Source organism: Talpa europaea, assembly GCF_964194135.1.
Source record: "Talpa europaea genome assembly, chromosome: 2".
Lineage (NCBI taxonomy): Eukaryota > Metazoa > Chordata > Mammalia > Eulipotyphla > Talpidae > Talpa > Talpa europaea.
The window spans coordinates 50301827-50446005 of record NC_140068.1 but is presented as its reverse complement, the minus strand read 5'-3'; the positions used below and the strand labels follow the sequence as shown (position 1 = coordinate 50446005).

At 39.0% G+C, this 144179-nt stretch overlaps 2 protein-coding genes across 3 annotated transcripts; one reads left to right on the top strand and one right to left on the bottom strand.

The window, feature by feature from the left end:
* Positions 1-22662: 22662 nt before the first annotated feature.
* Positions 22663-23982, top strand: POU3F2 (POU class 3 homeobox 2; the record flags this gene model as incomplete). The annotated part of the gene is made up of 1 exon (XM_084227711.1): positions 22663-23982. One exon carries the CDS (start codon positions 22663-22665, stop codon positions 23980-23982), a length of 1320 nt encoding a protein of 439 aa, XP_084083837.1.
* Positions 23983-58126: 34144 nt separating this feature from the next.
* FBXL4 (F-box and leucine rich repeat protein 4) lies at positions 58127-106086 on the bottom strand (the record flags this gene model as incomplete). 2 transcript variants are annotated; one of them, XM_084228861.1, is made up of 7 exons in its annotated part: positions 58127-58290; positions 62488-62800; positions 66707-66778; positions 87722-87935; positions 92620-92864; positions 95568-95910; positions 105575-106086. In XM_084228861.1, 7 exons carry the CDS (start codon positions 106084-106086, stop codon positions 58127-58129), a joined length of 1863 nt encoding a protein of 620 aa, XP_084084987.1. The 2 variants fall into 2 exon arrangements, with proteins under 2 accessions (XP_084084987.1, XP_084084988.1); XM_084228862.1 differs by lacking the exon at positions 66707-66778.
* Positions 106087-144179: the final 38093 nt, after the last annotated feature.

Genomic DNA, 144179 nt, shown 5'->3' with positions numbered 1-144179 from the left:
CCACACTGACCTTGACTGTTTTTCAAGCCAGCTCCTGCTTCAGGACTTTGTATATTCTATTACCTCTTTCTGGAACACTGTTCCTCTAGATAGCCTCATGGTGAGCCCCTCTCTGAGGTCTCTGATCAAATACTTTTTAAATGAGGTCTTCTGGGCCTCCCCAGTGGTGCAGCGGTTGACCACTGGGCTGTGAAGCTGCCTGCAGCCTCTGCAACACAGGTTCAATCCCCAGTCAGGAGGGGAGGGTCCCCCTCAGCAGTGTATTTGGTCAGTCTTTCTGTTCTGCTCCCCGCTCTGGCTCTGGTGAATTCTCTCACCCTCCTGTGCTTCTGACTGTCCCCCAGTTCTTGTATAAATAAATAAATAAATAAGTTCTCTGAATATACCACCCCAAACACAAAACTTCTTCATCCTGCCATGCATCATTTTATTTTTTCCTAAAACTTTTCACCACTTGGTCTTTTCATGTTTATTTGATTATATGTTTATTGCTTGATGACTCATTCTAGAATATAATTTTCACATGGATGCAGACATTCTATACTTAGTTCTATATTAACTCAAGAACCTAAAATGGTACCTGGCACACAGGTGCTCAGTAAGTTTTTGTGAGTGAATGATGAATGAATAATGGGAGGAATTAGGCATCTACTTAAAACTATTCCCATATCCTTTTCCAGACTGCATAGGTAGAGGGGAAAGCGAGTTTATCATGTGAGCTTGAGCAAGTCACTTAAAACACTGCACCCTCAGTGTGGAGGGTTTTAATGTAAAATCATCCTAATTGATTTTATCATCCAACAAACAAAACTGACATTAATTTAGTGACCAGCACACAAAGTTTCCAAGTCCCTTTTCTGTTTTACCTATGTTCCTGACCTGATGTGCATAGTGATCACTAAGGGTGGCTAAAAATAGGGTCCTTTTACTCTGTTGCCACCTGCTTCCTATAGCTGTTAAGTCCATCTGTTCCTATAAAGAATCATCTCTGGGCTCTATTTCCTAGAACTTTTTTTTCTTTCACTCTCCTCTATCACTTTCTGTATTTTCTCTGTTGCTCAGAGACTGTTATCCAACTAGCAGTGATTACATTTTCTTACAGGAATGGCCCAAACGTACTCCAAGTATCCATCCTTCCTGACTGGGAATTCAACTCAGAGGATCCTGGTTCCTGTGGTAGCAACTGCTCAGGCACAGCATGTGGCCCATCCCCAGTCTATGCAAAGTGCCTGTTGGAGAATTCAGGAACAGTTAGTTTCCTCTCAACAAGGAGACACAGGACAAAAGATACTTCTACCATTGTAGTATCAGCATGCCATGCCTGAAATTGCAGCAACCATTTGGTAAGCCTGAGGAAATCTAGCTGCAGACAAAACTAGAGGGAACTGAGAAAAAATAGATAGGAAAGCCCTGTGCCAATGGATTGGAGCTACCCTGTCTGGAGCTTTCTTGATATGCAGAATGACAGAACTTTCTTACTGTTAAAACAGTTGGTTTGGGGGTTGGGAATCATTACTTACATCCTTCTTGATACAGAGGAAAGTGCTCAATCATAACATCACTGTACAGAAGCTCAGGGACATGCATATTTTGCATTAAAGCAAGTTCCTTCTCTATGTATCAGTTTACATATTTATCATTATGCAGTAGTCCTTTCTAACCTCCATGAACTGCTTCCTGAGAATCAAATGCCCATTATGAAGCATCTCACACAGTTATCCATCTTAAATTTTGTGAAGGGCCCAGTCTCTTTGACATACCAAAAATAGACAGACATATGCTTCCTGGGTGTCACCCAGAAATAAGCTGACTCACATATAGAAGCCCATGAATGGAAATAACTATCATGTTTGTTACATATCATGACCAGAAGCAATAACCAATAATGATGATGATGATGATATGATATCCAGGAGAGATAATGTATCTTGAGTTTGGTAGCATCTTTTCATGAAATCAACTCAATAGAATCTCACAGATAAGAATGAAACAACTGTATGTGACATTTAAAAGCACCCCTACAGATATGTACAATTTGAATCATTGTGATATTTTTAATTTTCAGACATTCCAAAATCTCTGAATCAAAAGTATTCTAGTGTATTTTAGCTCTTAAATGTTTCAATGACACTCAAGTGTTCTTTCGCTCATAAAGCATTTGCATCTTTGAGGTTTTTTTTTTTTTCTTTTTAAAATTCACTTTTACAAGTTCACTCTCTACCTAGAGTTCCTTGTCTCATTGGGTTACTACTGCAATCTACTTAAAATAGTAAAACTCTGCTCTATTTCATCTTTCATCAGCTTAAAGACAGTCTGGTTTTGGCAAGAGTTAGGGACTTCTAGAGTTTGGCTAATAATCCTTACTCAGGAAACTTCCAGATGGACATTGCTGAGATGCTGCTTCAGTTTTTTCTTTTCAATTTGGACATGCCATGCACAACCTCACTGATGTATAAAACATCAGTACAAAATGTAGAAAAGTTCTTTTGCTTTTTGCCTGCGTATAGCCTTTTTATGATGAGCTGAGATGTTTTTCCAAAGGCAAAAGTTTTCCTTAAAAAAAAAGCTATGAAAATAAAAACCTAAAATAGAATAATTTAAACAGGAACTTTGCATTCAGATTTTTAGAGTTTCCTGCATAAAAAAATATGAAGATGCTGTGAAGTCTCTAGAAAAGCAAAAAAAATAAAAATAAAAGTCAAGCTGGAATGACACATTTGAGAAGGTCTGAGGGATGTCCAAATTACATGACTGTGTAGTTCAAGATTTAATCATTATGGGTCACGTTATCAAAGAGGTCTCTACCCGAAATTTCAGAAATGTAGTCACTATTGTCATATTCTCATGAGAATAAATAAATTAACATTGCCTTATTTTGTGAGGTATGTATTCAAAAGTCATGAGAATCATGATGTAAAAATCGGTTGCCTTTGTATCACTTCCATGTATTATGGATACCTAGTTTGGTAAACATTTTTGAGATCATAAAATCATGAGAGCATTTTTTGTTAACTGTTATATTTTTCATTCTTGGTAACCCTTAGAAATTCATTCAAGTATTATACACATATAAGATCATATGAAAACACAGGAATTGCCTTGTAAAATAATGAAAATAAATAATCCTGGTTTTTATTTTTTCCTTCTCCCAGCAGGGATAAATTCCTTCTGTTGGGAATTGGTGTACTGGATTAGATCAGTCAAATTTGACTGATCTAAGTTTATATCCTGAGTCTATCACTTTCTCAATCTATGATGTTAGGCTAATCCATTAATATTTGAGAGCCTTAGTTTCTTTGTAAGAGAGCAGAAAGAAGGACCCTAGCTCTCTCTACCTACCTTTATCATAAGGCTCTTCAATCTGGACTGTGATTTTCCGGTTACATGTCTGTTTCTCTTATAAGATTGAGTTTTTTGGGTCTCCCCGGTGGCACAGGAGTTAAAGTCTCAGTCCTATCAAGCTATTGCCAGCAACCTGAATCCGATCCCCAGCCAGGGAGCTACCCACATGACACAGCAGACCTTTCCTGTCTCCCACTGGTCGCCTCAACAGTGTATTTCAGTAGATCTGCCTATTCTGGTCCCCACTCTGACTCTGGTGAATCCTCTCACCCCCACACTTCTGACTTACACCCCAGTTCTTGTATGCATAAATAAATAAAATAAATCTTAAAAAGAAGATTGAGGGCCTCCCCTGGTGGCGCAGGCGGTTGAGCACTGCACTGTGAGGCTGTCCGCAGCCTCTGCAGCACCGGTTCAATCTCAGCTAACCGGCGAGGGTCCCACATAGCAAGGCAGACCTCTCCTGTCTCACCTGCTGCTCCCCTAAGCAGTGTACTTCATCAGTCTGCCTGTTCTGTTCCCCACTCTGTCTCTGGTGAATCCTCTCACCCTCCCGTGCATCTGGCCTGTACCCCAGTTCTTGTATGAATAAATAAATAAATCTTTTTTTAAAAAAAAGAAGAAGAAGATTGAGTTTTCTAGGCAAAGGGAGGACATCCTTATCTCAGCGCAGTGGTTCTCAACCTTGACTGCACTTTAGAATTGCCCGTGTCCAAGTTGCATTCAAACAACATTATCTCTGAGGCATGCCAAGACATCTTTCCTAAGTTCCCCAGATGATTTTCCAAGGTTGAGACCCACTACTGCAGAGGATTTTACACTTTGTCTGGCACACAGAAGGCATGGTAAAAAGATGAATAGGTAAATTTAGGAAGTGAGTGAATTTAGTCAGTAAATGAGTGAAAGACCACGTTGTGATATTTATCTGTCCATCTTTCCCAAAAAGCTGTGAGCTCATGGAGAGAGAGAACCACGGAAGGGTATTTATCTCTGTCTCCTAACACAGCATCTTACTCACATTTATATCCCTTGGCATATATTAAGAACGCAATATTTGGTTGAATTAAAGTAAAATGAAATAAGGAGAAAGAGGGGGATCTTGGGTCAATTAAGGATTTTTTTAAGTACCAAATAATAAGATAAGGTGAGATTTTGCTCATATGTCTCCAGGGAGTTCCATTTTTATACATACTGTGGGTTAACACCACAAATGTAGAAGTGTGTACTGAGCAGTCAGTATACAACAGACAATTTAGCGCTGATTGAGTTCTCAGAAAAAAGCATGAAACAAGTGGGACAGTTCACCCCTTTTGGCTTTCCAGCTGGTCTTCCTTGGGCATTCCTGAAAGAGTTGAACCTATCATCCACATGGACAGTTCCACTGGTCACAAACACTAATGTAAACAATGCAGTTATTGCTGGATGACCGTGTTTATAAACTTTTCTGAATAATCTTTAATACCTGCTTCCAGTTTCAGTGAATACTTACTTTTATATTCCCCCCACAATGTGACTTAGATGAGATTTGCCTCCTCCCCTGGCCCATACAAAGCTGAAATATTCCTGAATTCTAGAAGACAAACTAGAGACTTTCATTTTTAAGGGTGACATGTTTATTAAATTTACCCTGCAAAATTCCTTGTTTAGCATAGACAATATCTTAATAGTGTGTGCATTTCTTTTCTCTCTTTTTAATTTGTCAATTATTTATTAGGAGAAGCTATTCTTTAGCCCATATTTTCACATTTCATAGTGCAGGAACACAGTATTTATTTTCTTATTATTTTGTCATACATATTGGTAAATTCATACTTGTTAAATGTTTTGATAGAATTAGCATGACATTAAAGGGAAAGTTTCATAAGAAGTTGTGTATATGAGTCTGTTCAATGAAGATCACTTGGTGTATGTCAGTAGGCATGAAGCAGAAAGGATGAGATTAGCAATGTTTATAACCGGTAATAACAAATATCTAGGATATACAAGCAATTCCTATAGCAATGGGTATATAAACAGTTAATTTAATTAAGGAAACCCAGAAGTCTAACAATAATAAAAGCTGCTGAAATATAACCAGAGAAAAACGAACAAACAAAAAAGATAGCTGGGAGACCTACTTCATCCCCAATATATTGGCAGAAGTAGGACAGTTGGATAACGTCAAGTTGGCAAGGATGTGGAGACAGAGGGTGCATATATCCCAGTTTATCTGAAACAGTCCTGGTTTATACTTATTGTCTAGCATAGTCATTAACACCTGCCTTTATTATCAAAAGAATGCCCATTTGGATAATAAATCACACAGTCTCCCTGGATTAAGGGTATCACCATACACTGCTGGTATAAATGTAGACTAGAGTAACCATTTAGTAAATGATATGGCACAATATTTAGTCAAATTAAGTATCTGAATACCTTAGATGCAGAAATTTCCCTTGAGAAATCTGGAACCCAGAAGATTATTAATTAAATTATTTATATATACACATATGTAAAATATATATACATATACAATATATAATCAAATATTATATATGTATAAGAAACTCACATAAGAAAACATGTAATAAGCTAGTAATTGTAACTTTAATTGTAGTGCTAAAAAATGAAAAGCTACCAGAGGGCGCATAGCTAAGAGCAAGAAAATAAAACATGGTAGATGCACATCATATATGGAGATTTTCAGCAATTAGAAGCAACACAAAAGATGTAGACATGAAAGCAGAGATGAATATTAAATACATCATGCTGAGGGGAAAAGATTTAAAAATAGGATGATATTATGGTAGAATGACCCACACTATTGTGTAATTCCCTCCCCTTAGCCAGGGTTAGATCTACGAATATGGTGGAATATCAGTTCCATGATTATATTATATTACATGGCAAAAGTAAAAGCACTCTGCTGATGTAATATTCCCCAATCAATTTATTTTTATTTAATCAAAGAGAAATTAGTCTATCTACTCCACTTATCAGAAGTAGATAACTGTAACATTACACCCCAATCAGAAGTGCCCAGAAAGACAGTGGTAAAGGGAATCCTCCTAATGGGAAGAAATTAGAGCAGTACTTTGCCCTTTTAATCACACTGGATGTAACCAGAGATCTGGATCTAATTGATAGTCAGGGGTGAATAAATTGGTTTGATGATTTAAAACAAAAGAAGACAATGGATGATAACAAAGACTCAGGAAGAGAATTGTGATAGACCCATAGAATGAAAACAGAGTGTGAAGACTTCTGCTCACCAAAGTGTTTCTACTGTAAATGAGGCACTCAGTAATCAGGTGTAATGATAGAAACCAGGTAACCTGATCATTCAGGTGCTTGTTGAATGAATGCAAAGGCCTTCACGACAGCAGCTATGCATTGCTTCAATAACATGGACTTCTCTTCATCCAGGATGATATCACACTGCCAACTGCAGAGCACACAAACTGCCAAGCACAGGCACCAGTGTTAAGTTCCCAGATGGTACCGTTCCCTGCAGGTACCAGCCAGCTACTGTGTGGTATGTTGATTACATCCTACTCCTTCCCACATGGATGTAGCCAACAATTTCTCTTGACTGTAATGTACATTTATTCTAGAAAAGAATTTTCCTGGTCTTTACTCAGTCCTCTGCCATTGTGGACTTATAGAAAGTCCTATTCACTATATTCAATGGAACATTGTTTAATTCCACACAATTTTACTTTCAATGGAAGAATTTAACATTAAAAAAGTAGCATAATCATGAGCCTAAGTCAGTGAATTCATTGGTCTTCCCACAATCCCCTATCACTTAGATGCAAGTGGCCTGACAGGATGGTGAAATAATCTTTGAAGCACCATTACTATTCCAATTAAGAACATCCTAAAAGTGTGGAGCTATGTCTTACTACACACCATCATATGCTTTGAATCAGTGACCAATCTATGGTGTCTCCCATGGGCAAAATATAAGGATCTGAGAATTATTGTCACTATTCTACCTGGTGACCCACTAGCAGAAGTTTTGCTTTCCATACCCACAGTACTCTGCTGGTTTAAAGGTCTTAGTTTCCACAAGAGGAATGCATATACCAGTAGACTTAACATTTGTTCCAGTGGAGGATCCCTGGTGGTACAAGGGGTTATGACACAGCCTATGAAGCTATCCACAGCTACTGCAGCACGAGTTCGATCCCCAGCCAGAGAGCTACCCACATGGCGCAGCAGACCTCTCATGACTCACCTGCTGCTCCCTCAGCAGTGTATTTCAGTCAGTCTGCCTGTTCTGTTCCCTGCTCTGTATCTCGTGAATCCTGTCATCCCCCACATCTCTGGCCTGTACCCCAGTTCTTGTACACATAAATATATAAATCCTTAAGGAAAACAAAAGGAAATTAGGCTGTTGCTACACAATGAAGGTAGTGAAAACAGGGGCCACATTGATACCTCTAAAAACTTCCATTTCCAAGAGTGCAAGTTAATGGAAAACTAAAGTAATAAAAAAGCAGAACAACTGAGGATTAAAAACCTTTCATAAATGTAAGTATGTGCAGGTTGGCCAGGTAAAAAACTAGCTGATGCCAAAGGAATATGGAGCAAGAATGGATAAGGAAAGTTACAAATATCAACTCTAATCTAGTGTCCAGATCTAGAAACATGGACAGTGGCAGCAACATAGATCTTCATCCTTCTATGTGTATTTTGATTTCTTTTTCCTCTCTATTATTTTATATAAGGGGCATGGGTGTCTGTAAAACATACAATTTAGTTTTGAGATTAACTGAGGTAGACTAATTAGCTGCACATATATGGAAATAAAACCCATTGGAAAATTGTCAGGGGAGGAATAGGGAAAGAAGATGAGAGTATCTTATGAAGGATAGCTGCATCTTACAGGTGGAAACAAAAAAGGTTGTTGGACAAAAGTTCTGATATGCATAGAAGTATATTATAATGCCATTGACCTTTAATTCTGAATTTCCCCTTCTAGATCTTTCTTTGTAAAACTAGGGCTGAAATTTTTCAGATCTAGTTTGTCAGGCAGATCCTTATTAAAATCTGTCCAAATAGGGATCCTACAGGGAGATAGAGAGACAGAGGGAGGACAGAGGGACTTGTTCTATTCGTTTGTTCATCCTACCAGTGTCACCCAAGCGAAGATACCCTGACAACAAAATACGTCCCAACTTCCAAACTTCAAATATTTTTTTTCACTCCTAAAAGCAACCTCAAGGGTCTGACTCCCCTCACAAGCACCAGTTACCACTTCCAATGCCTCCTAAGTTTCCAGACTATTCCTCAGCTCCAGGTACTAGTAACACTCCCTTTTCCAAGTATGAGCCCCAGTTGTCTGGAGCTTCTCCTCTGAGCTTTCAAGTTTTAATAGCCAACCATTTCTACTTTTTTCCTAGTCCTCCTGTTTGTTGCAGTTACCTCTGTTTCATTAGCCTTTGCTTTTTGCAGCTTTAATTGTCCAGTGCCTGTGTCACCATCCTTAAGTTAAATTGTCTGTTGAAATAACAATTGTGGTTTATTTTTTTACCCACTGATGTTTGACTGATATTCGTATGCTGGAGATCTGTGCAACAATTAAAAGCAATGGTTTAGATGGTTATGCAACAATTAAAAGTCACAAACTAGATAGGTATCCAGCAACATAAAAAAGACATTAAATATATAGTACTGAGTAAATTTTTTTAAAAAAGAATAGTATAGTTAATATGATGTCACATAAATTTAAAACAATTCCTTCAGAAAAACAGTTTGTATTTTCAAGAACAGATATAAACATACCAGAATGGTGGCCTCTGACAGAGACAGGAATCAGAGCAAGATAGAGGATAAAGGAGAAGGAAGAGAACAACGAAAAGGAGATATGAGGTCTCTGCATGAACCAATGATGATGGCGATGAGCCATGAATTGAGATGCATGATTCACCTAGCCTTTGGACCCTAAGAGTGTAAGAATCATGAAAGAATCATAGTTGTTTCAATTTCAAGTGACAGAAACTCAAACTAACTTCTCAGGGTCGGGGAAGACTGAATTCTTGACTTATATAACAAAAATATCAAAGGCACAGCTGAATCCAAGGGCTCAACGATACCATGTTATGTTACTCTGGTTTTTGCTTTTCTCTGGATTGGTTTATCTCAAGCATATTCCCTCTACAACAGAACTCCTAGGTGAAGGCTTTTACCTTAGTATGTAAGGTAATCAGCATTTTACCCTTTTTCTCTCCTTCCTTCCTCATCATCAGTCTAGACAAAATTATGAAACTTGTGTTCATTGGCCATCATTGATACACTCAGGTCATGTGTACTTTGGAATCAACCACCATGGGGGGGGGGGAGAAATATGCTCCTTGGTCAATCATAGGTCATTCTCCCCAGATAGTGTGGTGACTCCCACAGAACCTGTTATTAGAAGAAAATTCTTCAATACAACAACAATCCCATTAAAACGTTTCCAATACTGTTCAATCACTAATAAAGATTTCTACAATGTCACCGGGCTTTCAGCAGAAAGTTCATACACGGGCAGATCCTTTACAGAGGTAGCATTGGTCTTTAAAGAGAGGACAAAGAAGGTGACTCATGGCCATGTGGCTATATTTTAGGAATGCCGAAAATTCCTCTTGCCTAAAATATCTTTCCCATCTGCCAACCACAGTCTTAAATTCCAATTCCACTACTGAGATTCATTGTTTTCAGCCTATAACATGGACTCCCCATACTGCTTTTAGAAAATGCAAAAGTCTATTAGCATGTACTGGCTTTAACACCTTGTTATTGATTGCCTTATCAGCAAAGGCAACAGTGAGGAGTCCCTCAGAGAAAAGAGTCTAAAAACATAGGACAGACCTGGACCCGTGTGGCCAGGCAATAGGGAAGAGTGAGGAGAAGGTAGCAGGCACAACCTGCCTGATTCATAATTTCTCTTGGTAACACTACCTGTAACACTATTTAATTATATCTTAGAAAGGGCATCCAAAGAGAGGTTGTTTGGGAATCTAGTCCCTCTCCTTAACAAGACAAGTTGCATGTTGGAGACATGGCTATAAAATAGCATCTGTCCTGGATTTACAAGAAGAGGGGAGATTGTTTAAATAGGAGATGGTCATCATTAAGAACCCAAGACTCTTAGAACTCCCTTAAAGTATGTCTTGCTTCTATATTTCTAAATAAGCAAATATGTCCTTAGGACTCTTGTTGATCTTTTCTACTGACATGAAAGTGCCAGTGTCTAAATAAGTTGTTTTTTGTTAATACAGTAACAGAGAATGGCAGAGCAATATCCCAGCACCGGTATCCCAGGAGCCAGACATTGTTCTTCCATGCAGTGTCCCAGCTTTGTACTACTTGTTATTCACTTTCCTATCTTACCAGGGCCCATCTTCCAAAAAGGAAATGGTACAACATAGAACAATAAAAAGGTATTTCCAAAGGCTTGTGTATAGATAGAAGGAAAGAAAAACTATTAGTGGTAGTTATCTGTGGGAAGAGGAATATGTTCTATACATTTTATTATGCTTGGTTTTTGTTTACAGTGAGTATGTGTTCATGGACCCATTTAGTAACTTAAGATTTAGTAAAATTTGTACTTAATTGATTCTACTCACTACAAGGCATTTGTTCTCGCATTTGGGATTAAACTGAGGAAGACAGGGCCAGCTCTGTGGCCTAGATAAATGCTGACCACATAGAGAAAAAGTGTATCCTATAAATGTCGCAGCTGCCTGAATTAAGCTTAAGAATAATATTCGAATGACATAAAACCAAGCTGAATAAAAATGCAAAGTACTCCAATGCTTTGTTACATCTACTTTTTTCTTTTTTCAAAAAGAATGAACTACTGCTGCTCTTGAGAGTGTCATAAAGATGCAGGTTTTGCTGCTCCCCTGGATGGGTTTCAGTTGGTAATAAATGGTTTTCTGAGAGGTTTGAGTTAAAGCTCTTATGTAAATAGAGAGGCTTACATAATGCTCTTTAAACTAGAACTTTGAAGACAATCTGCAGTAGACATATGAAATCTGTCTGTGTTGCAAATGGCATCTGAAAACTCAAAGGAAACCATCCAAGACGTGGTTTAAGACAACAGGAAGAATAAATACCCATGATGCAAGCTTCTGATCAATCATTTAACCAAACATCAACCGCGACCAAAGACAGAATACATAAGAGGTGTGTCTTGAGCTTACAGGAATACTGCTAACCAAAGTATATTTCAGCAGCGTTCACGAGTTCATTGTAAATTTCTGTGTAAAATTCTCCAGGGACTGGAGTCATGCCTTCGGCCGTTTGCTTCACTGTAAGGTTAGACAGTGCATCATCTCACGAAGAGGCTAAACTAGTATTGATTTTTCAATTTCTAAAAGGAGTAACCATTTCGAGCAAAGGCACGCTGGTGGCGGGGTGGGAGGGGGCGAGGAGGGAGGCGAGAGTCTGTGCAAGGGAGGCACACGCTGCAAACCGAAAGCGCCGCGGAGCTGGCGCGAGGCTGCTGTGCTGGGCGAGCCGCGGCTTCTCTGCCCAAGTCGCCGGGCTGCGAAGTTCCTGCCACAATGGCTGTGACGTTCTAATTCTGTGGACCTGTTGGGAGAGACGTTTCTCTGCCAAAAAAAGAGAGATTCTGTATTTTTCGGGAAGGCGGGACTGGCCGTCTTCTGTTTTCACTCGCACCTCACATGCGTAACCCTTGATCCTGACTCCCGCCCCACCCGGCCCCCCACCTCTGAACCCCCTCAGCAAACTGCAGGGAGGGAAAGCTGGACGGAGCGCGCTCGCTCCGGGGTTCAAATGACGCCAAACTTTCCAGAAGCCACAGGCCCTCATCCGACTGGGTGCTGGCGCCCCTCCCGGCCTCGGAGCCCTGCGCGGCCTCCCCGCCCGGCAATCCTGGGGACCCCAAGATTCGAGAAGGACTGAAAAATGCCACCCCTAAATAAGGGGCGGGCTGACTTTCAGGTCCATTCGGACCCTGAGACTGGAGTTCACCCGGGGCTAAGTAAGTGCCAGGTTGAAGCGCGCGTCCCGCGGCGCCCAGGGACGGCGCGGCCCCAGCCCCAGCAGCCGGAGGGCGGCCGCCGGGCCGGGCCGAGGGGCGCAGGGAGAAGGCGCCCGGCTTGGAGGCTGGGAAAGCCGCTCCCCTGGCCCGGCCGTCTAGCTCGCCCCTCTAGAAGGGTTTTCCGCCCCCTGGCAGCGGAGCCCCTCCCGCCGCTTCCCAGCGGCCGGCGAGGAAGGCGCAGCCGCCCGCGGAGCCCTCTCTCTCCTCCGCCCGCCTCTGCGAACTTTCCAAGCAGCCTCCTTCCCCGCCACCAGCGCGCTCTCTGCGACCGTGTAGACTCGCGCTCCCGCACGCCTGCCCTTTTCCCCAGAAGTCTGAGAGTGGCTGAATGGAAACACTGACACGTGAAAACTCTATTCGGAGTGACTTAGAAACCGCCGCCTTGAGGTTTTAATCTCGCCCGTCCCGCCCCGCGCCCCGGGCAGCTGTCCCAAAGGTTCCCCGCACGCTTCGCCATCCCTGGGGAAGGTGAGGCGAGGAGGGGGAAGGGGTGAGGAGGAAGCAAACGTGAGAGGCCTGGGGGCCACACCGAATATCCAAGTGGAAACTTGGAAACCTAATCCCAAGAATGTAAGTCCTTGTGCATTGTTTCCGAGCCAATTCCACGCGGCAGCTTTCTTCGGAGCTGTGGGACCCCCAAGTAGTGTTTTAGGAACAGAGAGAACGGGTGCACCCCCACCAGCCATCTGTCCTGGGGTGGGGGTGGGGCACCCTGCTAATCCTGTTTTTTTCCCAGACCCCCTTCTTCAGCAACAGGTTTTCAAATGGAGAGACTCTTCACCCCCACCCAGTCCACTCCCCGAGGACGGACGGCGCCCGCCACCGGGCCGCCCCTGACAAGGTCAGAGAGAGGCTGCGCGGGCGCCCAACTTGGTGCGAGATTTCTAAATGTGGGGACACTGCTGGGGAGGGGGCGGACAAACCTTTTATAAGCCTCTACTCGAAGGAAATGAGTGCCTTCTTTCTGTCTTTGGATGTCCGCACCCCCAAGAAAACCTTTTTCTTTCTCAAGTGCAACTTTGAGGTGCACATCATCCACCCTTCTAGGTTATAAGTTTCTACTGTAAAAGAGCCCATGGAGCATTTCGACGGGACGTTCCTCCTTCCAGCGTTCCTGCAGGGATATTACCGCCTAGTTCTCCTGGCCTGCCGCATTCAGTGGTGGATCAGCCTTCCCCGGGCAGCTGCAATGGCTCTCTCTGTTGCCCCAGGTCCACTTGGGGACCCCCCACCAATCTCCCTGCTTTTCAACTACCACTGCCAATGCCACTGCGGGGAAACGAGCGTAAAACTCTGTAACATGACCTCCACCCTGAGGACTCTTCCTGATGAAGCTAAAGGAAAAAGGAAAGGAAAGGAATGGAAATAGTGGCTGGGCACCCCCAAAGTCCGGCCTCAAGGAAGGGAAACCTTAACAAGTGCCTCTCCCCATCTTGTATTATATTCCTTGAAACCTGGAAATGAAAATGGAAATTGTTTGATGTATGAGGAAACGTTATCTAATTAGGGCGTAAGAAATTTAATCTTTCTAGCATGCAGGTCATATAATTAATGTTAATTTAACGCTCAAATTCTCAGTCATTAATTTTTATTCTCTTAAATGCAGTTTGGCAGGGGCCCCTGATCCATGGCAATGGATATTACCGGATGTGAGAGCACTCTTGGTCTTAGTGGTAACTCACCACAGACCTTCCCATCCCAATAACAAGATCACATCATGTATGCATTATTAAGCCACATAATTGAATGGTCCATAGTTTGCATATCAGACTATTAAAATAATGTGTTTTGCTTTTCTCGGAACACGTATTGTTCAAGCCTCTGCGAATTTGTGGTGATTCTGATAATTATCACCAAATTACTGCAAATGTTCTCTTCATTAACATGATTTCTTTCAAGCATTTTTTAAAATGTGAATATTATTATGAATTAAGGAACTTCTTACAAAGTTGTGTGAACTTTTTAAAAGGAACTTGTCACTAGGAAGGAAAAAGATAAATAGAGAAGGGAGAGAAATGCCTTTGACCATGGCTTTCAAATGGTTTTCTCTGTTCAAATAGAAGTTATCTCCCTACTTTTTCTGGCAGCTTCAAGGCAAGAGAGAGGGAGAGAGAGAGAGAGAGAGAGAGAGAGAGAGAGAGAGAGAGAGAGAGAAAGAAGAAGAAGAAGAAGAAGAAGAAGAAGAAGAAGAAGAAGAAGAAGAAGAAGAAGAAGAAGAAGAAGAAGAAGAAGAAGAAGAAGGAAATTTAAAGTCACAGGAGAGTAAGAGATTAAGTTTTAAAGATTTTTTTAATTTCAATTAATTTTAAAAGTTTCTACTCTCAGTTCCTCATCTGGTGTAGATAACTTGTTCCCACAAACAAAATCCTAGCTTTCCACCTGACTTAGAGTAAACTAATACATTTCCCCCTTTAAAAGTTCCAACTAAAAATGTCTAAAGCTTACAGCTTGCAGTTAACTGAATATTGCTGTTTTCCTCTAGTTATTCTGAGCTATACTGTTAGAGAAATTATAAGTCATAAAGAGCCTTTATTGTAAGCTTCCCATTAGAGTTTTCAAACTTGAATAGCTTAGACATTAAACACAAAAACTACTGCAAAATAAGAGTCTCTTCTAAATGTGAGAAATTTGCATCTACACTCCTTTCTAGTAAAATTTCCCGATGAGTGATTTTTTAAACTCTCAGTATAGGTAGTTGTGTGGGTTCCCTGTGCACAGTCGGCGCCGCGCGCAGGTCGTCATCCTGCCCCCGCCCCTCCCCCTCCCCCCCTGCTTCCAACGCCGAATCGCTGCCATCAGCCCCAGCCCCCGGGGAGTTTGACCCACCCAGAAGGACCCAAGAGTTTGAGCAAGTTGAGATTTTTACTAAATAAATTATGCCAGGGAAAAAGTGGACTGGAAAGGGGGTGGGAAATAGTGAAGAGTGGGAGGCGTAGGGGGGAGGGAGGGAGGGAGAGAGAGAGAGAGAGAGAGAGAGAGAGAGAGAGAGAGAGAGAGAGCGAGAGAGAGAGAGAGAGAGAGTGTGTTGCGGCCGGTGCATTCCCCTAGATCCAGCCTTAACCTGCTTGGATGCCCCCTGCGGGACGGGGGACCCCCTCCCCTTGCTGGGTGTTGAGAGCCTCCAGGCCCGCAGTCAGTTGTCCCTGGAAGGGGTGCCAGGCCCCGGGCGGCACTTTTATTTTGGCTGAGAGGAGGGAACGCTGCTCCCAGGCCCGAGGAGGCGAACTGAGCCCTTCTGTTTGGATTTCCCTCCTCGCTATAGCAACCAGCAGCATCCGGACAAAAATGCGCCCTCCCTGGACAATGGTCTGCCTCCCGCTTCTCGCCCTCGTCTTCCTCCCCCGGAGCGCAGCCAGGACCTGCCCAGGCGCTCAGTGCAAGGGAACGCCCCCGCCCCCGCGCCGCCCGGCTCCCCAGCGGTCCCTGCCGAGGTCAGGCCGGGGCGCGGGGGCGCGGGCGGTCCCTTCTCGCTACCCGGGCTCGTGCTCCCCACCGGCGCAGGCCAGAACACCGCACCTCCCCCGGAGCGTCCCCGCTCCCGCAGAGGAGTTCTCGGCGGGATTGTGTGTGTGGTTGAAGGGCCCCAAGTAGCAAGTACTCCCCCTTTCCTCGGGGTTGGTTGGTTGGTTGGTTGGTTTGTTTGTTTGTTTGTTTTTTAAACTCTGTTAATACAATGCACAAAACACACTACTCGCTCCCCCCCCCCGCCACACACACACGCACACACACACGTAAATATAAGCATCCTAAATTGCCGTCCTAGGCATGATCTCTGACTTTCTTTCACTCTCCCAAGGTTAATTAAGTTCCCTTCCACGAACTGAGCTCCGCGCCTATTCATTATTCTCTCCCTCTGACCTAGGGCGTTAATATGATCAGGCCTATGACTTGGCCATGTCCTGTCTTCCTAGTTTGCATTTAATGCTGGGACCCGGCTGCCCTAGATTACCAGCAAAAAACGCGCAAAAATGACAAGGGATGAGCGGAGTCTCTTTGCTCCAACCTGCCTAAGGCTTCCTCCGTGCGTCTTCTTCCGGCCAATGCCAGCTTCTGCATTGCCAGAACCCACGTTCTGAAAGCCTGCCTTTAAAAAAAAAAAAAAAAAAAGTCATTTCTAGCTTTATTAAGTCCAAAGGTGCCTAGAATTACAGCTCTCAAAATCTAAGAGCTAGTAGAGGGTCCCGGCCCAAGGCTGTTTCCGCTGTAGTTAACTGCTCTCAAAAAAAAAAAAAAAAAATCACTCAGGTGCCCCACCCCCTCCCCCGCTGGCTGCCGTCCGCCCGGACACTAACAAACAATTGTACCGTGCGCTCATACACTTTAGAAGGGATTTGCATTCGTGTTCTGTGCTGGTAGAATAAGAAAACCGAAGTCCAATCTCAACCAAATGCAGCCTTGCTTCCACCAGCGTTGAAAACCCAGTGCCTAGCCCTTGCACTAGACACCACTGAAGTAGCTGAGGACACCCTCTCCCCGCGCCGGGGCGCAGGTGTGTGCAAGTCCTCTCGCCCCTTGCCTTCAACTTCTCAGATTGCTTCGGAAGATAAGAGGGCAGAGACTGCGACAAGAGCTTCATCTCAGTACATCTCCAAATGCTTTAGAGCTAAGGAGGTGTTGTTGAAATCACTTTAATTTATCAAGAGTTGTCATCCCCTCCTGGTGGCCAACCATACACCTGCTTTAAGGGAAGTCCTAATTGACTTAGGAAGTCATTTAGCTATTAGTCTTTTGAAAATGGAATTTCAGGAAGGGAGCTGGGAGCCACCAATGACTGTGTTCTGTCCCTTATATTTCAACATAAACAAGCTGTATTGGCTCCCAGTAGAATTTATCATGCACACTGCTGGAATATGTCCTTTATCTTTTCTCCCCTATAAGGCCTCAGATTCACTACTCAACATTTAACATACTTCTTTTGATAAATTACTCAAAGTAATCCCTGAAACAGTTTGACTGCCTGGGTGATATGGTTTTAGAAGTCTTCAGATCATACCTGTCGATAAAATATTCACTCGGGGACTACAAAGGGGAAACATTTTTAATGATGAGATTCAGAACTGGAAGAAAAAGAAAAAGAGATTAGTATCCATGAATTCAAATAATTTCAAATACTGAACTTAGAACATTACAACTCACTAGTTTACACAGAAGTGAAGATAAAATAGAACTGTATGTGAGACATGGACAAATAAAGAGTTGCCAAGCATATGAAGAATGGAAGATTCAACTTTCAAAAAACTTTTCTTTTTCTAGGCTGTTTTATGACATGGAGACAGATGCACATTTGTGAACTTGTAAAATGTATGTATAGATAGTAGCTTATATAAATCTGTATGTTTTTTTAATTCAGGAAACAATGTGTTGTTACATAATTAAAGATATTAATTTCTTCCTTTTTTAAGAAAAAGGTAAATGTTAATTTGTTTAACAAGAACTGGCTACTTGGAAATGCATTTTCTGTGCTCCTTATAAATGCATCCCCAAGCCTGCCGTTCTTGAAGCTTTACAGCAGTTATTTCATTAAAGCAGCCAGCTGCCTCTTTTGTGAATTGACTGTTTAAAGCTACAGCTCTGAAGTCGAAGCCTCAGTTTTGACACTCTGTAGGCCCTTAGCAGAGAAGTTCCATTCAAATATGGGGGGTGCGCCCCACCAAATCAATAGCTAGAATTAGCAGAAGCACGGAAAGCACAGGAATGAATGGTTGGACAAGAAAAGAAGAGAAGGAAGAGGAAAAAGAAGAATTCAAGCACTCCTCTTCCAAGGTGGATACATTTAAAAGGAAACACCAGTAAGCAGTTCTGCCCAAGTTTATACCAGTTGCTGCCTCCTGAGGATGTTCCCTTTGTCTCCTGATTTCTATGATCATAGGACTATATAAATAAGAAATAAAGTAGAATCTATTAACTGAGTACCATCTCACCTTATCTTAACTGTGTCCTTCCAGCTCAATGTATGGAAAGGATAATGTTGTTTTTCTGTCACGTCCTGGCATATAGAATTAAAAATTGTATTTTATATGGTACGTATGTTTATTAGATGGACTGGTCAATAAATTACAGTTCCAGTTAGAATGCATGGGATTATCTTACTACAGTTACTCAGGTGAAAACTTGGGGGGACTTGTAAATGTACTGGGGGCTACCCTGAGTCAGACCCCTGTCACTCTTTGGAAAAGTGTGACGTGACAGTGTGCGGATAAAGATGGGGCTTTTTGGCTGAGCTCCCAGCTGAGTTGCCTAACGGGCAGGCGGGCAGTCCCCACCACTTCTACAGACCAGTCGGTCAGGACACCAACTAAGTACAACACCTCCTACGGGCCTTGGGAAAGGCGGTGAGCTGGCGAGCTGGCGCTAGCGCCAGGATCTACCCGCAGGAATCAGTTCTAGCAGAAGGGACCCAGGGGACCCCGCAGTCCGCAGCGAGGCCCGCACCAAGCGCCTGCTCAACCATTGTCCTAGCGAGTGATCTGGGGAGCTGTGCTGGAGTGAGGGAGATATCAAGACACCTTGTCAGTTCAAAGCATTTTAGGGTTGTTTGAAATCCTCTCCACGTCAACGTAAGCAGTCTCTGTATTTGAACAGCTGCTTTGAACAGTGGAAGGGAATGAGCTGAATCAAAACCTGGAGGTGTCTCCCCGAGACACCTTCAACGTGCTTTTATGCGGGCGGAGAAAGGCAGGCAGAAGCGGACTCTACCCTGGCGGGGTCAGCGCAAAGAAAAGCTCCTGTGACGCGTGTGTGTGTGTGTGTGTGTGTGTGTGTGTGTGTGTGTGTGTGTGTGGAGTCGGAGTAGCTTCCAACTAGAGATAAATCCCTGAGACAGCCCACGTCCCCGGAGCTCCAGGGAGGCGCCCAGGCGGGAGGCACTCAACAACCCGAGGCTACTCGGGACCCGGCATTCGCGCCAACCGGGCCTCCAGCGGCTGGCGGGCTTGGGGAAGCCAGGGAATAGGGGGCAGGGTGGAGGGGGGGGGGCGGGCAGGTGGTACCCTGAGCTGCAGGGTGAGCCCAGATCTGCCCCCTCCCGCGATTGGCCCAGCTCCGGGGGCGGGGGTGGGTGCGGAGGCTGAGGCCCGGGAGTAGAGCATTGCTTTGTGTACTCCCGGGGATTTATTGCCTGTATTCATCCGGGACAACAACCCGGGCTTACCCTGTTAGGGACATTTCGGCTCCATCACCTGCCAGCGAAATGAGGCGGGGGTTGGGGGTGGAGCAGAGACCTGGGCCGTCCACGTGGGATAGATCTCCGAGCAGTAATCGCCAGTGAAGTCCCATCTGAGACAAGAAGTTTTGTTGTACACGTGCAGCCTATTCTTGTCCAGCCCATCCCCAACCCACACAACCGCACCCTGTACCATGAGTTGGAGAAAGGGAGGTGGCAGGAGGAGAGTAAGGTAGGGAGACTTTAAAACTGACTCTGAGCCCAGCCGCCTGGTTTCCCTCCAAGAGGCATCTGGAAACCTTTTTCTTCCCTCTACTAGATCACCCCAAGGGCTGCAATGGGCCTTGCCCCTAGAGAAATGTAAAATCAAATCCAGAGAAAAGCAGACACCTGCCCCGGAAGGGGGCGGGGGTGAGCTGGAGTATCCGGACGCGACCTTTCCCGGCGGCCGGATTCTTCCGTCTGCGGGAGCTCCGAGTGCTCAGAGCTGGGAGCGGGAGGGGGTTAGCAGGCCAGGGGCGAGAGGGGAGGGTGCGCCTTGGGTAAGAGGGTCTTGGCGGGCCAGGAGGAGATGCGCCTGGCAAGCCGCCGAGGCGCCCCGCGAAGCCCCAGAAGAGCTGCGCGCTAGCCGCGGGCTCCGGGCTGCCGCGCCGAGGAGGCGGTCCAACCCGCCGCCCAGCCCCTCTGCTCCCAGCCACGGAACCGCGGGCGCCCAACGCTGAGTCTGCGCGCTCAGTGGCTTAGAATTTTTCATTTTTCTCTAGCAGAGCAAAGTTACAAGATTTCTAGCACCCCGCCGGCGGGCGGCCGGAGTGGCTGCGCGCGTGCGCTGGAGCCGAGCGCCACGCTGTGTATGTCCCCGGCCGGCCGCGCGGGTGCGCGCAGGGGGGGGATACGGGTCCGTCGTGCTGGCTGTGCCTGTGGGCTCGCCCCTCCCCCTCACCATTTCTCTCTCTCCCACACACGCTCATAAACACAGGGCACGTGGAAATCCTCAGCCAGAGCGCCTTGCCCGGGCGGGTGCTCAACGTGGTGATTTATAAACAGCTCAGCCACTCCCCAAAGAGCTTCGCTCCTCGTTAGTCATGATGAATTCTCTGGCCCGCTCCACTTTGCTGTCTAGATTAAGATGCTCAGAGGCCCCAAAGTACTGCCCTTGAACGTCAATTTGGCTTCCCTCATAAAGCCCCGACCGCCGAAAGCACCAGTGCTAGGGCTGCAACACACCGGGCCCAGGGTAAGAGAGGGACGCGATTCACATTCCCTGAGGTCTTTTTCCTTTTCCGCCAGCAACTTTGGATTCAATTCGCTGTATCCGCGCCGCAGACTTGGCCCGGGGTAGTGGTCCCAATGCTGCGGGCCGGTTTCTCACATCCCACTCGCAGACCCGGAGTCCGACGACCAGCACCTGCTCCGGGCTGCCGGAGAACTGGAGGCGCAATGCGCTCACGCTCGTTAGAGCTGCGCCACGGGCACACTGTCCCGTCATCTTGCTCTGGTGTTCATGGCTGCAGGCTCGCCATGGACCTTCGCCAGGGAGCCCCTGGGTTAGACCAGCCCCACCAGCCGATGCACGCAAAAGTTACTCATAGGAAGGTTCCCCTAGCATCAGCCCACTTTTCTCCACACACTCTTTCTCCTATTGGAAGCAGCTAACGGAAAAGTTGCATCAAAGCGTCCGAGGCATAAGGAAGCGCGCAGGCAGTCCCGGCGGCTCCGCTGCTAGGAGCAGCCTTTCTTGCCTTCACGACACCCGGAGGCCCAGCACACCTCACCAGCGCTCCAATCACCTCCAACAAGGTGAAGGTCGGCCTGCTCAGGTTCCTAGATTTGAAAACCAAAAACTATGCGCGCGCCCGAGCGTGTGGATCAGACAGACTTTTTAGAGTTTTGTTTTGTTTTCAGTTCAGACCGCTGTGCTGTCAGAGCAGGCAACTCCGCGCCCTAACTGAGTCTCCAACAGGCTGCTAAGGGGCCTGAACATACCTCTCTTGGTGTCCTCTCCGGAGGGCTTGGAAAATAACTGGGTTTGGAACCCAAAAGGCAGAGCGCGTGCGCTAGCGGTTGGGATAGAGGGCAAGAAAACCTTTTTTGCTAAGACAAAAGTGTCCGCACACCCAGAAGCAAGAAGCCCTGGGTGGCACTGAAATTCTAACTGCGGTGGGAAGGAGACTCCAATGGGAGGACAAGTCTTGTTTCTCGCTCTAGGTTTGAGACACTGGTGTGCGTGCGTGCGTGTGTCCCAAAGGGGGGGAAAAAAAAAATCCCTGGTTTGCTGCTGCAACTCATCCTTTCTCTTCTCTCCCCCACCCTCAGGCCTCGGCCCTGTTGGAAAGAGAAAGTGGACAGACAACATCCCCCCGCCCCCCGCAAGTCTTCCAAGTATCTGTGGTCTATAGGAGCTCTGGGGCAGCACCCCCGCAGCCCCCCATACACACACACACACACACACACACACACACACACCCCTCCCGCGCCGCCACTAGGCTTGGGAGACAGATGGGGGGCGGGGCGCATCCTAGAGGGGCGGAGAGGGACGGGGGTGTCAGGCTGCAAGGGGAGGTGATAACTAAGAGAATCTGAATCGGGTGGCGAGGGGGCCAGGGGGCGGGCCGAGAGGACTCTGAGCGCGGGGGGAGGGCGCGGGGGCCGCTCTGCGCCAATCAGGGGCGCCGGCCTGGGAGGTTGCTAGCGGTATCCACGTAAATCAAAGGGCGCGGAGCCAATGGGAGGGGGCGGAGAGGGCGGGGCCCAGGCGCGTGCCGCCGCGAGCCGGCGCTGCCAAGAGAGCGGGAGAGAGCTGGAGAGAGCTGGGAGAGGGGGGCGCTCCGAGCTAGTCGGGAGTGAGCGAGAGCAAGCAGGAGGGAGAGCAGGAGAAAGGGAGCGCGGGCGGGCGGGCGGGCGCGCGGGCGAGCGGGCGGCGGCGGCAGCAGCAGCGAGAGCCGGAGCCGCGGCAGCAGCAGGCGTCGGGGAGCGGGCGTCGGAGCTGCCCGCCGGGGGCCCGCGTGCCGGGCGAGCGAGCGAGCGCGAGCGATCGGGGAGAGGAGCCCGCGGCGAAAAAGTAACTGTCAAATGCGCGGCTCCTTTAACCGGAGCGCTCAGTCCGGCTCCCAGAGTCATGGCGACCGCAGCGTCTAACCACTACAGCCTGCTCACCTCCAGCGCCTCCATCGTGCACGCCGAGCCGCCCGGCGGCATGCAGCAGGGCGCGGGGGGCTACCGCGAGGCGCAGAGCCTGGTGCAGGGCGACTACGGCGCGCTGCAGAGCAACGGGCACCCGCTCAGCCACGCTCACCAGTGGATCACCGCGCTGTCCCACGGCGCCGGCGGGGGCGGCGGCGCGGGCGCCGGCGGGGGCGGGGGCGGCGGTGGGGGCGGCGGGGACGGCTCCCCGTGGTCCACCAGCCCCCTGGGCCAGCCGGACATCAAGCCCTCGGTGGTGGTGCCGCAGGGCGGCCGCGGCGACGAGCTGCACGGGCCGGGGGCCCTGCAGCAGCAGCAGCAGCAGCACCAGCAGCAGCAGCAGCAGCAGCAGCAACAGCAGCAGCAGCAGCAGCAGCAGCGGCCGCCGCATCTGGTGCACCACGCCGCCAACCACCACCCGGGGCCCGGGGCATGGCGCAGCGCGGCGGCCGCGGCGCACCTCCCGCCCTCCATGGGGGCGTCCAACGGCGGCTTGCTCTACTCGCAGCCCAGCTTCACCGTGAACGGCATGCTGGGCGCCGGCGGGCAGCCGGCCGGGCTGCACCACCACGGCCTGCGGGACGCGCACGACGAGCCGCACCACGCCGACCACCACCCGCACCCGCACCCGCACCCGCAGGCCCCGCCGCCGCCGCCGCCCGGCCCGCCCGGCCACCCCGGGGCGCACCACGACCCGCACTCGGACGAGGACACGCCGACCTCGGACGACCTGGAGCAGTTTGCCAAGCAGTTCAAGCAGCGGCGGATCAAACTGGGATTTACCCAAGCGGACGTGGGGCTGGCGCTGGGCACCCTGTACGGCAACGTGTTCTCGCAGACCACCATCTGCAGGTTTGAGGCCCTGCAGCTGAGCTTCAAGAACATGTGCAAGCTGAAGCCTTTGTTGAACAAGTGGTTGGAGGAGGCGGACTCGTCCTCGGGCAGCCCCACGAGCATAGACAAGATCGCAGCGCAGGGGCGCAAGAGGAAAAAGCGGACCTCCATCGAGGTGAGCGTCAAGGGGGCTCTGGAGAGCCATTTCCTCAAATGCCCCAAGCCCTCGGCCCAGGAGATCACCTCCCTCGCGGACAGCTTACAGCTGGAGAAGGAGGTGGTGAGAGTTTGGTTTTGTAACAGGAGACAGAAAGAGAAAAGGATGACCCCTCCCGGAGGGACTCTGCCGGGCGCCGAGGATGTGTACGGGGGGAGTAGGGACACGCCACCACACCACGGGGTGCAGACGCCCGTCCAGTGAACTCGAGCGGGGGGAGGGGTAGAGCGCGGGGCTCCCCCTCCCCTTCGGTCCACGGCCCCCCCTTTCCCGGTCCCCTTGTTCCCTCTCTAACTTCGGATTGTTCTTTTGTTTTTAATTATTATTTCCCCGTCCCTTAAAAAGAAAAACAAATAAGGAAAGCAACTAAGGCACTGGACTATCCTTTAAATGGTAGCAGGTGTAATGATGTGTTTTGACCTTTTCAGGCTAGTACCCAGGCGGTGGAGTGGTGTCCCAGAGAGAGTGAGGAGTGCGTGAGAGAGAGAATGAGAGAGAGAGAGAGAGAGAGAGAGAGAGAGAGAGAGAGAGAGAGAGAGAGAGAGAGAGAAGAAAGATCGATGGCAAGCACTGAGATTAATACCTGGCAAAACTATATAAATTACCAAAAAAGAGAAAAAAAAATCCACCAAACAGTGATGAACACAAAACACAGCGTGCGGATGCTCTGAGTTGGCACATGCTGCTGTGTTTATTTAATATGGATCCCCATCAGGAAAGAGGCAAACACACACGTTCTTTGATGTAGGCAAAATTGAACCACATAAATTTGCACTGCAAGAAAATTGAAGTTTACATGGACAAATTCATGAACATGTTTTTTCTTTTTCCCACCATGGATTTTGAAATGCCCGGGTTCTGTTTTGTTTCATTCTTTGGAGAGAGTTGAAGGGGCCCTTGGCCACTCTGCCTTCTCTGGTCTTCTTGTGTTGCCCCTTGTTCTTCTTACTGTCTGTGAACTTTGGGTCCCTCCAGATCTTCTGTTTCCCCCTTACATTGGTTTCACGTTTATTTGCTCCTTTTACCAAAGCAAAACGATTGGCTTCGTACAAAATAAATATTTCTCTGCTTTCAGGAATATGCATGGGCTACCCGCTTTATCCAAGGCAAAAATCCAGTTTGGAATACAAAAGTGAGAGTCAAGCATTGGCTTTTGTTACCACCCACAAAGTAAACTTCATTTTCAGGCAGTGTTTTTGGGGGGAGGTCGTGTAGGGGAGAAAAAGAAAAATCGATAGTGAGTGACTGATTGCTTCATTTTATCAGGCCAGCCCATTGTGAAAGAGCTCAGAGGAAATGTGGAGGTTAAATATATTTCCAGAGTTGTCCAACAGAAAGTGGCACTTTGAAGAGAACTGGGGAAATATATGTCTTCAGACACCCCCTGTATAGTTCTCTGCCTTCAGTTTTAATAACTTAATTATGAGAAATTATTTGTGCTGATAGCATCAGTTAAACTTTGTTCCACTAGTACTTTTTTTTTTTTTTAGCGTAAAGAAAATAACCTGGGAACTTAATGGTGTATGCATAGACTGTGTTTCTTAGTACACAAATACCCACATGCATACAGAGAATATCATCACTGATAGACTGATTTTGTCTTCACTAGCTCATTTGTTTATCAAATCATATTCAAGGTCCTGCACCCCCTTCTCTCCTGTAAGTTATTACAAGAAAAAATCCTTTTTGACTTGGACAGCTTTTCTCCCCTCTTTCACTAAAAAAGCCAAATGGGAAAAAACAAATTGCTATTTTTCAATTCTTCTTTTTCTCCAGTTGTTAATAGTTTGAAGTGCATTTCTTTTATTTTATCTTGATGGAAAATGGTTAACTCCCATAACAAAAGACTCCACTGGAAAGTGTAGGTGCAAAAAACTTGTAACTGTATTGAAAATAAATACCATTAAACTGTGATCAGTGAAAATATTAAGAAAATAGTCAGCACAAAAGGGCGCTAAAAGGGAAAACACTTTTTATTAATATTAGAAGTTTGAGACTTTTTTTTTTTTCTGGTTAGGTACTAGACAGATTTCATTTAAAAAATTAAATTCTCACTACCAGAAAATCATGGTTCGGCTTCAGATTAGCATTGCACTCAAGTAGTTAAGGTTTTAGGAAATATGCTTTCTGCTGTCTTTTCAAACACCTGTAATTGTTTCATTTTCAATGTTTTGCAAGATAAATGACTTATCATGGGCATATTTATTTGCCTGTATTTCATTTCCCCCAACGAATGTCACAAGGAGATGGGCATGGAGCTGCTTCGGGGTGCATCATGCTGCTTGTTCCTGAGGTGTGAGGACTGACCTTTAGTGAAGCAGTCCAGGGCAGGGCAAATAGCCAATGGTAAAGGGAGGAAATGATTTTTCAGATTCTTATTACCAAGTGGGCAAGGTCAGAAGCTGAAGTTCAGGGGATGTCTCTAGCTCCTCTAACTCTCCTATAGGTTTACTAAGATGAAAGTTACCACTGAACCTTACCACTATGTATATATGTTTAATATCTGTCTTTTGAAATGCAGAAATAGTTTAAATGTTTCTTTGTCTATTTTTCTTTTTTTTTTAATGCTACCCAGGGAAATATTTTCATATCATTTTTAAGTGGCCTGCCTCAATGTATATTTATTTCTTTTAAAGCAAAAAGGTTCTGGAAACTGTTTTTCTGTAGCTTTAAATGAGTAGGTGAGCAAAAACTATATGGGATGTAATTTTTTTTGTTCAGTCTCTTTAAAAATACTTTGTTTTGGTACATTTGGTTGTGCTTGTGGGGAAAATAAAAACGCAGAGATCCTTATATATTTATGTTAAAGTAATATTTTATTATCTACATAAAACAGAAATGCACAATACCTTCATAGTTTGTTCTAATTATTGAAAAATCTTTATTTTATTTTTAAAGATAGTGCCAAGTTTTAAGGGGGGAGAATCCTAGACCTTATACAGATTGAGTTGAGTTGTGTGTAAAACACTTCCCTTCCTTTATACTTCATAAAGTTTTGGAATAAATTTTATGCATATACTGCCAGGTTTCATGTTTATAACTTTCAGAGGCTTCTTAAAAGGGAAACTACTGTTCTGATTTACTTTTCTGTGCAAAAACTATCAGTTCCAAACCTTTCAGTCACTACATCTGTAGCATTAAATTGAAATGGTCATTGGGTTTGAGCTTCTATTTGTTTGCCATTCTGTGGTCCCACAAAGAGATATTTGTTTCTTTTAAATATACACAGCTATCCCTGCATCTTCTTTCCAGGTTAGCTTTATCTTATGCAATTGTACTTTTTGGGAAAACATCAATGGAACGAGATAGACTTTAATCTTTACTCACATGCCCTCACATAGTTTGAGAGCTAGAGGGAAAAAAAAATTAGTTAAGGGGTTATTCTTTTTAATAATTAAATATTTTTCAACAAAGAGTAATTCTGACGATATGCAATATGTCAGACATGTTATGTGTCAGACAAACAATATGTGTTTACCAAGTAATTAGAGGTAGGTCCTATATATTATTCCTATTAGGTTGACAGAAAAAAATGGAGTTTGTAATGGTTTATACAGTAGTGTCTGTTTCTCAACAAGCAAGCAAACAGGATCTGAAACAATTAAAAAGAAAAGAATGTACGGGAAGAGACTCAAAACCATGATACTAAAACCAGATTGTTTCCAGTAGTCCTAGCTGGAACATTACACTTACCAAAATCTGTTTAAAGGCTGGTGAGAAATTCAAGCAGTCTTGGGTTACTTTACAAGTTTGTGATGGATTTAAAGTACTCCTTGGAACATTTGTTTAAATATAAATGTCCACTTGGAAAGGTAGTTTCTGGGCTTATTACATCTGATCATCTTTTCTAACTCCTAGTCAATATTACACAGGTCCCAAACAGATTCAGCCAAATGATCTTATCAATAGTCTGAACGAGTAGTGACAGAAAGAAGAAGTGTTTTGTGACCGCAGACATGCTGATGGGTAAAATGTTTAAGCTGGCTATAGATTTGAGTTCTGGGTCAATATCCTTCTCCATTGTAGGCAGAAAACAAGCAGCATCTGCCCTCTGCAGGGCATTTTAGTGGACCTTGAGAAGGAGTTTTTTGTTCTTAGCCACAGGGGCTACTGACTGGAAACCATCACATGTTAAACGGACACACCATGGTTTTGACCCATGCTTGCTTTTCAGATTCTAAAACTACTCAGGCAGCTTCAATGCCGGTTTGGGTAATGTCTACCAGGCTAAGGTGGGAAAAGTCCATTACTGCCACTGGAAGAAATCTGTGGGGGGCAGTCATCCCCAAAATGTTGGCTAGTTCCAATGACAAGTCCTTTCTTTACCCTAAAGACAATAATGCAGAACAGGCCCATCTGGAAAAGATCTCCTGTGTTTCCTCAAAATAGATCAGTTTTTACTTTTTTTTTTTTTGTGTGCAAGAGGAAGAAGATATGATCATGTGGGAGAATTATGTGAAGGTCAGATGGAGAGAATGGCCACCAATATTATGTTTTGCACTTCTTAATATCCTCGGTTCCACGAAGTTACCTCCTTTATAGTTCAGATGGAAGCAACAAAAGCTCTCTTTTCCCATCCCTCCTGCTCTTGCTAGTGGAAGCTACACAGTGGTTGGCAAAATTTTCTGGCAAAATGGCTTTAGTAAAGGCAATCATCTTTGTGTTTCCTTTTTTTCTCTAATAACAACTAGTAAAGAGATACAGCAGCAACAATGGGGGAGAGAGGGCACGTGTGGCATGGTACCTGTGCATGTGTGTCTGTATGCTGCTTTCATTTGCCTTACTTTGGAAGCAGCTTGGCTAGTGCTGAGTTGCTGGCTGAGAGAGATTATCTTTTTTATCACTGGTCTCTGTGATTTGTCTTTGTTGATTTTTCAATCAGTTTATAGAACTAAGTTCTAGATTCTATTGAATGACTAGACAAGTTAAAGAATGAGCTTAAAGAACAGAACTTGTACAGAAAATGAAGAAAGGATGGCGAAGTGAGGGTCAAAGGTAAAAGTGTTTCTTTGGGTCTGCTTGTGAGGCAAATGAGAAAGTTTATTTAAAATGAAAGGAAAAAAAAGATGTATCTTGACATACTATATATGAATCTTGACAATATGAGTAAACGGGATGTACAGATAAATTTTATACAAACATTTGCCCTATTCAGGAAAGTTTACTTTTTCAATGATGCATAATCTCCTAACAGGGCAGATGGTGGTAGAAGAGCTCCTCATACCCATCCCCACTACTTGGTTCAGGATGGAAAATAATCTGAAAGTAGCAGGAGGAGCTTTCCAAATCATGGAATAAACTTGCCCATGGTCATAGAACTTGGGTGAGAGTTATTTCCACGACCCCTTGTCTAGAGTGGGTAAAGGAGCACCAGAAAACAGCTGGTTAGTTTTCTTTGAGATTTTGCTTGGTTATGGAGCTAGAGAAACAGAATATTTTCACATTGTTCTGGTATTTGGTGAGAAGTTAGGAAATTTGTTCCCTCCCTCTTTTTAAGAGAAAAAGAGTTAATTAACTTTATCATGTAGTTCTTTCCCTTCACCTTAATAACAACTCTGTTTGGCTTAGCTGTTAGAGGTTTTAGAAACAATATCATATCCCATCAAAACAACCCTGGCCTCTCTTATTGTTCCTAGAATTCTGGTTGTTGATAACATTAAGATGTATTTCTTTTAAAAAAATGTCTGAAATGTTATTTAATACACCAGTAAAAGTGCATCTATATCTTAAAGTTTATTCCTTCCACGTCTTTCTGAGTTTTTATAGCTCTTTGTCTGGGATTTGGGGCGGGGGGCGGTGGGACTTCCATATGCGGTTCGTTTGTGAGGAGCCTGGCTCTGGAGTGGTCTGTAGCTGGCGGCAAACAGCTCTCTGCTCTCAGAATGGGGAGCTGTCATCTAGAAAAAAGAAGGAAATTAATGCCCCACAAAGACTCACTTGTCACTGATTTTAGAAAGACAGGGGAGCATTAGGACCCCATCTGAGCAATATGGAGGGGATTTTGATTGTTATAAATTGTATACGATTAACTCTCGGTGTGCAGAACGACGGCGATAGGAAATCTCGCTGTGGAGTAAATTTGAATTTGCGTCCTTTTTGATTTGGGGCATATATTTTTCCTCCTATCACAGTTTCCTCTGGGTTTGTTGTTGAAAAAGAAAAAAAAAAAGCGCCCCACACACAATATAGCCAGAGTTTGGCAGGAGCATGCGGTGGGGGTTGGGGGGGAGGCGGGAAGTTTCTTGTGAGTTTGTAACACAAATTAGCCCTTGTAAATCACTGGGCTTTCAGGTTCAGACAAATCCTGGTGGAAAGTATTGAAAGTTCTTTCCCGCCTCCTTTAAGAAATATCATTCAGTCAGAGCCATTTTTAGGTCTCACTGCGCTTGATTCTGGAGAGAATGATTAGACATTAACAACTTTTTGTTTCTTTGCTCCCTTAACAAAATATTCCTTCCAAGTTGTCGTAGAGCCTGGGCCTGGCAGGTGAGCGTGCTACCCGCCGGCATCTGCTCGGAGCTGGGGCGCTGGGGCGCTGGGACGCCACAGCCTGGCTGTGCGCCCCGCACCTCGGGGAGTCCACGCCACTGAAGGCGAAGCCTTGACTGCCCGGCTTGACCGCACAGGGAGGGGAGAGAAGTCAGGGCAGCCGGGGCAACCCCTGAGGTCCAAGGCGTCCAGGCCTTTGCTCCAGGACACTGTATGCAGCGCCGGAGTGCTGGCAAGGAACGGAGGAGATTCTCTGTCGCTCCCGTGGCTCGGAAGGCCGAACCACGCACGGGAGAGCCGGCTGCACGAGCTTGGAGCTTGGATCATTCACAACTTTTCTTCTCCAGGGAGACCCTGGTGGGGGGCGGGGGCGGGAGTTGGGGGGTTCACCCTCTGGAGGTTGAGGCTAGAGGCCGTAATCAGGAGGAGATCGATGCCTGGGATACGGCCCGAAGCCCCCGGGGAATTTGGATATAGGCCGGGCCTCTTTGGGGGCGCAAGTGGCGGGGGTCGACTTGCGATGGGGCGCAGAAGGGACTGATGGTTAAGACTCCACGTTAAGGGTCTTAGCTTTCTGCCTGCGCGGCTTTTACGCTTGATTCTGCAAAGTTGGGCCCAGAGCACTGCCTTCTGCCTGAGAGAGGCAATGGTGGGAGAAGGTGCCTCAAGAGAAGAGGGTAGAGGAGGCAACTGCAGAAAAACTAGAGAAGAAAAAAGGAACAGTTGCAGTGAAGTAGATGAATGTGACCTTTCTCCAAGTGGGGTTTTTTGTTTTGTTTTGTTTTTGTTTTTTGGAGTGGGGGGAGTGGTTGGAGGGCGCCGAGAGCTGGTAAGCAAAGTTCCGAAGCTTGTTCCTCTCAGCCCTCACCCGACAAACTTCTGTCTGTTGCCGACCTTCACTCCCTCCCGCCGCGTGCGGAGAGGAACCAGCTCCCCAGCAATGAAGCGTGCAGGAAAAGGAACCTCTAAACTGGAAAACCGACCACTCCCTACTGGGCCTAGCATGGCTCTTAGGTCTACACAGGAAGAAAGTCAGTTTCCCAGCGAAGGGAACTTGGGAGCCCCCCGGGCACCCTGTGGTCCCAAGTCAGAGCTGAGGGCAGCCAGCAGGGAAGAGCCCAGCCCCAAGACCCAAGCCAGGGGTTCTCCCCGGTCAGGGCTCTTGCAACTCGGCGAGCACTCCTCTGGGCTCTCCGGGGCCGTGGGAGGAGTCGCGTGGTGGAAGGCAATCACTCAGTTCTCCAAACCCTCTTAGACGGGCGGGCGCTGCGAGTTAAAACTCGGCTTTCGCCTCCGGAGGAGTTAAGTCCCGGCGGGGGTCTGAGGCTCTGGGGCCTGGGGGACGCCGCGCGGCCGGGGAGGCGGGAGGCTAGCTGAAGAGGGGCGGGAAGGCGGCCAGGGGCAGAAGCGGGGGCTCTGGCGGGGCGTAGGTTGTGCTGGCGCCAGGCCCGGCCTCCGCCCCGCGCGCCAGGGCCTCCTGCTCGCTCCCGCCGCGGCCGCCCGCGGCCACTCTCTGGGCCTCGTGGCCAGCCCGGGCAGGGACGCACGCAAACAAGGATGCTTCTATTTACTCGCCTCTGCCTGTGGATTTCTAAGACATTCAGCAGGCACAATCATTAAACTAATTTGTATTTGATTGTTTGGGCGGACGGAGGGTAGTTTTATTGCGCTAAGCATTCAAGCAGGCACGCATCGCTGATTACCAGTATACATTAAATAAAGTTGTTTGTACACATTGTCTTACCACATATAGGCAGAGGCTTATTATTCTAATTACTCTAATTAGTGCATTGAAATGTTTTCTACTTGATTTGAGGAGACAGTGATTAGTTCTATTACTTCTTTTAACTCGTATTTTATGGAAAACTGTTGGTGCATGTTCAAATTACTTTATGTGCCCCTGGAATATAACGCTGACCCAAACGCAGTGAACTGCACGGCCCTTGTGGGACCCCAACTTTGATGTGGGCCTCGGCTTGGAAGAGGCATCTTTTATTTATTATTTCCCTCCCACCCGCCCGCGCCCACCCCGAGTCCCAGATGCGCGCCCCGCACTGGCCTAGTCCGAGCTGACGCTGATCCCAAACCTGCCGCATCGCTGGCCTGCTGCCCCGCTGGTTCCCTGGGTGCGATTACTTTTAAAAGACGCCCTTAAGCATATTTTCCGTGAATCTGTTTCTTGAGCTTTAATGTTACTATTAATTGATAAGATCAGCTCATCAAACATACTATTTCGATAGGGAATTGTAATTAAAACCTTAATCCTGTTTGAGACTTTTTCTCTTTAAATTCCTTTTTCTTATGGAAGGGGTGCAAAGTTCACTATAAAAAGTATTATAACAGGGAGATTAATTCGTTATCTAAATAACAATCTTTGCTATTGATCCAACGTACTTTCCGCCACCTTTTGTGTTGGTCCGGGAGGCCCTTAAAAAGGAGAATATGACAAAGCAGAAGATTTGGACCGAGTCCCACAGCCTCCGATCGACGGGGAAAGAGAGGGGACTCGAGGCCTCCCCGATTAACCACAACTCGAGGAAGCTCGAGAGGTGAGTCTCTGCTGGCTCCGGTGAGGCCAGGTGGACACTCAGCGCCAGAGCCACAGGCCTGGGAGCCGGGCCTCCTCGGCGCTCCTCTCCCCTGGCAAGAGGAGATCTGCTCAGTTTCTAGGTAAATATTCCACCGGTTCTGCTTTTACTGTTAATATTTAAACTCGGATTATCCCGTCTCAAAATGCGCGCTCCTAACCTTTGCCGGCGGCTGGGATGTAATAAGCCCTGGCGGGGCCGGCGCGTTCAGCCTTCCCGGGGCTCGGCCGCCGCTGGCCACCGCGCGCCCCCACCCCGCCCCGGCGGCCCCCGCCCTGCGCCCCTCGGCGCCCGCCGCCAAAGCCGCGCGGGCCTGAAATCAGCACCTCCCTGGCAGCCGACGGCTGAGCATCCAGGGCGCCGGCAGGTTGGGGGAGGCCACCCTTTATCCCTGAAGACTCCTAAGGGGCTGCTGAGAGAGTTGGGCCACCCCGAGGCGCCGGGGAGGAGGAAGAAGCGGCTTCCTGGAAGCTGCAGCCCCCAAATGGGGTAAGGGGGGGGGTGGCTGGGGGTGAAGGTGGGGGTGAGAGTTGGCTGGTGTGTGTGGGAGGGGGAGCCTATTTTCTCCAAATCTCTCCCTCTTCTCCCAGTCCCCTTAAAAAGAGGTCGTGGCCCCAGTTTGAAAAGAAGCCCAAGAATTTCTGAAGCGAAGAGGAGCATTTATGCTCCCGGGTCAGATCAGTGGTCCGAGATTTTCTTCTTTTCTAAGACCTGCCCTGCCCCCCTCCCCTCACCCACACCCTCCTGTCCTTCTAACAAAGTCTTCTTCTCCGCTCACGGACTTGTTATGTAACAAAGTCTCCCTGGCGATTTTAACTGGATAATAAAGGACACCCCAGCCCCACCCCTCCATTCCTTTCCCTTCCCTCCTGCCACCCCCCTCTCTTCCCCCGGTGCATCTGTTCTCCAGGACTTCAATTCTAGCGCCCAAGACGGCCGCAGGCTTTAGCCGAGTAGAACTTTGGCGCCCCACAGTGGCAGAGAATCGGAATTACTCTTGATTTTACAGCCTAATCTATTCAGATGTTTTGTTGCAGATCCCATTTTCCGCGCCCCTCCTCTACCTCTCGTTTCTCGCTCTGCATTCTCTCCCTCCAGGCCTCTGAGCCAAATATTTATGCAGGCGATTCGAGCCATATGATTCATACAAAGCTCTCTAAACATCCAGTTCTAGGTAGTTCCTGGGTAGGGATTTGAAAGCTTACTCTGGAAAGACCATAGGTTCTAGAACCAAAAAATGTTACCTAAAGTAAGAAGAAAAAACCAGCCCTTAAATCCTACCTGTTTGCTCTGGTAGACAAGACTGCAATCTCTCAGTGAAGCCCCGGCTTTCAGGGTCATCGAGACCAGAATACCAGTTTAGAAACACCGGTTATTCGTGAAGGAATCTTCATCAGTAAAAAGGGAGCCCGGTGTTTGCTATATTAATCAAGCTCAGTTGTTTCCTGTGACTTCTTTTTTATATAGTAGACTTGTTCAGTTTTGGGGTTCACAAGTGAGTTTCTAGCTGTCGTTTGAACAGAGACCTACCCACAAAAGAACTTTCCAGAATGGGGAAAACGCCCCCCTAAAACACCTACCAAAGATATCAGTGAGCTGAACTGACTTCTCCCAAGCCCAGTAAATCTTTCTCCTATACCAATAGGTTGCATTCAACACGAATGGTGATTTTTTTTTCCCTCTGCCTTTAACATCCTAATAATATGACAAGGAGGAAGAAGCCAGTGGCACTTCCAAAGCCCAGCTACTTCATGTGCGGAATGTGGATACTGTCACTTCTTCTTCCCAACAGGATTTGTAAAGCTCAAATGAAATCATGTACATGAAAGCATATCAAGTGCAAGTCCAATATGAAGTGCTGTTGTTGCCAACTCCAGTGGAGGCCTCTGCTGTGACTGTCCAGCAAGTAATGTTTTTAACTTAAAAATAATGATGCAGCTTTATGTCTATCAATGTGGGGGGAAGAAAAATGCAGGGGCAATCATCTCAATTACATTATCCAGGAAAGGCACCACTGATTCTGACTAGCTTTAAATCGGGACTGCCACTGCACGGAGAATTTTTATACGTAGGATGTTCAGGCTCTGACTTGTCGCAAAAATCATCATGAGGGTCACCGGCGCCACACACCAGTGGTTGCAACGATTGTAGCTCCGTTGTGATGCCAGGGCTACCACCAGCCCGCCCGCACCACGCTGTGAACCACTCCATTTCTTTAACATCTTGCAACCTCTTGACATTTATTGCGTCCTTCTCTGGGTGTCGTTTATAGCAGCCAGCATTAGCGAGGAAGGGGATTCTGGGGTCATACTCTTAAAACCAACCACACACACATAAAGCGGCAGCAGCAACAGCACTAAGCACCAGAAGCTCACCAGGAATCCATGCAGATGCAGGCCTCCCGCCTAAGGAAAGCTCCCGCAGACAAGGCCACATCCAGCCGCTGGCGTGGGAAATAAACGCAGCGCTTCGCGGCACCCGGAGTTGCCGGGAGGGGCGCTGTGGTGGAAATAGGTGCCCCTTGCTGGGGTGCCCTCCGCTATTCAGGGTGTCCCATCTCATTCAGGGTGTCCTTCCACCACTTGGAAGGTCCCATTCGACATTTCTCGGGTGGCTCCGCCTTTTTGGCAGAGGAAAGGTCGGGGCCAATCTCTCTCTTTGCTTGCACTGGGAGGCTGGTTGGGGCGCCCAGCCGGGGGGACAGCAGGGGTGGAGGGAAGGTTGTGGTGAACCTCCACCATGGAGCAGCCGGGTTGCGGGTGCTGGGCGCGTACAGGGGAGGCCGAGTCCGCGCCCTGGTCCATGCGCCACTCTTGAAGACATCGCGGGCTCTGGGCACGTAAGCGCAAGTGGAGGAAGGAGCCTCTCCACCCGCTCCCCGCAGCCCACTCTGGGCAGTTCACCATCTTCTGATGGTCGATAACGCGAGGTGCCCGGCCAGGTCTCTTCAGGGGCCAAGTTTTATCAACTGTTTGTCTCTCCAGGAGTCTCTCGGGGCAGCTAGAAGCGGTTGGGGGTGGAGCCACCACACGGAGCAGAACAACCCGGACCCAGCCTCTTGGCACCCCCAAACCCGGCAAAGCCTCCTCGTGCTGACTGCAAGGTGGATCAGCCTAGAAATGGCCTCTGGCCTACATCCTGCTCCCCTAGCGGTCCCAGTCTGCTCTCGATTACTCTCAGCTCAATGGTTTCTTTCAGAATGCCTGGAGACCCCTGAGGCTGCCCCTGTCCCTACACGCGGGGGAAGAGGGAGAGGGGCCGCAGAGGCTGCACAAGACTGGGAGGGCCGCGCACGCCTTGCGAGTGGGCTGGAAAGGGAAATAGGATGGTTCCAGAATGTTCTCTGAGCCTGCACTATCCAACTTGAGCCGAGGATCTCACGCTAGATGGACTTTCACCTGGTTATAGAAAAAACCAAACCACTAGCCCAAGAACAGCAAAACGTCTGCCAAACCCCGTGGAGCCCCTGAATCAAGAGGTAGTTGCACTGATCTCTGCAGGAAGGCATTGCTATATAGGTATATGAGCATTCACCATGTCCAAAAGGCCAGGCCCAAGGTTGAATAATCAAAGTTGAAAGTGTCATGAGAGAGGGGGGGAGTGCCTAAGCAGAAAGAAGTGAATGGTCCAGCTAATAGGCAGCAACTAGCACAATGTGAGGCAGGGAAGCAGAAAAAGGCAAAGGGTGAACAGGTTTGGCCCTCTGGACCAGAGAACAGGAGCCAGTGCCGGGCATGAGAAGCGGGAGACTGCCTATGGAGCTAATTGGTAAAGGGTCTTGAAGAAGTTTTAATTGGATTCAAAAGGCAATTAAGAGCCATTGTAGAGAAGTGATCCCCTGAAAATAATGCTTCAAGAAGGAGAAGTGCAGTTCATCCATACATAGGTTGGAGGGGGAGGTGTGATGAAAACCAGGGAGGTTAGATAGGAGGCTGCTGGAATAGCCCTGACTCCAAGTAGCCAAGCAAGTCTGAGAAAGAGAGGCAGACAGTGCTGCCATTATAAAAGCAGAGATTAAGACAGGTGAAGCATGATTACATTCTTAGGGAATCAGATGAATTTATAAGGATAGAGAAATGGTAACAAAGGAGAATTGTAGAAGCTGTGATTAGTTTCAAATATACTAGTTTCACTAGTCTTTCTCTCTCAAACACACACACACACACACACACACACGGCAGGATGGCAAGTTTTTCAGCAACGTTTATTTATTTACAGAACTTACCTATAAGACTGAGCCTAATAAAATTATCTTAATTTCAGTTTAGGAGATTTTCATTCAACACCAACTATATGTTAGACCTGTTCCTAAGTCGTGTTTTATAATTGAGCCCGACATAATTTAAAGGAAGAGAAAATGAACTTAAATCGGAGGCTACACATTTTTCATAGGTATTAGGCGCTGTCCATGGTGCCGAGAAACCTTTACAGAAGGATGGCAGTCAGGCAGACTACAACTTTCCAGAAAGGCCTTCCCATGGAGTCACAACATGTCTTTTTTTTTTTTTTTAATGTGTCTTGTACCATATATTTTCATTCAAATATTTATTGATTTTAAGGGAGTTAAAGAAAGGCATCTTTAAAAAAGAAACGTGGACATTTATGAACACCCCTTTAACGTGTCAGGTCTACTAAAACTATGAGGGAATTAGATTGGGGCATAACATTTTTGTTTATATAATACTACCCAGTAATAGGAAAAACACGTTCCTAAGATTTCCTTGGAAATTATATACTGTATTACTTTGAGTTAGGAATAAAGGAAGACAATTTGAATAGAAGTCAGTGGAATACAAATATGTCAATATTCTCTTGAATATAGCATAAAATAAGTGAGATGGTCTGGTTTTAAAGACAAAGCATGACCTGATGTCCATACCATTTCTCCTTCTCTTTTGTATGTCAGAGACAGTCAACTTACATTGGTTGTATTTTCCACTTCCTATTGAAAATCAAGCTAACCAGAGGAACTTGTTTTTCTTGGAAGCTCCCTAAATTGTATACAGAACAATAACTTTTCACCTGAAGATGTCTGTTAGAAATTAATACTTTTAGGATCCTGGGAGAAAATGAGAAATTATTTGCTGTAGCATTTGTCAGATTTTAGCCCTAATTTGTTAATGGATTTAGAGTTTTCTGGAGTCCTTTTGCAAGAATTTTTTTCAGATATAGATTCATTACTCCCACTCTACTCCCTGACACATTTTACAAAATAGACCATATAAAAATGCCTCAGGTGTCTCTAAGTGGACTGAAAAGACTGTTGACTCTGAGTTACAAGATGTTTGTGTATAGTGTAGGAGCAGGGAGGAGTTACTGGATGCTCCCTGCTTCCCATTACCACAATTAATTTGAAAAGAAAAGGGGAAAATGAAATGTTATTTCATAGGGATTGAATTTACAGAATTATCTGTATAAGGAGATGACATTTTGGAAGCCAACAAAAAATTATTTCTGAAAAAATCTCCAGGCACCATAGGTTTGAATGATATCTTAATCAAATTATAAACATACAGAATAAAATTATCTTTACATTTCTTAAATATTTTATGTAGAAAGATCTAAAGAAAAACATAACAAAAATCTACAGACTTATTACATCATTTAAAAAAAGAAAATATTGCCAATGTGTAATGTTCCCCACCTCAGTTATAATTCCTTGCTGACCTTTTCTCTTCTGCACCAGAAGTAACCAGCATCCTGAATTTAGTATTTACCAACCATGAATTTCTTTATATTTTCACACATATATACTTTTATTTTAAGGGTCTTTAGTGTTTTTAAATGACACACATATGATATAAAACTTTCAAATAAGCCACATACCATGGAGAAAAGTTAAGTATCTGAAATGCAAAGACAGGTATCTTCATATACAACTATACTTTTCAGACTTACATAATGCAATATTTTGGTTCAAAGGCCTGTAAGACTCTTTCCAACCAGCTATGCTTAAAAAAATTGAAACCTCTAAAAATTAAATAAAAAATTTAAAATAAATAAATTGAAACTGCAGAACAGAGGAAAAGGCAGAATGGCTGGTAATGATTATGTCCTTGCCTTTTTCAATAAGAGCAAAAGTTATGTATTTTATATATTATCAGTTTAGTTGTGATTATAAGCCAAACAAAATAGACTAATAGATGTGCATGCCTATAAGTTATTGTGTCTCTTACTATTTGCCACTTCAGAAATTCTTGCTTCCCAAAGAGCATTTTTCATTTTGAGTATTTTTATAAGTCTTTAATGACTCAGGGAGAAATTTACTGTATGATTCCAAAGATTTAGAATAAAAAGTTGTTTCTGACTCCAATCATAAATAAAAACAAAGATGAGGTACTATGTTTCCAAAGATGCTCACAATAACATCCCCATGATGCACATTCTCTGCAGTGAGACTTTGCCACTCATCTCATCAACTGGTAGTGGTCCCTCCCATCACCAGACCTACCGAAGCTGAACTAGTCCTTCTTTTGATCCAGAAAATGCAGCTGTAGAAATGATTCTCTATGATTTGAATAAACATAAACAAGAATAAACATTAAGAAGTCTTGTAATTTCTATTTTTTTTTTTGTACTCTTGGAATCACTGAGGGAAGAGGAGACACGAGGTGCTTCAGTCATCAACCTGCCTGGACCCGTGCCTGGCAGCTGAATGCAAATAAAAGTGAGCTCAGGCAACAACAGAAGAATGTCCCAAACAATCCACAGAATTATAATAAATATGGAATCATTTTTGTTTTAAGCCATACATTTGGAGATGGTTACAATTTAGCAACAAATAACTGAAAGAGTAATCTGAGAATGGGCTTGTGCTATAGATCTGGCATATTTGCACTGTAAGGTGAAATGATAAGAGAATGGAAATCTCTTCAAAAGGAAATCTTACCAATTTTGTATCATAGTAAAATTCAATTACATAAAGGTTGTTGGGTGCCATTTCCACTCAACTTACAGCCACATTCTCTGAGGGATGTCAGATGTGGGTGAAGGACTTTCTATGAAATGAAAATTTTCAGTGAATCCAAATGACACTATACTTGTTATGCATTTGGAAAAACCTGGACTATTCTGATATCAATATTATTTATAATTGCCACAAGGAGTTTATAATCCAAGTACACAAATACATAACAATTTCCAGAACAAAAGAAGCATATGAATATTATATGTAAGCTGACTCAGAATTCTTAGTTGGAGGGTAATTCAAAGCTGGGAAGAGTAATGCATAAACGTTTTAGCAGTATTTAACAGAATAAGAAGATGTCATCTGGCAGGAAGATGTGGGATAGTACTTTATAGGGGGAACAACTGGAACAGATAAATGGGAGCTTGCCCTTCATAGGAAATGGGTGGGAATAGGAATTGTTGATGAGAATATTTTCCTCGAAGTAGTAGTGTGAGACTATGAGAATGCTTCCATTTGCAAGTAACTAAAGCAAAATCAATCAGTATAAAAAAACAAACAAAAAGGAATTTACTGGTTGGGCCTCCCTGGGGGCACAGGTGTTAAGTCTCAGTACTATCAAGCTATCACCAGCCACTGCAACATGAGTTTGATCCCCAGCCAGGGAGCTAACCCACATGGCTAGATAGACCTCTCTTGTCTCACCTGCTGCTCCCCTCAGCAGTGTATTTCAGTAGATCCACCTGTTCTGCTCCCCACTCTGTCTCTGGTGAATCCTCTCACCCATTGCACCTCTTACCTACATCCAAGTTCTTATATGCATAAATAAATAAAATAAATCTTTAAAAAAAGAATTTATTGGATCATGCAATATAAAACATCAGAAATGACTCAGTGCAGGGGAACAAACAGGACAAACGTGCTGAGTGTGACTCTCCTGACAGGGAAACTCCTTCTGGTGACTAGAATGGCTGGCTTGTTGGTGTGAGACAGGTTTGTATTCTGTACAAGGAGACCCAGCTTGAAGAGTTCCACTTAAGGCCCAGAATTAGGCCACTTATTGCTCATCTTTATAAATAATCAGTGAATCAGCATGTGTGTGTAAATGTGTGCAAGAGGATTGCCATGCTCTGATTGGCCAGTCCTCAGTTCCCATGCCAGCTTCCAAAACCAAAGAATCAGTTCCATTCAAACCAAATGTTCTGTGAATCTGAGAGGAACATTTTCCTAATGAGCCAAGAAGGGTTAGATGGTGGCTGAATGGTGGTAGGTGGGACACGGAGGGAGGAAGAAATAAAGGAGGGAGGAATAAAGAGAAATAAAAAAGTTCTTAATCCATGTACAGTAATGTTTATATTTTAAACATCTGTAGGCTAACACCTAAAAGTAAGGGGACTTGGACAGCTATTTTTCTTTTCCATCTTAACATAGTAAGTTAAATAGGACATAACAATATTTAAGTAAGTTACTAAAGTGAAGACTATTACTCTCTTAACCTACAGTTTCCATATTCCTTACTGTAGATGTAATAAACCTTTCTAGGAAACTACTCCTACATGATTAAAAGATTTCATCTAAAAAAATGCACTTATTTGAAATTCCACAACATTCTTAACGAAAAAATATTATCTGCATAATTACATTAAATGGCTTCTGGAATACATTACCACTAATGATGCTAATAGAGTTAGTCCAGATGCAAACTATAAAAACATCCATTATCTTTTGTCCTTGAAGGAACTTCAAAAATTGCTTTTTTTTTCCTTTTAGGAAGCCTACAAATGCTATACTATGATTTCTTGTGTGTTGTTTTATAAACTGTTCTATAGCACCTCAATATCTCAAAGAAATTTCTAAAAATATATCCCTGAATTTTGTACTTTCTTCTGTGGCCCAATTTCATATGTAATTTATTTAATGACTGAGGTAGCCAACATATTCAAATCTGCTTTTTATTTTTCTTCCTAATTTGTATTTAGCCTAGAAATTTTAGTTAGCATCATATACAACAAAGGCATTTTCTGTTATTTTACAAAAAAAGAAATGTAAGTTGCCATTATTGGTAATACATAGAATTTGAAAATAGATTTCATTGTGCATCAGTGTTATGTTAACGTATAGAATTTACAAACTATATCTGCAGTGATTAAGTAATTAAATGTTCTGGGTCTCATAAGAAAGCAAAAGTTCCTACAAAAAGGTATTTATTAAAAAGTAAAGTAGATGTTTATAAGGTTGACGAGGGTATGGTGATAGAAGAGTCCACCCATTTAAAGCTTGATTAATGAAAAGATATCTCTGATAAAGAATATAAAATGTAAACTTCGGCTAGCTTTGAGTGATCTAATGCCAGGTCACACAGAGAGGAGGAGTAGGTGGCTTCCCCCATCCCTCTCCCCCATCCCCACCTTCTGAAGCCAGGCCAGGAGCCTCCTGCAGAGGGGGCTACAAAGGATATGTCTCAGGGGCTTCCTCCAGCAAGGAGGAACTTGAGTTCACAGTAGGTCTAGGCAGTGCCTCTGCTGTCTCCCCAAGGTGGGCACAAAAAGTGTAAGCCTTTGCCATTCACAGCAACATGGATGGAGCTAGGAGGAATTATGCTCAGTGAAATAAGTCAGAAGGAAAAAGAAAAATATCAGACGGCTTCACTTATGGGAGGAATATAGGGGAACCAAATAAGACATCAGGGGAAAAATAATACAAAACACAACACAACAAAACAAAAACAAACAGACAATTATAAACCAGAGACATCCTGCAGGAAGGAGAGGGGAGAGGGGTCAGAGGGAGGGAGGGAGGAGAACAGGGGACTATGGTGATGATGCACAGGTGCATTGGTGAAGGAAATTCTATGGGGTCTACACCTGAGGTAGGGCAGGGGAGAAAAGCAAGCATTGTTTAAAAATGAACAATGATGTAAAAAATATATAAATAAAAAGAAAATTTAAAAAAATAAATAAGTAAAAAAAAAAGTCTTGACCAGCCTTGCTCTGCAGGTTGTGTTCAGTGTGGTTACTTGCAATTTCTGGCTGTGTATGCCAGGAGCCTGCCAAGAGGTCACACAGGGGAAGGGGCCCAGGAGTGCCCTGCAGAGAAGGCTACAAAAGATATGCCTGAGGGGCCTGCACTCTCCAGCCAGAGCAGGGAAGCACCAAAAGTTACACAAGGTCCTGCAGAAGTCCACTATTTTAAATTCACCATTTTAAAGGAAGTCCACTATTTAAATTTAAAATATCCTTACAGAAACACCCAGAATAATGTTTGACCAAATACCTGGGCATCAAGTTACACATAAAACCAGCCATCACAAGGGCATCCCTTGTCAACATCTACACACATCTGATATGTGCAGATACTTACGTGCCAAATAAAGTCAATAGTAGGTTATGTAGTTCCTCCTAAGATTATACAAATATTCTGCATACAAACAAAAATGGACAAACTCTTTCCTCAGGAGCAGATGCAAAATTCTTAGATCATATTTACTTTCCTTTATTCCTTCCATAACTTAAATACTATGACGTAAAGCTGATAATAGTATAGTATAAATTTAGTACATTTTTATACTCCATGATAAAAAATATAAAAAGCAAGAAAACAAAGATATTTGCTATACAAACACACATATACATATATTATAACAAAATACAGAGGAAGTATACAAGACAATTCCTTCTTTCTGTAACTGGTCCATGGCTGTAGCTGGTATTCAGGACTGCCTTCTTCCAGTACTATATTCCCTTTGCCTTAGCAAATACACCTGATGGTTTAGTTTTTCACCTGATGAAGTGACCCAAACCTTTATACCTGACAGTGTCCTGGCACACAGGACATTTCTAGGTACTAGACCAGGCAGTAAGCCCCAAGCAGGGGAGTCTAGGCCAGAGAAGGGGAAATGTGCAAATCAGTGGGCTCTTATAATGTGTTTTAATCTTATTAAAAATGTTACAAACATTCCAATAGTTTTTTCTTTCTCTTCACTTCCATTCCAGTAAGGAATATTTCTCAGGGCATAAAAACCTCTACCAGTATCTAAGTTGATTTTAGAGGACATATATCAGGAGATGTAGGGGTAAGTTATCTTTTTGTCTATTGTTTGTTTTTTTGTCAAGAGTTCTCATTTTCATAGGAAATCCTGCATCTCATTCATCTACCTATCACATGTATGTATCACATGAAAGTTTAAGTGCTCAGTTTTATAAGAATGTAAATCTAGGGGGCTCCCTGGTGGTGCAAGGGGTTAAGACACAACTTATGAAGCTAACCACAGCCACTGCAGCATTAGTTCAATTCCCAGCCGGGGAGCTACCCACATGGTGCAGCAGACCTCTCCTGTCGCGCCTACTGCTCCCCTCAGCAGTGTCTTCGGTCAGTCTGAATATTCTGCTCCTTGCTCTGTCTCTGGTGAATTCGCTCACACTCCCGCACCTCTGACTGTACCCCAGTTCTTGTATAAATAAATAAATCTTTAAAAAAAAGAAATTAAAACTTGTTGAAATGAAATATCAACTTTAAATTACCATAATTCAAAATAAAACATCACATAATTTTAAAATAGACTAGAAAAAGATGGGAAGAAGAAAATCTGCAAAGGGATGATAAAGCTGAAGAAATAAATTAAAATGCCTTTCAAAATATATGGGAATATGAGAGAAAATAAGATTGCCTTTGAAATATTGCTTACTTTGACAACTTGGATCTAGGTAGTCTCATCTTATACTGGAGACAGGTAAAGCTGTAGATAATCTTCAAAACTTGTTTAACAATATTTACTGAGGACCTACTATATGCCAGCTATTATTCTAAGTCTTAGAGACAGCAGTGAACAAAAAGCCAGAGAGTGCTTCTGGAGCTTACATTTTAAAGGGGTGGATATAAGTCAACACATAAATCTTCAAATAATCCTAAATGCTATAAACAAAGAAACAGCAGGTTACAAAGGCTAATGATTGATTGGTGGAAGGGTGCTATTTTAGTTTGGATTGTCAATAAAGGCTTCTCTGTGGAAGGTAGTATTTGAACTGAGGGAAATGAGAACTGGCATGGGGAAGATACATGAGGAAGATTATTTCAGCAAGGAGCCAATTTTATTTTATTTATTTATTTATTTATAATAAGAATGAGTATTTTTTTTTGAAAGATTTATTTATTTATTTATTTATACAAGCACTGGGTACAGTCAGAAGCACGGGAGGGTAAGAGAATTCACCAGAGCCAGAGCGGGGAGCAGAACAGGGAGACTGATGAAATACACTGCTGAGGGGAGCAGCGGGCACTGCAGGAGAGGTCTGAGCATCACAGGCGCCGGGTGTCTTACCGGCACTGCAGAGGCTGCGGGCAGCTTCACAACCCAGTGCTAATCGCTGCGCCACCGGGGAGGCCCAAGGAGCCAGTTTTAAAGGGTAAGAGAAAAGCTGGGAAAATAGATTCTGCAGGTAGCCAGAATAAGTGTTTGGTTTACATAGCAGAGGGACTTAAGCAGAGAAATTATATGCTCTGAGTATATTTTAAAAGGAGTACTATCACTATGGAGGGTAGATTGTAAGGAAACAAGGAAAGAAGCAGGAAGACTGGGTATAATAATCTAAAAGTAATTTTAATTTTGTAACATTCTGAGAGGACTTTAGAACATGCATTTAGAAAATGCATACAGATCACAGTACTAATCCAAGCACTTTCACTTCAAAGGAATATTAAGACATTTTGATTTCCTCAAATTCTAAGATTTATAAATGAATATAATCCCATCATCTACAGAGGTCCAACACACTAAATGTGGTAACAAACATTTTAAATTCAGGAAGACAAAATGCAAACACCAAATAAAGAATGCATAACTGGGAAACATGGTAATAACAACTTATTTTAAATTATTATACTAAGTATATAGTCTCATAGTATGTGGGGTTTCATTTTATTACCACCATAATAATTTACAGGGTTTGTACTATGTAGACTAGTTTGGGCAGCTGGGGTGCTTGTATCTACTCTCAGACCCTACAGGAATTTTGGCACCTGGGAATTTACACTTTAAACAAGCTCCTCAATGATGATTCTTACATTGAATGATGTTTAAACCAGAAAATATCAGAGTAAGAGAAGAATATTAGTTTGATTATTAATATTAATAACAAGGAGGATTGTATCCTATTACTTTATCTCAAATCCACTTTTAAATAGGGTGAGATATGAATAAAAGAAAATTAAAATTGCATTGCTCTGCCATAATTCTAAGAAAAACAATGAGTTAAACTATATATATATATATACACATATTCTATATATATATATATAAACTATAATAAAGTTTCATTGTCATCCAATTCTAAATCGGAGACATCCTGCAGGGGAGGAGGAGGAAGAGGGATCAGAGGGAGGGAGGAGCACAGGGGGTTAAGGTGATGGTGCACGGGTGCATTGGTGAAGGAAACTATGGGGACTACACCTGAGGGAGTGGAGGGAAGCAAATATTGTTTAAAAATGAACAATGAGAGCCTCCCTGGTGGCGCAGCGGTTGAGCGCTGGGTTGCGAAGCTGCCCACAGCCTCTGCAGCGCCGGTTCGATCCCCGGCTGCTCCCCGGCCACCGGAGGAGGGTCCCACATGGCGCGCAGACCTCTCCTGCCGCCCGCTGCTCCCCTCAGCAGCGTACTTCGGTCCTTCTGCCTGCTCTGCTCCCCGCTCTGGCTCTGGTGAATTCTCTCACCCTCCTGCGCTTCTGACTGTACCCAGTGCTTGTATAAATAATAAATAAATAAAAATCTTTTAAAAATAAAATAAAAAAGAACAATGATGTAAAAAACTAAAAAAAATTAATTTTAAAAAATAAAATACTACCTCAAAAATTGTAAAAATTAAATGTGTTAATGTGAAAAAAAGTTTTATTGTCGTTAATAAAAAAGCACTAGACAATAAAAAAGCATTATAATGAAAGCTTTATAGTACGGATGACCTCTGGGCTTCCTAATAAAATGGAACAACTTTATTTCACAGTTTAGAAAATTGAGACTCAGAAAAGCTTATTAACAACCAAAGAGTAGCACAGTACAGACTGAAGATTCCGTATGACTCCTGTTACTCTCTGTTGTTTCTATTACTGCACCATCAGTGATCTAGGAACATTTCTAGAAATAGAAGTATTATCATATTTCCTATAGAATGAGGTGATAGTAATATTTGGGGAAATCTATTTGTTTTCCACAAAATGAAATACAGGAGTGCGAGTCCACCTAAAATTTTTGAGCTTAAACCTACATAATCAGTAATACTTTTTTAATTTCCTTTAGTGTTATTTTTACATACTTTTAAAAACCATTTTTTTTTATTTTTAACATACTTTGACTACTCATAGTGAATTCAAACATTTGTGGTACATTGAGACACCTGGGGTATTTTTGTTCAGAATTATTTGCTCCCAACCCCTTTGGCTGTGACTTATAGTGATTCCCTGTAGGAAGAACAGTCTTCTTGCCAGTGACTGGCTTGCCCACATTAATTGTTTGGTCTAGCAGAGTGTGAACAGACTTGATAAGCATAAATGCACTTACACAGTCTAGATGCAGTCCATGTTGATGCTAGTTCTCTTGTATCATTGCCCTCTGCCATACAAGGGGACATCCAGCCTTCTCTTTCAGCCTGGTCTTGGATGGAGACCTGAACTTGACCCACATGCTGGAGAGCAGCGACAGCAATCAACCCAGAGCAGCCAACAGGTCATACAACTGAGAAACATTATTGAAAGCCACTGAAATTTTTGAGGTTGGTATTCACTGTAGCCTGATAAATGTGAATGCATAAGTGCTCTCAAATCTGGACCAAAAATCTGGTACCTGAAGCAGAAAGATATCAAAAATTAACACTCTGAAGTTCCCAAGCCAAGAATCTGTTATAATAATGTGTAAATATCTTATTAATGTGCCTGCATATACATTAGTGATAGAATGTTTTATGCAGTTCAGAGTTTGTTATGTGATTGGTACATAAATGAGCTATGGTCATTTATGTTTGGAAAATAGGTGTAATTAATCTACATGACAATTTCATAATATAAAATTGCACCAACATGCAGAAAGGAAATGTCACAATTTATCTGGGGATATAATTTTCACAGTTCCTGAAAATATAGGGAGATTTTTTAAAAATTATAATCCCACAAATAAAATGCTCTAAAATTTTATATGACCAGTGTCAGATTTCCATCAGCAAAAATAATTAACTCCTGATAGGTTTTTTCAAAATTTTCCCACCTCATAATTTTCCTACTAATGATTTCTGGATATCAGTTTAGGAAAATTTAATTCTTTTAATGTATTCAGTGGAAGGAATAATTTCACAGATTTGACTTAACTAGTATCACCTTTGAAGGAAAACTAGCTATAGTTTATTATGACTATTTCCCAGAAATCTTTAGTAACTTCTTCTGGCAGTGGGGAGCTGGAATTAGTTCTTATCAACTCACTGAGCAAAATATTTGCATCTTATCCCAATTCAGCTTTGAGTCACTTCATGTTGAGAGCTTGAAATCAGCCAGTGGGAGTATTTACAAAGCAGTATAAACAGGGGTTTATCCCCCACACCAGAGAGTTGGTCTTCAAACAATTATAAATGTACTGCTAGGCTTAAAATTTCACCTTTAATGTTTGAGGCTCCAGGAATCCTGCTCTGCTAAGACTCCAGACCCTGGGAAAACTGATGCACCAGAGTAGGAAATAAGACCCTTGATTTTGACAAACATAAGTAGTGCTGGGAAATCAGAAGCAGAATAGTGCACCAATAGCCTCCTCTTGTAGATATATATGGTGAGACATACTGCTGACAAATGGTAAAGGATAACAGATTCTAGGAATAACATACTTTTTAAGCTTTTATCTTCACAAACATTTCTGATTATAGCTATTAATGTTTTAGGTTTTGCTGAATAGAATTACTTTTAAGACTTTTAAAACAAAGGAAAGACTTCAGCACCATTAGTTCTTTATTAGGTTATCTGTCAGCAAAAATATCTCAAGTAAGAAAAATGTTATGCCAAAATTTGAGTTAGTATTAGCAATTTTTAGCTTTTATTATAATCTGAGAGCAATTTATAAATATTATAGAGACAGCATTGCAGAAATTTAACTTCCCACTATGAAAAAAACCACGACGTTCTCACTCTCATATCTATGTATATATGAATTTATATATGGATCAATGACTACATACATAATTAACATTAACATAAAAGTATCTGCTGGGAAGATGAGTCTCATAATGATTAGTTCCTTTATGCATTGACAGACTTTGGCAAAACAGATGCTAGGAATAAATTGATGTTTCTATACCTTTAAAAATTTCATATTAAACATTTTTAAATAGTCACTGATCAGAAATTAACTTAAAATCTCTACATTTTAATTACACAATTGATGATTAGAATAGTATATGGATTAGCACAACATACAAACAGTGAAATCCTAAGAACAAATATTAAAATCATCAGATGATACAGCAGCTCCTTCAGGCAGTCCCACTGACTAGACTATGATTCATATTTCACAGAATTTTAGGATAGCAAAAGGAAATACTATTCTAAAAATCTAATCTATGAATACAAAATAAATTAGAAATTATAGGCCAAAATAAAAAGTATTCATGCTCAGAAATATTTTTTCAAGTCACATCACCAGTGTCTAGTTAACTTCCTAGTCTTCTAAAACCACTAATTAAAAATATTTTTATTAGAAACAAATTGCAATGTACTCTTTAGCAAGTGTACTAAAAATACTGTAGTAAAGACCTTTTTATATATATTATCCGAACTATTTTGAGGAACTAAAGTTTCCATGAAATGTTGATAGACATTCCACAGAAAATTGTGGAAAACTATACACCTCCACAGTGTCCATAAGCATATTAAAGGTCTGGAGTCAGCCTTAAAGAAACCTGTTTGACTTTGTTGAATTCATTATACCCTGTGCTTGTTTCACCACATAATCTTTTCTTGGCATGTAAGTATTTCAGTAATTATTTAAATGCATTCTATAAATCCAGAATCCCCCACTTACCAGTATCTTGTAAACAGATGTCAAAATATAGTAATCAATATATATTGTTAACTAAATGGATGATGAATGTGTCTTATCTAGTGTGATAAGACCACAAGCAGGGGAACAACTTAGGACCTGATTAGTAATGAATTTGCTTTTATAAAAATCAAATGTAAACATGATACCATGAATCAAGGTAGAAAAACACTGTATCAAACTTCGTTTTAAGTAACTGAAGCTTTAAGTAAGTTTTAACCAAAACAAGCTTTAATCAAACATCAAACAAACAAAAATTTGGGGGGAATAACTAAGAACGTAGAAAGAAGTGAATAACAATATGAATGTAGTTTACAGATTAATTGCAGACTTACATAATTTTAGAGCTTAAAACATGCCCAAGCTGACATCATATAGTATGAGCATGGATTGCTGGTGCTCAGTACATGAACTGTAGCTCATCTTGCAGGCTTACCCTGGTCTAATTTCAAAAAGATTGTGACACAGTCCTGTTTACTCAAACCTTCCATTATATTCAGCACTGTTCTGAAATGGTCAGTTTTGAAAATGAGCTCATAAGACACTCAAGTTTATCTTGTTATTCTAAATTACAGAATAATACAAACCATAAAAACCATAGACAATGAACATTTTATAGAAATAAAATTTAAAACATCTTAATCAGTTATTGGTAGAGATTCTCATTGGTAACAAAGATCTGTTGCATTATGGTGTAATCTAGTCAATTTATCTAATCATATGACTGCTTTGCTTTTAAATTTTTCCTTAAAAACTTTATAGCTATGACTGCACTAAATTACTTTACCAAATACATTGATAAAAATCTTCCTTCCTCTGAAAATAATTATTTTTTCATTCAAAATGTAATCAAATAAACCATTAGGAGTATTCATCTGTATAAAAATGAAAACCAAATATTAAGACTCAGTGGTAAAAATCTTAAAATATACTTTCTGCTGAGCCAAAGGCAGAATCTTGGCCTCTATCCATATTTATTAAAACGTGTAATAAATCATGATCTCTTACTTAGGTATATTTTCCCTTTTTACTTGTAGCCATTATTGCCAATAACTACTTTCTTTGCTTGCTGACACTTATGTACTTCTAGAGAACTAAACTGCAAGTATATTGATAAAATGATAGATAGGTTTTTTGGTAATAGCTAACATTTTGTTAAGGGTCATTGGCAATATTTTCAGAGTGACTAAAAAAGTTCTTCTAAAGTATCAATATTAAATGTGCTAAAGGTGAAAAACAATGCAATGATGATAAATGCGTAATTAATGGCTTTGAAAATGAAAATAACTTTCAGTAGAAGGCATCCTTTAATACTTTAAAGTAAAAAAAAAGTCAAACATTAATACACATGGTAACTAAATGTCATTTTTATTGACTCCTTAGTATTATTACTGTTGAGTATATGAGTTTTCAGTCTTTAGTTAGTTCCTGGGAAACACCAAAGAATAACAATATTTCTTAAAGAAATCAGTTTTTCTTTGCTACATATGGGCTCAAAACTAATAACTGCAAAGGAAGTAAATAAATACTAACTTCTAAGTGTTTTGCTGCATTTTATGTGTTTTAGGGTCTTATTTCAGAGCTATTGAGAGGATTCTCTCAGAAACAGTCAGGGACATACCTTACCTATTACCAACACTGGGAAGATAATTTACCTTGCCAAAATGCTAAAGTAATTATTTAAAAAATCAAGTCCATTGACAATGCTAATGACAATGGGTCACTTGGCCTCAAATTTTAATGAGTAATCTACATAAATCCTCTCATTAAGGAAACTGTACACTATTGGTGGGAATGTAAACTGGTATAACCATGATGAAAAGGAGCATGGCAGGGCCTCAAATAATTGTAGTAATTGTAATTAGAAATACTGTATGATTCAGCAACATCACTTCTGGGTAGATATCCAAAGAAAATGAAATCAGGATCTCAAAGAGATATCTGCATTACAACATTTAGCACTCCACTATAAACCAAGATATGAAAAAACCAATTGTCTGTCAATAGATTAAATATATTTACACACATAACACAAATGTGTGTGTGCATGTATATATATATACACACACCCATTAAATATATACTGCCTTTATATATACACACACGCATTAAATATACACCGCCTTTATATATACTTTATATATACATTATATATACACACCTATTAAATATATACTGCCTTTATATATACATGATTTATCTATATATAGATATTATTTTTGTAAAGGAGAATTATTCAGACTTCAGATGGAAATACCGCTATTTGCAACAGTATGGATGAACCTGGAGGACACGATGCTATGTGAAATAAATTTCACACAAAGACAAACACCTCAAAATCTTTTATATGTGAATCTGAAATAATCAAGTTCATAGAAGCATAGGGTATAATGGTAGTCACCACGGGGAAGGGGAATGGGAAGATGTTGGCCCAAAGGTACAAAGTTTCAGTTATGAAAGATAAATAAGTTCTGGAGAGTTAACATACAACAATGTAATTATAGCTAGCAATTTTTTATATTGTACACTTGAAATCTGCTATGAAAGTAGATCTTAAGAGCCACTATACACAAAAATTAGTAACTTTCTGAATAGATGTTAATTAGCTTGAATGTGACTGTTTCACAATATATGTGCATATCATTTTAATATCCAAATGGTAAAATTAAAAAGGTAAAGGCTGAGAACAAATTTGCATATAGAATAGGCAAGCATGGGTTCGTTGACAAGATCTGTAAGTCAAAAATTGAGTCTACAAGCCAAATCCATCCTGCCCCTTAAAAGTAGCTTTTACATTTTCTAGTGGCTAAAATGAAAAATAAAAATATTCCATGACATGTAAAAATTATATGAAGTTCAACTTTTAGCATCCACAAATAATTTTATTGGAACATAGCTGTACTCATTACTTATATATTGCATATGGTTGCTTCCACACTATAATGGCAGAGTTGAATAGGTGCAAGAGTGATGTTTTCCATTTTGCACTGCTATAACTACCAGCATTTTGAAACCACACATTGTTATACCACAGTATCTTGAAAAGTTTTTATTACTAATGCATATTCTTAATGTCAGAACAGAAAAAGGAGAAAAGCAGACATCAAGTGTCATCTGTTTAAGGCACAGTAGAGTAAGGATTATTTTGTCATTGAATTAGATGGCAAATGCTTTGTGTTTAACATTCAAGGACACTTGTTATTCATAAATACTATAATATATTGGAATTACCAGAGTAAGCACTCACCACAGTATTTTCAATTCAAAGGAATGCAGTGGCCAGAAAAATCAGAAAATTTAAAACAAGGTATCTCATCATGGCAGAATTTATTTACAGAAACAAAAAATAAAAATAAAGCTACAGCCAAAGTTTGAGTAGCTCATTTGTTAGCCAAGCAAGCAAAGCCTTTTACCAATGGTAAGTTAATTAAGCTACTTTTGGTTCACCACTAAAGAAATGTGTCCAATGTAAACTTGCTTAAAACTATTAAATTAGACATTTGGCAAGAACAGTTGCTCAAAGAATTGAGAACACTGGGAACAACATCAATAGTCAATAAAAAAAAAAAAAAAACAGGCAAATGATTCTGAGTGGTTTCCTTGGCTCTAGATGAGTCAACAGATGTTACTGATACTGCCTAGTTATTGTTGTTTATTTGATGAGTCAATGCCAAGGTTGAAGTGACTGAAGAGTTAGTTTCTATGAATAGTCTGTGTAGAAGAATTATAGGCAATAATATTTTCTAAGAAGAAAACATGAATTCAGTACAATCTAAAGTAGAATCTGCTAAGATGTGTTACAAATGGTGTGGTAAAAAAATGAATGTGTAGAACAACAAAACAAGCTTATTTGGTCAAATTTACAAAGCTTGTGAAAAATGTAGTGTTTAAAATCCATGGTTATTTACTGTATTATTCATCAGTAAGTACTTTGTGGAATATATTTGATTCAATTTTGTGTTATTGCACTGTAATGTCAATAATGAACTCAATTTAACTATTATCAGATCCATATCTTTTGACAGAAAAGCTGAATATTCTGATTTGCCCTAACACAAAGCAGTTTTCCAGCTTAACAGGGGTGAATTATTGTGAATTTGTGAACTTAGATGGGATACTGAAATTTTTCTAAACAAGAAATTTCCTCAACTACTAAATTACAGAATGTTGAATAGCTTTAGAATTTAGCTTTTGTTTCAACTTTTACAATGTTTTGAAACTAATTCAATCCAAAATGGGGACAATTCTTCCCATTGCATATAGGATTTATATGTTTCAGGAAAACACTTCAGACTCAAGGGGAGCTCATGTGACCAGCAGCATAAGCATCACCTAACTATTCATTAAAATGAAAATTCCTCTGAATTAGAAGATTTAGGGATGGAACCAATGAAATGGTGTTTATATGTGAAGCACACTAAATAATTTTGATAATAAGTAACATTTTTTGAATCACAAAGTAATGTCAAGTACTTTATAGTCTTCCTGTGTGATTAAAAGACAAGAAGCAAGATCTCTATTCTCACATGAATTTACAGCATATTATCAGTTTAAACTATAGGTCCAGTGATGTTCTTTTGGAGCTCAATTTTTTAAAATTTATTTATTTATGCATACAAGAGCTGGGGTACAGGCCAGAGATGCAGGGGGTGAGAGGATTCACCAGAGACAGAGTGGGGCACAGAACAGGCAGACTGAAATACACTGCTGAGGGGAACAGCGGGCGAGACAGGAGAGGTCTGCCTCCCCATGTGAGTTGCTCCCTGGATGGCTGGGGATCGAACTCATGCTGCAGAGGCCATGGATTGCCTCATAGTGCATTGCTTAACCTCTTGCACCATCAGGGAGGCCCTGAAGCTCAATTTAAGTGTAAAGGAAATTTCCGTTTTTCAAAATCCATTATTCAATTATGCAGTTGAGGAACTTCCACTTAACAACTGTAAGTGATTAATTTGCAACATAGTAACATGCTAAAAGGAAAACATCAAAAGAATCTAATAGGATTTTATCAATGCCTTCCAATTGATAGCTATGCTCAATAAATTCATATTCTCGCATATTAAGTATCTGGCAATACCTATCTGTATAAAAAGGCATTTTCCAAGAAAAAACATGTACAATCTTACTAGGTATCAACAGATGAATACCAATAATCAGTTTTGATGACAGGAAATACTTTGAATTAAAGTTAAGTGAAAACATATCCCCCCCTAAAAATATTTATTTTTTTATCATTAGTAGAACTGTATTACAAAAGTTAGTCTCAATTTTTGTATTGTTATATTTTAAATTCTACCAATAAAAATTTGGTGGGAATTCATTTTCCCTCTAGTTATATAAGTACCTTTGTAATAATCTCAATTTTGTCTCTTAACCAGCAAAGTCTAAAATATTTACTCTTTGGCCCTTGACAAAAAAATGTTTGTTGACCTCAGTTCGAGAACCAGGAGCCACCCTGAACACTTAAAGCACATGCTGAGTGCAATACTTCTAAAGTCAGACAATTTGTGTGTATGCTGGCTCTGCCACTAACAGTTTTTGGATCACAAGTAAATTTCTTACTCTTTCTTTGCTTCAGTTCCCTCATCTGTGTATGGGAGTAATGGTATCTATTGTGTAAGGCTGTTGTGAGGAGTAAGTTAGAAAATGCAAATTGCATGAGAGAGTGCCTGGTACAAAGTAAGCATTAACTCAATGTCAGCTGCTAACTTATAAGTATTACTTCAGTAGTTGGTAGTCAAATTATACATGTCATCTTCCTGAAAGATCTTATGAATAAAACATTTAAAATGTTTACATATATCTGTGAGTGAAAAGACAATCCAAGGATAAGAAGATAACAATGGAGGATAACCAAACCCTCTCAAACTGCCCCATGCTTCTGCTGTCAAAAAAAAGACAGGGTGGGACATAGCACCAGGACAATACTTGCACAGATGATTTCTTACAGGGAAGAAACTGTATTAATATCTTTATATTTTAAATGTCACAATATTGCACTCTTTATATTCTATAAAAGAATAAACACAGTACTACTAGTAATAATTTATAACATTTACATTTTTAAAAATTTCTCATATGACTTAAATCAATGACATATTCTTATTCAACAAATACTGGATGCCTACTATTTGCCATGTGTATAAATTCACTACTTTAAGGACTTTAGGGGGAAAATGTTTTCATATATTTATTGTTGAGAGTATCCTCAAACATTGCATAGAGATTAACATATTAACTGCGCTATTTTTTAACTCAATAAGCTTTTTCTTAGATGACTACAACTTATAAGACAAGAAATTCTAGAGTAGTGCTACCCAGTATAACTCTAGTCTCAGATAATTACTGAACATTTAACATGTGATTTACACAACTGACAAATAAAACTTGTAATTTAAGTTAACTGAAATGAAATAAAATAGCCACATCTGGCTAGAGGCCAGATGTGTCCACAGGATCTCTCTGGGATCTGCAGGTGTTTGAGGTTAACATTTTGTCCTGTATAAGATAATGAATTTTTGACACTACACACTTAGTATTAGTTTGTTATTCAAAATAGCTGTCTTTTATGATATAAAATATTTTTCTGTCAACTTTCTTAGCAGCAGAACTAAATAAATTCACTATTTAATAAAACAATGTTTGCTTGTTTGCTTGTTTTCTATTTTCTAGCAGATTTCTAATTATTTAAGTTGCTGGGCTACAGAAGAAAATAACAAATAAAACCTACATATAACTTAGAAATCTTAAGTTTTTCCCTCTGTGAAAATTTTAAGGTAACTGCTTAACAATTTGAAAGTTATATTGTTCAGTTGTTTAACTCTTGTTCTTAATGATGCCCATATTATTTTTTTAAAGATTCATTTATTTATGCATACAAGAGCTGGGGTGTAGGCCAGAGATGTGGGGAGTGAGAAGATTCACCAGAGACAGAGTGGGGAGCAGGACAGGCATATTGACTAAAATACACTGCTGAGGGGAGCGGCGGGTGAGATAGGAGAGGTCTGTTGTGCCATGTGGATCACCTCCCTGGCCAGGGATTGAACTCATGCTGCAGTGGCTGTGTCTTAACCCCTTGTGCCACCAGGGAGGCACCCGTGCCCATATTTTTATACTAGTTTTATTCCATAGTAAAATAAAAATACCACAAGAAATGTGGAAAAACTAAACATTTTCTAACAATAATAATAAATTTTAAAAAATGAGCAGGAAACCATATATCAGAGACATTCTGCAAGGGAGAGGGAGGTAGAGTGATCAAATCAGGGGAGGGAAGAGCACAAAAGACTATGGTGATGGTGTACGGATGAATTGGTGGTGGGAAATTTTACGGGGAATAACCTGAGAGGAGAAAACATCAAGCATAAATTGCTCATTTTTGAACATGTGTATAAATTCACTGCTTTAAGGACTTATATATTTATTTTAAAATAAATATAAATAAATAAATAAATAAATAAATAAATATATATATATATATATATATATATTTATATATATATATATAAAAGAAAAACTAACACGGGCCTCTCCCTGGTGGTGCAAGGGGTTAAGCACCGCACTATGAAGCAATCCGCAGCCTCTGCAACATGAGTTGGATCCCCAGCCGTCCAGGGAGCAGCCCACATGGTGCAGCAGACCTCTCCTGTTTTGCCTGCTGCTCCCCTCAGCAGTGTATTTCAGTCAATCTGCCTGTTCTGTTCCCCACTCCGTCTTTGGTGGATCCTCTCACCCCCCACATTTCTGGCCTGTGCCCCAGGTCTTGTATGCATAGATAAATTAAAAAAAGAAAAACTAAACACTTTCAAATTGAAGATTTAATGTATTATAAAATCAGTAACAGAAAAAAAAATAAACACTCTCCAATTAACTGTCAATTTTGTACCTACCAAAGAAAACACTGACAAAGTCATAAGACTTATTAATAAGACGTCCTTACATGAATGTATGAAAAATTAATTTTATTTTTTGCATAAATATCATGATAGTTTATTGCTCAGTGTTCCTTTAAAAATAAGTTAAAACAGTTCCATATTACTCTTTTTGCTAAACATGTAATTACTGACTAAAGCATATCATCACTGATTAACATAAGGTAAAAATACTATCAGCCACTCACACATTCTTGAAGAAAAGTGCTTGTAACATTTTGTGAAAACATTTCTTGACATTTTTACTTGATTCAATGAAAAAATTCATATATTTCTTTAAAATCTACAAATGTCTTCCTAGGACTGAACAAGTCCAACCCCAAAATAAGAGCTTGCAAAAGCACATTAATTCTATTACAGAACATATATTAAGTCACTGAGTGAAGCTCTTTTTTATGAATACTTTTGGAAAGTTCACATTGAGCTCCAGCACAGCTCTATTATCAATCTGAGAACAGAAGGACACATCAAGTAAGGAAAGATCTTTACATGATTCCAGGAGTTTTCTTAAGGATGCCGGACTTACCATTCTTGTTCCTGTTTAAAACAAAACAAAACATCTTGAATATATCATTTATAGAATGCCCTGATAAAGGGTTCATTATTATTCATTATTTGAAATACACTTGAATTGCCATTTAATAATTAAAAACATTTCTTAAAAATAAATTCATATTGAAATAATCCTGTAAAAAAAAGATAAACTGAATTTTCCCAGCCAGTCTGACATCTAGGACCTCAATTTTATCAAAACTCTACTCCCTATCTTCATTCTCACCTTCTACCCTTTCCAATCAACTCATCCAGAATTTTCTATTTCTCTCACCCCAGTTCAAAAGGTTTGCACATCTCATTTTCCTTAACCTATGGGTCAAAACAGGCAGCAATACTTACAATGATTCAACCTCTAATTCAAATGATACAATTACTAAGAAACTGACCTGTAGACACTTCTGTTTTAGGCAGTAAAGATATAAAGATAAATAAGACACTTTTCTGCCTTAAGGAACTCACTGACCAGAGTTGAAAACAAATAACTACAACATGGTTTTATAGTAAAAGGTGGACAAAAAAATAGTATTACTGAAAGACCGATGACAGATGATGAGTTCTATTTAGTCTATGTTAAAAGTGATTATGGGGTATTCAGATGAGCTAAATTATATAAATATGTAAAGCACCTGACACATGTCAGGCACTCAAATACCAAGTATCACTAGGCTTTAAGATGGAATCTGTTATAAATTGTACATTGCTTTAATTATAGCTTTTCTGGGGGGAAAAAATCACAATTGCATTACATATGCCCTTCTACTAGGATGGGTATTAAAGATTGTTACCCCCACCATGGGGTCCTGAAGCTATAAATTATGCTATAAACTATATTGCTCCCCTATCTGTGAGTGGCCCCAATTCAGTATAGGTTTCCTCCTTTCCCCCTTCCCAAACCCTGTGCTATCTGAAAGTAGAACATTCCTTTTGGATATAACTTGGCAAGCTATTTTTTGTTTTTGGGAATCTTATCACTGCCAATTCAAATGGAAGTATTTTTGAGTATTTCCAGACACAAAAAATAACCCACCAAGTCATACCCAACAGGAACACTGTATTTTCAGATAGTGGGGAGAACTAGAAGCTTTCAGGATCCGTAGAGCCCTTGAACTAAGACATGGAAAACTGGGATGGGGTTGTTGTATTTGGCCATAGGTACCCAGAGAAGCAGAAGTAGCAAATATGACAAGAAAGAACAAGACAAAACCAAAGCATTCTCAAGGTCTGTGAGCGTGTACAGTGGCAGAGGGTGGAGAGGCAGGCAGGGGAAAAGTGCCTGAAGATGCAGGAAGGAAACAGCTTTCTGCTTTGCGATGTTTTTCTAGTTCCTCCTGAGGTCTGACAATAGCCAGCTTCTACTCATGGGATATGAGAGCGATACCTGTATCTTCATAGTAATTTCCTTCTTCTTATGCATAACTTAACTCAAATGGGCTTTTTTTTTTTAATTGTAGTAACACTGGTTTAAAACACTGTATGTGTTTTAGGGGTATAGGTTCACACCTCTTCAGATGTATGTAATCACACCATTAAGCAGGTGTGGTTGATCTTGATATGTACGATCAGAGAACCTTAAGCAGAATCTGTTGTTTGTCATCTAGGGTTGTGATTGTTTCCTATTTGTCAGTGCTGGTCATTATAATAAGTTTCCTGAAAAAGGCATTTCTCAAGCCTGAGGGAATGCTAGGGAAGGATGTGAGAGACTAAACTGAACTAGACTGGGGCCCCCTGTCTTACGCTTCCAGAGTAATTTGTGCTTTTGTTTTGTTATCCACTCATGACAAAATCATGTGTTCAATCAGCACACTCCTTCAGGCAGGGACCTATGTATCTTGTTTACTACTATACCCCACTGTTTAAAAGAATGCCTAACACAGTACATGCTCGATGAGTAGGCAATGAATGAAAGAACAAAGAGATGATGGTTAATTTCCCAGAACCATTACTCTGGTTTGGAACCTTATTAATTTATTCTTATTTTTATTGTTATTTTACTGTGCTCTTTATATTTGAAATAAGATGTTCCAATATATTTGTATGATGGCCGTGTTCCATCTATAATTAGTTTTAACATAATACTTCTTTGTACTTAGGTTTATGAAAATTACCAATGTTTTCAAAGAGAAATCATTTATACTTATCTATTATTCTTTTAGTAATTCATACATTTAGTAATTCAAACATTTAGAGATTGAAGTTAGGTGACCTGGCAACCAGCCTTCCTTACCCCCAAGTTCACCATTATTGTGCTTTTGTTTTAGGATAAGTGCTTCTTTGTGATTCTGTAACATCACCCTCAGACACCAGCTACTCTCCATCTCTAGTGTAGGACCTTTTTTGTTGTTGAAAGGAGGAGGGGAGTTGTAAAATAGATTGTAGTCAACAATAACTCCATCCTCTGAAGTGAAACCTGATGTAATTACTGGTTCATTTTAAAGGTCATGGCCAACCATTCTCAGTCTCCCTAAGAACTCATGATTTTTCCTGGGACTTTTCACAATATTTCTTTTATAAAAGGTTCAGGGTAGGGGCCTCCCCAGTAGCACAGCGGTTGAGCGCTGGGTTGCGAAGCTGTCCGCAGCCTCTGCAGCACCGGTTCGATCCCCGGCTGCTCCCCAGCCACCGGAGGAGTGTCCCACATGGCGCGCAGGCCTCTCCTGCTGCCCTTAGCCTTCTGCCTGCTCTGCTCCCTGCTCTGGCTCTGGTGAATTCTCTCACCCTCCCGTGCTTCTGACTGTACCCAATGCTTGTAAAAATAAATAAATAAATCTTTAAAAAAAAAAAAAAGGTTCAGGGTAATTCAAGGGGGGAGGTGGTTGGTTATAAATGAAAAGAAATAAGCATGGCAAGAGTGTGTGGTGTTATGAAAAAACAGCATTGACCATAGGGCCAAAAACCTTGGGTTTGAACCCATGCTGTTCGCTATATATTAACTGCTGAGTCCAGAAACCATGTCTATGAAAAGACAATGATCTCCAACTCCCTGAGCAATGGCGAGCAAGGAATGTATAACACAGATGAAGTACCTAGCCCAATCTGTACGGGAATTTCTCCCTAATTTTTTAGCTAATTTTTTAACCGTCATCTCTTTGTTCTTTCATTCATTGCCTACTCATCGAATGAGTAATATGCAACTACATAATTAACATTTATAAATGTATCATTAACATGAAGAAATTTTCAGGTATTTCTTTCTTTTTTTTTTTTTTTAGAGTCATGCTTTTATTTATTTGTTTGCTGGTTTGTTTGCTTGTTTTGTTTATACATGCACTGGGTACAGTCAGAAGTGCGGGAGGGAGGGTGAGAGAATTCACCAGAGCCAGAGCGGGGAGCAGAGCAGGCAGAAGGACCGAAGTACACTGCTGAGGGGAGCAGCGGGCGGCAGGAGAGGTCTGCGCGCCATGTGGGACCCTCCTCCGTTGGCCGGGGAGCAGCCGGGGATTGAACCGGCGCCGCAGAGGCCGAGCGCAGTTTCGCAACCCAGCGCTCAACCGCTGCGCCACCGGGGAGGCCCAGGTATTTCTTTTGTTGTAAGGATAAACAGGAAAGGATACAGGAAAGGATACAATTAATAAACAGGAAAGGATACAATTATTCTATGGACCAACTTAGCAGTTCATAGACTAGTCTACTAGTACTAACAGATGACCAGTGAACACAGAGCTGGTGCTCACAAAGTGCCAACTGTGTGGCAACTGACTTCTGGCTAAAGTAAGAAGAACCAAAATTTTATAGGGTTCCTGGTTGATAAATTGCAATATGGACACAAGGAATTTCAGAACTGAAAAAAAATCTTCAATGGAAATACCTTGAGGTAAAATTATTCCTAAAAGCTAGAATTATCAGGGCTGGAAGGAGGGGTGGGATTATCCTGAATTTGTGACAGTTCATGTAAATTCTCACTATTCTTAATAGAACAAAAATGAATGGTTACTTAGAGCTTTCTGATAAGGTTCAACTGTATATTTCTGTTATTGTCCCCTCTCTTTTACTTAAGCACATGTATAATTACTCTACATATCAATTAACCTATCTTGCACTTCCTACCAAACCAAGTGGTCTTATCAGGACAAAATTTTTATTGTATTCAAGAAGTTCCTTTTTTGCCTTGCAAAAAGTCTGAGATTAGCTTTTATGTCAAGGAAATAGACCTTAAAACAAATTTATATATTGTATCCTTACCTAATATGTCCAGTTGCTGTAATTTGGTACAATTACATGCCAATTCTTCAATGTCTGTATCACACACAGACCTGTTAGCTGTAAGAAAGAGTTTTTGCAAGTTTGGGAGCTGGCGTGCCAGTCTGGCAAAGCAGCCAGTGCTGCTCTGCAGTGTAGGACACCAGCCGAGGTCAAGTTCCTCCAGAAGTGGACATCCAGAAGCCAGTTCTGTTATCCCATTCTCAGTAATATTCTTGCATCTCCACAGATCCAGAGTACGGAGTTTTTTACACTTGGCTCCTATCATGCTAGCTATCACATCATAATCTTCAATCTGGAAATCAAACAATTCCAATCTTTTACATCTGCTCAGAAATGCAAACTGTTTAGAGCAAGTTAAAACAATCTTAATCACCTCCTATTGTTTGCTTCCGTGTAAACATACCCACATTCTCATTAACACAGCTCTGCCCACTCATCTCACAGATCTGCCACTGTTTCATAAAACAGCAAGAGTAATCACTTACTTAAAAATCCATTTAACAGAAGCTCCAGATAGAGGACATTAATGAATGAAATCCCAAAGCAGTCTGAAATCCTCAGTCTCTCATGAAGAATTTGAAGATTGTGTGGCGTCCTTGTAGCCACCCATTTTGACCTTACTGCTGCTACTTCTTGACAGGGCCTAGTTACTTCTATTTATATTTGGCTAAAAAACTTTGGTGGGTCTATAAGAGCTCCCTGAGAAAGGTATGAACTTTGCTAGGTTCTAAAATAGCATGTGAATATAGGTAGTACTGATAAGGATATTAATTTGGGTGTAAGTAATGCATTTGGGGACTGAATATACAGCATGGAAATAATTTAAATTATGTTGCTAATGGAGTGTCCAATGATTTACCTCATGATCACAGGCGAGGTCTCTACTAGTCAAGGATTATTAAATATTTCAGTTTGTGGGCCTATATGTTTAATATTTCTTTATAGAGGTTCTTTTCAGAGGTTCATTTGATTTTGTTATAATCAGGCATCAAAATTACTACCAAGTAAAAAGGGAACAAAATAGCATACATTTTCTATGATTATTCCCTTTGTTCACTGGTTTATTCATGTTTTCAGCTATTGTGTGCCAGCACCACTCTAGATGCTAGGAACAACAGAAAATCAAAACAGCAAAGACTATTCACATTTGGGGGAAACACAGACAAATAAATGAGCAAAATAAATTCAGAGCGTGGTAGGTGGTGTGAAAACAATAAAACAGTTAATGTGAGAGCCATCGGAGTGTCAGGAGTTGAGGGAGGAGGTAAATGGTGGTTGTTGGCATTTCCAGGAATGAGTTTGTCACATTCAAAGAAAAAAGGTTGGTAAAGCTCAAGAGTGGTGAGGACAGGTGCTGAGGGCCAAAGTCACACAGGGGCCCAGCTACTCGGCTAGGAGAGAGTTTGGGTTTTTATTTAAGGGCTAAGAAAATCAATGCAGGGTTTGTAACAAATATAATTCATATTAAAATAAAAACAAAAACTCTTCTGGCTTCTGTCTGGGAATGGTGTAAAGCAGGCAAGAGTGGAGGAGAAAGTCAAATGAAGAGGCCTGCACTAGCCTACAAGGAAGATGACAGGGGCTTGGATTAAGGTAATAACAGTGGAATTGGAGAAATGGACAGATTTGGGGCTCTGAGTCAGAACCAAGGGGCTGATGGATTATATATAGTGGTGATTCATAAGGTTCTAGTTATGTGCCAGCTGTGTAGAGTAAAATCATGGAGAAAAACATGAGAAACAGGTTTGGGGAGACAACTACTGACTTTAGTGAGTGTACCTGAACAACATAAAACTGTAGCTTTGCCAGAGCAGCCAATTCACTTTTTTAGAAAATAAAAAATTAAAAACTTTTTAAATGCTATTATTTTTATTGTCAAAAATAAACTATTAAGTGAATCACCCTGTCTTTTGGTCAACTGACAGGAAAGAAACTGAGGTAAACATGGTATCAACCGAAATATCCATCAAGAGGTGTGTGTGTATGTTACTGTCCTGGTGAACCTGGACCTGCTGTGAGGACAGTACTCCAGGGCAGGGATGAAAGTAATGGCAATATTAGTATTTCTGAACTTCAATGTTATACTTCATTTCTTGGCAAACTAATATCGATGGTGACAATATTTTACTGTTAACTATATACTTTAAAAGTAGCCTATTTCTCTAAAGCAGCATTTCCCATACTATACTATATTACATATTAATGGATACAATATTGAAGATGGGTTCAGCAGTCAGGAGAAGTTGGAAAAGATTAGTTTAAGCAAAGGCAACAGTTTCTTTGTTGTACAATTCCACTGAAAACTCCAAGAAGAAGATAGAGTAGCATCATTTCTTAGTTTCAGCCAGGGGTCTCTATTCCCTTCTCCATTGTTTCCATATAAACCTTTTTCTAATTAAATATCTTTCAGGACTAATATTCCATGGGTCAACACTAGAAAATTATCACTTAAAATATAGCTAATTAAAATTATATATATATATATATGCACATATAATTCCAACTCTAAAGTGTCTGTGGTCAGAGGTCTATTTAAACTGTTGCTCAGTTTAAATGGAGGTAAATGACAAAGTATGATAATGTCCCTCTAGCCAAAGTTAAACAGGGTCCTTGCCAATCTAAACAGGGCAGGCTAGCCATAAGCAAAGATCCAGGGGCAGTAATTAGTCGTCTTGTTGTCACAGAAACTGCCACTGAATTTCACTGGGGTTCTTCTCTTCCACTAGAAAGACCCAATGGGAGTCCATGAAATGACTTAGTTAAGCAAGAATCTGACTAGAAGAAAACCTAGTGTTGACTTAGTAGACCCCTGATATTGATTCCAGAGAATGGGCTGGGTCTGAGTCCATACTTGGGGTTTCATCAGACCTAACCACAATGATTAAAAACCATAGGGACTTGGAGACAAAGTGTCATTATAACAGTCCTCTCTAGCCTAAACTGCCAACTCATGAGGTATCACTGACATCACTGCTGAATTCTAAAAGATGTTCAAATGGGCTCTATTTTAGGTCAGGGACCATGACTTTTAATTCCAAGCATAGGATACTAGGAATACTTCTCTGGAATCTTACAACCTATTCAGATCTTCCTAATAAATGAACAAAAACTGGAATAGTTTAGGATCACCTGAAGCTGCCTTGGGAGGAAAGAGAAAGGTCTTGCTCCACAGCTATACTGTGAGTGTATGTACGTACACACATGTTCACAAACACGCACACACAAATAAGAGTTCTATTTCCCCGAGTGTCAGTCCTATTTATAAATCATGTAATTTAGATGAAAAGTTCTAACTTGCCCCATGAACTCTTTTAATTTTTTAAAATTTTTTTAAAAAAGATTTATTTATTTATACATACAAGAGCTGGGGTGCAGGCCAGAGATGTGGGGGGTGAGAGGATTCACCAGAGACAGAGAGGGAAGAGAACAGGCAGACTGACTGAAATACACTGCTGAGGGGAGCAGCAGACAAGACAGAAGTCCGCCTTGCCATGCGGGTTGCTCTCTGGCCAGCTGGGGATCAAACTCATGCTGCCGAGGCCGTGGATTGCTTCATAGTGCAGTACTTTAACCCCTTGCGCCACAAGGGAGGCCCCCCATGAGCTCTTTAATGTCACATAAAATCATAATTTTAAATCTGAAAGGACTTTAAAGGTTATCTAGTCCAACAGTCCCTAGGCTTTTGGATTTCATGGACCAGTAAAATTTCATAAAATATTCAAGTTCCAACACAGGTTATCCCTCTTTTAATTTTACCCAGTATGGAATGTAAAACTCAAAAAAAGAAACAAAATAAATCTACCTACTAACATTAGCATTTCCAGGAAATAATCTAAGAACTTAAAAACTAAAATTGACTTTGTGAAAAACTTAATGAACTACTGACACATGCGTATGACAGACATCCTATTTTGTAAAGAAACCCAGAGAGGTGAATAGCTTGTTTGAGATAACCATTTGGCTTGAGACAGAACCAAACTCTTTCCATCACAATATACTCACAGATAAATAATGCCAGTGCTTCTAAGGCATACTTTCCAATTTGAAAAAAAATGTTTAATTGTGGGGTCTACCTTAGTAAACCATAAATCACAATAGCTGTGAGGGGAGGGGAAGGGATAGGTCAGATAAAATTAAAATTAACCCATGTAAAGAAAGAGAATAAGCAATTGAGTACATAGAATTTTCAAGTACTTACCATTACACAACTACCCAAACTGAGGTGTTGAAGCTCTGAACAGAAGTTCAAAATGCTGAGCAGTGCTGTTTGCTGCCAACAGGGACCACATCAAAGAAAATATGGAAAGTGAAAGAAAGTGAAAAAAAGAGAAGAGGTCAATTAGACATTAAAGGCTGTCACTGCTTTTCCTGAAACAGAGCTCAAAACCTTGGGTTACAGACACCACAAATGCCATTTAATGAGTCCCCAGGTGCTCCCACCATTGATTGGCTTGGAGTCAAGGTAATCATTACTAGTCTCCATGTAAGTTGTCACTTTGTATATGGTTTGCATGCCCTAAAGATACCTACATTCCCTATGACCTCTCAGTTCATTTCCCAATGGTAAAGCAATTTGAAAGTCTGGTTAGGACTAAACAACAAGACAAGCTAAACACACCCCACCCCCAAAGAAAAAAGAAAACCCACAGAGGGCTGGTGACACTCTGAAGAACAGCGGTACCTCTGACATTCACTGATCAGCTGCATCCTGATAGAACTGCCAATAGAGTCACCCCAAATCAGGATTGAGCTGGTGACTTTAATGTCAGAGGATTCTCTTTGCTGACAAGGATACCAACAACCATTGAGCACCTGTCACTAGCAACATGCTGACTGAAACATATATAATGTGCACTTTCTAGTCATGCTCCTGCCATTTAAACCCATCTATTCTCTGCAATAAAAACGGTCTCACCACTAAAGAAACCCAAACATATGCTAGACTGCTACATAATCCTGGTACCTAGACTATCTCTCAATTGTCATAATTTTATTTTATGGCATGCCTTCCATGGAAAATTATAAAAACAAACAATGTAAAACAGTCAAGTTTATAGTTTTTCTTTTATAAATTAAGGAAAAAGCCACTCAAACTTAATATGGCAAAATTTCCTTCTAAACATTTGAACTAAATCATATCTAACAAAATTAAGGTGCTATTATACAAGCCCAGTATGATCTGTTCCAACTGTTCAGAAGCAGAAAAATATCTGCTGGCAAGGGGGAAGGATGAGTCAATAGCAATACAAATATTCTTCAAACTCCAGATACGATTCTCATGGTGAAAATAATGAACTATGTCAAATAAGATAAACTTAACGGCAAAATTACAATTATTTATGACAGGCTCTTGCACAATACTAGACTTAAGATTCATTGCTTCACTGTTTGGCATTTTTTTTTAAATTTAAGTAAAAATAAAATGCTTATATATTTTTTTACTTTCAACACAGCATATGACATTTACAAACCAATTCCAAGTAGTTTTCATAATGTGAACATTGAAAATGTAAAATAAAATAATTTTCAGATTCTCCATAATATTTAGCCATTTTAACTTACTAACAGATGGGAAATGACATTAAGCTTTAAGCTTGTTTTTATTAAAGTAGTGGTTTCTTATAATATGGTTGTTTTATAGGATTTTCCCATGAGAAAGATCCAGAACATATCACAGAAGTTAAAGAGGATTCCACATATTCTTATGGATAAGAAATTCAAATAATATACACACAAATACCTATCTCATTCCTCATTTCTGGAACATGTTTTGAAATTTATTTTCAAATTATTTACAATGAAGAATCATAAGTATACAGACAAATATAGCATCTAATTTAATGAGACCCATGTAGTTATCACTCAAGAGTATCAAATCTTAACATTTCATCTCTTTGCTTATCCTTCTCTATTTGTTTATCGCCCCATCTATTTACATACTTCCTCAGAGGTAACCTTTATCATGTCTTGATGTTTAAAAATGTGCTTGAAAATTATGTTATTTTATTATACAATATGGATCCATAAATGGCATATGGTTTCTATATAAATGGTATTATAATATGTATATACCTCTGAATTTTCCCCAATAGTTTGTGAGAGATTTGTCCACACACTCAGATTGACTTTTTAACTATTGCATACTATTTCATTATGTAAATACTATAACATAATCCCTCATTTGATAAATATTTAGGTGCTTAAATCACAAAAAAGACAAGCAAAATGGCAAACACAGATGCCAACATATCAATATTAACTCTAAATGTAAATGGATTAAACTCATCAGTAAAAAGATACAGAGTAGCAGACTGGATTAAAAAACAAAATCCAACCTCAGGAAACACATTTAACCACAAAAGATAAACACAGACTGAAAGTAAAAGGGTGGAAAACAATCTTAAAAGCAAATAGACCAAAAAAGAAGGCAGGAACAGCCATACTTATATCAGATGAAACAGACTTCAAATTAAAAAAAGTAAAAAGAGACATAGATGGACACTACATTATGATCAAGGGGACAATACATCAGGAAGATATAACACTCATCAACATATACTCACCAAATGAAGGGGCACAAAAATATATTAGACAATTATTATGAGCTCTGAAAACAGATATTAAAGAAAATACATATACAGTGGGAGACTTCAACACCCCACTCTCACCAATGGACAGATCAACAAGACAAACAATAAACAAAGACACTAGAGCCCTAAATAAAGACATATAACTCATGGACTTAACAGACATCTATAGGACACTGCACCCAAAAAATCTGAGTATACATTTTTCTCAAGTGCGCATGGATCATTCTCCAGAATCGATCACATATTGGGCCACAAGACAAATATCAACAGATACATGAAAATCAAAATCATTTCAACTATCTTGTCTGATCATAAAGGCATCAAGTTAGAAATAAATCATGAAAAAATAACAAGGAACCTTCCCACTTCATGGAGATTGAAATCCACACTACTGGAAGACCACTGGACTAATGAGGAGATCAAAGAAGAAATTAGAAAATACTTTGAGTTGAATGATAAGGAGGACACCACTTTCCAGAATGTATGGGATGCAGCAAAAGCAGTAATAAGAGGAAAATATATAGCAATACAGGCTCACATCAACAAACAAGAAAGAACTCAAAGAAACAACCTAACCTCACATCTCAAAGAACTAGAAAAAGAACAACAACAAAAAAACCCTAAACCCAGTAGAAAAAAAGGAAATAATAAAAATCAAAGCAGAAATAAATGAATTAGAAATTAAAAAAAGAATCCAAAAGATCAATGAAACCAAAAGTTGGTTCTTTGAAAAAATAAACAAAATAGACAAACCTCTAGCAAGGCTCACAAAGAAAAAATCGGAGAAAACACATATAAATAGGATTATAAATGAAAGAGGAGAAATCACAAAAGACTCAGTAGAAATCAAAAGAATAATAAGAGATTACTATGAACACTTATGCACAAACAAATTTAACAACCTAGAAGAGATGGACAAATTCCTAGAATGATATAATCATCCAAAGCTGGACAAAGAAGAAATAGAACAACTAAACAGACCAATACAAGCAGCAAAATTGAAGCAGTAATCAAAGCACTCCCCAAAAACAAAAGCCCAGGCCCAGACGGCTTCACAAATGAATTCTACCAAACATTCAGCAGTGAATTAGTGCCTATCCTACACACTCTTTCAAAAAATTGAAAAAGAAGGAATACTACCAAATATATTCTACGAAGCCAACATTACACGAGTACTAAAACCCAACAAAGACAGCACAAAAAAAGAAAATTACAGGCCAATCTCCCTAATGAACACTGATGCAAAAATCCTCAACAAAATCCTTGCCAACAGAATCCAACAATGCAGCCATAAGATGATTCACCATGACCAAGTAGGATTTATTCCAGTGACACAAGAATGGTTCAACATCTGAAAATCAATCAATGTAATCCAACACATCAACAAAAAGAAATATAAAAACCATATGATAATATCCATAGATGCTGAGAAAGCAGTCGACAAAGTACAACACCCATTTGTGATAAAGGCTCTTGAAATTTTCAGGATACGAGGAACATATCTCAACATCATAAAGGCCATCTATGACAAGCCTGCAGCCAATATCATTCTCAGTGGTGAAAAGCTGAAAGCATTCTCATTAAGATTTGGCGAGGGTGCGGAGAAAAAGGAACTCTTCTGCACTGTTGGTGGGAGTGCAAACTGGTCCAACCACTATGGAGAGCTGTGTGGAGATTTCTGGACCTACTAAACATAGAGCTTCCATATGATCCAGCAATTCCACTCCTAGGTATTTACCCAAAGGACACAGAAACATCAATTCCAAAGACCACCTGCACCCCTATGTTTATAGCAGCACTGTTTACAACAGCTAAGCTTTGGAAACAGCCCAAATGCCCAAAAATAGATGACTGGATCAAGAAGATGTGGTACATATATACCATGGAATATTACTCAGCATTCAAAAAAGATAAACACATGCAATTTGCAGCAACATGGATGGCGCTGGAAGGGATCATGCTCAGCGAAATAAGCCAAAAAGAAAAAGAAAAATACTGGATGGTCTCACTCATAGCAGGAATCTAGAAAACTTAAATAAGGGACCAGGAAAATGAATATAAGAAAGTGAAAATCAAAATCAACAAAAAACTATGAACCGAGACACTTTTTGGGGGGTGGGGGGCGGGAGGGGAAGGATTGGGGTCAGAATGGGGCATTTGCAATTGTATGGGGGAATATAAAAATAAAATATTAAAAAAAAAAAGATTTGGAACAAGACAAGGATGTCCACTCTCACCACTGCTTTTCAACATAATACTGGAAGTCCTAGCCAGAGCAATAAGAAAAAAGAAAGACGTACAAGGAATCCAAATAGGCAAGGAAGAAGTAAAACTATCACTATTTGTGGACGATATGATAATATACATAGGGAACACCAAAAACTCCATAGAAAAACTAATTAAACTAATCAATCAGTTTAGTAAAGTGGCAGGATACAAAATCAATGCACAAAAATCAGTAGCCTTCCTATATACAAACAATAAATCTGAAGAAGAAGAAACCAAGAAAATCATTCTGTTTATTATTGAAACAAAAAAAAAATCAAATACTTGGGAATAAACCTAACAAAAAAGTAACGGACCTATACAAAGAAAACTATAAAACACTGTTAAAAGAAATAGAAGTAGACACAAAGAAATGGAAAGACATCCCCTGCTCATGGATAGGAAGAATTAACATTATCAAAATGGCCATCCTACCAAAAACAATCTACAGATTCAATGCTATTCCAATTAAAATTTCAATGTCATTCTTCAAAGAAATAGAAAAAATATTGATGAAATTCATATGGAGCCACCAAAAACCCCAAATAGCCAAAACCCTCCTGAAAAAAAAAAAAGAAGGGAATGGAGGCATCACTCTCCCAGATTTCAAACTATATTACAAAGACATAATAATCAAAACTGCATGGTATTGGAACCAGAACAGTCACATGGATCAATGGAACTCAATAGAAAACCCAGAAATAAACCCTCAGATCTATGGTCAACTAATCTTTGACAAAAGAGCAAAGAATATGCACTAGAGTAATGAAAGTTTGTTCAATAAATGGTGCTGGGGAAACTGGGTCGCTACATGCAAAAGAATGAAGCTTGACTACAACCTCACACCATGTACGAAAACCAACTCAAAATGGATTAAAGAACTAGACATAAGAACTGAAACCATAAAATACATAGAAGGAAATATAGGCAAAACACTACATGACATGCACCTCAAAGACATCTTTACAGATGCATCACCCAAAGCAGTGATAGTGAAGGCAAAGATAAACAGCTGGGACTACATCAAATTAAAGAGCTTCTGCACAGCAAAAGAGACAATAACCAAAACAAAGAGAAACCCCACTGACTGGGAGAAAATTTTTGCACCCAACACTAACGATAAAGGACTGATCACAAAAATCTATGAAGAGCTGATGAGACTCAACAAAAACAAAGAAAATAATCCAGTCAAAAAATGGGCAGAAGATATAAAAAGAAACTTCTCCGAAGAGGAAATGCAAATGGCCACCAGGCATATGAAAAAATGTTCAACGTCACTTGCAATCAGGGAAATGCAAATCAAAACTACAATGAGATACCATCTCACACCAATGAGAATGGCACATATGAAAAAAACTAGCAACAACAAATGTTGGTGAGGATGTGGAGAGAAAGGACCTCTCCTGTACTGCTGGTAGGAGTGCAAACTGGTCCAACCACTATGGAAAGCTGTGTGGAGATTACTCAACCTACTAAAGATAGAGCTTCCATATGATCCAGCAATTCCACTCCTAGGTATTTACCCAAAGGACACAGAAACATCAATTCCAAAGAGCACCTGCACCCCTATGTTTATAACAGCACTATTTACAACAGCTAAGCTTTGGAAAACAACCCAAATGCCCAAAACTAGATGACTAGATCAAGAAGATGTGGTACATATACACCATGGAATCCATGGAATATTACTCAGCATTCAAAAAAGATACACACATGCAATTTGCAACAACATAGATGGAGTTGGAAGGGATCATGCTCAGCGAAATAAGCCAGAAAGAAAAAGGAAAATACCGGATGGTCTCACTCATAGCAGGAATCTAGAAAACCTAAATAAGGAACCAGGAAAAAGAATAATTATAAGAAAGAAAAAAATCAAAATCAACAAACAACTATGAACCAGAGACACACTTGGGGAGGGCAGGGAAAGGAGGAATTGGGGTCAAAATCAGGGGTTTGCAATTGTATGGGGAATATAAAAATAAAAAAATAAATTAAAATATTTAGGTGCTTTCCAAGTTTTACCATAACAAAGAATGCTAGAATAAACATTCCTATGTGTGCTTCCTTGTGTCTTTTTAGAAGACTATTTCTCTAGAATGTATGAGAAGGGGAAGTATATGCAGATGGCTGGGTATGCTTCTTCTTTATTGGATTTTACAAAATAGGTCTCCTCAATGTTTATTTCAATGGATGATCCCAGAAACAGTGTTAAAAATATTGGATCCCCATATCTCTGTCAATATCTAGTCTTTTCACCTTTTTTTTTTTTAACATCTGCCTGGCTAATGATTATGGAATGGTAAGACTGAATTAGTATGATCACTAGTGAGGTTAAAGATTATTTCATGTGTTTATGGGCCACTCAAGTTTCCTACTCTGCAAAATGCTTACATGAATATAAAATGTTATATTCTCTAATGATTTTTTAAAGATTTATTTATGCATACAAGAACTGGGGTACGGGCCAGAGGTGTGGGGGGTGAGAGGAATCAGCAGAGACAGAGTAGGGAACAGAACAGACAAATATACTGAAATACACTGCAAAGGGAGCAGCATGCAAGTCAGGAGAGGTCTGCTGCACCATGGGGGTAGCTCCCTGACTGGGAATTGAACTCGTGCTGCAGTGGCTGTGGATAGTTTCATAGGTTGTATCTTAACCGGTTGTGCCACCAGGGAGGCCCTTTCTAATGATTTTTTTAATAACATTTACAAACCAATTCCTGAGAGCTGTTTCTTACTTCTTAACTTGTAGGAATTCTATTTTAGGTTGGATACCAACCTTTGTCAGTTATATGCATTATAAGTATCTTCTCTAAATCTGAAACCTGTCTTTTTGCTTTGTTTATAAAATCTTGGGATATGAAATTATAATACAGTCACATCAATCCGTTTTCCTTTATGATTATATGCTAGTCTCTTCTATAATTTCCTCTTTATTCAAAGAACAATATCCATTATCATTCTTTTAATGACAGCCTTACTTTATAGTTGCTCTTTTTTGAATTTGGTTTTTTACCCAACTGGAGTGGAATTTTATACAAAGTAGAATATTAAATTTCATTTTTGTTTCTTTAGAAATAACCACACCCCAGTCCAATGTATTGAAAAAATCTACATTATCCATTAATCTGTGATGCTTTCTGTCACATGCCAAATTTCCATACATGTGTGGGTCTATTTTTGGTCATTTTGTTTCACTAGTCTAGTTCCCTTTCCCAGCACCAGAACTCCAGTCTTAATTGTTAATCTGTAGTAAGTCTGTACATCTATTAGGGTAATAAGTCTATAAATCTTGTCTTATTCTTCAAAACTCTCTTAGCTATTCTTGGCCCTTTTCTCTCATGTTAAGTTTAGAATTACCTTAATGATTTTAGTTGTACCTTTCTAAAAATAATACATAAAGATTAGTTTTTCTTTCTTCTTCCATGTCATTTATTTTACTGGCATTTTGTCAATTTTTGTGTCATGAATGTTTATTATATCTGATCATTTCTGAACTGAATTTTCTTGTTGAAGAATATTTTTAATGGTTCTTTTGGTGAGTACATATGAGTAGTAAAACATTAACATAAAACATGTATTGAGTAGTTATTCACACATCAAATACTACTATAAATTCTTTATATGTTAATATTCATAACCTGATTGTTTATATATTTAACCTTCACAATAAACTGACTTACTGATTTAATAAATTTTTGTTGATGCCTACTATAGGTTAGGAACTATTTAAGCAATTGGGACATATCAATAAACAAAGTAGATAATAACCTATAAGGCAAACATCATTATTACTATATATAGATAAGGAAATCTGAGTCACATAAAGCTAAATAACTTATTTAGTCTTTATATTTCCCATCAATCTTGAATGAAAGTTTGGCCAGGCTTAAAATTTTAGAACAAACTCATTTTATTTCCTCACTTTTAAATTATTAATCCAATGCCTATTTTGATAATTTTCTTCCTCTTAAGGTAATTACATCTCTTCTCCCTAACAGTTCTGTCCCTTTACCTTTTATATTTTGCAATTTCATCACAATATGCCTAGATAAAATTATTTTCATTTACTCTATTTAAATATTCTGAGTGAACATAGGATGTAAAAACATATCAATTCATGAAAGATGAAGATTCTTAATAATTTCCTCCTCAAATATTACTTCTCTATCATTTCTTCCAACTTTTTTTGGGCCTCCAATTAAATGACCAAGGAGTCTCCCAAGTGCCATTGTCTACAGTAGTTTAAAAAACGTGTCCATATCGCTATTTGCATATGACATGAGAACATACATGGGAAACCCTAAAGACACCACTGAAAACTATTAGAGAGAATAAATCAGTTAAGTAGTGGTATACAAAAGTCTGTTGCATTCTTATTGAAAACAATAAGTTAGAAAAGAGATCAAGAAAATTATCCCACTTAAAAGCATCAAAAACCAGTAGTTAGGAACAAACTTAACAAAGAAGGTAAAAGACCTAAAAAATGAAAACTCTAAGAAATAGTTAAAGGAAATTTAAAAAGCCAAATGAACTGGAAAGATGTTCCCTATTTATAGAATACAAGAATTAACATTGTAAAAAGGCCATCTTATCAGGCCTCCCCCAATGGCTCAGCGGTTGAGCGCTGGGATGCAAGGCTGCCTGCAGCCTCTGCGAGGCCAGTTCATTTCTGGGCTGGCGGGGAGGGTCCCACCCAAAAAATAAATAAATAAATAATTAAAGGCCATCTTATCCAAAGCAATATGCAGATTCAATTCCTTCCAAATATCAAAGGCTCTCTTCAAGAAATAGATTTCTTTCGTTATAGTGACTATAATTTATTTCCTAGATATTTAATCAGTTCATTTCTACAACTACTTGTTTTTGTTGTCTGGGCCTATTTATTTTCCATAATCTCTTGTTCTTTTTAAAAAGACATTTTCACTAACTTCTTTGAACTTGTATTTCACACCCCACTCTTCATATTCTTCTCTAAAGGGGTTGTAGACTGCCCCTACTGAAAACCAGAGCTTCTATCCAAAATGCAGTAGACTTGTTCTGCATTGATACCAGGGGTACATCAGAACCCTGAGGTAGCTGGAAGAGTCATCTAACACACTCACCTAGCTTTAACTGAATATCCCCATGCAAAGACAATAAGGTTTTCCTGATATAGTTTCAGATGAGTTTCCTGTTGAATTAGTTCTCCTAATTAAAAATATCAGTAAAACAAAAAAATCTTTGTCAAGAACCCCATATTCTGGGGGGCCTCCCTGGTGGCACAAGGGGTTAAAGCACCACATTATGAAGCAATCCCCAGTCTCTGCAGCGTGAGTTCGATCCCCAGCCAGCCAGGGAGCTACCCACATGGTGCAGCAGACCTCGCCTGTCTCGCCTGCTGCTCCCTTCAGCAGTGCATTCAATCTGCCTGTTCTGTCCCCCACTGTGTCTCTGGTGAATCCTCTCACCTCCACCCCACACACCTCTGTCCTGTACCCCAGCTCTTGTATGCATAAATAAAAAAATTTAAAAAATTGAAAAAAAAAAGAACCCCATATTCAGTCTGGTCTGTTCCTTATAGGACTATATATACTGCTTGTTGTCTATCTTAAATTTGTAACTCTAAGGCACAAACATAATGTACTTATAAATTAAGATTCTAATATATATATATATCCCATGTAAGAGTAGATACATTATTCAGGAATTTTATGTTACAGAGGAAGAGTTCATGGTGTACCATACTCATTAAGGCAAATATCTTACAGTAACAACCTTCCCATTAAATTGGAAATTAAAAATTTATTTAGTAGGGAGAACTATCATTTTTCACTTCTACCTTTAAAAAAGAATATAGATATTCTATATCTCTCTAACAAGAGATATTTTTTATATAATTTTTTTTTATTTTTATATTCCCCATATAATTGCGACCCCCTTATTTTGACCCCAACCCCTCCCCTCCCCGCTCCCCCACCCCCCATAGAGTGTCTCTGGTTCATAATTGTTTGTTGATTTTGATTTTTTACTTTCTTATAGTTATTCTTTTTCCTGGTCCCTTATTTAAGTTTTCTAGATTCCTGCTATGAGTGAGACCATCCGGTATTTTCCTTTTTCTTTCTGGCTTATTTCGCTGAGCATGATCCCTTCCAGCACCATCCATGTTGCTGCAAATTACATGTGTTTATTTTTTTTGAATGCTGAGTAATATTCCATGGTGTATATGTACCACATCTTCTTGATCCAGTCATCTATTTTTGGGCATTTGGGTTGTTTCCAAAGCTTAGCTGTTGTAAACAGTGCTGCTATAAACATAGGGGTGCAGGTGCTCTTTCGAATTGATGTTTCTGTGTCCTTTGGGTAAATACCTAGGAGTGGAATTGCTGGATCATATGGAAGCTTGGATCATATGTTTAGTAGGTCAAGAAATCTCCACACAGCTCTCCATAGTGGTTGGACCAGTTTGCACTCCCACCAACAGTGCAGGGGAGTTCCTTTTTCTCCACAACCTCGCCAACATTTGTTGTTGCTAGTTTTTTAAATATGTGCCATTCTCATTGGTGTAAGATGGTATCTCATGGTAGTTTTGATTTGCATTTCCCTGATTACAAGTGATGTTGAAGATTTTTTCATATGCCTGTTGGCCATTTGCATTTCCTCTTTGGAGAAGTTTCTTTTTTATATCTTCTGCCCATTTTTTGACTGGATTATTTTCTTTGTTTTTGTTGAGTCTCATCAGCTCTTCATAGATTTTTGTGATCAGTCCTTTATCGTTAGTGTTGGGTGCAAAAATGTTCTCCCAGTCGGTGGGGTTTCTCTTTGTTTTTGTCTAACAAGAGATATTAATGGTCAATGATATCATACATCTTTGCTAAGTATGAGATGTGAGATCAAATGCTAAAGACAAAGCTATGAGACTATGGGGGCAATGGCTAAATAAAGAGGGATGACCCTGGAAGAGATGCTGTGAGAAATGTAACACGGAGTCAATGAGAGATAAATAAAAGGGCTTGATTTGATGAGCAGCACTAAGGTGAATGAGCACAAGGTAACAGTTTCTTGACTTTATTCAGCAAAGCTCATGATGAGCCAGAGACTATGGGAGTATCCAGGTTTTGAGAACACATCTATATAATCAGTCTGTAATTTCTTTGTATCCAACTAACAGACTTCCTCCTAGAATATCTTTGGGGATTTTCTTATGCTATTAGTATTCAGAGCTAAAGTATTGCTATTGGTACTAGAGAAAAAAGAGAGAAACTAACACCTCATTTCCAGATATAAAAGGCATGATATTGGAGTAGCCAGGTTCAAAGAGCAGGAACTGTCAAAATACTACCCACAGGCCAAACCCAGCGCTTTGCCTGTGTTTGTCACTGAAATACAGATACACCCATTCATTTACGTATTATCTGACTGTTTTCACAACCACAGAGCTGAGTAGTTGTGATATGGATGACATGGTCTACAACGTCTAAAATATTTACCTGTTGGATCTTCACAGAAAAAAAGTTGCTGATCCCTATGTAAGAAGAAAAAATCTACCATAATTAGTATTTGCAGCATTTTTACATGACTGGAACACAGATACATTAAGTGTGCTATTTCTTTACTATGTTAAGTGCACTATAAAAGTGAAAAATGCTATGAACTTCTTATTTAAGACTTAAAATATCTTTTAGGTACCCAAGTCCACAAATTATGAGTTTCATAAAACTCATTGAACAGAAGCACAAGAGTAGTTCCATAAAATTAAAATACAATTTAAATAGTTAAGAGCTTTAATAATGCAAGGCAGCAGATTCATTTTCAAATGAGTTTGTCATTTTAAAACAAAGAACAACCTTATTTAAATCGTTGTGGAAAGAAATTCACTAAGGGGTACTGATTCAGGTTAATTTCTTCTACAGAATTATCAAAACATACCCTAGGTAAATGCTAGCATCTGGTAATAGAATAAAGAATCATTTAAAAAAAAAAAAGATTTATTTATTTATTTATACACGCACTGGGTACAGTCAGAAGTGCGGGAGGGTGAGAGAATTCACCAGAGCCAGAGTGGGGAGCAGAGCAGGCAGAAGGATCAAGGTACACTGCTGAGGGGAGAAGCGGGCAGCAGGAGAGTTCGGCGCACCATGTGGGACCCTCCTCTGGAGGCTGGGGAGCAGCCGGGAATTGAACCAACACTCCAGAGGCTGCGGGCAGCTTCGCAACCCAGCACTCAACTGCTGTGCCAACGGGGAGGCCCCAAGAATCATTTTGCATTGCACCTAAGATCGACCTACTAACCCGGTGCTGCAGCTTCAAAATCTAATGGATAACCATAAGCTATAGAGAATTTTTATTAATGTGTCTTCTTGTTACAAAGACATTTATTAAGAGTAAAAGTAGGCAAGAATTCGAATTTCATGGGCAGCTTTTTAAGGGGTGCTTCCCATAAGCCTCCCATCTTCCTGGCTTCTAAAGTGCTAAGCAAAAATAGTTAATAAAATGACAACTGATATTTATTAAACTCACCTATAACTTTTAGATAGTCCAGATATGTGGTTTAGTAGGGTTATAGTTATACATACCATGTACATTTTATATAGTGAGACCTTATATAATCAAGGTATGTAGTACTATGGGCATTAGGGTAGATTAATAAAGGTTTGTAGTTGTTATAATTAGTTTATGACTTCTTCACTTAGTTAAAATATAATTATTGCTTATCTTTGAAAAGAATGCAACTCTGAATTATAACATTCAATAGAAAAGATAGGATTCTAAATCAGTATTCTCTATGATTCCTAAAAAGCATATTAAAGGAATATATAACAAGTTTACATATTAAGACATACACTAGCTTAAATACAGACTAGTGATTTCATCATTACAAGTGTACTTTCACTGATCATAAGATGTTTCAATCCCATCAGAGCAAGTACTAAGATGAGGTTTTATAAATAAAAGTATACTCACTAAGTGAATATTCACAAATTTGTATAACAAAAACAACCAAAGAGGTCCTAAAAACACAATCATTTAATTAGTGGAATTTAATATACATATGTATGAATCTCTCTTTTAAGTTTTTATTCACATCAGTCTTCCAATCTCAATAGATTTTGGGAAGGGAAATATAGAATAAAAGATGAAGTATATTTATAACTATACAAAGTATTTAAAACTAACTCCATGTAGAAATAAATAATTATCATCCTAGATTATTAAACTCAATTATTTTAAGGAAATTTCTTATGAGCCATCTCAAGTTGCTCTCTTTTATAAAGTTTAAATATGCAATATGGGATAGGCTAGGTATTAATGCATAAATACCACTTGAAAGTTGTATTGTCTATTACAGGTTAAACTTTAAGGTCAACACTGTGGTGGAAAGTAAGGCATTTGACTGGTCTCTAAAAAAACAAAATGTTAAAGATTACAATTAATGAAGTTCACATAATGCATTTAAGGCAAAAAAGAAAAGTTCTCTTTAAACCAAACCGTAGATCTTTAAAGCTACTCTAGACCAGATTCAGAAATCTGGTGCTACAGTGTGAGTTCCAGTATAAGGTTCAAAATAACTTGTTAAATACCAGAAATGCATGTACATTATATAACAAAATCCATGACTAAATTGCAAACATTTGCATTGCCATATAGTCTCATTTTAGAACCTATTTTTGCCACTGTGGTAAATCTCTCCTATATCCAGATGAGAACACCTTTGCTCAAATCACTGATTGATCAAATTCCATATGAATCCATAATGGATGATGGCAAAGACTTGCAGTGAAAAATGCCTTAGCAGTTTGCACACAGAGTGGCCTTGACAATAACCTTACTGAATATATAAAGAAAAATGTTTCCATCAGAGAGATAAGGGGCTGTCAAGGAAGAGGAGTCTGAAGTATACGTTGATTAACATGGTTCATCTAAATGATGCCCAGCTAAGAGAGTTCTTTGGTCAAAGGCTTTGTTATTTCCAAACGCACTTCTTTCCTTCCTGTTAAGATGAAGGTGTTAACAACCTGTCCTGTGTTGATGCCTTTAAGCATTTAAGTCATATAGTAATTCTCAGTGTTCTCATTCTAACCCCACCAAATAAGTCATACAACTATAATTTGGATTCTCGTGACACGCCAACTGTGAGAGAATAGCAAACCATTATTATTCATTAGCGAATCAGCTATCTCTAATGGATGGTGTCCTTTCCAGGTAGTCTTCTCACACCTGACATACTCGTCACTGTTATGAATGTGCCAGAAAACAAGGCTGATGCCTAAGGGATGAACTTCTCCCTTCACTGCATGGACATGTCAGGTTTCTTGACCCTGACTGAACCAGCCCATTCATTCAGGTTCCATACATCCAATCCCACCAAGTCTCTGATTCCCATTGGAACTTCTACAAAGCCAATGAAGACAGAGAGAAGTACAGATATACTCTTTCCCAGAGACAACCATCAAACACTTTTTACAACTTAGTTTTAGTATATATTTAGTAAGCTTAGCCCACTGTAAATTATTAAAAATTTTAACTATGTTTAAAACAGTCACTAGTAATACCCTTCTTTTTTATTTGTTATCTAGTTAGTTTGTAGGCTGCATTTTAAGTGACAGATAGCCTACATTAAAAATTTAGGTGACCAAAGTAACTTCTTCCTATTTTAATTTCTCCTCTTAGCCTTAGTTACTATCACTGGCTGCTCTGTTAAGTGAGAGGCTATTCCCTTCATTTGCCACCTTTTGATCTTAGAGACTTTTTTAGCTACATTGCCTCTATTGAATAAAGGTCATCCCTGCTTCTACCTACCAGTATATATAGTAATATTTTCTTTAAATAAAATAATGCAGTAAGGAGAACATAGTATCTAAGTGTCAGAAAGAAATTCACGGCACTAAGTCAAATCATACTCTTTTTAAAAGATAGTTTATGTATTGTTTGTATGAAAACCCAGGCACTTTCAACAACAGACAGGGTGGTAAGCATTTTTACTTATATATCTATTCTGCAAATAGACTGATACATACACACATAGGAGGAGAAGAGTGTTGCTATTCAACAGAAGTAAAGATCTACTACTTTTGTTGTTTTCTACTCATGAAGATGAAGGCAGTGGGGTCCTTAAAACTGCCCACCTAGCCTAGTAGGCCAAGTAAGCAGTTGCTGAACAATACTTATGGATTACTGTCAAATACTAGTCTTCTACAATGCCTACAATCAGTTTTTTCACTTCTTGAGATTTTTTCAATTTATGCTCTATCATTCTTGAAGTGAGGCAATCAAAATTGGATGCAGGTGTTCCATTTATAACTCCAACTTTTAAAAAACACTCTTGGTTTTCTTGTCTGCTGCTAAGCAACAGAATGACATTCTTACTGAGTTACCTATCATGCCCCACTCTTACCTCCCACTCCAGATTTTTTTCCCCCAAAGAAATGGTAAACAGGTTCAAACTCCTACACAATCCAAATTGTTTTAGTAAATGCACTGGATTTCCTTAAAGACACTTCTTATGCAATTAACTTAAAACATTATTCTTATACCATTCTTTACAAGTAGTATTAGTTTGCTAAGGCTGCCATAACAAGACTAGATAGCTTAAACAACAGAAATTTATTTCTTCACAATTTTGGAGGCTAGAAGTCTGATAGCAAGGTGTCAGCAGGGTTCATTTTTCCTAAAGCCTCTCCACTTGGCTTATGCCTGGCTACCTTCCAGTGTTTCCACATGGTCTTCCTTCTCTACGTCTGGGTCCTCATCTCTTCTTACAAGGACACCAGTCCTATTGGATAAGGGTTCACTGCAATGACCTCATTTAACCTTAATTACCTCATAAAGTCTCCAAATATAGACACTAACGAGTTAGGACGTCATCATATGAATTTTGGGAGGACACAATTCAGCCCACAGGTATTAAAAGCAGGCTGCAGATATATACACCCATTTAGGGAAAGAGGAATTATAACTTCTACTGATTTTCAAATGGTTCAGGAAAAAAGATGCTTAAAGTAGAGATTCTACTTTCATACAACTTTTCTATAAATCTAAGATTATTTCAAAATAAAAAGGTTTTCTTCTTAAGTATTTAAAATTTTATTTCACGAGCCCTCCTGTAATGAAAATACATCAACATATATGGCTAAAGAAGTGCTTACAATCAGTACTTATCATACATAGTAAGAATCCTGTGAGTGAAAAGAACCAAAGGGGATAAAACAGTCTTTCCAATCATTATACATATAACTCTACTATAAGTATTTCCATGTCAAGGATTTTAGAAGAAACTAATTAAAACTAAAGATTCTCTTGTATCTAACTTCCCATCTTTCGCCTGAAGTGTTGTCTATACAACCTTCAAAGATTTCACCAAATTCAGTAAAAAGAAAATTATCTCACTTACCAACCCATTTCACTAGTTATTCTAGGGATAACATGGTAAACAATCAGGGCTTAAATCACAGCTGCAGAGTGATTTCTTCTAAAAAGACTCCCCAACATGACCATCCTCCAACAAGCTGAAACCTGTAATGTTGTTAGCATGCATTTCAGCTTATTGTATACTAAGCAGTACAAAGGGCATGCACTAGGATGCAAGTCTGGTTCCTGACAAGGTTATACTTGCAGATCAGTGGTCAAAGCAGCACCTTTTTGGCGAAATCTGTCAGGTAGAGAGAGGTCCAGAGTCCTAGGCCGCCTGCCTATTTCATTGGTGGCACAAGGAGTCGTCCCATCAGTGTATAAGGCAATTCTAACACTATCACAGTTTAATTTGACTGGGTTCTCATTGAGTTAATCAGTATGCAACATGCTAGGCTATAGCTAACTATTTAAGAACACACCACCTAGATACCATAGATATCAACAATTTATCATTTACATGTCAAAATTTTTTTGAGGATTGTATGCCCCAATGCTGCTCTCTACTATTATATAAACTTTAGAGTTGTCCAATATAAATCATTTGCTTGAAGCAGTTCATTATGTAGTGATTCTACAAACTATTACTTAAACGTTTGTAAATGTAATTCAAATAACTTATTTATAAATTCAAAACAAACGCTTTAAACTGAGTTTGTTTATAATAAACATAAAAGACAAAAATTCCATTTTTTGCAGTAGATATTTTAGACTACAAATTATTAATAGAATATAACTTAATAGTTTATATTTTATACTGGATCATAATTTATATCTTAGTTATAACACTGGTAAGAATGTAGACTGATCTAGCCCCTAGGGAAAACACTATGGAGACATCTCAAAATCTTAAAAATAGATCTACCATATGATCCAGGAATTGCACTTCTAGATAGCTATTGGAAGAATGCAAAACAGTAATACTAACAGATATATGTACTCTCCTATGTTCACTGCAGCTAATATTCATAATCGCCATGTCACAAAAATAACCTAAGTACCCGAAGACAAATGAGTGCATTAGGAAATGTGGTATATATAAAAACAATGGACTACTCAGCTATAAAAAGAGATAAATTCTTGACTTTTGAGACATGGATGGAACTGGAAGGGATTCTGCTAAGCAAAATAAGTCAGAAGGAGAAAGATAAATTCTAGATATCACTTATAGGTGGGACACAGAGATACAAAATAAGTCTCAGGTAAAATCAAAGTAGTAACAAACTCTCGAAATATAAGTGTAGAATTGAGGCTACCAGAGGGAGATAAAAGTGGAGATGGGGCACAATGGATTAAGGTGGAGGACTTTCAGTGTCTCAGTAGTAGGTGTGGGGTCGTAACAAACACCTGAAGGACATGATCCTCTTCCTCTAAATTATGTACAATGTTGTAAACCAAGGTTACCTCAATAAAAAAAAAAGTAATCAAATAAAAAGACATAGGATTAGCAGCTCAGGCATATATTGACTGTTCAGCATAAGTCATTATAAAGAGACAAAAGACAAAAAAAGATGAGTGCATTAATGGAGGGTTAAAAACTTGTAGTACATTTCTGACAATCAAACAAAAATGATAAAGATATTTATCAGAAAGCAATATCAAACAACATATAAAATCAGTAAGCTACATGACGAGTTGTTTGTTTAGATCACTACTGATATCCCAGTTGCCTCTAACAGTGCCTGGCACATAACAGGTACTCAAATATTTGTTATTTGAACATTTTTTTTTAAATGTAATATTGGACCTCCCTGGCGCAGGCAGTTGAGCACAGCGCTGTGAAGATGTCTGTAGCCTCTGCAGCGCCAGTTAATCCCACATGGTGTGGCAGACCTCTCCTGTCTCGCTTCTGCTCCCCTCAGCAGTGTATTTCAGTCAGTCTGCCTGTTCTGTTCCCCGCTCTGCCTCTGGTGAATCCTCTCACCCTCCCGCGCTTCTGGCCTGTACCCTGATTCTTGTATAAATAAATAAATCTTTTAAAAAATGAAATATTAATATTTCTACTTTATTAACAGCAAGACTAGTATACATGTTATGATTCTATTATTCCACATCATTTATGAATTCCTAATGTAGTAACACTTTAAATATTGTAAAAGAAGAGGCATAATAATTTCCAAATTATAAAACTGTATTACTAGAAAACCCAAAAGATGTAAGTAAAACATTATTAAATCCAAAAGATGTAAGTAAAACATTATTGAAACATAGTAAGCATTTAGTAAGGTGAACAGATGCAAGGTAAATATACAAAAATCAGTCTTCCTTTATATACAAATAGCCACTTAAAATTAAATAAAAGGAAAAATAGTACCTGAAACTCTAAAATAAGGGATAAATTTAACCAGAATAAATTCTAAATGAAGAAAACTATAACATACTCTTGGACATGAAACAAAAGCTGCATGAACCAATGGGGATCCTTATTAGAGAGCAAAATGAAATATAATGACTGCACTTCTAATAAAATCCATTGTTGAAAGATAGATCTGGAAGAATAAATATATACAGAATTACCAGAAAAAAAGTTCATAAAGGATAGAAACTTCCCCTTCCATATAATACTATAATCTAAGTAACTTCTAAGCATTTTCCCCCTAACTTAATCCTTACAATGACCCTATGAGATCTGTATTTTTATTATTTTCATGTTGGAGATGAAAAACTTGAAACACTGAGGGGGGAAAATCCTTGACCAAGGTGACATTCAAGACTGGCAAGGACTCATTACAGTGTGACAGCAGTAACATATCATTTTAATTTCATTGTTTTTCTTCATTCATTCAAAAAATATTTTCTGAATGGCCATTCTTTACTAAGCACTATTGCAGATACTAGAAATATGGCAACGGAAAGGGCAGACAAGGCTCCTACTGTCACGAAACATATATTTCCATGTGAGGAGACAGATAATAAACAAGGAAACAAATAAGATAATTTCAAGAGTGATAAAGATGCTAAAACGGAAATTAAACTGGGTGATAGGAAAGGAATAAAGTAGAAGGGGGCTACTTTTTATCAGTGTTCAAGAAGCCATCTTTAATTTAAGTTGAACATTAAGCTGAGAAAAGGGAAGCCATGTAATAAGCTGAAAGAATATTCCCAACAGGCAGGAGATAAAAGGCCCTGAGTTGAGACATGTCAGAATGTTCAAGGAATAGAAAGAAAACCAACATACCTGCAGAAGAGGGAACAAGCATAAGACAGAAAGTAAACTATATTTCTACACTATTATATGTAGTAAGCAAACTTCAGGCTTCAGTCATACTCTTTGCCCCAACTCTATCCTAATGCAATAGCATGTTTATGTAAAACTGCACAAAAGAATGTTACTGTTAGACAGTCTGTAAAAGAAAAAAACTGGACAAACTTGAATGTTGATCATCTGAGGAATAGATTGTTGATCATCTGGTTGAATAGATTATGGTATAAATTACACAGTTTATGAAAAGACTTAGGTGGTATATGTACTAAACTAGAAAGAGGTTGTAGAGGTAGTGTATGAAAAAAAGCAAGTAGACCAAATTATGACTTAATTCCAATTTTCTTTAATGAGAGTCAAAAACTATGGTATCAAGAATTTTAACTCCTACGTCTGGTCCTAGATATATTCCATTTAGCTTCCTTCCCCTCCAAGCAAATGTCCTTTTGCATACTATCCTCCTACCTCTTTTTCTAGTTCATTCTCTGCCAGTATTTCAGCTCACCTTAGCCCATTGCTTGTTTCCTTGTCTGGGAACATCAAAAGCATCACAAAATTTTTAAGAGAATGAAAAGAACACTTCCTTATTAAAAAATATACAATAAACAGATTCTAAAAAACTGGAAAGAATCAACTCCAAAGATTTTACAATGGTGAATTAGCATCATAAACTTTAAAAATCAGAAACCACATTATGCATAATTAAAGGCATCTAAATATTCAGTTGGCTATCACATTATCGAAGATGTAAGTTATAAGTTACTCTTACCTCTACTTTTGTTCGATAGAGAATAAGTCGCTTAAGGCAGCATAATTTGGCAATGTGGTTGAAAGCTTGAGGTGGTAGCTTATCACAGGATGAGAGATTTAAGTCCTGTAGATTTGGACACACCTCAGAAATAATCTCCAAGCAAGTTTCATTAAGGAAGTGGCTGCAAGATAACTCCAGGCGCACTAATTCAGAGCCACAAACCTTCAGAAACCTGTAAAAACAATGTTCTGTGTGAATTTCATAAAACTTATATACATATTTGCAAGGAAGCTGGAATTGTATCAATTGCAAGCATATACCTTCAGAAGAATGAATTTTTATTAGGGGAAATGTAAAACTTGTTTCACTAAAATTCTCATTTACTGCATACCAAAAGTAGAGATGATTAGCTTAATACAAATGGATCTGAGAAGATAAAATAGATTCACATCACATAAAAAGTCAACTATTGCTAAGGGGAAAATTAAGAAACAGAAGGTATATTTCTCCTACATACTTGGAATTCCAAGTTGGCAAGCTAAAAAATAAACAACAAAACTAAATTCTTTGAAGATATTCCCCCCTACACAGCACCCATATAGTACTAGATAATATAGTTTGAACGTGGCTTACAGAATGACAGCTTTAATTAAATGACCTCAAAACAAATTAGACCCATCTCCTTTCAACTCAGAAAATTTCTGGACTGTTGTTACATGTTCCTCTCAACTGTTACTATTTAGCACCTAGTCTGATGCTGAAATTATTAAAAGACATTCAATTGCACAGAAAAACAAAAAGAATTCAAGATAAGATGCTTACAATGTTAGGCATATTATCTCTTGGCGATCTTCATTATTTGGCAAAGGACTTTATTCTACAGTTCTTTTTCATATTGGACTTAGAATTCTTTTATATCCCTTTATAGAGTGATATCAAGTCAATCTCATCCAAAGACTTTACAGAGTGATATCAAGTCAATCACCAGAAAGTCAACTATTAACAGACTAGAAAACGTTCCAAATTTATTTAAAGAACCATAGACTTTGAAAGCACAAGAAAAATAATATCACACCTATAATAACTTTCTGAGTCTCTTTTTTTCTATAGTGCATATTTTCTACTCTATTTGGTCAATATACCCACATTATCTCTTCTGAAACTAAATCTACACTATCCACCTTTTCATAATATCTTCGGTCCATGAAGGCAGAGTAACAATTTAATTAGATGAACAGAATTCTTATTTATTATCCTCATGTTTTATTTTAATGCATAATTACATATACATTTTTGTCTTAATCATCTACCTCAACTATGATAGTGGCCACTGTAAAGGAGAACCATCCCTTCTTTATTTTCTGCAGCCTATTCATTCCATGGTATGAATGCTCAAAAGTATTTTGTGATATTCAGGGTATTATGAGGAGACCTAAGTTCAGATAAACAATCCCAAACTAGGTCTCCTGCTATGAGAAAAAGAGTCTCTGGAGAGAAAAATAAATTGCTTATCCTTATGAGGTGAATTAATTTGTCTACAGTAATACAAGTACATAAGAAGTAATTTACTAAATGGCAACTTGTACCCTAAAATAATTAACATCACATGAATGAATGATTTAATCTAAGTTTATGCATTATAAAATAAAAGGCACTAATCCTCACAACTTGCCTGATGTATAAAGGTAAAGGAAGCATTAGGTATAAATATCCATGGTTTCTGATTCCTAATCTTATGTTTTGTTAGCTGTCACTGAGTTTTATAAAACAGTATATTTAAGATAATTTTTAATCCTACATAACTTGAAACATCATTTAATATATTTGATACAAAATAAAGCTATTAAAAATAAAACTTCCTGCTTAACTATGTATGGTACTATCCAGCAATAGTAAGAGGAGGAAAGAAAGCCTTAAAATTCTCTTTAGGAACTGGCAATCTAAATGACAACTGTATAAAACATAGACAGTTGAATATACACACATGAATAGGCAATAAGTTCTTATACCTCTGTATATTTTACTTGTTCAGAATCAAAACATCTAATAAATTCTTGAATCTAGAAAGCATCCAAGAATGTTTTCTAAAGGAAACAAGTGGAGATGTTAGGAGTAAAAATTCATATATACCTGAGGTGGAGATCAAGGTTGTTAGGGAAATTATTTGGGGGGAAAATGGTAGGGAAAAATAACCTGAAGTTTTTTGAATGATATGATTAAGCACTAACAGGCAGGGAGGCAAAGGAATATCCAAGACTTTAGAGAACTGTATTATAAAAGAAAGTGGAATTATAATATGTGATTTAATGAGTAATGATATGCATGAGCAGTACTTGAAGTTGCAAATCACAGATCTGTAGATAGAATAGGATTTTAATAACTGATTAAAAGTTTTAAGTTCTTGTTATTCCAATTTAACCTATTTCCCTGCTATTCTGAATAACATAAATTCCTTAAAAGTTCTTTTTAAATTCAGTGAAATGGTTCTAACTTGTGAGGACAAGGTTTTAGGCAACAGAAACAAACCATCAAAGTTCTTCCCAAAGACTTGCTCAAAAAGCTGCTGCTCATCATTTGTCTTTAGTTTAAAAACATATTTTTCTTTCTTTAAAGTATTATAAATAAGTCTTCCTCACTCTAATGAGCATAAATAGACCTTACTTATTCATAGATTATTCATTAATAATCAAGCCATGAATATTTATTGTTTATTCTGGGAATGCTGCCTACAAGCCATAATGACTATCAATTCAGCAGTCAAGTCAAGGGGGCCAACAGCAATCAGTAGGCAAAACGCCAGTATCTCCCACCCCCCAAAAGATTTTCTGTTATTTAAACTTTTTCCTTTCTTACAACTATGTGGCTATGCTTAAAGAAATGCTATCCAGATTATGATTTTATGGAATGACATGACAAACTACAGTAAAATACGAAGAACTTAAATTTATGTATGTACTTTTGTGATTATTCAAACAGCAACTAACCTGGATGAATTGAAAATGGAAGAGAAACTGCTGGTGAGAAAAAAAGATTGGAGCTTTAACCTTGCCGAAAGATCTCTATTTTGAGTCTAAAATTTTGAAAATAGCATTTCTAAATTTTCTTCTCATAACTTATGTTTCTTGGCATGCACTAGAATGAGCTACATACAGAGATTTCAAAAAACTAATTTAATATTACCTTTACACTTTACTCATTATTTGCCACTCTGTTATTCTAATGCATAAAAATGTACAAAGGAAATTTTTACATGTTTCTGTTTATTTTTTCCATAGCATGCCATGAACCATCTATCTCTACATGGTCCACCAAACTCACTACAATGCCTTATACACTATGGGGGGAAACAAATAAAAAATTCCTAATAGTGGGAAATACTGAGGGAAGAGCTATGAGGGTAATTAAAATATCTAAAATATTAAAGGCAATTAAAGGCTCCTAAAATATAAAATAATGCTTACCGACACAAATTGTACTATCTGCTCTCAAAGTTAGCTATAGTTTACAATCGATAGGGTATACTGTACCCACAGTCACCCTTAGCTAATGGCTTATTAGCAGAGAGGAAAACTGGTGAATGAAGTATATTTGGAGCAACAGAAAGTAGGACTAAGGTGTGTTCTATTTGAGAACTGTCAAACATCCAACAATTTTTTAAATGTGGATTGTATAAAAATTCACTGGAATCATATGGCCAAAAATAAATGCCTTGGTTTTCCACTACAGATATCTGCTCTTAAGAAAAATGAAATATTCAAAAAGAATTTTGTATTAACATGTTATAAAATCTTTAGACTGACTCACAATGCTATAACATCTATCTAAGGACCCCCTGGCTCTGTTTCTGGCAGAAAAGAAAAAACCTGGTAGTCCATGATTTCAGCATGTGCCATAAACCATGACTGCTCCTGCTGATTTTTTACTTTGCTGTATAAACTATCAATATTTGCATTTTGAATACACTGCTACTATTTCAAACACTATTATTTCAAATCTAATGGTAACAAATATTTCTTGTTGGAACTGCATCTTTAGTGTTATAATCAGAGTCACAGAAAAACAAGGCTCAATATACAAATTTCTAACTCATACACCACTATTCAAGGACGTATCCAGTGCAGGAGGAGCTGCACAGAATATTATTCATTAATCAAAAATAACAGGTAATTTCCCCAAAGTTTCTATTTTTTCATTACTTAGCTCAATGACATGATAGGATAATACTGTAACATACAGTAAGAATAACCATTATCCAGGTTAAGAGAAAAAAACACCTGTTCGTATCATAAGAAAAATTACTGTGGCATTACTAAATGAATAAGCACTTGTGCACACTTTCAAATGTTTAACAGGTGACATTTAATAGTAAGGAAACTAAATGCTTAAATAGAAAGGAACAGAAACACCTGGGCAGGTCTGCAAGTGTGGTCGCCTACTTAGCATGCAACTGCATTTTCAACATAATTAGTTTAAATGAGGTTCTAAATTTGGGTGATATATTGCACATGTAATTAAGATTTAATTAAAAATGTTCTATAATAAATTGTTTTCCATTTCTGACAAATCACATTAGAGAGGTAGATTTTGATTTGGAAATAGTTTTTTAAATGTGTTAATCATCTGTGCTGAAAATATGAGAAAGAAAAAAAGAAAAGCTCTGTTGAAAGTTACTTGGGATTTAGAAAACATGAGGTAGAGGGCAGTTTCCCTTCAGATTATTATGAATTTTAGTTGAAGAAGATTGTAAAACTCATTCACTTGTATAAACAGAAGCTTTCTGAACATGATACACAAAACGTATTTCTCTTTCATTTCTATAAGTACATGGTACACAATTTAAAATTTTTATTATGCAAACTACTACATCATAAATATAGTCTGTTGGTGAAATAACCTCAACAAAGCTTGGTACTAACCTGCTAAATCCTGCAACAGAGATGAATCCCCTATTGCCAGTCCAAGATAAATTAAGCCATTGGACGAGAGTACAACGAGCCTGTAGAAATTCTAGAGAGGTGTCATTTAGCTTGGCCCAGTATGGCTGCAGATTGAGATGGATGTATTGTAGTGGATCACAGCAATGCTGGTTCAGTAGTTTGCAAGTCTGTGCTAATCTACACAGGTCTGGTAATGTAAGATGATTCAGAATCAACTGAATGAGCTATAGAAAATAGAGAAACCAAGGTCACCAAGATGGAAAAACAGTATTACTTTCAGCATATAATATGATCTAATAAAGAACAGTATCATATATTTTATAATATTTCCCACGTACTAAATAAATCAACATTCAACATTAATCCAAATCAGAAGAAACTGATTTCATATATATATATGTGATTTCATATATATATATGAAATCAGTTTCTTCTGATTTATATATTTCTATTTATATATTTCTTCTGATTTATATATATATCAGTTTCTTCTGATATATATATATATATACACACACACACATATGAATGACTAATTTAAAAATTGTTCAAAGTATACTCAGCTCATGTTGACTACTAATTTTTTTCACAGTGCAAAGATATACTTTGGTATTCTGCTGAATAATATAATTTTTCATGGACACAGCATTTACTGAATATCTACTACATACCAAACCCTGGTGACAGTTTCTAGTTTGAGTTCTCAGGGACCAGTGGGGATTGGTAAGTACAATGACATGCTTAAATAGCTGCTAGAACCTAACACAAGATACCCACTAACATCAAAGTGAAAGTGTTCATGTACCAGCAATGCTCAGTTTTAAAGGGTGAGAAGTAAACCCAGAGGAAGGAAAGATTGGTTAGTGGTAAAGATTGGGTTACGAATAGCCTCATAAAGGAGTCTGTAGCAATGAAGAGTCATGAAGGGATTTAAAACAGCAGAGTGACAGGGTCAGATTTGGTTGTTGTTTGTTTGTTTATTTATTTATTTATATTTTACATCACTGTTCATTTTCAAACAATGTTTGCTTTCTTTTCTCAGATGTAGTCCCCATAGAATTTCTTTTTTTTTTTTTTCAGATTGATTTATTTATTTATACATGCACTGGGTACAGTCAGAATCACGGGAGGGTGAGAGAATTCACCAGAGCCAGAGCAGGGAGCAGAATAGGCAGAAGGACCGAAGTACACTGCTGAGGGGAGCAGTGGGGATGGCAGGAGAGGTCTGTGCACCCTGTGGGACCCTCACCCGCGGCTGGGGATTGAACTGGCGGTACAGAGGCTTCGGTCAGCTTCGCAACCCAGCGCTCAACTGCTGCGCCACCGGGGAGGCTCCCCACAGAATTTCTACCACCAATTCACCCGTGCACCATCACCACAGTCCCTTGCACTCCTCCCTCCCTGATCCCGATCCTTCTCCCTCCAGGATGTCTCTGATTTATTATTATCTGTTTGTTTTGTTTGTTATTATTTTTTGCCCTGATGCCTTATTTGGTTCCCCTATATTCCTCCTATAAGTGAAACCATCCTATATTTTTCTTTTTCCTTCTGACTTATTTCACTGAGCATAATTCCTTCTAGCTCCATACATGTTGCTGCGAATGGCATTAGTTTATCTTTTTTTGATTGCTGAATAGTATTCCATTGTGAATATATACCACATCTTCTTGATCCAGTCATCTATTTTTGGGCATTTTAGTTGTTTTCCAGGTTTTACCTATTATAAATAGTGCTACAATAAACATAGGGGTACAGGTATTCTTTTGAATCAATGTTTCTATGTCCTTTCGGTGGATCCCTAGGAATGGAATTGCTGGGTCATATGGTAACTCCAACCTATGAAGCATCTTTTATAAGTGAAGCTACTTGTGTTCTTACAGTGAAACTTGAAATACCCACCAATCTGGAAGAGGGATAGTCTGAACTGGCTAAAATTTGAGTCCATAAATTTTTTACAGAAATTTTATTATCTTTTTAGCTACACACAGCAGTTCTCAGCAGGGGACAGAATTGCCTGACCCTACCTGTACCCCCAAGGGGTATATTATTTGATATATTTGATGCTTAGGAGCCATGGACACTAAATATGCTGCAGATATGTCCCTGTAGAGACATAATAAAAAACAAGACTTTCGGTAAAGGTATATTCTGCACCTGCCTAGACCAAAAATTATAGCAAATTAGAAGACTATAGAGTTAATATAGAAGAATAAAGGTCATTTGATGACATTGTAGACTAGTAAATAAACATTCCCCTCTCACAATCTTATTAACAGCCTTATTTTTATTTTTAAAATTATTTTTAAAGATTTTTATTTATTTATACAAGAACCCGGGTACAGTCCAGACATGCGAGAGGGTGAGAGGATTCACCAGAGACAGAGCGGGGAACAGAACAGACAGAATGACTGAAATACACTGCTGAGGGGAGCAGTGGGCGAGACAGGAGAGGTCTGCTGCGCTATGTGGGTATCTCCGCTGCTGGCCAGGATTAAACCCACACTGCAGAGTCTGCAGACAGCTTCACAGCGCTGTGCTCAACCGCCTGCGCCACCAGGGAGGCCCCAGCCTTGTTTTTAATACCAAATCATCTTCAACATAACTGGCATAAAGTTAAGGACATATTGCCTATATTTGATTGTATTATTATTAATTACACAGTAGTATAATTTATTATGGGTTATATATTTTGAATATTGTTAAATACTGATATAATGATATATAGTTAATAGTCTATCCACAATCACTAGTCAATTAAAATCAAAGTGGTGAAATTACTTAGTTTTTCCCAAATCAAAATATATCAGATTATGTACACATTTCCAGCACTAATACTTTTCTACTATCTAGCAAATGAATATTAATGCCTAAACATTTAAAAATTATAGTGTTATATACAATATTGCTAATGAATATTTGTGACTTACCTCATAGGGTAGTTTATCAAAATATCCATTATTTGGCCCTTCTCTGAGGGCAGCGCTACTCAACTTTTTGTTAAGATTGTCCATCCCACAAGCATCCTTTTCTTCATAGTCATCTTCTAAGTCATTCATGTCAACAAGTGAAGTCTTGAGAGAAAGCACTGACTTGTCCTTCATACCATGTAGTACAACTGCATCTAATTCAGTGTAATAATCCAGAAGAGAACTATTTACTTCCAGCCGTATAAGATTTGTGGGAAAATTTATCTGCTTAATACAAGGTTTAAACTGGCGAGCCTGGGAAGCATTCACCTTCGTAGGTCCCTCTGACCAAAGAATCTCCCATCTGCCAAAGAAAGAAACTTCCCTATAATACAGTTTAGAATAAGTTCTACTGTTACCTTAAGGTTATAGCCCCATGCCCAACAGGTTACAGTATAAAGCAAAGGTGTTAAATAAGGTGACTAGAATCAAACAGTATTATTTCCAGAACATAAAATTTTAAAACCTAAATGCCAAAGACATAATTACTTAAATTATTTTCATAACGAGGAGGTCCTTTTTGGCAGATTTCCCATAAGTCAGTTCAAACCCTGGAATAGGCAGAGTTACACATTAGGAATATTAATTTTGCAGAAAAAGTAAACCAGAAGTAAGAATACAGCACACAAATAAAGCTCTTCTATGCATGTCCTAGCCAACTGCAGAAACTAAAAAAATGATCTTGCCTCACAATTGTATACTATTCAAATCTTTCCATATCTGTTATTGGTGTCATGAAACAAAACTTTTATTCCCTTTAAAATTTTTTCTTTCTTTTTATCTGTTCATCAAGTTTTGTCAAATTTTTTATAAAAGTGTCATACATGCCCTTTCCCTAAATTTCCATTACTGTTAACTCTAAGTCATCCTTGTAACCTCGGTACCCAGCAATTATCTAACACATAACAGGTGAATAACATTTTCTCTTTTCTTCCAAATTGAACTCCCACTTTCCCACCAGATTAATCATTACTTTACATATAATAAACTTATTTTCACCTTCATGTCTTTGCTCATGTTATCTCCCCTCAATGAAATGCTCAACCTACAATTATCTTCCCATCTATTCAAGGCTTAACTCATATTCCATCTCTTCATAAGTCTTTTTATAAAACTATTCAAAGATTCTTCATAACACATCATCATTAGATAATACTCTCACACATACATTAAAATCAACTATTTCTCTAATATTGTTTCCTAATATAGCAGAGAAAGTTAGAAACACAGACAAAAAATACTTAAATAAATATCTTTCCTCCATTTCTAACTACTTTCACAAGAACTTTTTAATAAATATTTTAGGTCAAAGACTAAGAATATTTAAGTTTCTATTTAATACATATACTACAAACTGTTTTTGAAGTTTATGCCAACAATAAAAAAGATCGCTGAAAGCATTATATATTATTTAATATAATTTATTTATATATTTTTTACATCATTGTTCATTGTTGTACAATGTTTGCTTTCTCTTCTTGGGTGTAGTCCCCATCAAATTCCCACCACCAATGCACCCATGCACCATCACCGTAGTCCCCTGTGGTCTTCCCTACCATTTTGATCCCTCTCCCTCCCCATCCCCACAGAATGCCTCTGATTTATAGTTGCCTGCTAATTTTTTGTTGTTATTATTTTTCCCCTGATCCCCTATTTGGTTCCCCTATATTCCTCTATAAGTGAAACCATCTGATATTTTTCTTTGTCCTTCTGACTTATTTCACTAAGCATAATCCCTTCCAGCTCCATCCACGTTGCTGTGAATGGCATCATATCTTTTTTGCTTGCTGTTTAGTATTCCATTGTGTATATATACCACATCTTAATCCAGCCATCTATTTTTTTGGCATTTGGGTTGTTTCCATATCTTACCTATTATAAATAGTGCTGCAATAAACATAGGAGTGCAGGCATCCTTTTGAATTAATGTTTTTGTGTCCTCTGGGTAGGTTCCTAGGAGTGGAATTGCTGGCTGATATATTAGTTCCATTTTTAGTACTTTGAGGAACCTCCACAGGTTTTCGATAGTGGTTGGGCCTCTTTGCACTCCCTCCATCAGAGTAGGAGAGTTCCTTTTTCTCCACATCCTCACCAACATTTGCTGTTGCTAGTTTTTTAAATATGTGCCATTCTCACTGGTGTAAGGTGGTATCTCATTGTGGTTTTGATTTGCATTTCCCCAATTACAAGGTATGTTGAACATTTTTTCATATACCTGTTGGCCATTTGCACTTCCTCTTTAGAGAAGTGTCTTTTTACCTCTTCTATTTCTTACTTTTATTTTTGCTATCATGTGAGTTCTTTGTAGAGCTTTGTGATCAGTCCCTTATCAGTTGTATGGAGTGCAAAAATTTTCTCCCCATCAGTAGGGTGTCTCTTTGTTTTGGCTAATGTCTCTTTTGCTGTACAGAAGCTGAAAGCATTGTACATTTTTTTAAAAATCATCTCTAATTTCATAGTGAGCCATAGCTTCTTATGACATAATCTTTAATTCACTGATTACTAATAACACTTAAAATGCTTTCATATACTTATAAATCATATTAAGTTTTTTTTTCCCTCCAATATACTGTCAGTTCATTTCCTTGGCCCAAAGATATACTGAGATATTAATAAAAACTGACTATGGCAAGGCATATAAGAAACTGAAAAAAAGCAAAAGGATGTGAAACTGAGGAGAAATTGAGCCCAAACTTCACAAGTCATCAGTGTACAGGTACTGTAACGGTCCTTAGACCAAGATGGGAGAAAGAAGGGCATATGGCACTAATGGGAGGAGAACGGTGAAAAGACATATGGTAATTCTTCCTTTAGGAATACAAATGTAAGGCAAAAGCTCAGTGGGGATCCTACTAAACACATCACTAATCAAAATAGAAACTTCTGCAATTTATAGAAGTTTTAAAATCACCCCATATTTGTGGTTTTGCTATATTTCCTGAAAATTAGGAGAACTCTCAAACATAAAGAACCGTGAGGATTTGTATTCAGCAACAACTTGAAAATAGAAATGGACAGACTGGTTCTACTCTATAACCAGTCCTGGGAGGCAAGGGGAGGCTTATGAAGAATACAACAGATTTTTTTTTCAGGTTTAAAGAGGACAGAAAAGGAGACCAGGCATGTACTTCTTCCTATCACAAGGCAGAAAAGCAAACTTAAGAGTGCCAGCCTAGACCTAAGAAATTCCCCTACAGTTAACTGTAAGATTCTGAAAGATTCCTAGCAGTGTAACTGATCTGAACACTCTAATGTCAATCTACGCAGTTAAATAGTGCTGGCCATAAGAGTGTATAGGGGAACAAAAGCATGACAATGTCAAAACTATGCGGCAAAACACATTCCTAATTCTGGACAGCATATTTCCAAAAATCATAGGGTAAATGGTGGAATGCATGAGAAAATTCAATCTTTGGTTTTGTTCCTGTTGTTCCTCCTGCAAAATGACACAATATTGGAGGAGTATCTCATATCCAAGAAACAAGAGCCACTTAGAACCCTGTGAAATCACTGCCGTCATTGGTTTGCAACACATGTGGACTACACCCATCTGCTTTTCTGCCTAACTTTGATGAGAACTTTTTTGAGCTTAACAGAAACACTGAAGATGTAATAAAGAAGTCACCTCTGCCAGGTGCTTTGCAATACATAAATACACAGGCAACATATGTTCTTCATGTATAGCTTAAATTGCACTACAATGTAAATTAAATTATAAAAGTACAAATAGAACCCTAAAGAAATGCACTGATTTGAAGAGAAACAACCTCTTTTAATTATGTTAATCTACTACACAAAATGGTCAAGATTAGGACAATTCAAGTTTGTTTAAACATATTCAGATTGATGCTATTTTAGCATCATTTTTACTTCTGACTTCTAATAGCATGAACATTATTATTTAGTTAAACATAATCACAAGTTGTAAATATGATGGCAAACAAAGTAGAATGTCAAGTGTATCAGATTCTAGAAATGCTTTAAAATGTCCAAATGTAAAACATTTCAAGTAAATCATTAATTTATATTTTATTTTCATTTTCTTGATAAAATAAAAAGTAACAAAGAAAAATGATTTTTAAAAAACAGAAAAATTAATGTATAGGTCAAAATTAACATTAACATTAACAATGAGACCAACAAAAGTTTATTTTGTGGTATCTACATCAGAGAATTTTTGTTTCAACTCCCTAAAAGAACTACAACCTATCATTTTAGTTAGAAAGACAAAGATGTCTCTTTTACCTAACAAGAAAATATGCCAATTTCTTGTTAAGCCTGAATATAAAATATCAGCCAGTGAAAACAAGCAAATATAAAAAATGCACATACACTCATGCATACCAACATGTTTTTCTGTGAAACAAGCCCAATTCTTTTAAACCTCTAGATCTGCAGCAGTGCTGACATGATAAACTGCTTTAAGTCATGGCCCTTGTAGTCTGTACTTTTGTGTTTTTATATTTATGCTCTCACATATTTACCCACAACAAATTTGACAAACTCTAATGTCCTATTTAAGAATTTCAAATCTACCGTACCACACGTGCAAAATTCAGGTTGGGACCCCTCTTGGTCCCCACCTGGAGCACTCAATTCTGGAATGGTAACCAACAGCACTCTCTTCACCTGATCAATTACTTCTCTTTCTGTTGATTGCACTGAATGCCCATTATGTGTCCAGGACTTGGTGGCCCAAGGCAGACCATTCTATCTCAGTGTCTACTGACCACTGAGAAAGTCTTCCCAAAGCTTCCAGGAAGCTACAGGTAGACAAGAGAGGAAGAGAATTGTTCCATCAATGGAAACTAAGCAGAGCAAATTTTCTAAAGTATTCAGGTTGGAGGCCAGGCACACGGATGCTAAAAGCTTCCCTCTAACAAAAATTTTTCCTGGTTAGTAAGCACAAAGAAAAGTTCTTCTGCTGGGCCTCCCTGGTGGCGCAGGGGTTAAAGACAGCGTGATCAAGCTATTGCCAGCCACTGCAGCACGAGTTTGATACCAGGCCGGCCAGGGGGAAACCCACATGGCATGGCAGACCTCTCCTGCCTTGCCCGATGCTCCCCTCAGCAGTGTATTTCAGTAGATCGTCTATTCTGCTTCCCACTCTCTCTGGTGAGTCCTCTCATCCCCTGTACCTCTGGCTTATACCCCAGTTCTTGTATGCATAAATAAATAAACCTTTAAAAAAAAAAAGAAAAGTTCTTCTGCCAACACTATTCCATTTCAACAGCTGAATGTAAATGATTAGAAGAGGAAAACAGGGCCTCCCTGGTGGCGCAGCAGTTGAGCGTTGGGCTGGGAAGCTGCCTGCAGCCTCTGCAGTGTAGGTTCAATCCCCGGCTGCTGGGGGAGGGTCCCACATGGTGCGCAGACCTCTCCTGCCACCCGCTGCTCCCCTCAGCAGTGTACTTCATCAGTCTGCCAGTTCTGCTCCCTGCTCTGTCTCTGGTGAATTGTCTCACCCTCCCGCGCTTCTGAGTGTACCCAGTGCTTGTATAAATAAATAAATAAATCTTTAAATACACCTATTCACTCCCTGCTTACCAGCCCATTTCTAATGAAAACTAACAGACAGGCATTTGCTTTAAAAAGAATCAATTCTGACAATTCTAGTCAATTCTGACTTAAAAAATCAACTCTTATTTCTTGGCCTACAAAAGTCAAGGCCTACAAAACCCTGACTAACGGTGAAATCATTGTTTAAGCAACTTCCTCTGGCAGCAAATGTTCTGACAGTCTCTTCTCTCTTTTGTTCACTTCAATATTATATAATCACAGTACTTTTAAGACTCAAACTCAAAACCACCAAATTTTTGTCCCCAAATAACTTTATTCCAATCAGTTTCCTTAATATTAACTTACTTTGTCATTTTCTTCTTCCCCTTTTCCCTGTCTCTCTTCCAAAGTGTAACCCTAAACTAACTTATTTTCTGATTTACCCAGCATCCATTAAGATCTTATCCTTAGGACCTCCCTGGTGGTGCAGAGGTTAAAGTCTCAGTGCTATCAAGCTATCACCAGCCACTAAGCCACATGGCGCTGCAGACCTCTCCTGTCTCACCTGCTGCTCTCCTCAGCAGTGTATTTCAGTATAACTGCCTGTTCTGCTCCCCACTCTGTCTCTGGTGAATCCTCTCACCCCCTCCATCTCTGGCCTATACCCCAATTCTTATATGCATAAATAAATCTTAAAAAAACTTATCCTTAGGACCAGCACATTCTATATTACCTTTTTCCTTTTGCTTTTAACACAGCACTAGGCAAAAGTCAGAACTTTTTTTCTACTTCACTCACTGAAGAAAAAAATCAAACAGGATGAAATGAGGAAAAGATTGCTTTAAATTCTGAATGTTCTAGACTACAAGTCCATTTCCTGCAAACAAATTCCTGAGCTATTCCAACACCCTCTGTTAACTCCTCAGGTAGCATAAACCCAATTAAAATAACAGGGAATATAGTGCTAGGACTACCAAACAACAATGTGTGAGAGACCTTGACATGACCTAATGTGAAAAATAGGAAATGTACACACGTGTTCTTTTAAAACTGCTCCCTTCTTTATTCAAGATTCTGATTATGCTAATTTCTCAGTATAAACAGATTTCTTTTATGAAATGATGGTAATGATAAATGATGTTGGTATTGCATTTGTTTGTCTTTTTAATCTATGCTTATTTAGCAAAGGAAATAATCTGAACTCATGTCAGTTCTCTAATATTTATTATCATCATCCTTACGCTTATAAGTCTATTATACCCAACTCTCCCTACCTGTGCTCTACTGAAATCTCCTGGTCAGCTCTGTGTGCCTATCCTCCAGATGTGTTTGCTTGGCTCATAAGGACTTCTACCTGCAGCCTTCCTCTGAGCACTACCTGGGCTCCTGGAGCCTCTTCATCCATGCAGTGGCATGCGCATTGGAGAGTGCCAGTCCCCTCTCTGCTTCCCAAGCCATAGCCCAAGACTAATGGGTACATGAGTGGAAAAGGACAGTTCCCTAGCAAATTTTATCTCACGGCTGACTGGAATGACACTTGAAATCATATTCCTGCTTACCTTTTTCCCCTCCTATAGCTTTCCCTACTCCCTTATAGTTTCCTAAAGCATTAGAGCATGCTCACACTCATTCATACTAGAACAGCCCTCTCAAGGCTGCTTCTGAGAAACTGGATCCCAGAGCTCTCTAACACCCTGAAGTCTAGAAACCACCAGTTTAGATCTTAAGAATGACACTCCCATCTTGCGGCCCATCATGTTCTCTGCACCCTTGGACTTCTCTCACTTCTTGGAACACCAAGGTCTCACTTTAAGGTTTTATCCTTGCTTGTGTTGTAACCTCTTAACCTTTCCTTTCCAAACTAAAACCTCACCTTCACCCTCAGGTCTCAAGTAATCCTCTTCCTCAATGAAGACCTCTCTGAGCCCATAGATAAGGTATTTCCCCCCACTACACATGTTCCCTGTGTTCTCAAGGTCCTCTTCCATATTGCCTGAAAACAAAAAGAACCAGAGTCTTATTTGTCTGGCTCTCTGTTTTGTTCCCAGCAGTGAACCGGGTTCCATCCATCTTTCTAACAATCTAAAGAAATCTACCAAAATGTTAATATACAGAGTCTGACCAGGAGAAATGGAGTGGGGTTATGGGAGGGAGTGGACAGGAGAGAGAGAATATTTCTATATATTTTCCTATTTTGTATTTTCTAGTAATTTTTAAAATGAAAAATATATTGATATAATCAGTAAAACAAGACACTTTTTAAATTCTGCAATAATATATACTGGTTAGAATCCTTTTCTTTTGAAATGGAATAGTAACTTTTGTGGAATAAAGCTGAAAATCAGTTAAGCAAATTAAAGATACACCTGTAAATGAAGTTTCTACCTTCTTCACAATTACACACTACCACTCTCAGGAATCCATGCACATGATTTATACTCAAAATCAGTTATACAGACATTAAGTTTTAGATTAGAGGAAAGATATCACATGCTTTTATAGATCTCATCCTCAAATCTATTCAGCTTTTAAGGAAAAAAGGAGATAACTTTGTAGGAAAGAGGAAAAGAAGATAAGAGTCCACCAAGACAATTCATATAAATAATCCTGTCCAAGGCATTTCTTTTATTCCTTTCAAGAGAAAAAAATCTGTACATTAAAGGATGCTGATTTTCTGTACTTTTTAAAAATTGATTCATTAATAATTCATTCACAATGAATTATCAAGGCAGTTCTGAGAAGAGCAAGATTTTACCAGTAGTCTCTACTCTGAGTTGAACTATACTCTGCATTTGTTCCTGGTAGGCGAGGAGGTGTTCCCTTAGAGTTGAGGGGACAAGGCTTCAATGAAGCAGTGAGTCCCACAGGAGGGAGCAGATCTTTGCCCCTACTCCTCCTCCACTGGCAGATGGGGTTTACAGGTGCCCACAAACTGCTTTGGCCTACAAGAAGTTCATAAAGGCAGGGATTGTGTCTACAATGTTCATTATTCACTGATATACCAGTAATACCCAGAACATAAAATTTAATAAGTAAAATAATTTAATAATAATTTAATAAATGAGTAAATAAGTAACATGCAGGTCTAAACACTGATGAAATCAACAACAAAAAGAAAAATGGGCAAATAATATGTTCGGGTAGATCAAGGACAAGTTAATATAAACGGCACCTAAAAATGGAGATAGTCAAACTCAGAATAAAAGAATTTTAACTTAAAGATAACATTTTTTTCGCATAACAAATCTATGAAAGTATTAAAATTTATCAATATGGTCTGTAGGTGAGGCTTTGGCAAAATATGAATGCATATACATGCTAGTTGGAATATATATCGATAGAGCCTCTTTGGAGGGAAAATTGGCACTATATATCAAAATTACAAATGTACACACCTGTAGCCCAGCAATCCTTCTGGAAATTTATCCCACGGGATATACCTAAGAACTTGTAAAGTGACTTATAACAAGGTTTTCACTATATTAGTGTTTACTATAGTAAAGTATGGAAACAATAGGACGTGGTTAATAAGTTTGGGTACAGACACACTGTAATACCTGCAACTGCAGAAAAGAATGAGGAAGCTCTCTTGCACTAATATGAAAAGAACTAATGTACACTATTAAGTGAAACAAGACACAAAATAATGTGAATAGTGTGCTTGTTTTTGAGTACAAAGAGAATAAAAATATACATGTATTTTCTTTTATCTGCATATAGAAACTGAAAAAATATTTTAAAAAGTAGATAAAAGTGATCTCTGTGGGGGAGGCATGGGTCCTGGGCACATGGAAAACAGGGTACATACAAGAATACATTATGTACTTTTTAGAATATTGAATGATATTAATATATATCACCTAGTCAAACAATTATATTTTAAAAATTCAGGAAGCTGACCTACAAAAACAAGAAAGAGGCACTGCTATACCAAATTGCTGTAATGATGTTGATGTTAATAAACAGGTTTTAAGGGAGAATGCAAGAATTACTTAGAGCAACATTTATTTTTAAATAAATTTGCTTGTTACCAAAACATATATCTAACATTAAAGCTAATGCTCTAAGGACCTCTTCTAAAATATCATATCACTCCATAGGTCTACTTCAAGTTACTCAAAGTATTTAAAGCAATACCATAATGCCTGTTTGAAAATATTTTAGAAGTTATATTTCCTGCTAACTTCTCAGACTGATCCACACCCCAATTCATTCAAGTTGTGCTTTCTGCTTATGTTAAATTCTATGACACATAAATCTCACAGTCCATTAACAGTATAGTGTTGGAATGAAAAGGTATAAAAAGCAGTAAACCTTTATATGTGTGATTATTCTTGCCAGAAATCTAGGAATTTTTAAATCAAATTTCTAAATTACTTGAGAACACTTTCAATAAATAAGGATCTCCAATATTAAAATAACCAAAACCTATCAGCTACACAACCAGGTCATTAAAAAATGAATCTTACCTTACTTCTGCTGGTGGACTCGGGGAGTAGGGATTTGCAGAACAAGCTAGAATTCTAATGACTGCTCCAGGATGATAGGTTTCCAGAACATGAACAGCTGTAGGATACACCTGTTGTTCAAAAGTAAGTTCCACATAGTCTTGGCTCTGAAAATTAGGTGGCGTTCTCTTGAATGGCAAGGAAGCACTAGGACACTGATCCCACCATGTTCCATAGGTTCGAAACACAGCTGTCTGAGTGAAGTCACCAGAACTTGGGAATACATTTGGTATGCCTGCCAAATTCCACATGGTATAGGACATACTATTCTCACTTCCATAATGGGAACTGAAATCCACTACTTCTTTGGCATACTGGACCACCTCTGCATTGAGAGGGGAAGTCCGGCTGTTTGATTCTATAGTTCTATGGCTGTTCATCATTTCTCCTCTTGTAGCTGTCCTGGCTCGACGCCGAAGGCATAGATAATAAAACATAGTCAGAACTGTTAACATGGGAAAGACTGGTGACATCTAGATGTGAATTATGAAGCTTCAAAAGGTCAGGTGTCCTCAGTGAGACGCATGAACTCTTTGAAGGATGTTCTAAAAAAAATGAATGATTTGGTGAAGTAAAATAATTTAAATAAGCACAAAAATGCATGGATAGGGTAACAAACAGGCTTTTTACACATGTAATTTTCCACAATGAAATTGAAAATACAAGTTTTAAACTGTAATTGTGACTTTCTGGTGTGATTTATGTAATGTAATTTTAAGAATCCTAAATATTGAAAATGTATACATCTTTATGCTACATGGGGAGCAAAACTGATATAGTAAGGCAATGGAAGATGTATGATACAAAAAACCCAACTTCATACAAAATTATAATAATCCTTCAATAAATACTAAGTCCTTGAACTTTTAAAATTAAAATTATTTTAAATATATGATGAACCACCAACATGCTGCTAAGTCCAAAAGAATCCTAGGCATTGCTATAATTTCACATTTTAACAAATGATTTCATAATGTTTAATTACTACTCTCTTCCAAACATACTGCATAGGAATATAGTTTCCTGGAGCTGACAGCTAATCCAGACCAACTAAATTAACAGCCTTACACACCACAGATCACCAGACAGTGTTTAATTTATAACTCTTAGCTTTATTTGTTAGGGAACTTCACGGCTGGCCGGTTATCTGGTTTGTTGCCAGCTGCTCTTAGAAATCACTCACCCCAGATAGAATGATCACAGGAAACACACAGGAAATGCAAAAGTTGGCACTTATCCATGTGGCCTGAAATTTTCATGCTGATTTCAGGTACAAATGCTAAAATGTGACATGCTTTAATCTGTAAGACAAGAGTTTTAGAAAATATTTTATTTCTAACTAAGGACAAATATCCCAAAAAAGATGATCACTGTCAATAGCTAGCTACTCAATAGATACAGAATTCTCAAACTGAACAGGCCACATTTTTCTGAATTTTGTGAATAATTTTTAATGATATTATATTTTTGAATTTTATGACATACATAATTTTAAAAAAAGAACCCTTTCTACTTTGTGGTTGCAAACCCATAGATTATGAATCCAACTATGCAGGCAGACATATTTTGTTGCTGCCAAACAGTGTTTTTGGAAATATGAACTAGTTTGTAACCTTTAACCATTAAGAGGATCCCATCAGAAGAGGCCAAAGCTGTCCCTAAGGTGGTCATTTTTTTCCAGTTAGCACTACAAATTTATAGCACAACCCTGGACCCTGATTAGGTAACCTCTCGCCTCCACAAACAAGAAAAACAAACAGATTTATTTTGTATTAGTGAACACTTGAGTTTAAGTTTTGAGTAAAAGAATATGGGAACACAAACTTCTTTATAGTAGAACTATGTGTTAGCCTTTCAAAAGTTTAGCAATAAGATTATAAAGCATTAAGCATCTTTCCCACTCAAAAACCTCAAGTGAATTTTCTTACCTATAAGACATAACCTAAATTTCTTGATATGATGTTGCATGGCTCTTATGCAGCTAGACCCATCTTTTCTTGTCGAACCCAGTAAACTCAGTCAAATTCTAAGCACCCTTCATGTTTTACTTTAACTTCATTACCTCTAGCATTCAATTCCCAAGGCACTTTATTTCATATAACTAGGCTTACTGCCTGGTGCCTACTGGTACCCCCTAACTCCACAGATTGTTATTAGACTAAGGTTACCGAGAGAATGTGGTGGAAAATTTTCATTTCTCAAAATACTTAACACATAGTAGACACAAATACTTGACATATTTATACTGAAAAGCTGATGAGCAAATAAAAAAAAATTTCAAAGGTCTGAAGTAATTTAAAATTACATAGCACAGCACCCTTCTGCTACTCAACACCAACAATATCCAAATTACTGAAACGCTTGAAAAAAACTGTATCAGTGAATGAGTAAATAGTGCAACGAGCTGGAACAAGTAAGGAAAATTCGCAGGTGTGAGAAAGAAGAAAGGCAAAGAGCAGATCTCAGCAGCTAAGGTAAATGTCTCCTGGAAACATCACAGGTCTTAATGATTATCAGGGGACTTGCTATCACCCATACAGAGATTATTTCAAGCCACTGGTCATATTTGAAAGGACCCTCATAAAGCCAAAACATGGAAAGATGGTCCTTTTCGTGAAACCAGGATGATGAAAACTCAGTTCCCTGCCCCAGAAGCCCTAGGAGACAAGACATTAACCGAGACAAGGGAGTCACCAGAGGGAAATCAGAAACTTATTAGGCATATACCAATTATAATGTACATCTAAATCCAAACTATCTTCATTGTTTAAAACCCTTACCCCACCCTCAAGCCAAAAATGAAAAAGTAGTCCTTAAATTGTTAAAACTTCAGGGCCTCCCTGTTGGCGCAGGCAGCTGAGCACACGCTCTGAAGCTGTCCGCAGCCTCTGCAGTGCAGGTTTGATCCCCGCCGGCCTCGAAGCAACCCACAAGTGAGCAGACCTCTCCTGTCTCGCCTGCTGCTCCCCTCAGCAGTGTATTTCCTCAGTCTGCCTGTTCTGTTCCCTGCTCTGTCTTTGGTGAATCCTCTCACCCTCCCACACATCTGGCCTGTACCCCAGTTCTTATATAAATAAAATAAATCTTAAAAAAAAATTGTTAAAACTTCAGGCCCCAGTAGGGAGACAGATGTGAAATTCTTTGTGGGGCCACTTTCACAACACAGGGCAAGCCATACCCTTGCTAAGGCTGCTGCACCACAGCACAAACTTACAGACCATGAGAGCAAATGAAACACAAGGCCGGGCAGTCAGCAGGCAGACTCACCAAATCGGGGGATCTGCACTCCAAGAACAATGATAATACAACACTGTGAACAACACTTTCTGGAGAAGAGTAACAAAGCAAGTATGAAAACACTTCTGCAGTACATGCTTCAGGATTGATATATGATGAATCAAGGAATCAGCTTCACCTCCAGAGATCTAACGCCAAGTGCTAAAGTATAGGTTATGTTATAAATGTGGGAAAAAATACTGATCTAGTTATATCACTTCTTTATTCAAATATGTCACCTCTACAAAGTATAAATCTGTCAAATAGAAAAAACTGTGCAAGTGATCAGATCACAAATCCTTTAACACCAAAATATGAAAGGACACAGCCCTTTCTTTTACCATATATAATACACTTCAAAATAGGCCCCAAGGTAGACTAAGAATGTGACTTTCCAAGGAAGTCACTTGATCCTTCTCTTAAAAGGAACTAGTGAAATGAACTCTAAAAATGAAACTTAGGAATAACAAACATACAGGTAGCCAACTCAATTGACTAATTAATTCAAAAGACTGGATGTTTTATTTCTGGAACTCTTCAAGGGAAGGACAGAAAACCATTTGCCAAGATGATGGATGAGTTTAACTGTATAATTTTTAGACATCACTTCTCATTCCCACAGATATTTATAAACTGCTTCAACTAAGTTGTTTCACCTCCTCATACGACTGCATTTATTAGGAAGCAAAAGTTGTATAAACAAAGAAATGTATGCAAAATTAGGTTATCATCATTCATGTGAACTTTCATAATCATTCTTGGCTAAAAGACTGGGATAAATTGTGAAAATCAAATTCCATTTGACATACAAAGTCACAAACTCTGCAGCTATTTCCCAGCCAGATTTTGCCATTGTAGATTGTGGATTAATATCAAATGTAGTAAGACTGTCACATGAACAAAATAATTTTTCAGCTGCATTTAAAGTTTTTTCAGCTGTACTGAAAGGTAAGTAAAATTTTGCATTGAGGTAATATATGTAAATGTGGTAAGTATAATATCTTCAAACTAATGCAGTATTTTTCCAACTGTGGATAACAATTACCATGATAGTTAATTTTTGGTAACATAAAGTTAAAAAAAACAAAAGAAAATTGTGAAAGAAGGAAAAGCAATGTACAGTAGACTGAAATCCCAAATACATAAATGTATTTTTTCCAGGAATACTGTTTGGAAATGTAATGAAGTTAAAACTTGCTTTTAAAAATAAAACTAACGAAATGTGCAAACCCAAACTCATAGTTAACATCCTTCATTGATTCTGAACTCCTTTCCAATCTACTAAGATGATACATAAAGTGTTTGGGGAATGGGGAAGAGCATATGGAGAAGAAAGGATAGCTCCCTCTACTTTTCCCTGGGAAATGAAGCTGAAAAAAGAGAATAAAGCCATAGTCTTGGGACTCATGTGGGCAGCAAGGGCCAATGCAGAAGTCCAAACTGCCCATGTACTGTCTGGACTTGTGCCAAGGCCTGGAGGCAATTTTTGATAACCAATGAATATCCCAATGGGCAATGAACCAAATGTAAAAAATACAATAACTCTATTTTATGAGGAAAATGGGATTCAAAGACAAATGATTTTCCCACCTGGCACAAATAAATATTAGTCTGGTACACTAAATTTTTCCAGAAAAGCAATTATAAAATATAACTCAGGGAGACATTTTCTGCCAGTTTATTCAAAACACTACTTTTTTAAAAGACTCTTACAACATATAAAAATATTATTTCTCCTTTAACAAAAAGTCATAATTAGAAATAAGATGACCTTTATTTTATTGTTTAATTCAATCACATCAAAAATGATTGAGAAGAGAAATTCTCCCCAACACATAGAACTTTAATACTAATTGCACAAAGAATACAAAACAACAGTCATTTTAACTTGTATCACGAGGCTTTTGTATTCCTTGGGAAACAATTTGCTTTATATGACATTATTTTATTATAATACAACTTTATTTTCAACCACATCTTTCATATTATAAAATGCTTAACAAAGTTAAATAATACAATTACAGAGAAAGCATTAACAGTGGAAAAGAGAAATTAAGAGGTATAGACAAGGGAGAACATATGTTTACTACTGAGATTTGAAGTGAGATGGGGAGTCGATGAGGCGGAGAGAAGCAGGATGGCAGGAACTGCAGAGAACACTGTGCTTCAGAATAGGAAAGAGGAAGGAAAAGGATTTTTCATGAAATAAACAAAAGGAGGCAATGGGAATAAATTCAAGCCAGGACAACACAAATGCTAGGTTCACAGTGTGATGAAAGTTCCTGGAAAACAAGTTTAAAACTCAAAAGAGGAGTCTCAACTTACATTAAAGAGCAAAGATATGGAAAAAGTACAAAAGGACAAAAAATAAGGCACATTTATATAATAAAGGCAAGTCATAACAGAACATTACTTGCAAAATAATACCACAGAGACATGTCAATGAAGTGGTAGGGGAAAAACAAATGATTTAAACAGCTGTGCAGCATAGGATGAAAATGTAATAGAGTGCAAAACATGGTAACATGTCAAAAAAAAAAAGCCTTTTCTGAATCCTGCTGAAAGTGAGCAAGAGATACTAATTTGAAGAAAGGAGTTTTTTGGTTAATGGCAGAAATCAAGACATGGGGAATGGAAGAAAATATTGATCAAGAAAAGAGTAGAATTATATTGAAGTTGGAGAATTTGGAGCAGCTGCTGAACACATAGTTAGCCCTCTTTCTGGAGCGGCCATGTCTAGGCTTCTAAACCATCATATGCTCCTATGTCTCTCCCATCCCCCTGGTTCAGTCTCTTCCCCACATCTTCCTCTTCCTCCTCATTCTTCTCAAATATATAGAGGTACCATGAAAAGAAGCCTGTCTTTTTTATAACATACTATGTGTTTCCACTACCGTAGCACTGGTCTTCTCCCTCTCTCTCCTATTTCACACACAGATCACCCTAGCATGCCTTCAATTGTACTTGGGCTTTTACATCCAAGCATCTTTAAGTCTTCCTTCCACTAAGGCTGGGTCATTCTGGGATTCCCTTGCTCTTCCTCTGCTTGGCATCCTCCCATTACCTTTAAAGTCATGTTTACACCTTAGCCACCACCCACTTTTTCTTTCTCCTATAATGTTATGGTCCATTTCTTAGAAACCAAGATATTTTCTACCTAACAGACTATGAATTCCTCAAGTTCTGAGAATGTGTCTTAATTAAACTACACCCTTAGGATTGAGCACATGGCGCTATATGCTCAATAAACATTTGGTCTGTTTTTGGTTTTGTTTTGTTTTGTTTTTTTGCAGATTGGCAGAGTAGATGGCAGAAGAGAATTAAAATAAACAAGTTTGAAATAAACACAGAAATGAACCAGTGACTCTCTAAGATAAGGCACATATAGACTGCAAAAAAGTTCCATATCTTGATATAGAAAAAAGAGGGGGTGGGGGAAAATGAGTAATAAAAACTGAAATACAATAGGTAAGAATCAAATGTATGACTTTCTTTGAAGCAATCCAATAAGGAACTGTATACATATTGAAATTTTACTGTTCAAAGAGAATATAAAAAAGTAGTAACTTCTGTTAGTACAAAAGCAGCCCATGAATACATAAAAGAAACTTGACCTTGCCCACAAAGAAACTCTGATTGAAATTAAAGAAAGATTCATGAAAGAAATGATTGGAGAGGTAAAAGAAAGCTTTTTTTCTCAACTACAATGATTTTTTAAACACTCCAAATCTATGTTAAGACCCTAGGTGATTATGGAGAACTAGAAAACTATGGATGAAAAAGAAATTCTTTTTAAAAAGGGATTACCTAAGAGCAAGAGGGAAGAGACAGGCCAAATGAAGAAATAATGTCACAGGGAAGGTAAAATAATAGGTTAACTCTAGTATTAGATATGGTAAGGAGAAGCAAAAGTCAAGTGCTAGCAAAAGCATCCCTTTTTCTTCATCACAAGCATTTATGCTCTAATGTACTATTTTGAAAAAAATGTAACAGTCATTAGTAATACTACTAGGGGTGGAAAATTAAGGTTTTATGTGTCTCTTTCCTCCTCTAAGTAAATTCTACTCCAGTTAAAACATTTTTATGATGTTTGCAATCTTTAATGAAAAAGGCTCTAATATAGAACAAAAGGGTAGAGTTCTTAACTGAATCAAGTGGATGAACAGAGAGAATTCTAGCGCTCCTATACAGTTTCAAAGCTTCTTAAAAATCCAGGTAAATTAAACAGAGGGAGAAGGTGAAGACCCAAACAGGAAGAAAAAATGAAAGGCAGAGGAGAAATTTTGAAAATTGAAGTGATATTCTCCTAAGAAACAAAATACCCACAAAAATAATAACAAAAATTAAAAAATTTAAAAAAATAATAAAAAAATACCCACAAAAAAGTATGGAACACAGTGGATTCTTCAAAACTTTTCTGAATTAATAATTAATTAATGAATAAATGGCCAGGTTGAAACAAGAGGTGCCCACACAGTCAAAGTAGTAAAGTATTTGTTGGAAAACAAGGAATCAGTTTAAAATCAATTTAACCAGAAATTAATAAAAGCTAGTTCCGCAAAACATTTTCTCTTTCCTCTCCTTCCTAGACTTTAATAATCATATTTAAACTCATGAAATATTTCCTAAGCAATTTTTTAGTAGTAAGGAAAAAGAATTAAGGAATCAATGTTAAAAAAAAAAAGCTTTAGGGTAAGTGAATGGTGATTTTCTGATACAACAGATCTATACTCTTCCCCTCACAAAGTGACAAGGACAGACATGTATCTAGTTACAAGGGTATAACAATATAAAGTGCCTTTGATACAGTTGCCACTAAGCTATATTATCTATATGTTACCATTTTCATCACTGTTTAATGATGGGAAGGATAAACCATATGAAGTAGAAGATCTATGGTTTTAGACTAACCCTAAACCTTCAGTAGATACACAATATATATTTAACTAAAACTTAGGATATTAAAAATTAGGGATATCTGGTAGAGGACAATTTTAAGGGACTCACTGAAGGGAGGGGAATCTAAATATTAATATCATAAAGTAAATGTGAATTTACTTTAACACTAGTTATATATTTTTGTACATTAAATACAGCATTTTACCTAAAATATATTGAATTTACAGTGAGCCTTCCTAACAAAAATACATGATCACAGGTACATCACTGCTAGCCACACAAGCTAAAAGAACAATTAAGGAAAATGATGCAATATGCTAAATTAACTTTAGGGTAAAAAAAATTTTTTTTTGAGGCATGTTTTATTTATTTATTTGTTTGTTTGTTTTTGTTTATACATGCACTGGGTACAGTCAGAAGCACGGGAGGGTGAGAGAATTCACCAGAGCCAGAGCGGGGAGCAGAGCAGGCAGAAGGACCAAAGTACACTGCTGAGGGGAGCAGCGGGTGGCAGGAGAGGTCTGCGCACCATGCGGGACCCTCCTCCAGTGGATGGGGAGCAGCCGGGGATCGAACCGGCGCCGCAGAGGCCGCGGGCAGCTTCTAAACCCAGCGCTCAACCGCTGCGCCACCGGGGAGGCCCAACTTTAGGGTAAAATTTACATTGCAAAAAATGTACTCAGTTTTAAGTGTACAGTTCAATGTGTTCTGACAAAGACATATACTAATCTAACCACCACCAGAACCAAGATACATAATATTTCCATCAGCCTAAAAGGTTCCCTGGTGCCACCTTCCAATTACCAATCCACACCCTGTGCCAGATAAAAACTGACCTGCTTCTTATAATCAGATCTTTTATTCAAAAGTTACATATATATATATATATATACTTTTTAAAGATTTATTTATTTATACAAGCACTGGGTACAGTCAGAAGTGCTGGAGGGTGAGAGAATTCACCAGAGCCAGAGCAGGGAGCAGAACAGGCAGACTGATGAAATACACTCTGCTGAGGGGAGCAGCAGGCAGCAGGAGAGGTCTGTGTGCCATGTGGGACCCTCGCCTGGCAGCCGGGGATTGAACTGGCGCTGCAGAGGCTGCGGGCAGCTTCGCAGCCCAGCGCTCAACCGCTGCGCCACCGGAGAGGCCCAAAAGTTACATATAAGTGAGATGATATGTATGTACATGTTTGTGTCTATATTATTTTGCTCATAATTTTGAAATTTACACATGCTTTGTATATCAGTAGTTTGTTCCCTATTACTGCTGAAAGCCACTAATTAGATAGACATAGCCATTCACCTATATTAATAGACATTTGGGTTATTTCTAGTGCCAAAATGTTTCCAAAACAGTTTAGCATTTTACATTTATAAAATATAAACATATGAGTTATGTAGTTCCACAGTTTGTCAATAACTAATAGTAGTCTTTAGTCATGTCAGTGGATGGGTGGTGATAGCTCATGATATTAATTTGCATTTCTCAATTGACTGATAATGAAATAGAATATATTTTTATGTTTTCATTTGCTATTTGTATCTTCTTTAGTGAAATATCTATTTTACCCATTTTAAAAACCAGGTTTTAGTTTCTTATTATTGAATTATGATTTCAGATACAAACTCTTTTTACAGGAAATATTTTACAAATATTTTCTCCCATTTCTTATCTTTCCATTTATTTGACATCTTTTGAAAAGTTTTCAGTTGTTATTAATTCAAGTTCATCATTCTTTTTATTATGGCATAGTTCTGTGTAGCCTAGCAAACATTTTATTCAGAACAGTATCAGCATAGTTTCAAAAAGGTAAACCCTGAGAGAGAAAACTGGGTATCTTAAATCTGGGAATAGTTCATTACACATCAATCAAGTTTTATGATAATATCATACTGAATGCTGCAAACACTTCTAATGTTTGCAAAATGGTATAGCCACTTTGGAAAAGTTCAGCAGTTTATTTTAAAGGTCAACATAATCCTTACCCTAGCATCCAGTAATTTACTCAAGTGTACTGAAGACTTACATTCAAAAATCTGAACACAAATGTTCATAACAAATGTAGTCATAACCACTCCAACCAGGAAACATCTACTGTGTGCTTCAGTGGGTGAAGAGATAAAACAGTGGTACAGCCATACAAGGGCATACATAAGAAAAAGGAAAGAACCACTGATTTAGGCAATAACACAGATGAAATCTTAAAAGGCATTTTGTAACTCAAAGACGCCACACCCAAAGGTGACATATTATAAAACTGCATTTATATGATATTCTAGAAGAGGTAAAACTAATGGAGGCGGCAAATAGATCAAAGTTTGCCAGGGGGTTAGGGACAAAAACAGGGAGTGATTACAATGACTACACAAAAGAATTCTTAGGGTGATGGAACTATTATGTATTACTATTATGTATTATGTATTACTATTATGTATTAAGTATTACTATAGTTCTCAGTCACTGTTACAAAGTTAATTCAAAGCAAAGTCAATTTGGGGATTTGATACCCAGGTATCAGTTTGTTTATGGGCATCACAGTTTATTAGTTTGTTCTTAACCCACAAACCCTAAAAGAAATCTACCTGTTGGCATTTACTGCCCATGCACTAAGCCCATGGCAAAGCTTGACCACAGAGCCCCCAACCCTCTCCTGGCTTTAGGAGCTACCTATCTGGAAAAGAAAATAGTGACTTCAAGACAAGAGAGATTCCTGACCAGGAACAAATAAGTCATTGTAGACTGCACTTTTATATATATAAGGGAACTGGCCATCTTAAAGACAGGGAAACAAGGGCAATCAGAACAAATGGTCTCCAATAAAAGTTAATACAAAAAAATGAGAACAGTTTAAAAATAATTGGTATCTTTATTTGAATTAGTACAATAAAGGATCCATAAAAAAATACAAGCTAATTTAAAAATAAATATAAAAAACTTCTTGGAAATTAAAAACATGGTGGCCAACATAAATTGAAAATGAAAAATACAAGTGATCTGGAAAACAGAAGCAATAAATGAATATAAAATGAATTCAAGAAGAGAATAAAAATTATGAAAACTTCAAAGAAATGCTAGAATATAATGGAATGTTTAAGAACTTCTATAGAAAAAAAAAAAAACAATGGTAGTATATCTCATGACATCAATAGTAAAGATGTTTTTGGAGACTTGATCCCTACAGCAAAGGAAATAAAAGCAAAAATAAACAATTGGAATTACCACAAATTAAAAAAATTTAATACAGAGAAAGAAAAATACAAGCAGATTAAAAATATACCCTACTGAATATGAGAAAAATATTTACACATTACAACCAACAAGGGGTTAATATCAAGATATCCAAAAAACTTATTGAACAATAACAAACAAACAGTCCAATTAAGAAATGGGCAGCACATTTGAATGGACAACTCACCAGAGAGGATATCCAGAAGATGGTTTCATGGAAGAATGTTCACCATCCTTTTAAATAAAGGAGATGCAGGTCAAAGCCACCATGTGCTATCATCTCAGACCTGTGAGAATGTCACATATTAAAAACAAGTGTTGGAGAGAAAGCAAAGAAGAACCCTATTATTATGCTGTTAGTGGGAATATAATCTGGTGCAGTCTGTTTTGAAACAATTCTAAAAACCAAAAAAAAAAAAAAAAAAAAAAAGGAAATACCCCATGATCCAGCAATCCACTCTTAGGCATCTATCTGAAGAACATGAAACCAGCAACTCAAAATACTATATGCTCTACAATGCTATTATACTGTTATTTACAACACCCAAATTTTCAACAGAGGACTGGATTATGATGTGGTATATCCACACCAAGGAGTATTATTCAGGTGTAAGTAAAACAAAATGTTGCCATTTACAGCAAGATAGGATTCAAGAGAATTATGTGCAGTAATGCAAGTCAAAACAAAGTCAAATATTGGACTTTACATAGGTGATGATCTGACTAAGCAAAATACTTATAAAACACTTAAACTAGCAGATACTAAAAGAGTAAGTGAGGCTTCTGAGATTAAGAGGAAAAAGAGGTCAAAAGGATATAAGGGATGGTGGTGGGGGAAAACTAAGAATCCAAATGTTCTTATGTTCTATTTTAAAACTTTTCATCCTTCATAGTATTTGAATAGCTTTGAGGATCTATAAACATTAAAAAAAAAAAAAGTTCAGTTGAGATGGTAAAATACAACTGGAACTGAAGCCACCCCAGCCATCACTTTTTTTTTAAAGATTTATTTTATTTATTTATGCATACAAGAGCTGGGGTGTAGGCCAGAGGTGAGGGGAGGGGGCAATGAGAGAATTCACCAGAGACAGAGTGAGGAGCAGAACAGGCAGATATACTGAAATACACTGCTAAGGGGAGCAGCGGGCAAGACAGGAGAGGTCTGCTGAGCCATGTGGGTCACCTCCCTGGCCAGGGATTGAACTCATGCCTAGTGGCTGCTGATAGCTTGATAGCACTGAGACTTTAACCCCTGCACCATCAGGCAGGCTCCCCCAACCATTACTTCTATAAGCACTTATAGAGCTACTCAACATCCTGAATTATAGGTGATCAGGACAGACACACCATACTTATTAATAATATACAATGCAAAGCCAAAAGACATGCAGATTTTTGAGTCAAGCAGCTTCTTTATGAAGAACTCTGATGAGCAACTCTACAAGGGAAATTCTGATTTAGGAACAGAGATTTATTTAACAATAGTTAATGAATCAACTAACTAGGGAAATGGTAGGCTAAAAAAATTCTCAAGAGTAGGTAAAAACTTTAAAAGTGACAGGTTATAAAAAAGGATATCAACATACCCCCCATTAATGTTCATTCCAAGAATATTTAGTGATGTCCACAATATGCCAGCCAGTTTGAATCACTAAATATTATAACACATTATAGCTGTCCCTCAGTATCCTTGGAGGATTGGTTCCAGGACTCCGTGGATACTAAAATCTACCAATGTTCAACTCTCTAAAACAGAAAGGCAGAGTACTTGCTCACAACCTATGCACATCAGGGGCCTCCCTGGCTGTGCAGGGGTTAAAGTGTCAGCACTATCAAGCCACAGGCTTGCATATGATCACAGGCCAAGGAGCTAACCCACATGGGGAGGAGCTAACCCACATGGCTATCTCAGGACAGAGAGCTAACCCACCCTGCCTTGCCTGCTACTCCCTTCTGCAGTGTATTTCAGTAGATCTGCCTGTTCTGTTCCCCACTGTCTCAGGTGAATTCTCTCACCACCCACACCCCCCCTCCCACGACCTACACTCCTGTTCTTCTATGCATAAATAAAAATCTTTTTAAAAAACCCAAAACTTATGCACACCATTCCATGTACTTCAAATACCTAACACAACATAAATGCTTTGTAAATAGTTGTTATATTGTATTGTTTAGGGAACACCACCAACAAAAAAGTCATAGCAAGATTGGTTGAATCTAACTAAGGATGTGGAACCCACAGATGCAGCTGACAGTATAAAACTAGATATAAGACTAGCATGATGGCATAGGATACCAGCGACCACCTGTAACAACAGTTCAGAAAAAGTTCCAAAAATTAAAGCCTAGACTACAGTATTTGCTACTAGTAGGGGAAAAGGAATTCAAAAGATGATGAGGTCATTGGCTAACAATTTTGGAAGGGAAAAAAAACTTTTCTCACACTGAAATATTGCTGAGGTAAGTTAAAAACTTAGATACGAAGAACAGGATCATTAAAATATAAGAAAAGACAGGGTGGTTTTTATACACAACTCATGTGGCAGAAGGTCTAAGAGGACTCCAGGAAGGTGGAGAATGTTGATTCCAGGACAATTAAGAAGACAATGCAACTATCCCAATAAGAAAGAAGGGGCATTTTATGTTAACAGATTGATCTTATTTGGATTGATCTTATTTGGAAGTAAAAGGTAAGTAGTTAGCAACATCTTAAGATGTCATTGTACAGTGGCCTATAACTGCATTACTGCATCATGGCAGTAGTAAAAAGAAATTAACCAAGGTAATTTCTCTGACCATGTTAATTTTAGCTGATCTCTCTGAATTTTCAAATCTGTAAGAGAAGGGAAGAGGCTGAAAACGCAGAGCTCAGGAAAGCCAAATTTTGAGAATTTTTTTAAATGTAGTACTCAGAAAGAAATGAGGAAAAAGAATTCCTTAAACAATTAAAGTGCCCACTGTTAGATGATGCATGCTGCCATTTGAAAGACAACTACACTTCCCTTCCCCCCCCCCAGAATAAATTATCAATAAAGGCCTATAGGAGCATTGATGTATCAGGAAAGTCTCCCTCTACTCACCCAACAGATACAATACATGCGACAATAGAAACATAATGTGGGCTTTAAAGAAACAATGTGTTTATATTCTGAATTTGAGAAGCTTAAGTGATGGTGTGAAGATATGTATTAGTGGAGGGTTGAACCTATAGCCCCCGAAGATGCACGGATGGACACCAACTTCATCTCAGTAAACATGATTTAAAAAAGAAAAATTAAAAAACCAAATAGTGCACACCAGGAAGCAGCAAAGGCAGTTTGTCATATAACAGAAGCAAGATATCTGCACCTGGTGCTGGTGAGTCCTCCGGGGCAGAGAGCCAGACTCAAGTACCTGCCCCACAGGTTTCTATCATCTTGACTTTCTATTTGTCTCTCTCAAGCAGTGAGTGCAACCCGAGGCTGAAGTGGCAATGGGCATTTGGGAAACCAGGGAAATGCAAAATCACTCCCAATGGAAACAGGTTGACAAGGAGGCCAAGTGGGTGGTCATCTCACCCTACACGCTAATAAGGCCACCCCTAAACTCAGAAGCAAGCTTGTTGCCGGGTATCTTGGGGCACTCCTGAAGACACAGGCCTGGTTAGGAAAAATCCATGGGGTGCCAGAGAGAAAGAAGGGCGCACGCACAGGCAACACGCACACAGGTGGGCAGGGCCCCGACTCGGGCTGCAGAGTCAGCACGGCCCGCAGACACCGAGCTGTAAACACCCTGGGCCCTGCCAGCCCGGGCGACGCCTCGGGCCCTGCGGACCGGCGGGTGCAGCAGAGCAGCGCCCAAGGCCACTAAGCTGCTTCCAGGCCCCCCGCCCCCCGCAAGGCAGCAAGCGCGGCGCCGGCGGCCCCGGCGGGGCGACGAGCGGGGACCTCGGCCCGGAGCCCGGGCTCGGAAGGAACGGCGCTCCGTCCTGGCCCGGCCCCGCCCCGGCGCCGAGGGAGGAAGACGGAGACCTGCAGGAGGGAGAAGCAGAGGAAGGGCCGTACCCTGCAGGGTCCGGGAGAGGCGCGCGCCGGGGGCTTCGCCAGGCCAGCGACCAGGCGACACCGCGAGGCCGAGCGCGGGGGCGGCTCCCAGACTCCCGCGCTGCGGCGCGGCGGCGGCGAGCCCGGCCCAGCGCGACCCGGAAGGAAGACGCGGCCGCGGGGCCGGGGGCGGGGCTAGGAGCGGAGGGGCGGGGCTGAGAGCGGAGGGGCGGGGTGTGGGCGGGACGATGGGCGGGGAGGGGCGGGGCGCTGCCTTCGCGGGAGGCCATCGGCGCGTCGGGACCGCCCCCTCCCAGGCAGAGCGGTGCAACTTCCTACTGGCTGCCCAGTCCCGGGCGTGCCTTGCGAATTGCTGCTTACTCCACGGCGGGGGAATCCACTCAGCTGCAAATCCACTGCGGAACTCAGCCCGTCCACGCCGTCTGCGTGTAGTGCGCAGTTGGTGGGTCGGGTATTGCGTAGGACTGACCGGCGGTGAGGTCCTCAGAAGAAAGTGGAATTTAAATGATTGGCGCTCTTAAGGCATAACTCATGCTTAGAGCAGAACCTCTTCTGCCCCAGATACAAACCGTTCCCGCGGTCTTATTTCCCCCCAACGTTCGGAAGTCTCTGATCACTGCTTCGGATGCACATGCTGTCATGGTCTCTCTTACTCAATTATATTTACTTTCAGTAGGTAACAATATCACCCACCCACCCATCCCTTTTTTTTTAGTTTGTGTCCTATTTATCTTGCTGCATGGTTTCCAGTAAGATGAGAAACATCTAATAACGAAGAGATTAACTACACGTTATTTTTTATCTAATTGCTCTTAAAGAGGTAAATGGTAAGATTTGTTTCTAAATTAAACATGTGAACTGAACACTTTATGATAAGCAGTATATATTGTATATAAAATGGAAATTTTATAAAGGAATTGAAACTTAATCCCTATCCCACCCCTAGAACCACGAGGGTGACCAACATTTAATTATTTGCTTCCAAAAAACATGAAAAGGTGGGAGAATTGACTTTCTTATGGGGAAATTTGGTATATACTACCTTGACCAGAGGAACGTTAACACCACTATTGAGAAATCACATCTGACATGTGATGAGAAGGGCAGGCCATTTGTGATATTCTTCTTCAAATCTGCAAATCCAGTCTAATCTTGAGGAAACATGAGAAAAACCAGGTGTCCTACAAAAGACCAGAACAAACTATCCAGTTAAAAAGAAAAACTAAAAACTAAAAAATTATCACAGGCCTGACAGAAACTTAAAGATAGGCCCACTAAATGTAATATAATATTTTGAATAAGATCTGGCACATGAAAAGGACATTGGTGGAAATTGGTGAAATCAGAACGAATGAAGAGTGGAATTGTATGAATAGTAATGTGCCAACATTAGTTGTTACAAATGTACTATTGTAATGGTAACAATAAAAGGAAAAATGCATGAGTGATACATGGGACTTCTCTGTACTAGTGGCAACTTTTCTGCAAATTTCAATCTATTCTAAAACCAAAAGTGAATTACAAATAATAAATTAATTTATTAATATGTAAATAAAACTGACTTTTCAGTTGCCAGTGAGATTTAATTGAGTTGAAGCCTGTAGACCTCAGACTCAATCTCACTAAAATAGTTTCTCATTTCTAACATAATTCTTAAGTAAACTTTTTGTTAAAGATTTATTTATTGATGCATACAAGAGATGGGGTATAGGCCAGAGGCGTGGGGGGCGGTGAGAGGATTCACCAAAGATAGAGAAGGGAACAGAACAGGCAGATCTACTGAAATACACTGCTGAGGGGACTAGCGGGCAAGACAGGAGAGGTCTGCTGTGCCATGTGGGTTGCTCCCTGGTGGGGCGGGGATCAAACTCGTGCTGCAGAGGCTGCAGATTGCTTCATAGTGCAGTGCTTAACTCCTTGCACCACCAGGGAGGCCCTTAAGTAAACTTTTCATTTAAGTACAACACATAGTCGGGAAAGGAAGCAAAATTAAGTGTAGAGTTTGATGAAAAGTGAACATACCCATGTATTAATCTTTTAGATCAAAAAGTAATTACTAGTACTAAGAAGCCACCTTGCTTGCTTTTCTAAATATTTCCCTTTTACTCCTCTCCAAGGATAACCATAACCCTTCTTCTAATACAATTGATTAATTTTGCTAAGTTTTTCCCATTATGTAGATGGATTTATACAGTATACACTCCTGAGTTTGGCTTCCTTCTCTCAACATTGTGCTTTTGAGTTATTCATGTTGAGCAAAGCAGTAGTTCCTATTGTATAAATTTGTCATAATTTATCTATTTTACCCCTGATGGACACTATTGTTTTCAGTTTTGATTATTATAAACAATTCTGCAAAAACCATTCTTATATATTTTGGTGTATACTTTTCATCCCTCGCCATATATTTTCATTTCCTTGGTGCCTAAGAAATAAGTAGACAGGACTGTTATTTGTTTTGCTATTTTTATTTTGTTTCTAAAGGAACAAAGTACTGATTGGGAAGTAGTTAAATTTATGTTTGAGGGAAGGAAAAGATTACCAGAAAATTTCATTTCTCTGACTAGGCAGAATGTTGGTCATCACTGCTCAATCTATCCTCCCTCCAGCCTTCTTGTTCAAGAGCCATGCCATTGCCATGCTTTGTATGCTGAGCAGAAGAGACAAATGAGGCCAAGGAAAAGGGCGATACTTATCTGTTAGTGATGGCTTTGATTAAATGGGTGAACTAATGCCTACTTATTAAATGGAATGTTGTTTGGAGCTGAATAACATCCCACGCTGTAACAGCACCATTACAAATAAGGAAAGTCCCAACAAAGCTTATTTGTGCATAAAGTCACCAGCTCAGCAAGCCAGTTATCATCCATTCTATGTTAGCTTCAAAAGTTACAATGTTCTACTCAAACAGGGAGGCGGGCAACGAAGCAGCAGGTTCAAAACTCTTCTTTGTCCCTAACTCTTGAAATACTCACCATCATATCCTCCACTGTTTTCAAGCGATTTTCCCCTTTATCTAAAAATGAAATGTCTACTAATTATAAGCTACCAGAACAATGAGTATGCATGACAATAAGAGTCTATATCAGATGGAAGAGCTATCATTCAGCACATGAAGAGAGGGCCAAAGTTATTTACAATGAGTTCCTTTAGGTTTTCTAATCCGAGTTCCAAATGGATCTCTCAACTCAAGACCTCTCTGAAAATGCAACTCCAAATAGAGTCTGCTTAAAACAACCAAAATAATTTACCCCTCTGTGAAATCTTTTTTTTTTTTAAGATTTATTTATTTATTCATACAAGCACTGGGTACAGTCAGAAGCGCGGGAGAGTGAGAGAATTCACCAGAGTCAGAGCAGGGAGCAGAGCAGGCAGAGGGACCGAAGCACACTGCTGAGGGGAGCAGCGGGCGGCAGGAGAGGTCTGTGCGCCATGTGGGACCCTCCTCCGGTGGCCGGGGATCGAACCGGTGCTGCAGAGGCTGTGGGCAGCTTTGCAACCCAGCGCTGAACCGCTGCGCCACCGGGGAGGCCCCCTCTGTGAAATCTTAAGTTAACCAGTTTGTTGGAAAGTGGTGTTCAGTCAATAATACTAGTCCAAAGTTTTAAATATATCTGTGATCAGAGAGCATAATAGCTAATGTCAGTGCTCGCTTATTGTGCTTTATAAAAACTTCTTACAGTTTATCAAATAAAACTTCATTTTAATATTAATTGAGAAACAGTATTAATTTATAAAGTCATTAAGAAGAAAATAAGAATTCTAATAAGAAGGAATCCTCAAAGTGATATATCCAAGCTCCTTTTTTACAGATGAGGAAACTGAGACTGAGAGGTTAAATGACCCCCTACCCCCACCAAGGAGTGTCAGAATTGTCAGTGAAATCTAGTTCTTTGACTGTAATCCAGAGGTTTTTTTTTTTAATGATACCACATTACTTTATGATTCAACAAAAGCTTAACTAATCATGCTTCCATATTAGCATAACCTTGAAGTAGCCAAATATAGTAGGAAAAAAAATTGAATTTGGGAGTAGGAAGACCTGTCTATCCAGCTCTGCCCTGTCAGTGACTCTGACCCTAGATAAGTTGCAGCTTCTCTGTGCTTGTTCTCACTTCCATGAAATGTGCCTAACTCTCAGGCACTGGAGGATTTAAAAGAGATCATATAAGTGAAAGCACTTTGTGAGCCATAAAGTAGTATGCAAATGTGTGGATATTATTAAGATTTATTAAAATGTGTTGAAGATCAGAAATTGAATCTTTCCAGCATAAAATGTCAGAATAGAACCTTCAAGTCCATTCTAGTCTAATCCTTTTAGTTGTCACCCAGTGGACAGAAAAATGTTGAAAGACCAGGCAATTTACCCAAAGATTTATGGCAAATTGCTGGCAAAGCCAAGACTTGAATTAGGTCTCCTAACTGGCAGCTTCCAGTGAACAGCTTTTCATATCTTTGCTAAGTAAATTCTGACAAGTCAGTAAAGTGGTTTAAATTTTTTGACTTAAAGGTTTTTTTTTGTTTTACATACAATTTATAAACAAAAACATCTATCTCACACTGTTTGTGTTGTTTGTGTGTGTACTATTCCTTTATCCATAGCTTGGATCATTTACTTAAAAATTTAGCATTCTTAGCATTAATAAAAGTGTGTCAGTGGTCAGAAATCAGGTAGGAGAAATAATATCTGGAGGCAGTGAACAGAATAGGTCCTTTCCTGAGATAGCTTCTTGCATATGGTTCCATTATAGATGAAACATGTCACCATGAAAATGAAGCTTTTGGACAAGCCCAAGGGAGAAAGCAATCCCTCTCTTCATAGTTTTTCTTTTTTTAAGTGAAGGCACTTTGCTTCTGAAAGAGTTACCATGTATATGCATTAGTAGGTCCCTATAGTGTATTCAACAAGAATGACACGGTAGTAAATAGAAAAAGCACAAAGATTTTCCGTCCATTGTCCATACAAGTAAAGCAAAAATGATAGGCAATTATCTGAGTATTTCAATGGTAAGCTTCCATAAAATTCAAAATTGTTAGTCCCTCACTATTATTTTGTCTTCAGTGGAAGATTTGAAGAAACTAGATTATCCAGATATTCACCTTGCACAACTATGAATGTCCCTTCCTCATTGTGATACCACCCATGTATGTAAAACAAAAAATCATAAATACGGTTTTCTGGGTTTCCATATTCTTTGGAACATAAAGAAATGCATCCTATTTCTGTTATTGAATCAGAAATATTTTCCACATCTAGTTAATATAAGCAACATCACACATAAAGTAAATATAAATGACTCAAGAATAATTTATGAAGTAATTTAGAATGGAATCTTTACACTAATTGATAAAAGTTTCCCCCAAACCCACTACCCTTTGAGGATGCATTTTCTTCATTTAGAAGTCCCGTATCTCTCATAGGTAGTTTGTGAAAGGACAAAAGTTAACCTGGCAACAAACTCCCTTAAAGTACACCTTTAAATATCATCCTTTGTGATATTATAGCTTTGGGGGTTTCATAGATTCCTCAGTACCTTATTGGAAAAAATTTCAAAGACATTTTTAAAGAATATACAAAAACAAATTTAAAAGGAGGCTTGCTTTTTTATTTCCTGTGTGTTTACAAATTGGTAGATGGTTTCCAGAATTTTGAGGCGGTGTTGACTTGGCTCTTTAATGGCTTTCTCAAAATGCTACCAAGAATAAAGCTCCCTATTATGTACAGTTCTCTTACTATTTTTTCCCTTTGCTTATCACTTCAGTCTTTAATGGTGAGAAATTTGATTGCTTTAAAGTAGGGGTCTTTTCCTTCAAATTGAATGACTCACAAAGTGAGTTACTAAGAGAAGGGGTTGAGAAGCCATGATGGACTGCTGGCAGAGATCCCCCTTCCGTCAGCCTCCTGGCCTCCTGGCCCCATGGGAAGGCTTAAGGCTGCCAGGACAGCACAAACAACTTGGAGCTGGGCCAGACAAGATTTAACGATGGTCAGTTGGGATAGATCTGTTATGGAACTGGGCACTTTATTTACTATTTACTAAGTAGATTGCTATTCATATAGTGTAGGGCTGTTTTATAGGATGAGAGGTCTTGAGCTAATTTCATATTTGTATGTCCTATTTCCCTAATAGTGAATATTTTTCCAGCCGTTACAGCAGCTAGAAAGCAAGCTTAATGCAATCAATCAAAAGTACCTCTTTAGGGAACGAACACAAGTATTTGAAATTCAGAAGGTGGCAGGGAGTGAGATTTTCTTTGAAGGTCATTTTTTTTTATGGGGTGGGGACTTTTTCATAAGTACAATATCAGTATTTTATTCTGCCACTAATAAGAATTTATGTTTATTTGTAGTGAGACTTGGACCTCACGCATTAATCGTGTTTTGTGGTCTATTCTATTCCAATTTTGTCTGTGCCTCAACTACAGATCAGAATCTAAGCAGACATTCTTTTGCCTGGAATGACTGACAAATACCATCTGCAGTCAAAAAAGTAAAAGTCTGATAGGCCAATACCTCTCTAACTTTTATGTGCATATGAATCTGCTAGGAATCATAGTAAATCACAGATTCTGATTCTGGGTGGAGCCTGTGTTCTGAATGCATAACACTCTCCCAGGTGATACAGATGTTACTGAATCTGAACTACACTTTGAGTAGAAAACTTTAGACTATTTCACTTGCAATATATTGTAACTGTACTGTGAATACTTCCCATGAACAGGTAGTAATATTACAAAGCAATACCTACTTTAACAGGAAGCTTGAACAACAAACTTTAATGCATGGAATCTTGTTAAACATTTGTGTTGATGCCTTTAGTGAATTAAAGATTTCCTTGGAAGAATGGAGAGGCAATCCATACTCTATTTTCATTTTATTAAAAAGGCACATGCAAGAGAAAAGTCTATGAGGTGATGGCACAAGGGGCATCCCTTTAGTCTCAGAAGTCTGTGGCTGGCTCATCTTATAAGGTCACCAAGGCAGCCAGCAGCCTATATTAGAGCAGTTTTAGGAGATAGAATTCTGGCATCTGCTCCGACTAGACGAGCTTGACCACTTTAACTTTCTATGTCAAAATTCTCCACCACAATAGTGTCATGTCTCCAGCTGCTATTCTGCTCCAGACTGGCTCTGTTCACCAAGTGCAGCACGGAAATGAGAAAGACATCAGATTTGTTATTCACAGCAACAGCTCCAAGCCCAGACAGCTCCAAAGTAAATCTGAGCAAGGTCTTGCTGTGACTTTGTGACCAAAGACTTAATGTTCTCATACCATTAGTGGGTTCTGGCACTTTATCAAATCTGAGATATTGACTAACTACCAGTAATTGCTGATTTATGGGCAAAGTTTTCTCAGCTTTGTTTTCTTTAGGATTCTAATACACCTTCATCTTCTGGAAACATGTGAATCAGTCCTTTCACATTCTCAGAGTTGGCTGTTGTTGCTCTTGAGATGACCTTGAAGTGCTTTATCTTAAATTATCTGTGCATCATGTTCTTTTTTTTTTTTAAGATTTATTTATTTATACAAGCACTGGGTATAGTCAGAAGCGTGGGAGGGTGAGAGAATTCACCAGAGCCAGAGCGGGGAGCAGAGCAGGCAGAAGGACCGAAGTACACTGCTGAGGGGAGCAGCGGGTGGCAGGAGAGGTCTGTGCGCCATGTGGGACTGGGGATCCAACAGACACTGCAGAGGCTGTGGGCAGCTTCGCAAACCAGAACTCAACCGCTATGCATCATGTTCTATATCGTTCAAAAACTTGTTACTTAAGCAGGATAAGCTAATGATATAGCTAGAAGGATTTTTAAAGAGCATCTAGCACAGGATGAAAAATGAGTTTCACTTCCAGTGCCATATGACAGAGGAATGTATTTTTTTATTTTTTCAATCCACGTCTAGCATTGACCCTAACTTCTAGTCCATGCATTTCTTGCCTTTCTTTTCCTTTTTTTTTTTTTTTCATTATCTGGAATCTCCTACCTAGATACAAATACCAACAAACCCTCAAAATCACATGAAGAAGAATTTGGGTCATTTCCAGAGCCTGGGACAACTCTACCAATTTCACCTCATCCTCAAACTTCTACCTCTTATCCCATTTTTGATTAGGATATTGGGCTCCCCAGGACCATGTGCACAGCAACCTTTGCCATCTAGCATTTCTAAAGGGGCCCAATTGCTACTGAATGCTTTGGGTCTGATTCCATGATAGGTAATGATCATGCACCAGTGGCCCTGAGCCATAATATAGAATGTTCACAACCACCCAAACCAGACTCAACAGTTGGATGTATAGATATGTCTTCTGTTTCCATTATATATTCTTCCCAGAACCAAGGCTTCAAAACTCCTGTCAGATGCTGCCACTACCTTTCACCCTTTTTCACTCTTTCCATAAGCATGGGGAGGGAGGCAGAGGTTGGTGACAGCACCATTTGAGAAGTGTCCAAGTATAGAAATATGTTTTGTCCTATTTATTTCTGGATCCAGGAGAGTGCTAATTGCAGCTAAGATGTCTAGAGCTGATTCATATCTCTTTCTGGCAGTGTGACCTTGGCTGAGTTACTTCACCTTTTTGATATTTTGTCAAGTATGGATAATGGCATCTGCTCTTAAATGTGGTTAATCAAAGAAGATATGCAAAAGAACTTTGTTCTCTCCACAGGAAAGGTTTTAGTCTACATAAACAGAAGGAATTATTAAGATACTAATATTTTCAAGCTAAGTGAGATTGAATTTTTACACCATTAAATGTGCATGTTCAGTGATTTTGTTATTGGTGGGCTGATTCTTGGTATGTTAATGAAGACCTATGTATAGTTTTCTTGATTAACTCATAGCTCAGGACTTGTTACTTCAAGCACCAAACAAGATTCAGTTTTTTGAGGCACTGCATCCAATATCTCAATTATTCATCTTAGGAATTAGTGTAAAATTAGCACAGATCCCTGTTCATATGGAAATAGATGGGTATGTTAATTGGAATGCTGTAGTTGGAAAAAATCTTGCATAATGAAAGGATTGATATTAATATCTTTGAATGGAAGATGTACATCATATTGTTGGTAAGGAATAATTCATTCATGTGTTCTAATTATAAATAATTATTTTATGTAGTTTATCTCACTTCCTAAGTAGAAGATATTTAATATATCTAGCAAATATATGGAAATAAAAATATGTTAACACACTTTTAAAAATAAAAACTATGTTAAAACCTGAAAATTTCTTTCTTGCTCTTACTTTTTAAATACTTCCCTTGTTCAGATTTCACATTCAGTTATCGTTAGGGTTTATTAATTCTTAATAAGAACTGAATAGAGTGTACTTCCACGAACTCTCCATATTAGATGCTAGGTGAGTATGACAACTTGCCATTTCTGAATTCATATACAGAGTTAAGTCCAAATAGTGGAAATGATCATTTGTAGAAACACTAAGGAAAACTTAGCAGAGAAAAACAGTCATTGATAATGCTTATATTCTGTGGGTCAAGTTTTTGGCAGAGCATAGTGGAGTCAGCTGCAGCTGCTGTCTGCTCTCTAGGCCACAGACTTGAAAGTTGAGGTCTGGAATTATCTGATGGCACATTCACTTGCACATCTTGCTATTAACACTGATGGTCAGCTGAGGGCCTGACTTCCTCTCCACTTGAACTTCTCCAAGTATTCAAGCTATCTCGGTAAAAGAAAAAAAAAAAAAAAGCTTGAGTGACTTCAGCACAAGTTGGTAGCAAAGTTCAAAGGGAAAGGATCCCAAAGGAGAAAGGCCAATATAGGATATAACCTTTCTAATGTCTAGCTTTGGAAGTCGTATACCATCACTGCGGTTAAAATCTACTTGTGGAAGTGGTATAAACTCCTGCGCAATTTCAAGAAAAGCATACAAAGACCTCACTACTTGGAAGGAGGTATGGCAAGGTTCTGGAGAGCATGTGGAACCAGTAGTACTGCTACAACCATGTCAGGAAAAGATGATCTGCCACGGAACACTAGACAGCTCACAGAACAGTATTATGTGGCTCTCTACTTCTGTCCTTCTTCTTGCCTTTCCTACACACTTTGTAAAGAAAGGCAGAGGAAATACATAAAGCCTGAACTCTGCTTAGGGGAATTATTAATAATGTTTATTATGGCTTTTCAATACTCACTATAGATGGCTATTCCTGGAGCACGAAAAGGATAAATGTATTGGAAGAGATGGTTTGGGGTAAATCACTTAGGTCTCAGGTCTTTATTCTGTGGCAATAGTGAACTGGCTACACATTTTTGATCAGTTGAATGACATAATCATTTAGGAAAATGAGTCACTTTGAAAGCCCTGGGAAGGATGGTTCAAAATGGCAAGAGAATAGAAACTGAGAGAGAACAGAATTTCTCTTAACTGAAATGTCTCATTAATTTCTGTTCTCAATGTTTTCTCTATGGAGTTAAATTTAGGGTCTGATTCACATGGCACTTTGGATAATAAGACCAGTAAGACATAGTCTAGCACTCCCTTATGCTCCTTCCACCAGAGTGTTCTTGCTGACCACAGAACTTGTTCCCAAATCTGTTTATGAACTTTCGTTTACATCTTTTTTTTTAAAGATTTATTTATTTATTTGTTTGTTTGTTTGTTTGTTTATTTATTTATTTATTTATACAAGCACTGAGTACAGTCAGAAGCACGGGAGGGTGAGAGAATTCACCAGAGCCAGAGCGGGGAGCAGAGCAGGCAGAAGGACTGAAGTACACTGCTGAGGGGAGCAGCGGGCGGCAGGAGAGGTCTGTGTGCCATGTGGGACCCGCCTCCTGTGGCCGGGGCGCAGCCAGGGATCGAACCGGCCCTCAGACCGGGGATCGAACCAGTGCCTCAGAGGCCCCGGGCAGCGCTCAACCGCTGTGCCACCAGGGAGGCCCTCTTTTGCATCTTTTTTTTTTAAAATCTAAATCATTTTTTGAATCTGTTTCTTCTGCCTCCTAACTTATTTTCCTGCCTCTTAAGCTGGACTTCCTCCCTTAAGTCATGACTCAATTATTAACAGAGTTATATTTATAAAATGCAGCATGATCACACTACACAAATGGTTGAAACTCATCAAAAGCCTTTCCAAAATTCTATTGATGGCCTGTAAATACACGCCACATCATGCTTTGCTCTTTGCCTCTCACCAGATTCATTGTTACCCCTGGTACCCTATGATCAGCCAATTATCATGAAAATAACCTCCCCACCCCTGAATTTACCATTTAAAAACTTTGCACAGTGAAATTTTCAAGGCAGAAAATTTTAACTGGATCAATAAAAAGCAACTTTAATTGCTTCAATTAATTTTTCAAGATACAAGGGAGGAGGGGAAAACACTCAATCCAAACTTTCTGAATTCTTTTTAAGAAAGTTTACCTAGGGCCTCCCTGGTGGCGCAGCGGGCCTCCCTGGTGGCGCAGCGGTTGAGCGCTGGGTTGCGAAGCTGCCCGCAGCCTCTGCAGCGCCGGTTCGATCCCCGGCTGCTCCCCGGCCACCAGAGGAGGGTCCCACATGGCGCGCAGACCTCTCCTGCCGCCTGCTGCTCCCCTCAGCAGTGTACTTCGGTCCTTCTGCCTGCTCTGCTCCCTGCTCTGGCTCTGGTGAATTCTCTCACCCTCCCGCGCTTCTGACTGTACCCAGTGCTTGTATAAATAATAAATAAATAAATCTTTAAAAAAAAAAGAAAGTTTACCTAGGACAACTCCACAAATAAATATTCACCAAAATGAATGTGTGCAATCTGTATTTTATTCTACATGCTGATTTTATGTATTTATAAATATTTGCTTCTAGTTAACAAATATATTTTATATTTTCCTTGCATGCTTGTCTATAATTAATATAGAAGACCAAAGCTTGAATTTATAATATTGTATCTACAGGATAAAAAGTATTTGCCTAAGAATGACTTGACTTCTAATAATTACATAAGAACTAATTATGGGGAGAAAAAACTAATTATGCTGTCAGAAATGCCCCATACGCAGAGTTAGAAAAGAAAAAGGGAAGAGAGAGGATATTAAAAGAACTCCAAGAAAATACTTGGCGCAGCTCTATAATAATAAAATCTGAAAGAAATGAACAGTGGTCTAAGAAAACATAAACTACTAAAATTGGCCGTTGAAGAGGTAGAAAATCTAAATAAATCAATTTTCATGGAAAAAATAAAGTTGTCACAGAATTACTCCTCAAAATGTGCAGGACCCAGATGGCTTTACAGATGAATTATTTCAAACTTTCCAGGAACAAATTGTTTCTATGTTATATAAACTGGTACAGAACATAGATAAAGAAAGAAACTGTCTCTATTCCTTATATGAAGTTAGCATCCATTTAACAAGAAGAACACAAACTTCAGACCAATCACTCTTAAAAGAAATGATTCAAAATTCCTGAGATAAACCCATTTACTTTAAATATTTTTAAATTTTAAATAATGACCTTGCAAAGTTAATTTAAAAAAATATAAGGGTAGTTTAACAATAGAAAATGTACTAGTAGGCCAAATGAGAAAAATGGTTTATAATGCAAAAGAACATTTATTTTTATGAACTTAAAACTAGAAAATGCATAAACAATCCATGTTTGGCATGACTATAACCTACTCTTAAAATGAGTATGAAATGGTTAAAAACTAAAATTCTGAGATGCCACAAGTTGTATAAACTCCATTTATTCTATGCAGTGGAGGAGCCTGTTTTTAGTTTAACTCTCTCTATCCCTCCTCCCAGAAATGGAGAGTGAGATGCAAAATACTCCCAAGACACTGCCCTGGAGCATGTGATCTAGTGAGAAGAGACATATGAAAATTAGCAAATGGTCAAAGTAGAGGCTGAAGTTCAGGAAACACCAGGCACTAGCTTCCAGGTGTCCCCCCTTTAATGCAATCACACAGGGACACACTTCATTCTCCCAACAATGATATTTGACCACATATGCAAAGCATTCCTATGCAAGCAACTCAAACTGCATCTTGGTGTCCAAGGTTTTTGCTAGAAGCCAGGCATATAGGAATGCAGGGCCAGATGAATGATCACAGCTAACGAAACTCAACCCACATGGCCAGAGCACAAAAAAGTGTGCCCCATAACTCATATTTTTTAAACAGTCCTTACGTTTCAGAACAATTATAGATTTACAGCAATACTGAACTGCAGGTACAGAGATTGTCCATATACTTCCTGGTCCCATACATGCACAGCTTCCCTCATTATCAATGCCTGCCACCAGAGTGGTACAGTTGTTACAAGTGATAAATGTACACTGAAAAATTATCATCACTATAGTTCACATAGGAATTCATTCTTGATGTTGAGCATTCCATAGATTTGTAACAACATGTACCTACATATAGTATTATATAGAATAGTTTCACTACCCTAAATATTTTCCTTGCCCAGTCGACTCATCCCTCTCTCCCCCAGTCCCTTAGAAACCACTGATTTTTATACTGTTATCTCCATAGATTTTCCCCCCCTTTTCCAGAATGTCATAGAGTTAGAATCACTCTGTATGTCATCTTTTCAGATGGACTTCTTCCACTTAGTAATATGCATTTAAAATTCCTCTATGTACTTTCATGACTTGCTAGCTCATTTCTTTTTACCACTGAGAAATACTCCATGGTCTAGATATACCACAATGCATTTATTCAGACATCTACTGAAGGACATCTTGGTTGTTTCCAGTTTGTGTCATTGTGATTAAATTATAAGGACGTGTGCTCATTTTTCTGAATAAGCTCATTTTTCTGATTAAATCACAAGCACTTGTGCTCATTTTAATTCCTCTGGGAGCACAATTACTGGATTGCATGGTAAGAGTTTAATTTTATAAGAATCTGCCAAACTACCTTCCAAAGTGGCTATACTGTTTTGCATTCCCACCAGCAACACATGTGAGAGTTCCTGTGGTATAACATATAAATCACATTTTTAGGGTAAACTTACCTGGTCAAACAGATGTAACATGCTCCAAGGCATTAGGTATACAAAAAACACTCTCATCAGGCAGAACATTCCAATCTCAGAGGTTATCTCCAGGAGTTAACCCAGGCCCAACCCTGAAGACGGACCTTGAGTTTGAGGACTTATTCTTGTCCTTCACACGTCCCATAGAATACAGAGCAATATATTTAAAAATATAAATCTTACTCTGCCATGGCCCTTGTAAATTTCTTTAAAAGGTTCCCACAACTTCCAGTATAAATCCAGACATTCTACTTCTGAAATTTTCATGGAAATAACCATAGGAAGTTAAAACATTAACTGGAAAAGATATATGCAGACACTCCAGTTTCATCACAGCTTTACTTAGAGTAATTAGACATGCAAGGAATTTAAGTGCCTATTGATGGATAAAGGTATAAAGAAAATAATTTTTAATCTTATTATATATACATTTCTTTATTATTTATAACTTTTTCCTTATTAATATATAAATATGTATATTTATATACATATAATAGGATATTATTTAGCCATAAAAAAGAATAAAATCTACCATTTGTAGCAAGATGGACAGAACTTAAGGGCATTATGTTCAGTGAAATGCTCCAAACACAAAGAAAATACTGTCTGCCAAAAAAAACTGGGTTTGACTACAGGTTTAGGTTTGTGTACACATTAGCAAAATGGTCAGTCTTGAAACAAAAATCCATAATTCTGATGATTGCGAAATAGAACACAATGTTTGAAGAGGGAAAAAAATGAGTTAGAGATGAATTCTGTCTTCCAACATATTTTGTTTTATAAAGATTTATTTATTTATGCTTGCAAGAACCTGAGTTGTAGGCCAGAGATGCAGAGAGGGGACCCTGAGAGGATTCACCAGAGACAGTAGGGAGCAGAACAAGCAGATCTACTGAAATACAGTGCTGGAGACAGGAGAGGTCTGGTGCACCATGTGGGTTAGCTACCTGGCCAGGGACGGAAATCATGCTGAAGTGACTGGTGATAGCTTGACAGTTCCAGACTTTAACCCCTGCACCACCAGGCCCTGTCTTCCAACTTTTAATTCCTGTACCACAGTCACATGACTAGAGTGCCCTATTTAAATAATATTTAATAAGAGCTTTGATTTGAATTTGCGTTGTATGGTTAAGTTATTTTTGTCTATTTGACATGAAACTCTAATTATGCTTACAACCATTATTCCCATTGAGAAAAGAAGAGTTCTTGCTCAGAATTAAGTTGCCAAATTACCATTTGTGCTGACAATGTTTAAGTGCCATAACCTTTGTTGCTAAGTCACTCTTCGTCCCTAATGAATGGTGATCTAGTTTTCGTAACTCTTCAACCCACCAAGTTTTAAAGCCTGATTGTAACTTTTAGTTTAAGATGTTTGACCTCTTATCTACATTTAAATATCTGAAAAACATTTGGAAACCTCAGATGGAAGATCAAACAAAATGCTGTCACAAAGGTACCTGACCTTTCTACTTTTCTGAGAAAAGGAATTAAGACTTCAGGCTTTCTTAAAACCAAGTTCATTGATTGAGAGCTTTCTGTTCTGCATTTGTCCTCTTAGTTTCACCTAACATCTTTGTGAAGTCTGTGGTGCTCCAACCATTACTTGCTATTTTTTTTCTTCTAACCTCTATAAAGTTCAAGTGACTTTCAGTTGAGCAAATTTAAGTACAGATTCTGTTTAGGTTTGAGTATGTATTACCAAAATGATCAGTCTTAAACTGGGAAAGTAAAACATCGATGATCTTAACAATGGCCAGCAGAGGACTTAATTAAATTTGGAACCTTAGTCTTGTTTGCATTTTAGTAAAACTGAATATTTTCTACCTCTCTTCATATATTCATTTAGTTATTCCTTACTGGGGCATCCTGCATGCCAGGTCTTTTTGCGTTAAGTACATCCATGAACAAATCTAAGACCTTTCTCTATTAGTGCTTACACTCAAGTGGGCATATAAAACAATAAACATAATAAATAATAAGTCTATGGTATGCAAGGCGGTGATTAATGTTTTGAGAACATGAAAATGTAGAGAAGGCTAAGGAATAATTAGGAGAGAGGACAGGGTGGAGGAGAGCTGTATTGTATGGAGATCAAGGTAGACCTCCTGGAGGAGGGGTGATAGGAGCATAATCTCATAGAATATGAGGGAAATAGCCAGAAAGATGTTTAGTGAAGGAGCACCTCATCCCAGTCAGAGGAAACAGCAATAACTAAGCCCTTAATGAAGGATGGTGCCTAGAGGCTAGGTTTGTTACAAAGCAGGGAGCAGGGCACCCCAGACCCGGCAAACCTGCCTGCTCTAAATAGGTTCTTCCATCCGCCACATCAACACAAAACATATGAGACTTTAATGAAAAGGAACTTTCATACAATTAGTAAACAATACAGGAAAGGCAAAGAATATAGTTTCTAAATCAAGCACCCAAATTTACCCATCCCCTCGTGGGTAAAAGTCCACCCAAACAGGATTGGCCCAGAGCAAGGCCCGAAAGCCTGCCACAAGTCTAAAGCATCTTCCAGTGGGTACCCACAGAAAAGGATCAGAAACAACCAGACAAGACTAGGAGGAAAAGAGCAAAATCAAAATCAAGACAAAAACCACCATTGTTATCCTCCCCACGGGTCTCTCACCCACATCTGTTTCAACCACTCCACGACGAAAAGGCAAGCGCAGTTTCTTCACGTGTCTCTCTGCTCCATGTGCCTCCTCCAGGTTTCATTTTGGCTCTCCATCCTGCTTCCTTCCTTCCTCAGTCTCCTCTGTAGCCTCTTCTCTCCTGCTCAGATCCACCCTCCCTTGGGTGGGACAGGAAACCCGGAACTTTCCCCTTTCCTGGGAACCACCCTGTTACAGGTTGAGAAACAACTAGAAGGCCAAAGTATATGGAATGAAGAGGGTGGAAGAATAGCATTTGGAAGGAAATCAGAACAATAGCCTCAAAGTAGCTTCTCAGTAGGGGGTCAGAAGCCCATGTCAGGATTCTGACTTTATTTATTTTTGGTTATCAAGGGATATAGGCTGTTACCCATGTAGGCATGTGTGTGGTATTTAGAAATACCTGCTAACCATCTCCCCATTTGACCTGGTCATAACTGTGCAATCTTTATTTCACTACCCCCACCCAAAGAATTTTCTGCTTGTTAAGACCCTATTGTTACCATCCTTCCAAACCATTCATGTCTATTTTTACCTTTATGCCTTTTGCACCACATTTTGTACTTCTCTCCTGGTAACAAAATAGGTCTCTGCAACAGATGGGTCTAGCTCATAGATCATCCATCTTCAGTGATGATTTCCTTAATTTTCCTTACCCATATTTTTCCATCTACTCAGCACCACACATTTTATTCCTTAAGTATTTGCTGTCTTGTGTCATTCCTTTATTGGATCATACATGTCACTCTTCTCTTATAGAGTTTGTGTTTCCTGAACTCTCATATCACATGTTATATTTCATCTGAATGTAACTAGTCTTTGTAGAGTGTTTATATAATATCAGAATCTGGTTATACAGAGATGAGGGAAGGCTCCATCTCTGTCCTGGAGGAGTTCAATCTAGAGAGAAAATGACTGGCAAATCAATAACGATCATTCCATAACATCCACATACAACTGCGATTCTGAGAGTGACAGCGCTCTGAACAGAGAGCAAAAGCAGAACCAATATGTATTAGATGCTGCATGTTACCTCATTTAATTCTCACAACAGTCTGACAGATAGAGGTTATAAACCTCATTTTAGAAGATGAAGAAATTGAGGTCCTGAGAGGTGAAGTGACTTGACCATGGTACTCAGGTAGATATGTGATTAGTCCTCAGACAGAAAGTAGGCTTTTGAGTTTCATTTAACTACACTATTCTTCCACTTACCTATTATACTTTACCAGTCCAAAGAATATAGCAACTAAGAAATGTTTACACCAGTCAAATAAAATGGCAATTTCTTTCATTTGTTCTTACGTTGCTTTTCAAATACCAGAATATGCCCATGGTAGACATGCTTTATTTTATAAACTTCAATCTTGTCTCTTCTCAGACTTTGATTTTAAAAAATGAAATCTAATTCTAGCTCCATTTTTCTCTTACAACTCTTATTAAGTGTTTGTTTAAAGATCAGTCGTGAAACGAAAATGTCAACTCCAAATTCTAACTCTGCTTTTCATTTATTATAGGTTATGCAATTTAGTGGTTTTAGGTCACTCCATTTGTAAAATAGAGATGCCAATATGAGAATTATGGTAGAATTAATTAATATTTTTAAATATCTGATGCTATTCAAATGAAAAACACTAGTTAAGTAAACAGAACCGCAGTTTCCTTTGCACGCATAGAAAAGGCTTAGAATATATGCATTGAATAATTAGGTGAATTTTCAAGTAACTGTTGTGGAAGAAAAACAAAGACATCAAAAAGAGCACGCAGAGGTTCATCATTCAAAGCGTGCTATAACCAGGGAGACAGCCAATATCACTAGCTTTTGAGGAGAGACTCAAAGGCAGGCATCACTTTCCTGGGGGGCATGAGCTAGGAAGACTGTACCCCTAGGACAGCGGACAGTCATCTTGCAACCACAAGAAAAGTGTAAGTCTGAGAATCAGATCAACAGAGATAAAGCATTGTCCAACAGTAAAGAGAAACAGAGAGCACTAATGGTATCATTTGGATCTGCGTGTTTTCCACTAAAAACTTCAGAGTCTTTTCCCAGTCATGAAACAAACTTGACACAACATAAAGACCATTTCAACAAGGCCACAGGAGCCAACCATCCCAATGTCCATAATGCTATCACTTAGAGAGAAATTTCAGAGGGCATAATTTCAGTAAGCAGAATCAACTGGATGAAAGCAAGCTTTCTCTGGAAAATGAGGGGTGTATTGGAAGGAACAAACCAGAACAGCAATATTATTGAATACACATCATCAATAGCAATTTCCATAGCAAAGGAAAACCTTGTGACAAAGGTTATTATTTCTTGGAGGACTAGCAATAGCTACAGATCAAAAAGCAGGGTTGATTACAGACAGCATAAGACATGGCTGGTCTAGCACAGGTTTGATTGGACATATTCACACATGTCATCTTGATGTCAAAGGAACCAGCTGAAGTCAAGGCAAAAGTGACTGCTCTGAAGGGGGTTACCTCTTAGGTCTCCCGAAGGTTTCCTTGCCATCAGGAAGCTTTTTATCATGAATGTGCTTCTCATCCCCACAGGAAGTCAAGGAGAGAGTCCTATACTTAATGTGATTTCAGGACCACCAATCTTCATTTGAGCAAAAAAATGACTTCACTTTGGGTATTTTACATGCTCTTCTACCTAAACCAAAAGCTCCAAAACCCCAGAGACATTTTTGTGTTAGAAAACAAAGTCTAGACACAGTCCTAAAGAGATATCTTTTACCTCTAAGAGAAACAAAATTTGACTAAGTCAGACATAGCCCCTGTGTATTAGCCTAAAATGACCCCAGTTTTATTTACTCCTTCACAGCAGGCTAAGACCATTAGCACATAGCCTGTAGGCGCCAAACTCATATTCTCACACATCCAGTTGCTTTAAATAGCTTCCAAATAAACATATTTTTAGCCATTTGGAGCCTACCTACTTTATATACCCTGTGAAACTGTACCCAATATCTGCTAGTCATAGATAAGACAAAGCCTGTAGCTATAAAAGCAGCTGTCAGCCTTCAGTTCTCTGACCCAGAATCTCCCCCGTTATGGCTGAGCAACATTCCCTAGACACAGAAGCCACCTCTGATTTCCCCTTCTGATCTGGGGGTTACCCAGACTTGTCCCTTTTTGTTTATGGCCTTGTGTTGCTGTCTCTGCTAGGGTGCTTGCTGGGAGGGACTTCCCCTGACCTGTAACCCTGGCCAAACACTCCCCAGTGAAGCTTGTGAGTTACCACTTCTGGTGGACCTGTCTTTTCTTTGACCCCATGCTGAGTCCACATGTTCTCCATGGCCTTGTAATATTTTGTTCAGAAGAACAAAATCTTTTCCCCAACATCTTACTTGAAATGAAACAAGCCTTATTGTATATTAATATAATTTTCCTGTTTATCCAAGTTCTGAACTGACCAAAATATACAGGATTTTTAGGAAGGTGATCAAATTTCTGATAGAACTACTGAACAGTATTCAGGTGTGGAAACAGCCGGCTTCCAAATGCTGCACCCAGAAGAGGGCAGATTACTCACCAGTCTCGTTGGGACTAAAGAGCCAACCCTTCCACCCCAGGGGCACATCAGAGTTCAGGTCTTCTCCCAGCAGTCAGGCAGATATGCCCAAAGGCAGAGCAAGAAGCTCAGCTTTTTTTTTTCTCAAGTGCACCAGCCAGAGAAGCCACTGAGTGGTGGGGCAAGTAAAGGCCAGGAGTTTGCTGATGGATGGCCCTCCACACAGAAGGAAACAGCAGCCCTGGGAATTATTCCCCCTTAATGATCATATTCTCTTTGGTGATTGTAACTTACAAAAGTGTGAATGTTTCTACAGGGAAAGTTTAGATTCAAAATGATAGAATTTTACTTGGGAACAACCACTTTTACAATCATATATTGAAAGAATGGACAATGGTGGGGGGTTGTGGTGTTTGGTGGTGGATGAGGTGTGTAACATACATCTGAGGAGATGTGAACCTATTCCTCTAAATCATATACAGTTTCATAAACCTGTAGATATTTTATAAACATTTTCCTCATTACCTCAATTTAAAAAAGACACTTTTTTTTAAAGGAATACTGTTAGTTTTTTCTGATAAAATGCTCATGTGAATGCTCAAATTTTATCAATGAAAAGGACTAAATTTAATTTTGTGTTTGGGTCTTAACATTCTAATAATATATCAGCTTAACTGAATGAAGCTCCATGGACCAACGAACCCTTGGATTAGACTTACTTAGGCAAACCGTGAACATTTCATCTAGCATTCTATACCAGGAAACAGAGCCCAATTCAGGGTTTGTCTAGAACCTATCTGGTGATGGTGGCTAATTTTTCAAAGTGAGCAGCCCCACTTTGGTTCTGAGAAAGAAGAGAAGGCAAGCTTCAGCCATGCAAACAGCCTAAACTATCGCAAGAAAGGCAAGGCTGTGTGGGGACACGTCGCCTTACGTGTCTCCAAGGCAGGCTGTCGTGTAATGTTTATAAGTCACAACTGGATTACAAATTCCCTAAGCACACATCTCTGCCTAGCATGCTCTGTATTTTGAGGAATACTTGTAAGCATCAATCAGACTGAAATGGAGCATACAAAACTTAAGTCACAGGAAACTAGCAGGGAAAAGTTTTGATCACATGAGAACGAGAGGTTATATGAGGGTACTGTGGCTTTAACTGTAAGCCCTGAAACCCTGAGCGTGTTGTGACACTGTTGTGACATTTAAGAAGAGTTACACCAGACAATTTAGATTTCACTGTGACATATGCTGTATAAATTCTTTAATGTTTAGCTTATCTTGCACTAAACAGCAGAAGAATACTTAGTAAGTGCAAGTAGGTCAACATCACTTTAATTTGCATTATCAGTTCAGAAGAACATTTTACACTATATGTGTTGTGATAAAACACTGTGTCATTTCTGTCACCCAATGCAGAGTATTTTTAGGTCTTTGCACATTATGTGTAGAGATATTTGGTATTGCCTTTAATGTAACTTGCCATCTGTGTTCTAGTTTCTAAGCATTGGCAGAAGTGAGCTAAAAGCATTGGCCAAGCTTCAAGGGGTTAAGATTTTTGCTAACAAATATGGACTATTTGATATGAAAACCATCATTGTTTGATATGTCAAATAAAACATTTGTCAATCAAAAGTCCTTAAGCACTGGGCTATGTGACATTTACTCTTTTATAAACCAACAAAGTCCCTGGTGGCATGCCTTTTTTCCTCTCATTTAAATAGTGGTAGGAGAACAAATCATACTTCAGGGCAAGTTGATAACTGCCAGTCACGATTCCTGCCTTGTTTACTATAATGAGGAGGGTAATAAATGCATCTGACCATTTCGGCTGGCATTTGCATAGATGAATGATTTGTCCAGTCAGTTGCTCTCCAGTGATTTGGGTCTTTTTGTCAGCACAAAGAGCATTCAGTCTCTCTGGAATTTACAGCAGCCAAGCTCTCATTAGCAAACATCCTTTACCATGAATGATTCAAATAATTACCACTGAAATAATAAACTGTTTCACAAAAACATTTTATTTGATGGCTCCAAACATCAACTTTTCTGAATTGTTGACATTCAAATAAGCCAGAGAGCTTCATTGTTAAGGAACAATGGCGCTCTTGTTAAAGGGTGGGCATTGTTTTACCTCGGATAGACCTTTAAACTTGGCCAGCAATCAAATGCGTCCCTCAAACTGCCAGCCAACATTCTGGGTAATCAGAGGGCATGTACCAGATGGAGCTGTTAAAACTGCACATATTCAAACTCCAGGAAATATTCTTTAGATTTTCTTTGGAGGTTGCAAACCTAGAACTCCAGATTAATTAGCAGCTGCTACTTTGTATCTTCTTTGCACCTATTGGAGCCAAATCATTTAAAATGTCCTCACTTATTCTGAGCTATTCAAGTGAGAGTTCTTTGCTATAATGGTATTCTATGTGTATAATTAAGTGTTATTTGATATAGTTTTGGAGTTCAAATAAATGAGCAAGCAACAATTATACCTTATTATGATCTTCTCCAGTGCATAGCCATAGGGTTGCATTACCAAATTCATAGCACCAGGCAGGCAGTAGTTCCTGTTATCAACTTCTTTCACCCTCTGCGCCATGCATAATTTAGAGAGTTTTATTAATTTCAAGCAAGTTTAATGTATGCGCATGTTCTAAAGATCTAGGTAGATTGTATGACTAAGTTTAGCGTTCATAGTGCAATTGTTTATGCATATAAATGCCTGAAAAATATTTTCCCTCAAAGCTTAAAAAGCAATGGTTTCATTTAAATAGATTAACTTGCACATTGCACCTTCTTCCTTACCTGCAAGGAAAAATTCAGGGAGGGAACGAATGGAATATATTTCTGTGCTTTTGCAAATTTCCTCATTACTTTGCTTTCACTTTCAAATTTAGACATGCTATATATAGCAAGAATGGAAAGCCGTCAACAATACTAAAATACCTTGATCATACAAAAT